General features: G+C 37.6%; 3 protein-coding genes and 3 pseudogenes across 3 annotated transcripts; 1 reads left to right on the top strand and 5 right to left on the bottom strand.

The window, feature by feature from the left end:
* Window positions 1-13,705: 13,705 nt before the first annotated feature.
* On the bottom strand, window positions 13,706-19,672 carry LOC143644987 (uncharacterized). Its single transcript, XM_077114665.1, has 3 exons — window positions 19,588-19,672; window positions 17,266-17,490; window positions 13,706-14,439 (listed from the first exon to the last, which is right to left on the bottom strand). Exons 1-3 carry the CDS (start codon window positions 19,670-19,672, stop codon window positions 14,213-14,215), a joined length of 537 nt encoding a protein of 178 aa, XP_076970780.1. The 3' UTR covers window positions 13,706-14,212.
* A 13,284-nt stretch (window positions 19,673-32,956) lies between these two features.
* On the bottom strand, window positions 32,957-33,938 carry LOC143643215 (olfactory receptor 8B3-like). The gene has a single exon (XM_077111973.1). It carries the CDS (start codon window positions 33,893-33,895, stop codon window positions 32,957-32,959), a length of 939 nt encoding a protein of 312 aa, XP_076968088.1. The 5' UTR covers window positions 33,896-33,938.
* Window positions 33,939-77,389: 43,451 nt separating this feature from the next.
* On the bottom strand, window positions 77,390-78,305 carry LOC143644985 (olfactory receptor 8B3-like; annotated as a pseudogene).
* A 17,798-nt stretch (window positions 78,306-96,103) lies between these two features.
* On the bottom strand, window positions 96,104-97,036 carry LOC143643214 (olfactory receptor 8B8-like). Its single transcript, XM_077111972.1, has one exon. The coding sequence runs from the start codon at window positions 97,034-97,036 to the stop codon at window positions 96,104-96,106; it is 933 nt and encodes a 310-aa protein (XP_076968087.1).
* An 11,397-nt stretch (window positions 97,037-108,433) lies between these two features.
* Window positions 108,434-109,417, bottom strand: LOC143644984 (basic immunoglobulin-like variable motif-containing protein pseudogene; annotated as a pseudogene).
* Window positions 109,418-122,732: 13,315 nt separating this feature from the next.
* Window positions 122,733-123,664, top strand: LOC143644983 (olfactory receptor 8B3-like; annotated as a pseudogene).
* Window positions 123,665-144,179: the final 20,515 nt, after the last annotated feature.

Here is a 144,179-nt window from a genome sequence, read left to right as displayed (position 1 = left end):
TCATAAGAGACAAAGAAGGACACTATATATTAGTAAAAGGGTCAATTAACCAAGGAGAAATAACAACCATAAATGTCTATGCTCCCAATCAAGGAGCTCCAAAGTACGAGACAGACCATGGCAAAACTGAAGGGAGTGACAGTAATTCAAATAATAATTGTAGGAGACTTCAATACACCACTCTTCCCTATAGCTAAAACAACCAGAGAATCAACAAGGAAATAGAAAACTTAAAAAAACGTGATAAATGAATTAGACCTAACAAACTTACATAGGTCATTATACACCCAAAATATCAGGATATACATTCTTTAGTGCTCATGGAACATTCTCTAGGATAGATCATACGTTGGGGCACAAAATGGATCTTTATAAATTTAAAAATACTGAAATTATTCAAAGCATTTTCTCTGATCACAAGGAAATGAAGTTGCATATCAATAACCACCAAAGAATGACAACTTTTACAAATATATGGAGATTAAATAACATGCTCTTAAACAACCAGTGGGTCAAAAATGAAATTGCTAGAGAAATCAGTAGCTATCTGGAGATGAATGAAACTGAGAATACAACTTATCATAACTTATGGGATGTGACAAAGCTGTGCTGAGAGGAAATTTATTGCCATAAATGACAACATTAAAAAAGAAGAAAGAGCAAAAATTGAGGACTTAACCACTCACGAGGAGGAACTTGAGAAAGAACAACAAACTAACCCAAAAGCAAATAGAAGAAGGGAAATAACAAAGATTAAAGCAGAGTGAAATGAATGGGAAACTAGAAGAACAACAGAAAGATCAATAAAACCAAAAGTTGGCTCTTGGAGAAAATCAATAAAATCAATGGGCCACTATCAAAGTTGACAAAGGAAAATAGAAAGAGGATGCATATAAGCAGAATCGGAAATGAGAGGAGGGGTCATTATCATGGACCATGAAGAAATTTTAAAAAATCATAAGAGGATACTATGAACAACTATATGCCAACAAACTAGACAACTTAGATGAAATGGACAAATTCCTGGAAACACACAAACAAGCTACACTGACTGAAGAAGACAGAAGATTTTGGGAAGCCAATCACAAGTAAAGAGATTCAATCAGTCATGTTTTAATCCTAATCCCATTTTGTAAAGGTAGCCATTTCTTCTAATCCATGTTCAGTACTGTAAGTTTGAAACTGTAATTAGATCATCTCACTGGAGATGTGACTCAGTCAAGAGTGGCTGTTAAACTGCATTAGAGAGAGATCTGTCTCCATGCATTTGGGTGGGTCTTGATTAGTTTGCTGGAATCCTATAGAAGAGGAAACATTTTGGAGAAAGAGGGAGATTCAGAGAGAGTAGAGAAGAATGATATAAGCGGACTTCCTGGAAGATGGCAGCTTAGTAAGACGCGCGGATCTTAGTTTCTTCTCCAGGACAGCTACTAGGGGAGTAGAAACGATACAGAAAGCACCCAAAGCCACAACAGAGATAAAAAAGACAGTGTACCCCATCCTGGAACGACTGGCTGGCTGAGAGAAGCAGCTCGGGTGAGATCGCCGAGGCGCGCGGGTGGCGCTCCCTTTCCACTTCCCGGGCCAGAGTAACTCCCTACCCCCTTCCTGGGCCGGCTGGGAGAATTGGAGAGGTGGTCCCCTGAAACCAAGGCGGCTGGTGCCCACACCACGTGCAGCCCCCCGGACCAACTGAGAGAATTGGATCGGAAACCCCCAGGCCGTGGAGAACGGTGACGGGTGGGGGAGGCCCCTTCCAAACCCGTGACTCCCGGGGAACGTGCACTCTCCCAGGTGGGCCACTGCCGCTGGCGCCCTCCCGCCACGCTTGTCGCCCAGGGCCGACAAGGAAATTCGGACGGGCTCTTTCCCGGGCTGCGGCGACCAGCAACCCTCCCTGCGTTTGGACCCAGGGCCGGCTCAAGCCGCTTCGACTAGCGAACCCCCCGGACGGCGAGAGTTTTCCAAAGTTAAAGGTCCCACAGCACCTTTTACTGGTGGGACCCGCAGACAAACGTGTGCCACGAGCGCCACCTACTGGGCAGGATAAGAAAAACAGAACCCAGAGATATCACAGGAAAATCTTCCAAACTTTTGGATCCAATACCCAGGGAAATCTGTCTAAATGCACAGACGCCAACAAAAGATAACGGATCATGCTCAAATAATTGAAAATATGGCCCAGTCAAAGGAACAAACCAATAATTCAAATGAGATACAGGAGCTGAGACAACTAATGCTAAACATACGAACAGAAATGGAAAACCTCTTCAAAAATGAAATCGATAAATGAGGGAGGACATGAAGAGGACATGGGCTGAACATAAAGAAGAAATAGAAAAACTGAAAAAACAAATCACAGAACTTAAGGAAGTGAAGGACAAAGTAGAAAAGATAGAAAAAACAATGGATACCTACAATGATAGATTCAAAGAGACAGAAGATAGAATTAGTGATTTGGAGGATGGAACATCTGAATTCCAAAAACAAACAGAAACTATCGGGAAAAGAATGGAAAAATTTGAACAGGGTATCAGGGAACTCAAGGACAATATGAACCGCACAAATATACGTGTTGTGGGTGTCCCAGAAGGAGAAGAGAAGGGAAAAGGAGGAGAAAAACTAATGGAAGAAATTTTCACTGAAAATTTCCCAACTCTTATGAAAGACCTAAAATTACAGATCCAAGAAGTGCAGCGCACCCCAAAGAGATTAGACCCAAATAGGCGTTCTCCAAGACACTAGTTAGAATGTCAGAGGTCAAAGAGAAAGAGAGGATCTTGAAAGCAGCAAGAGAAAAACAATCCATCACATACAAGGGAAACCCAATAAGACTTTGTGTAGATTTCTCAGCAGAAACCATGGAGGCTAGAAGACAGTGGGATGATATATTTAAATTACTAAAAGAGAAAAACTGCCAACCAAGACTCCTATATCCAGCAAAATTGTCCTTCAAAAATGAGGGAGAAATTAAAACATTCTCAGACAAAAAGTCACTGAGAGAATTTGTGACCAAGAGACCAGCTCTGCAAGAAATACTAAAGGGATTACTAGAGTCAGAACCGAAAAGACAGAAGAGAGAGGTATGGAGAAGAGTGTAGAAAGAAGGAAAGTCAGATATGATATATATAATACAAAAGGCAAAATGTCAGAGGAAAATATTATGCAAACAGTAATAACACTAAATGTTAATGGACTGAATTCCCCAATCAAAAGATATAGATTGGCAGAATGGATTAACAAACAGGATCCTTCTATATGCTGTCTACAGGAAACACATCTTAGACCCAAAGATAAACATAGGTTGAAAGTGAAAGGTTGGGAAAAGATATTTCATGCAAATAACAACCAGAAAATAGCAGGAGTGGCTATACTAATATCCAACAAGTTAGACTTCAAATGTAAAACAGTTAAAAGAGACAAAGAAGGACACTATATACTAATAAAAGGAACAATTAAACAAGAAGACATAACAATCATAAATATTTATGCACCGAACCAGAATGCCCCAAAATACATGAGGAATACACTGCAAACACTGAAAAGGGAAATAGACACAAATACCATAATAGTTGGAGACTTCAATTCCCCACTCTCATCAATGGACAGAACATCTAGACAGAGGATCAATAAAGAAATAGAGAATCTGAATATTACTATAAAGGAGGTAGACTTAACAGACATTTATAGGACATTACATCCCACAACAGCAGGATACACATTTTTCTCAAGTGCTCATGGATCATTCTCAAAGATAGACCATATTCTGGGTCACAAAGCAAGTCTTAACAAATTTAAAAAGATTGAAATCATACACAACACTTTCTCGGATCATAAAGGAATGAAGTTGGAAATCAATAATAGGCGGAATGCCAGAAAATTCACAAATACCTGGAGGCTCAACAACACACTCTTAAACAACGAGTGGGTCAAAGAAGAAATTGCAAGAGAAATTAGTAAATACCTCGAGGCAAATGAAAATGAAAACACAACATATCAAAACTTATGGGATGCAGCAAAGGCAGTGCTAAGAGGGAAATTTATTGCCCTAAATGCCTATATCAGAAAAGAAGAAAAGGCAAAAATGCAGGAATTAACTGTTCACTTGGAAGAACTGGATAAAGAACAGCAAACTAATCCCAAAGCAAGCAAAAGGAAAGAAATAACAAAGATCAGAGCAGAAATAAATGAAATTGAAAATATGAAAACAGTAGAGAAAATCAATAAGACCAGAAGTTGGTTCTATGAGAAAATCAATAAGATTGATGGGCCCCTATCAAGACTGACAAAAAGAAGAAGAGAGAGGATGCAAATAAATAAGATCAGAAATGGAAGAGGAGACATAACTACTGACCTCACAGAAATAAAGGAGGTAATAACAGGATACTATGAACAACTTTACGCTAATAAATACAACAATTTAGATGAAATGGATGGGTTCCTGGAAAGACATGAACAACCAACTTTGACTCAAGAAGACATAGATGACCTCAACAAACCAATCACAAGTAAAGAAATTGAATTAGTCATTCAAAACCTTCCTAAAAAGAAAAGTCCAGGACCAGATGGCTTCACATGTGAATTCTACCAAACGTTCCAGAAAGAATTAGTACCAATTCTCCTCAAACTCTTCAAAAAAATCGAAGTGGAGGGAAAACTGCCTAATTCATTCTATGAAGCCAACATCACCCTCATACCAAAACCAGGTAAAGATATTACAAAAAAAGAAAACTACAGACCAATCTCTCTAATGAACACAGATGCAAAAATCCTCAATAAAATTCTAGCAAATCGTATCCAACAACACATTAAAAGAATTATACATCATGACCAAGTAGGATTCATCCCAGGTATGCAAGGATGGTTCAACATAAGAAAATCAATTAATGTAATACACCATATCAACAAATCAAAGCAGAAAAATCACATGATCATCTCAATTGATGCAGAGAAGGCATTCAACAAGATTCAACATCCTTTCCTGTTGAAAACACTTCAAAAGATAGGAATACAAGGGAACTTCCTTAAAATGATAGAGGAAATATATGAAAAACCCACAGCTAATATCATCCTCAATGGGGAAAAATTGAAAACTTTCCCCCTAAGATCAGGAACAAGACAAGGATGTCCACTATCACCACTATTATTCAACATTGTGTTGGAGGTTCTAGCCAGAGCAATTAGACAAGAAAAAGAAATACAAGGCATCAAAATTGGAAAGGAAGAAGTAAAACTATCACTGTTTGCAGACGATATGATACTATACGTTGAAAACCCGGAAAAATCCACAACAAAACTACTAGAGCTAATAAATGAGTACAGCAAAGTAGCAGGTTACAAGATCAACATTCAAAAATCTGTAGCATTTCTATACACTAGTAATGAACAAGCTGAGGGGGAAATCAAGAAACGAATCCCATTTACAATTGCAACTAAAAGAATAAAATACCTAGGAATAAATTTAACTAAAGAGACAAAAAACCTATATAAAGAAAACTACAAAAAACTGCTAAAAGAAATCACAGAAGACCTAAATAGATGGAAGGGCATACCGTGTTCATGGATTGGAAGACTAAATATAGTTAAGATGTCAATCCTACCTAAATTGATTTACAGATTCAATGCAATACCAATCAAAATCCCAACAACTTATTTTTCAGAAATAGAAAAACCAATAAGCAAATTTATCTGGAAGGGTAGGGTGCCCCGAATTGCTAAATGCATCTTGAGGAAAAAAAACGAAGCTGGAGGTCTCGCGCTGCCTGACTTTAAGGCATATTATGAAGCCACAGTGGTCAAAACAGCATGGTATTGGCATAAAGATAGATATATCGACCAATGGAATCGAATAGAGTGCTCAGATATAGACCCTCTCATCTATGGACATTTGATCTTTGATAAGGCAGTCAAGCCAACTCACCTGGGACAGAGCAGTCTCTTCAATAAATGGTGCCTAGAGAACTGGATATCCATATGCAGAAGAATGAAAGAAGACCCATCTCTCACACCCTATACAAAAGTTAACTCAAAATGGATCAAAGATCTAAACATTAGGTCTAAGACCATAAAACAGTTAGAGGAAAATGTTGGGAGATATCTTATGGATCTTACAACTGGAGGCGGTTTTATGGACCTTAAACCTAAAGCAAGAGCACTGAAGAAGGAAATAAATAAATGGGAACTCCTCAAAATTAAACACTTTTGTGCATCAAAGAACTTCATCAAGAAAGTAGAAAGACAGCCTTCACAATGGGAGACAATATTTGGAAATGATATATCAGATAAAGGTCTAGTATCCAGAATTTATAAAGAGATTGTTCATCTCAACAACAAAAAGACAGCCAACCCAATTACAAAATGGGAAAAAGACTTGAACAGACACCTCTCAGAAGAGGAAATACAAATGGCCAAAAGGCACATGAAGAGATGCTCAATGTCCCTGGCCATTAGAGAAATGCAAATCAAAACCGCAATGAGATATCATCTCACACCCACCAGAATGGCCATTATCAACAAAACAGAAAATGACAAGTGCTGGAGAGGATGCGGAGAAAGAGGCACACTTATCCACTGTTGGTGGAAATGTCAAATGGTGCAACCACTGTGGAAGGCAGTTTGGCGGTTCCTCAAAAAGCTGAATATAGAATTGCCATACGACCCAGCAATACCATTGCTGGGAATATACTCAAAGGACTTAAGGGCAAAGACACAAACGGACATTTGCACACCAATGTTTATAGCAGCGTTATTTACAATTGCAAAGAGATGGAAACAGCCGAAATCTCCATCAACAGAAGAGTGGCTAAACAAACTGTGGTATATACATACGATGGAATACTATGCAGCTTTAAGACAGGATAAACTTATGAAGCATGTAATAACATGGATGGACATAGAGAACATTATGCTGAGTGAGTCTAGCCAAAAACTAAAGGACAAATACTGTATGGTCCCACTGATGTGAACAGACATTCGAGAATAAATTTGGAATATGTCCTTGATAACAGAGTCCAGCAGGAGGTAGAAACAGGGTAAGTTGAAGGGATACAGACGGTGTAACAGGACTAGATACAAAAACTCAAAAATGGACAGCACAATAATACCTAATTGTAAACTAATCATGTTAAAACACTGAATGAAGCTGCATCTGAGCTATAGGTTTTTGTTTTGTTTTGTTTTGTTTTGTTTTGATTTTACTATTATTACTTTTATTTTTTTCTCTATATTAACATTCTATATCTTTTTCGGTTATGTTGCTAGTTCTTCTAAACCAATGCATATGTACTAAGAAATGATGATCATGCATCTATGTGATGATGTTAAGAATTAATGAATGCATATGTAGAATGGTATGATCTTTAAATGTTGGGTTAATTCCTTTATTTCCGTTAATTAAAAAAAAAAAGAGAAGGGATCATTGGAGCTGAAGGGATACAGACTGTACAACGGGACTGGATATAAAAACTCAGAAATGGACAGCACAATACTACCCAATTGTAATGCAATTATGTTAAAACACTGAATGAAGCTGCATGTGAGCTATAGGTTTTTTTTTTTCTCTTTCTATTATTGTTTTAATTCTTATTCTGTTGTCTTTTTATTTCTTTTTCTAAATCGATGCAAATGTACTAAGAAATGATGAATATGCAACTATGTGATGTTATTAAGAATTACTGATTGTACATGTAGATTGGAATGATTTCTAATTGTTTTGTTAATTCTTTTTTTAATTAATAAAAAAAAGCAATAAAAAAAAAGGAACTGTCTTAGGAAAAAAAAAAAATGATATAAGCATGAGAAGCAGAGAGTCCACCAGCCAGTGACCTTTGGAGATGAAGAAGGAAAACACCTCCCAAGGAGCTTCATGAAACAGGAAGCCAGGAGAGGAAACTAGCAGATGATGCTGTGTTCACCATGTGCCTTCCAACTTGAGAGAGAAACCTGGAACTTCATTGGCCTTCTTGAATCAAGGTATCTTTCCTTGGATGCTTTAGAATGGACGGTTCTATAAACTTGCTTTAATTGGGACATTTTCTTGGCCTTAGAACTGTAAACTTGCAACTTATTAAATTCTCCTTTTTAAAAAGTCATTCTATTTCTGGTATATTGTATTCCAGAAGCTAGCAAACTAGAACAGGCTGTTTTAGGGAAAAAAACACTATACTTGAAAATGAGCAAAGGCTCACCTGATTGTGGAGAAGAAAAGAATTTATTCATGATCTTGTAAGAATGGGAGCCCAGCCAAACACAAAATGATGGCTGGCACACAAAACAATAGAACACCAAAATGGCTATACTTGTGCCTAGCTCACAGACCCTCCCTGTTACTCCACTGATTGGATACTCCAGAGGTTACAACCTATCCAGATAGTCTAACTAATTCAAATTTCCGGTGGAAGGTTCCACTTTTAATTATGCCTTATATTTCAATGACCCTGGCCTTTACTTATTTAAACTTTTTACCTATTCAGTACCAATTCTAAGCTCTCCTTCCCTGCCTGCAAAACTGGTTTGAGTTATCCTGCAGCACTTCCCTGGCCCATATTGTGTGAAAGCTAAACTTAATTTTCTTACAAACTCTTTCTTTTTGAACTTCTCTAGTTTTCACATTTTAGTCTCTCTTCAAACTTGAAAAGAGCCTTTTCACATTCTTTATAATAGGGATCTTCATCTTTAAGGGTGTCCTTGAAGGGTCTCTGAACTAACCCTCAGGCACGTGGGATAATATAGCACCTAAGTGTTGTGAGTACCCCAGCTACGATTGTTAAAGAAGTTAGCATGGACAGTGTCACCCCTTTCCATTCCCCAAACCAGTTTTCTAACCATATCGTGAGGGGGTCATCAATGCCTGAATTTTTCACCATTTCTTCAGATAAGGCCCACAGACATTGTAAAGCTTTGATGATAGTTCCATTTGGGGCTGTATTATTGGGGATAAATGTATAAAAACTATCCCCAACCATAAAGCTAATGCCTCACTTTTCAGCTCACATCATGTCTCAGGCATCCTATTCTCCCATGTTATTCAACTAGTAGCATCTAATTCTTCTGCTCTTTTCTCAACTGCATCCTTGTTGTAATTGATCTGATCAATAAAGTCCACATTTTTGTTGATGGTGATCCAACAGAATACAGATGACTTAAATCCTGAAGCTACTTAATTTCTAGCATTAAACTCATCTGGGATTTTCCTTGGCATCCCACACTGTATAAATCAACTCAATTCTCCTCCTTTTCAAATGCCAGGGTGAATGGGATGACCAATTGGACCAGAGCCCTTGTCCCTTTCAACTTCTTGGGTAAAACTGGCTGAAGGATGCCCTTTTCACAATACCCCAAAACCCTGCTTGTGGTGTGGTTAAAGTAGGGGAAATTGCCAGTATCCTCAGTCACATCCCATGCTTGTGTACACGAGACCATGGTCCCAAGATTCTGGAGCCCTTCTTCCCATTTAGAGAGATAAGCAGAGTGGTTTTCTGACCCAAGGCAAGAAGCCAGTATGGCCTGACTTTTCCACCCCTGACTGGAAGAAAAAGAGACCACAACATGCTACAATTTTCACCAGGAGAGGTATTCTGAAAAAAGAGTACCATGCACTTGAACTTCTTATCGTGTTCCTCCATCCTCATCAAAAGGGGCAAGACAAGAACAGTGGGACAGCTGTTTGCACAAACATAACAGTTGCTTTTGTTTAGACTCTGGACTATATATATGATCCATTCCACCCAGGCACCCTGTTCCTACCCTTACAGTTTGCTCCAAATTTTCTGGTCTGCCCACCCTGACAACTTTGGGGTTATTTTGTATTGGGGAACTAACCTTTAGCTGAAAGTCCTTAGAGTTAACTGGAGAGGGCGATACTGGTGTTAGGGACAGGATTTGTATCCTGAACTTTCCTAGAAGTTCTTTTCCAGAGAGGTCTGCCCCCATCCAATATATTCTATCAACCATTACCACATCTGCATCTCTGCTGTTGCCTCCTGCTGGATATTTGTCTGGTTAACACCACCAGGTTACACTAGCTTCAGGTCTGTGAAATTAATTCCATGTCCACTGTTCATCCTTGAAATTGGGTAGTCCATCATGCATCATCCCAGCAGGGGCAACTGGTTCTGGACACAAGTATTTGTTTTTCCCATCCAATTGCCATTGATTTGTTAAGTCTCTGCAGTCTATTATTTTCCAAGCATCAAATGATAGTCCTGGAGGACAGGACCCCTTCTACCCAGAATGTAACCTACCCTTGACAAATATTTCAGAAGGCCTCTCTTATTCCAAATTGCCTCAGTTCAGTGTCTCCTTCACCCTCTGTTCTAGCTTGCCAGCTGCCAGAATGCAATGTACCAGAAACAGAATGGCTTTTAAAAAGGGGAATTTAATAAGTTTCTAGTTTACAGTACTAAGGCTGAGAAAATGTCCCAATTAAAACAAATCTATAGAAGTGTATAATCTAAGGCATCCAGGGAAAGATACCTTGGTTCAAGAAGGCTGATGAAGTTCAGGGTTTCTCTCTCAAGTGAGAAGGCACATGGTGAACAGAGTCAGAATTTCTCTTTCATCTGGAAAAGCACATGGTGAACATGGTCAGGGTTCCTCTCTTGTCTGGAAGGGCACATGGCGAACATGGCATCATCTGCTAGCTTCTTTTTCTGGCTTCTTGTTTCATGAAGCTTCCTGGGAGGCATTTTCCTTCTTCATCTCCAAAGGTTGCTGGCTGGTGAACTCTGCTTCTCATGGTTATGTCGTTCTTCTCTGCTCTCTCTGACTCTCCCATCCTCCAAAACATTTCCTCTTTTATAGGACTCCAATAAACCAATCAAGACCCACCTAAATGGGTGGAGACACATCATCACTTAATCCAGCTTAACAACCAGTCTTGACTAAATCGCATCATCCAGGAAGATGATCTGATTACAGTTTCAGACATTCAGTACTGAATAGGGATTATTCTACCTTTATGAAATGGGATTTTGATTAAAACATGGCTTTTCTAGGGGGCATACATCCTTTCAAACCAGCACACCCTTCATCAGCTGTCTTCTTGCAACAACCTCCCATTACTCAGCCTCCAGTCTCTGGCAAATGCATTCTCGTGTAACCTTCCCTTATTTATTACTCACCTTCCAGCATTTGTAACCTTGCATGCCTAAGGCAGTGTGAAATTTCAAACTTTACCAATGGAAAGCTGCCAACTCCAAACTTAGTCCACTATTTCTGAAAACTAGCCAATAGGGACTTGCCTAACGCTTGCACCCCAACTTTTTAACCCAAGTTTAAAAAATTCTATTTCCCTCCACCCCTGCCATATTAGGGCAACCTTTTTCTCATCTCTCTCAAAATGTTGCCCAGGTGGCTCTGTTTTGCCCTGAAATAAAGCCTTTGCTTAAACTCTTTTGTTTCACTTCCATCACCAAGGGCATGGCAGGGGTAGCCACTGAGCTAAGTAACTTAATTTCTGCACTTGGTGGGCAGCCCGGGGAACACCCAGTCAGTGTCTGCACAGGCCCCTTAGCCAAGCCCATCCCTAGAATATCCCTGCTGGCCCATCCCTGTCACCGGTCTCCACTCCCAGAGGGGCCAGCAGCTGTGCTGTCCTGGATAGGACATTTCCAGTAGAAGTTTCTGCTTTTAATTGTGCTTTATATTTCAGGACCCTGGACACTAATTATTTAAACTTGTTTCTACCTGTTTGGCACCAATTCTAGGGCTTATGTCAGAGGTGCTGTCCTTCCCTGTCTGTAAAACCAGTTCAAGTTATTCTTCAGCCCTTTCCTGAACCATCTTGTGTGAAGGGACTTCACAAACAAATAATAAAACTTAATTTTCTAACAGGCTGATATCAATAAATTCATCCTGATCCAACTTTATATTCCTTCCACAATTATCCCACAGCCTTAATATTCATTCCCACACATATTTCCCTGATATTTGACTATATAAATTGGAAAACTCATGCAGTTCTTTTGGAGTGTAGTACATCTAGTCATGGGTTGTACTTTGTACCTCACCTTTTAGGGCCCCTTAAGACTTTAATTTACTTAAAGTTCTGAAAGATAAGGGTAGTGGAGGTGGGTCTCAAAAAAATTACAAGTGTGTGTCAAACCAATTACTTCAATTCCATTACAGCTTCATCTGATGAAACAGGATTAATCTTTCCAGACAGAGGACTGAGGGCTGTTTCCTCAGGTGAGGTGTTTACAGGTTTATCAGACAATGTAGGGTTCATCTGTTCAGATGGAGGTTGAATGGCAGGTCCTCAGAGCAGGCTGGAGGTCAGGGTACTGTTTCCTGAGTGCGGACCATTACAGATCTATCTAGAAATACTCAGCAGAATCTAGAGTTACAATGTCCCCACTGCCATGGTTGTCAACCCATTTCATGGCTCCAGTTTTCAGGATCCCATTCCTTTCCAATAAATGCCCTCCCTTCAACAGGTTGAAAATGTAGTTTGCATTGTAATTCTGCCACTAACACAATGAGATTCTGGGGCTGGTTATCAGAGATATCAAGTCTGTGATAAGAGGAAATAAGATTTTCTTTCAGAGCACAAATAGAAATTTTACACCTTTCATATGTTCCTTAAGATGCAAATTTGAAGCCTTCAGCTCATCCCTTTCTTTATAACTATATCTAGCATATCTAGGAACAACCAGCCAACATCATTATAACTTTTAGCTCCACAAAACTCTGTTAAGTTATTAAAAACACTCTTACCAGAACCTTGCCTCTTCTAAGCTCATGAGTAGGCGTTTCCAATAGTGATATTTTGCCTATTTCCATTGCCAAGGCCTGGCTTGCCATTCTGGCTATGGGAATTAGAGTGATTAGTGCCTTTGAATCTAATCAGAGTAGAAAGCAAATCACTGAAACCCATTTTTAAGACTCTGTTTGTGGTGGTCAGGTTCATGAATCAACTTGGCCAGGTGATGCTGCCCAGTTGTCTGATCAAGTAAGTACTGGCCTGTCTCCTAGTGTGAGGTCATTTCATGGACTGAAGTCATGAGTATGTTCTTGACATCCACAGCTGATTACATCTGCAGTTTGCAAAGAGGAGTATCTTCTGCAATGACTAATACTTAATCTAATCACCTGAAGGCTCCTAAACAGAATTCAGAAGAGAGACACTCTTTCCACTTCAGCCAGACAACCTCCCCAGGAGACTTCACTGAGGAGTCTGCCAGCTCATGGCCTGATGACAGAGTTTGGATGCGGGAGCTTTTGCCGGGTCTCCCGCCTGGGGTCTGCCTCTCAGCGATGGGGGAAACCAGGCTGGTTGTGATCCGGCTGAGAATCCGGGGGCTTGAAGGTCTGGAGGGCGCGCAACGGTAAAGAAACAGTCATGGGAACGAGTGGACGTGCACACATCGAACGTTTATTAGGGGAAGTGCTGGGGTTTATATAGCGGGGTGGCGGAAATAGGGAGGGGGGTACGGGGGATGCTGTGATTAGTGAGTGGAATGGGTGTTGCAGTGAAGGTCGGGCCAATCAGGGGGCGAGAATGAAGTGGTGTGATGTGAGGTAATGAGCTACTGGGTAGAGGGCTAGCAAGAAGAAGACGAGTTCTTACATCTGGCAGTGATGTCAGGAGTTGCTAGGCAGAGGGTTTTTGAGATGAGGCTGATATTACATCCGGCAATTCCTCCCTTTTTTCATTTAAAAGGAGGGATAAGGTTAGAGGAGAAGCGTAGGAGAGAGGGCATTCCACCAGGTACAGGGCAACCGGACGGCCAGGCCGGAAGCAGGCTCCCTTGAGGTCTTGCAAAGGGCAGTACTGACCCATACTTGTGGACCTCCCCTGAGGACCCTCGCTGGCCAGCCAATTAGGTCCTAGTGTGGGCAACACTGGCTAACCAGACCTGAGCCTGGCGGCACTCCTCCGGGCAGGCGGTGCCCCTCATTAGTTGTAGGGTAGCAAAAGCGAGTAGTTGGGTTTTTTGCCGGTCGGCAGAAACACGCCAGGCTAAACACACAATAATTAGGATGAGTAAAATTAGAAGAAGGAGTAGGATACTATAGAAAATTAGGTTTGAAGGTTGAAAGAGTGAGGAGAATTTTGCTGCTAACTCGGAGAGAAGGGTGGTTGAGAGTTTAGGGACGGTAGTTTCTTGCAGGGTAAGAATTTTGGTTTGGAGCTGGTGGGTACGGTTCCAGAAGGACTCGTTATAGGCAGTAAAGATCCAATCGCGAAGGGTAAGGTGGGGTTGAGACCTATTTATGGGTATTGGGGTGATACAGAGGTGGGAGAAGGGGTAGCGTCCATCACATGTGGAAGAAGCGAGTTCGTAGAGCGCTTCACTGGTTTTGCTGAGGTGTGTCTCCCAGGGACATCTGGGCAGTCTGGTGAGCTAGGTTTCTCATTCTGTGGCGAAGGCGCCTGCTCGGTCGCCGTGGCGGGTCTGATGTTCCTTCCGGGGATCCAGATTGGCTGCGGTGCATTCTCTGGAAAGATACAAGCAAACCCACGCTCTTGGGCGAGGAGGGTGGCTGGGCCTCCCCAGGTGTTAGTGGCCGGGTTGTGCCAGCGAACCAGCGGGGCTTGCGTGGGCCTATGAGAAGGTCTCCAGTGTTTGTGTATGGGAGAGAGGCCCTCTCGATCGAATGTGAGGAGATTTAGATGTATGAGGGAGGCTGTGATGAGGTCACTCTGTGAGGACCGGGGGTGGTTTGTCTTCTCCTTTTGTATTTGAATTTTTAGCCCGCAGTGCACGGCCTCCACGATGGCCTGCCCTTGTGGGTTATAAGGGATGCCAAAGTGGTGAGTGATGTTGTAGAGGTGCAGGAAAGCTGCAAAGGAGGCGCTGCAGTAGGCAGGGCCATTGTCTGTTTTGAGATCCCAGGGGACTCCCATGAAAAGGATTCCCTGGCGCAGTGCTTTGATGCAATGTTTGGCTGTTTCCCCTGCGAAGGGGACAGCGTAGCACATGCTTGAGAAGGTGTCGATAATTACATGCACATATTTGAGACGCCCGAAGTGTGAAATGTGTGTGACATCCATTTGCCATCTAGCATTGGGCTTAAGGCCGCGGGTGTTGACCCCTTGCGGCTGCAGAGGCCCAAGTGGCACAAACGGTGCGCAGGTGGCGCAGCTACGGACTATGTGTTTGCAGGTCGCTTTTGGGAGACCACAGAGGTGGTGTAAAGTGTTGGGTGAAGAATGAAAGTTGGAGTGTTTGTTGATTTTTTATGAATGACGAACACAGGTGAGTAGTAAGGGCTGGTGGAAGGCTCGATATGATCGGCTTCCAACTGCTCTAGGATGAGGGTTTTAAGCGCAGCCAGCTTATGGGGAGGCAAGGGCCACTGCTCCACCCAGATGGGCTCCTCCGTGTCCCATTGCAGAGGAGTGGGTGCAGGAGGTGTTATGCAAGCAGTGGCGCAAATTATTGGGGGGGCTGAGTGGTGATAAATGCCCCCGCGGCTGCTAGGATGTCTCAGCCCCATAGGATCTGGTCAATAGTAGGAAGAGAGGCCGGAAGGTGCCTGAGCAGCCCTCCTCATCTTCCCATGTTAAGGGAAGAGTGGCGCGTAGAGAGGGGGCGGAGCCTGTGGCTCCAATGACGGAGGGGCCCTCCTCCACCTTCCACTGAGTCATTAGGCACACCGGTAGGCACAATATTTCAACGCCAGAGTCAATAGTGCCTGTATACCACTGCTGATTTATTTTAAGCACGCGGGTGGGTTTGTGAGATGTAATGGGAACTGCCCACATAATGGTTGGGGCCCTGCTTGGTTCGGGCCTGCGCCTCTTGGGGGCGGGGCTGAGGCATGCCCCCCATGGAGTTTAAAGGCGGCTGCCTAGGGCCAGAGCGGCAGTCTCGGGCCCAGTGATAGCCCTTGTTGCAGCGAGGGCATGGTGTGGAAGGTTTGCGCTGGAGCCCGTGTGAACCATGAGAAGGAGGGTTATTATTTGGGCACTCTTTGGCAAAATGACCGGTTTCACCACATTTGAGACAGCCTGAGGTGAGAGACATAGCAGTGGCGATAGCCTGGGCTAGGGAGGAGGCAGTAGGGTCGAGGTTACTGCATGCTAGAACCCAGTCACTCACTCCCTTTTCTTTTATTGGGATGATGGCTTATTTATAGGTGGGATTTGCTCCTTCAAAGATAAGTTCTTTGGCGAGCGCCATCTGAGCTTGCTCGCCAGCGACTTTTCGCTCGCAGGTTTCAGTGACCCGTGAGACAAAGGAGGCAAAATCCTCATCTTGGCCCCGGCTAAGTTAAGCAAATTTTTCTGGCTTAGCAGCAGAGCATGTGCGGAAGGCTCATAAAGCCACTTCCCTTAACTGAAGCCAGAAGCCTGCCGGGGCCTGCACGTATTGAGCAGGGAGGGCGTAAGGGCCTGTCCCCGCGTAGGCATCTGCTGGGATGGTAATTCTGGCAGCGTGGTTGGCTATGATTTGTTTTTCTATTTACGAGTGGAAATGGGCCCGCCAGTCAACGTATTGACTGGGGGTGAGAATGGCTCACGCTAGCGAGATCCAGTCAAAGGGAGTGCATAATTGCTGAGACAGTTCTTCTAAATGATGGGTGGCATATGGGCTGTTAAGGCCATCCTCCTTCCCTGCCTTGCGAAGTCACTTGACTTCTTCGGGAGCAAAGGGGTACCAGGGGAGAGGGCATTGGGGGGTGGCCTGGATGTTTATTGGGAAGGAGGAGACCGGCTGCTGGGGAGCAGGCAGTGCATATGCGAAGGGGTTGGTATGGGCAAGGGGTGTGGAAGAACTTTTCCACCCCGAACTGCAAGAGGGATTCCAGGGGTCGGCCGGGCTCGGGGCCAGCGTAGCTGGTGGCCAAGGGGCCGGGCCAGCGGGTGAACCGGTGTTACAAAATGGCTGCTGGGCGTTTCCCTTAGCGGAGTTGGGAGGGGGGCATTTCCCATCTACCGGTGGTGCAGAAAGAGGAAGTGGCGCCTCAGAAGGCGGGAGGGTGGGGTAAAGCCGAACAAAAGACTTCCTGTTTTGGGTTGGGGAAGAAGGCGGAAGTTTGCCATCTTTGCCAGTCTCGAGGTTGCACAGTTTAGGGGGATCAAGTTCAAGGGCATTGTTCAGCTTAATGGCAGAAACTAGGGCTATAGAAAAAACTAAAAGAAGTGAGTAGAGCATATGATATTAGAGACAGGGTGAAGACGGGGCAAGGCAGCTAGGTTGCTGCTGAGGCTGGTCGCCGGGTTTAATTGTGGCGAGCAGCGAGAAAGAAAAACCTGAGAGGAAGTAAGATTGTCCTCAGGAGAGAGGACTTTGGGGCCACTGAGGTTGGGGCCCTTACCTTGCGGGCCAGCGGCGAACGGGGCCGGAGAGGAGACGAGTAGAGGAGGTCCCTGTTCGGGTGCCAACTGTGGGAGCTTTTGCCGGGTCTCCCGCCTGGGGTCTGCCTCTCTGCGATGGGGGAAACCGGGCCGGTCGCGATCCGGCCGAGAATCCGGGGGCTCGAAGGTCTGGAGGGGCGTGACGGTAAAGAAACAGTCGCCGAAATGAGTGGACGTGCACACATCTAACGTTTATTAGGGGAAGTGCTGGGGTTTATATAGCGGGGTGGCGGAAATAGGGAGGGGGGTACGGGGGATGCTGTGATTGGTGAGTGGAATGGGTGGTGCAATGAAGGTCAGGCCAATCAGGGGGCGAGAATGAAGTGGTGTGATGTGAGGTAATGAGTTACTGGGTAGAGGGCTAGCAAGAAGAAGACGGGTTCTTACATCTGGCAGTGATGTCAGGAGTTGCTAGGCAGAGGGTTTTTGAGATGAGGCTGATATTACATCCGGCATTTGGACTCTTACATCCCCATGTTTGTGTGAGACACTTTTATAAAATCTCATATATAAAAATATTGCCTGTTCTTTATATCTCTAGAGAAACTTGACTAATACACTGTGTCTCAAGAACCACTCCTGGTTCAAAAGCTATATTAGTCAGGGTTCTCAAGAGAAACAGGATGAATAGGAGATATCTGTAAATATAATAAGATTTTACAAAAGTGGCTCACACAAGAGTAGGGATGTACCAATCCAAATACCATAGGCAGGCTGCAACCTGGCAACTCCAATGAAGGTTTTGGATGAATTCCCCAGGAAAGACTAGCTGGCTTAGGTGGAGACAGTCTCTTCTGACTTCTTTAGTCATCACTTTTCCTTCTAAAGCCCTCAACTGTTGGTTTAAATGTCTCTCATTGTGGAAGACAGCCCCCTTAGTTGATTGTAGATATAATCAGTCATAGATGCAATCAACTTACTGATGATCTAAGTTCATAAATTGTCTACAGTGCTTGCTTGACCAGACAACTTGATACCATTAAAGGGCCAAACTGTCACACAAACTTAACCATCACACATGGGAATTCAGAAAAGAAACTGCAGCTATTCATGTCTTTCAACCGATAAGAGCCAGCAGTTATTACCTGAGCTTAGATTTCATCAATAGTAATAGCCAAGCATCAAATTGTATGCTTTATTTAATAGCTGTTTTATTTTAAGGACTCTTTATGGTTATAAAATTAATAGTAACTAAGGGGACATAAAGTGTCTTCCAGGGCTGACACCGTGTGGCCCCTAACAGTATGTCGTATACTTACCTTGGAGATTGCATTTGTTAGGCCTATGTTAACATAGATGCAATTTCAAAAATTTTAAAATGGCTTATTTTTGTAATAATGGCTAATGATTTCTTTAATAAGCAACTGGTTGCCAATTGATGCCAACTAAACATAGGTATGAGAAGGATGTGAGACTCCCCAAACTTTGAGAGTCATCCCTGGACACAGACTCCCCCAGTTGGCTACAGGATCCCCTGACTGTAAGTGCCCCCAACCCTAATGTGTTTCTGCTGTTATTCTTTCAGGAGCACTGGTTACACAATCTTGTTTAAGTATTAGAAGGTATCTAAAACTTATCTTTATTGTACATTGAGCCAAAGGGGAAATACGGTCCCAGTTGTCTACAAGGACAGTATCCAGGTATAAGGGACAATCTGGGAACAGTAACTGAGGTTGACACTCTTCAGTCCATAATGAGGAAAAGTCTTGTGGCCCACTTTGGGCCCTTTAAGTTTGGTTTTGCTTTCTGGCATGTTGCTACCTTTAATGTGTTTTATATATGCCTCTCCCGTAAAAGTTGTCACCATGGAATGACTGCGAACATTATTCACAAAACTACTCAGATCTAATATTAATGATGAACAAGATCCTGGGAAAAATCAGTTTGGAGCACTGGGAGGGACCCCTGGCAAAGCCTCTGGATTGTGGAACCAACAGCCAGCTGGTGGGTCTCCAGTCTCTGCTGGAACAAAGGAGATCCTTGCCCCAAGGATCTGAAAATCAAGAGATCATTAACCAGAAAAACAAGGTAAAATCGATCATGAGAAAGCTTATGTGGTATTGTCTGCCAATGAAGAAATACATAGAACTCTCCTACCTCAACAGGCCCTTGGACTAAGGCTGCAGCAAAGTCCACAGAATCACCAAAGGTGCTTTGCCTCTGACTTTGACCCTCTGCACACCCCCATAAACCTGCAGGGCTCCTGAGGGGGCACATCCCATGGTGCTTACTGGGTGCTTCTAGCTGGGCCACAACAACAAACCCAAGTCTCACAAGCTCACCTTCAGGTGGTGCTGCTGAGTTCTCGTGGTGGTGGAAGTATAACCGAAGGGTCCATTTCACCACCGGCCACACCACAGGTGCCATGGGTCACATCTGGTGTGTGGGGAAGAAGCAGTCATCACCACCATGGCCAGCTCAGAGCAGGAGGGGCATGCTCCAGATACCATGGAAATACAAAATAAAGTCAGCCCTTTACTGGGACAACCATCCTAGGCCTGCTCAGATACTTGGTGCAGGGACCAAATTAAAAGACCCCACCCTCTGTACCATGTGACCCTGAGGAAGAGCCTCTGCTATCCCCAGGCCGAAGACTCAACAGCCGGTAGCCATCTCCAGAAAGAATAGGATCATTTCATTACTTAAAGACACCATAAAGATTATCCAAAAACACAACCAGGTGAGGCCCTACAGGGAAGGAGAGCAGATATCCTGTATCTTGTTACAATGGCTATTTATGGCCTGGGGCACAGCCTGTCTCTATAGGAGTTTACTTACCTCAGAACTGCCTGAGGCTGGTGCTCCACTGAGAAAGGGCAGGAGCTCCAAAGACACCATCCTACAGGGATGGCACCACTGAACCAGTCCCAGTGATGCCACTCTGGCCCTGATGGATTACAGTTTTGTTTTGTTTTCCATTTTAATTCATGTTGTGGGGCGCAACAAAAGAGATACCACACAATTTAAATTGCAAGCCAATTTGGAGTCTTTATTAGCTGGCTGACTGCCTCAGAAACCTCTGAGAAGAGATTCAGAGAGCAGCCCCAATAGATTCTCAGAGTTAGCTTATAAAGTCTAAAACCACATCCTAGTTCATAGCTGAGAGCAAGCAAGCTTGACCACAGAAGCAAAAAATGCTGTTAGCTCATGACAAACTACATCCTGTTCCTTCCGTTTCCTACCTTTTGTGTTATTGATTTTGGTAAGTTGAGTCAGTTGTAACTTTTGGGAACTTTCTGCCCTAGTTGTTTTGGGGACTTGTCCTTGTGTTGGGACCTGATTTATGGCCCCTGTTTCTGTTGTGGTTGGGCCTGATTTATAGTTCCTGTTTCTGACCCTCCACATTCACACAACACACAAATTATCAAAAGTTTACAATCACTAGCTTCACAGTATCACCACATAGTTGTGCATAACCCCCCTTGATCAATTTTAGAATACTTTCATTAGTCCAGAACAGAAGTAAGAACAAAAAAGTAAAACCCAAATTCTCCTATATCTCCCCTATCTCCCCCCTATTGTTGACCCATAGTACTGGCATAGTACATTTGTTACTATTGATAAAGGAATATTAAACTATTACTCTTAACTATAGTGCATAGTTTGCTATAACTATATTCTTGCTATATACCCTTTATTACTGTTTTTACATTTGTAGTGGTTCATGAAAGAACTTACTTACAGACATGACTTTAAATAACCACTTTCAATCAAATTCACTTACAGTATGTTACTATTTCTTATAATCCCTAGTATGAGCTACTATTACTGCTATCCATTCCCAAACATTTACATTCAACCTTGTTAACAATTCTGTAAATATTAGGTAACCACCCCCTTTCTCTACCTACTGTCTATCACAAGGTACACTGTATTCTACACTTATTTCCCACATATTTAATCATTCATCTCCCCGTAGATTGGGTATACAGCGTATAAGTCACAAGGTTTTTACAATCACACAGTCACAAGATAAAAGCTATGCAGTTATCAAAGATCAAGGTTATTGGGTTGCAGTTCAATATTATCAGATATTTCCTTCTAGTAGTACTAATACACTAGACACTAAAAAGAAACATCTATATAATGGTTCAGTAGTGATAATTATTTGTTAAATCTTAATTTCTGTTACAGCTCCTCCCTCTCATTTGATGGATCTCTCAATTTTAAAAGGAATTTGGGCAATGACCAGTCTAATTTCTTTATGCTGTAAAGGGGTGGCAACATTATTGGCTAGAGGAATGCAACTGGATAATGTTCATGGAAAGACAGGAAACTGTGCTTCAGGGCTTTTCTGGGATAAGAGCAATCTAGAGATTTTAAGTAATCTGCCACAAGTACAGTCAACTCGATTAGCTCTGTTAGCTAGAACCCCCTAAGTAAGTCATTCTTTATAGGCACCCACAACCCTAAAAATTACAAAACACAACCATCATCTAGATGTTCATGACAATAGCCTACCCTCCCAGCCAGCAAGCTTGGTCAAAAGTTTCACACTGAACTTCATTTCCTGGGTTCCCAGCTGGGCTACCCACCACTGGCTCAGGACAGACTCAACTGGCAGCTGTACCAAGGACAGCTTCCTAATTGGCTCATTTCTGAGATTCTTACTGATGCTGACATGGCAAGTCAGCAGACCCGTAGGTCCCTATTTGTCCTGGGGGTATTGCAGGCACCTCATAAACACAATTACCTAGTTACAGAACTCATATTATTTTGAGGACCCCAAAACCCATAAACTGCATGGGCTTCATAGACACTAGATTATAGGTCACTCTGATCCCCATTTCACAAGCACAGTGTCCTGACCCCACAATGTCCACTGATGGAGTAGCAGGGGACAACTCTGAGATAACTGCCATAGTCAACATGAAGTTTAGAACTAGGCTCATCCCAAGGCCAGACATTCCTGCTGCCCACCTCTCAGCTACCTTGTCCTACCTCTGACATAGATATTCTGACACTCCCGTTCTCCACATAAACCAAGCCCAGGTCCTTTAAGGTGACAATAAAATCTGCTCCCTGTGGGCCAATAATGCACCAAAATCCTTCCATATGATTAAAATTTCACTGTATCACCTCAGCCATGACACTGAAAAAATAAGCCAGGTTATCTGTGACATGGTGGAGGTAAGTGTTCTAAAACCCACCATCTCACCTTTTTTTTTTTTATCACATAGTTGTATATTCATCATCATGATCATTTCTTAGTACATTTGCATCCATTCAGAATAAGAAATAATAAGAAAACAGAAAAAAAATTCATACATACTATACCCCTTACCCCTCCCTTTCATTGATCACTAGCATTTCAAGATATTAAATTTATTTTAATATTTGTTCACCCTATTATTTATTTATTTTTAATCCTTATTTTTTACTCATCTGTCCATACCCTAGATAAAAGAAGCATCAGACACAAGGTTTTCACAATCACGCAGTTACATTGCTAAAGCTCTATCATTATACAATCATCTTCAAGAAACATGGCTACTGGAACACAACTCTATATTTTCAGGCAGTTCCCTCCAGCCTCTCTGTTATGCCTTAACTAAAAAGGTGATATCTACTTAATGCGTAAGAGTAACCTCCAGGATAACCTTTCAACTCTGTTTGGAATCTCTCAGCCATTGACACTTTATTTTGTCTCATTTCTCTCTTGCCCCTTTTGGTGGAGAAGATTTTCTCAATCCTTTGGTGCTGAGTCCCAGCTCATTTTAGGATACCATCTCAACTTTTAATTTACCCACTTGGCCTGTACATGAGATGAACCTTAATGATCTGAACCTCAACAAAGCCAAGTTCCTACCAGACATTGTCACCATTATTTTAAAAAGAACAAATGCCTCTTTCAATTGCTTTCTTGTTATTGACCTGGCCAGCATGTTATATTCAGTGCCAATAAACGGAAACAATTTTTTTTCATTTTCAAAATCCAACAATATACATTTACCAACCTCCTGTAGGGCTCCTGCAGGGCTCCTACAACAGTCTCCTACTGGCCTATGGTTGGTGCAGACAAAAATCTGACCATCACCATTTGTCATCTAAATATGTCTGTGACATTATATAAATGACATCCTCTTGCTCAGTAAATGAAAACACAAAGACAGGCCCTCACATTGACTATCAACCTCCTGACAGGTCACAGGTGGGTTACTGCCCTTCACATAATACAGAATTCTGTCACATCTATCAAATATTTGTGCTACATTTAAAATGAAAAACCAAGACACACACAAAAAAAACACCTACAGCCAGTCTGCCGCAAACTTGTCACTCTCAGGGCTCCAAACTTGGCCAAGAATGCTCAATGCAGTGTCACATTTGGGGCTCTGTTGAACAGAGCCCCAGGGTGAAGTTTTCCCTTTGGTTCAATATACATCAAAGATGAGTCTTACTAAATAAACTTTCAGTGGCTGACAGATTTCAAACATAGTCGAGGGGTTATCCTGAAGGTTGTTCTTACACATTATATAGATATCCCCTATTTAGTTTATGGTGTATTAGAATGCCTGGAGTGAAGTACCTGAAACTGTGGAGCTGTATTCCAGTAGCCATGTTTCTTGAAGATGATTGTATGATACAGCATTCACAATGTGAATGTGTGATTGTGAAAACCTTATGTCTGATGCTCCTTTTATCTGTGGTATGGATCTGTATTTTTTACAGATGAGTAAAAAATATGGATAACAAGTAAACAGACAATAGGGGGAACAAAGGTTAAAATAAATTGAGTAGATTGAAATACTAGTGGTCAATGAAAGCAAGTGGCAAGGGGTATAACATGTATGAGTTTTTTCTTTTTTTTTTGCTGGTGATATACAAATGTTAAAAAAAAATGATCGTGGTGATGAATACACAACTATGTGATGACATTGTGAGCCACTGATTGTAACCATGTTAAGAATGTTTGTATGTCAAGAATGTTTGCATGTTTGTTCATTGTTTATAATAAAAATATTTTTTTAAAAAAGATGAATCTTAGACACTTCAAAATATTTAAACAGGTTTATTTAAACAGTGCTCTTAGAAAAAACTACTAATACAGGTTGGTATCATGGACCCTTAAGTCTATGGGACAAGCAGCCTATAGCCTTAAGTTACAGGTAGACTAAAAAGAGGTATAAGAGAGGGAAGAGATTCCCCAAATTCTGAGAGGTCCCTCCAGATAGAGACTCACCAGGTCTATTGTTTGCATGACCCCTAAGTGTAAACTACACAGATACCAACATGTTTCCACTGCTACTGTCATAAGAGAGCCACTTAAATAAACCTACTTAAGCATCATATGGTGCCCAAGACTCAACTTTGATGTGGGTCAAGCAAAGGGGGAAATATTGCTCCTGAGAACTCTGCCATCCAAATACCAAAACATGATAAAAGTAAACTTAGGTCCAAGATGACAGGTTAGTGAGATATGGATTTAGTTTGTCCTCCAGAGCAGTTAGTAAATAGCCAGGGACAGTACAGAACAACTTCTGGGGCCACATTAGTGACTATGTAAGCAGCATACACCAGTCTGGACAAGCTGGACCAGCTATGATGCCACCCAGAACTGCAAGTCCCCAAAGCTGCACAGGCCAATGCCTCCCACACACAAGCTGGTTCCCAGAGGGGAAAGGAAAGACACTTTAATAACAGCACGGGGCTGAGCTCAACCAAGCTCCAACTATGGAATTAATTAACAAATTCTGACTACCAAAAATAGGCCCCCCAGCTCAGCTAAACCTCAAATAATAGCTAAAGTTCCTAGTTTTTGCCCTGGTGCAGAGTGGGTAGGACTGAAGAGAAAAAAAATGAGTTTTTTTTTTTTTTTGGATCAGACAGCACAAAGTACTAGAAAAGATCTGGACTCTTAAAAAAAAAAAGAAGAAGCACACAGGACCTGGAGATACATAGAGCAGGGTACCAACTTAAGCTCTTGATTAACAAATCTGAGGGATGGGGGTCCTGCTCTGAAAAGGATATCTTTTTTATAACTGCATGGCTTCACAGGCTTCAACTGCCCAAGGCAAGGGCAGAATTAAGCTTGTCTAAGAGACAAAGGGGCTCATTAGGTGAAAGGAGACAATCCCCTAGAGGCTGTGCCTTCCCCAGAAGAGGGCTGGGGCCCAGTTCAAGTGGAATCCCTCAGGGAATTCAGACCACAGGAACTGGAAAACAGAACCAATTAAAGCCAGCATACAGTATCTCCTCTGTCTCAACCCAGCAGGGAGAGTATGCTAAAGTTAAAGGCACTGCATCACTTTATGCTGGTGGGACCCACAGGTAGACAACTGCCATGTACTGGGCAGGATAGGAAAAACATAGAGTCCAGAGGCTTCATAGGAAAGTCTGTCAACCTGCTGGGTCTCACCCTCAGGGAAAAGTGATGTAGGTGACTCTTTTCTTCCTGAGAGGAGGCCAGTGTGGTGTGGAAAAATCTCACTAGAGTCTATAATACCTAAGTAGACAACATATAGGCAGGGCAAGAAACAAGAAAACAAGATTAGAAAAAATTCTGATTCATTAAACAATACCTACGCTAGAGGTCTAGAATAAACTGAACTGAATGTCAAAGAACAGATAGAGAACAAAGCCATCCAAAAAGAAAATCCTAGGTAAAAGAGTGAAAACAATCTCCAGAATAAACTAATTAAGGAAATTAAATGCCTAGACTCCAGCAAAAGAAAAGAAATCATACTAGGAAAATTGAAGATATGGCCCAGCTAAAGAAACAAATCAACAAATTCAAATGAGATATAGGAGTTAAAGCAATTCAGGATGTTTGAACAGATATGGAAAATCTCATCAAAAATCAAATAAACAAATTGAAGGAGTATATAAAAAAAGTAAGGGACGAACAAAAAGAAGAAATCAAAAGTCTGAAAAAACAAATCACAGAATTTATGGGAATGAAAGGCACAGTAGAAGAGATGAAAAAAACAATGGAAACCTACAATATTAGATTTCAAGAGGAAGAAGATAGGATTAGTAAACTGGATGATGGGATGTCTGAAATCCAACAAGCAAAAGAAAATGCAGGGAAAAGAATGGAAAAATATGAGAAAGGAGTTAGGGAATTGAAGGAAAACATGAAGCACATGAATATACATGTTGTGGGTGTCCCAGAAGGAGAAGAGAAAGGAAAAAGAAGAGAAAGACCAATGAAGGAAATTATCACTGAAAACTTTCCAATTCTTATGAAAGACTTAAAATTACAGGATCCAAGAAGTGCAGTGTACCCCAAACAGAATAGATCCAGATAGACATACTTTAAGACACTGACTAATCATAATGTCAGATGTTAAAGAGAAAGAGAGAATTTTGAAAACACCAAGAGAAAAGCAATCTGCCACATACAAGGGAAGCCCTGTAAGAACATGTGTAGATTTCTCAGCAGAAACCTTGGAGAGAGAAGACAGTGGTATGATATATTTAAAGTACTAAAAGAGAAAAATGGCCAACCAAGAATTCTATATCCAGCAAAACTGTCCTTCAAAAATGAAAGGGATGGGTGGAGCAATGGTGGCTCAGTGGCAAATTTCTAACCTGCCATGCTGGAGACCCAGGTTTAATTCCTGGTGCCTGCCTGCACACAAAAAAAAAAAAAAAAGAAAGAAAGAAAGAAAAAGAAAAAAAATGGGGGGAAATTAAAACATTTTCAGACAAAAAAATCACTGAGAGAATTTCTGACCAAGAGACCAGCTCTGCAAGAAATATTAAAGGGAGCCCTAGAGACAGGTAGGAAAAGACAGAAGAGAGAGGTGTGGAGAAGAGTGTAGAAACGAAGTCTAGCAATAAAGGAAAAAAGAGGAAAAATTAGATATGACATATAAAATCCAAAAAGCAAAATTTTGCAGAAGGTACTACCCTAACAGTAATAACACTAAAAGTTAATGGATTAACTCCCCAATCAAAACACATAGACTGGCAGAATGGACCAAAAAAGAAGACCCATCTATATGCTGTCTACAGGAAATACATTTTAGACCTAAGTACAAACAGGTTGAAAGTGAATGATTAGGAAATGATATTTCATGTAAATAACAATCAGAAAATAGCAGCCGTAGCTATACTACTATCCAACAAGAAGGACATTATGGATTAATACAGGGAAGAATTCAACGAGAAGACATAACAATCATAAATATTTATGCACTGAGCCAGAGGGCTCTAAAATACTTGAGGTAAACAATAAAAAGAGAAATAGATACATCTACCATAACAGTTGTAGACTTCAATTCCCTGCTCTCATCAATGGACAGAACATCTGGACAGAGGATCAGAAAAAAATAAAAAAGAGAATTTGAATAATACAATAAATGAATTAGACTTAACAGTTATTCATGGAACATTACACCCCACAACAGCAAGATATACCTTTTTTTCGAGTGCTCATGGATCACTCTCAAGGATAGACCATATGCTGGGTCACAAAGCAAGTCTCAATAAATTTAAAAGACTGAAATCATACAAAACACTTTCTTGGATCATAAAGGAATGAAGTTGGAAATCAATAACAAGCAGAGGGACAGAAAATTCACAAATACATGGAGGCTCAACAACACACTCTTAAACAACCAGTGGGTCAAGGAAGAAATTACAAGACAAATCAGTAAATACCTCGAGGCAAATAAAAATGAAAACACATCATACCAAAATTTATATGATTGCTTAGCACAGGAAAGGCAGTACTAGAGGGAAATTTATTGCCCTAAAAGCCTGTATCAAAACAGAAGAAAGAGGAAAAATTGAGGAATTAATGGTTCACTTTGAAGAACTAAAGAAAGAACAGCAAACTAATCCCAAAGTAAGAAAAATGAAAGAAATAACAAAGATAAGGGCAGAAATAAATGAAATTGAGAACATGAAAACAATCAAGAAAATCAACAAAACTAGAAGTTGGTTTTATGAATGGACCCTTAGCAAGGCTGACAAAAAATAGAAGAGAGAGGATGCAAATAAATAAAATCAGAAATGGAAGAGAAGATATAACTACTGACCCTGCAGAAATAAAGGAGGTAATGAGAGGATACTATGAAGAATTTTATGCTTATAAACTATACAAAGTAGATGAAATGGACAACTTCCTAGAAAGGCATAAACAAACAACATTGACTCGAGATGATCTCAACAACCAATCACAAGTAAAGAAATTGAATCAGTCATTAAGAAGCTCCCCAAAAAGAAAATTCTAGGACCAGATGGCTTCACATGTGAATTCTACCAAACATTCAAGGAAGAATTAGTACCAATCCTGCTCAAACTCTTCAAAAAACTTGAAGAGGAAGGAAGGCTACCTAATTCATTCTATGAAGCCAACATCACCCTCATACCAAAGGCAGACAAAGATACTACATAAAAAAAAAAAAAAAAAATACAGACCAATCTCTCTAATGAATATAGATGCAAAAATCCCCAACAAAATTCTTGCAAATCAAATTCAGCAGCACATCAAAAGAATTATATGTCATGACCAAGTAGGATTCATCCCAGGTATGCAAGGATGGTTCAACATAAGAAAATCAATTAATGTAATACACCATATCAAGAAATCAAAGCAGAAAAACCACATGATCATCTTGATTGATGCAGAAAAGGTGTTTGACAAAATTCAACATCCTTTCTTGTTGAAATGAGAGGGAAATAAAAAAAATTCCACTTACAATTACAATCAAAAGAATAAACTCCCTAGGAATAAATTTAAGTAAGGACACAAAAGATCTGTACAAAGAAAACTACAAGAAATTCCTAAAAGAAATCACAGAAGACCTAAATAAATGGAAGGGCATATTGTCTTCATGGATTTGAAGATTATATATAGTTAAGATGTCAATTCTACCTAAATTAATTTATAGATTTAATGGAATACTAATTAAAATTCCAAAAACTTATTCTGCAGAAATAGAAAAACCAATTATCAAATTTATCTGGAAGAGCAGGGTGCCCTGAATAACTAATAATATCCTGAGAAAGAAAAATGAAGTTGGAGGTCTCACACTACCTGACTTTAAGGTCCTTTTTTGGTTCTGTTACCTCAATGTGGGGTCCAGTCAAAATGGGTTTTTGCTATGGTCACAAAAAGATCACCTACAGTCCAATAGCTCCCAGTTTTCCTCAAACAAGTGTGCAGAAGTGAAAAGCATCATAATCAATGTCTCAGGTTTGGTTGGCCTGATTACAAAGCTGGTTAGGGCCACATCACTTAGGAAGATTTAAGAAAAGGCAGTGTGACTGTCATTCAAAATCAGTGGTTTACTATCAAAATCAATCAGCTCAAATATTATAAATGAGAATTCAGATGGTAGGGACAAATTAGTGAAAGGAAAATTTCAATTTAGTGAAGGAGAATAGTTGGAAATTGTCATCAAATACACAAGCTGAGAAAATAGACGGATTAATTAGAGGTAAATAAAATATAACTAGTTCAGCACTGAGAGACAGTAAATAATAGGACATGCTGAGAGTGCCTGACAAGAAAAGAATCTTTCTAAATGTTTACAAAGCTACATGAGCCCACCAAGAGAGAAAGCCACTGGGTTTAGGAAAATTAATTAAAGTATGTTTTGCAAATTTTTCTTTGCTCCAAAGTTTCCTTTTGAAATATCCAGTATGAAAAAGCTGCTGCATCATGAAATTAAAAATAAGTATAGGGTCTTGGATAGACTAAAAAGGTAAACAGTATATTTTGGGTGTCTTGGTGTAATGGTTCTGGAATCAGAATCATACAAAGGTAAATCCAACGAATATGAGAAAATTCAGAGGAAAGAATATACACTACACAGTTATTTCATCTATGTATTTTCTCCATAAATTATTTTGTATGCATTATTTGGACGATTTGACACATAAAAAGGAAAAAAAAATAGAAAATGATTCATCATAAAGTTAATATTCAATGAAAGTAAACCTGAAAAAAGCTCACAAAAATATAATATCCATCATCTCACAATTTTACAATAAAAGACTGCATGTACAAATATTTCTCCAGCTATGAAAAAATTCACCAGAATTGAATTATGGAGTGAGTGGCACCCAGCTCACTAATCCAAATTTGAGCAAATTTGACTACATAAGCTATTTAATAACTTACCTATCTTATAATCATTGGGCTAGGTTATTGCAACCTAAACAACTATTGAGTTAAACAGCTAAAATGACTGAATAAAATATTCTGGCAATATTTTATGGCATAAGTGAAGATTATATTAATTTTTGCATTATTAATCAAATTACACATATGTTTCATAAACTTTTCAAAATGTATGATTGGTTTAGATGGTAAAATAAGAAAACTTAGAGTTTTTATCATATGCCATGTTATAATGAATTATTCAAAACTCAAATTTCTCCATCTGGCATTTGAAAAATTCATTATGTTTTTTCTTTAAATATTTCCAAATGAAGTATTGTCATAATTCTTAAAGAAAATCTGTTCTTGCATTTGGAGCCAATTTTTTTTCATGTTTTCTAGATTGAGGAGTAAACAGTCAAGAGTTCTTATAGGCACATCATTTTAAACCTCACCAACAATAAGATATATTGAATGCAAAACTGATAATATAGTTCAAAATCATCTTCAAAAGCCTCTAAAAATTTAAACAATTAAATCATATCTAAATAATGTAAAAGCTCTTTCCCTCCTTGACAAGCTTACTGCTGGATCAATTTGGAACCAAATGTCACTTTTTAACTTCAAGTATTTCAAAATAACAAAGAATCCCTAGTTTGTTGAAAATGTATGCAATATTAGAGCGATCACACTGCAACTAGCTTAGATGCCACTAAAATGATAAAATAGCTGGGAATAGGGAGAAGTACCTGGTATGAGGAGATAGAGATTGGGGCTCCTGCTTGTAGTGACCATCAGGACCACATCCTCGCTCTCATCACTAAGACTGCAGCCCCTAAGACTGTCCTCTGTGCTCCTGAGTGCTGCCCCTTCTGTGTATGCCTGCTACTGCTTTTCTTCAGGTAGTAGACCAGCTATTTGGTTTAGCTATTAGATGGAGCACTGTGCCCCTTGTCACACTTCTCTTACTGATTCCGAAGTATGATGTGGGCTGTGATATCAGACCACCTCCACTCTGAACCTCCCAGAAGATGATTTCTGTGCTAAAAAATGTCAGAGGAATCACACTAGACTTCCAACTCTACCAGGCCAAACCTGGTACTTGAGGCAACATCCACAAGTACCAAAGTAAAAGATTTCTAAGATTTCTCACTTCATGTTTTCCCTGAAAGTTAAACCTAGAGACAATGCTTTTTAAGTTAACATTATTTAATATACTAGGAACAAAGTGAAAATTAATGGAATTAAGCTTTCATGCAAAAATACTCATATAGTCTTGACATATGTTTATGGGGAGTTGAATGTAAAAGAAAGAGTTTCAGATTTGAATTGTTTATGGAGTAGCTATAACAAGAGGATAAGAATGATATGCATGACAACATTCTTATCTTTTAGGAATTCATCAATTTACAGGTTCAAAACTTTCAAGTGTTCAGTAGTTAGAAATAAGCTTATATATTCAAATTATTTTACATCTAATTTTTTATATTAACTTCAAAAAGCAAGTATTTGATTTGAACAATTTTGGTTATAAATACTACAAAATATGACTTGATTAAGAAAATAAACTAATATATTTCCTAGCTCAATACACGAATATAAGCTAAGGTTACAAATAAGCGTGTTGACTTCACAAGACAAAGCCAGGGAGTTTGCTGACTCACAGCATCAGATAGTGCTACTAAAGATCATAAAGGACTCAAATCACAATGTTTGCTATGCCTGCATTTCACATGGTATTCTCAGTTAAATTACAAGAACTTAGAGACATTAATGATGTTTTCCTTATTTTACGACTTTAATAAAATGTGCCCCCTTGATAACTGCACTCAGTATTCTGTGCAACCTATGCACATCTCTAAAAGAAGGTCTATTTGCATTTCTAGTACTTTCCTTCAAGCTTCTTGAAATGCATGAATAAAATATTAGATTATTGTTTCAACACTATTTATGCTGTGGATTTCATTTCAATAAAATGATGTAATGGAGAAGCTCCTTAAGTCAGACTGTCTTTAATGAAGATTTCTCTACTTCCTACCAGTGAGATTTTAGACAAGTTGTGGAACTCCTCTGAATATTTTATCCTCATCTGTAAAATGAGGCTAAGAAAAGAGCTACTTCATAAGGTTGTAATGACAATTAAATGAGTTAATTCACATAAAGTATTTGGACAATGCCTGGCACATGACCAAAGCCTAATAACTCTGAGCATACCTGACCAGTCTACTCTTACACATTCACATGTATTCAGAGATTCTGAACTGTGACAAAATGTCATCCAATGTTCTCTATTTAATCATTTCAAGATAAGTAATATCACAGGAAAAAAAAAGTTCAAACAAACCATGAAAACACAGATAAAATAAATTCCTTCCTTCATGTTATTCTCAAACAGAAAAGATGTGAGAAGTAATTGTGAACATGGTGAGGAAATGAAGACCTACTTTAACCAAAATGGAAATAAATTGCTGAGAGAAGGCTCAAATATCCTTCACCTGATAATAAAGAAACAGGGTAAGAAAGCTGCAACCAAGTATATTATAATTAACACATGAAACTCCTTGTCCTGGAACCACTTGCAGAAGAGATGCCATTTATGATAAAAAATTTCTACTACGTCGAGTTTTTCTCAGGGCAAGTTTCACATCTTTGTTCCTCAAGCTATAGATTAAGGCATTCATCATGGGAACCACATTAGTGTAAAAGACAGAAGAGATTTTCCCCTCATTCATAAACCCTGCAGAAGATGGCTGGAGATACATGAATGAAAATGACCCAAAAAACAGTAAAACAGCAATTATGTGGGAACTGCAGGTGCTGAAGGCTTTGAACCTGCCCTCAGTGGAATTTATTTGCAGGATGCTGCAGAGAATGAAACCATAAGAGTTAAAGATGGTGAAACTGGGCACAATGATGTTGATGCCTGACACAATGAAGACCACCAGCTCATTGACATGGGTGCTCGTGCAGGAGAGCTGGAGCAGAGGGATGACATCACAGAAATAATGGTTGATGGTGTTGGCATCACAGAAGGTCAGTCTCAGCATGCATCCAGTATGGGCCATAGCACCAGAAAATGCCATCAAGTATGAACCAAAAACAAGATTAGAGCACACTTTAGGAGACATGGCAATGTTATACAAGAGTGGATTACAGATGGCCACATAGCGATCATAGGCCATTGATGTCAGCACATAGCACTCAGAAATGGCAAAAAAGCAGAAGAAATAGAGCTGGGCCATGCATCCCTGGTAGGAGATAATATTTTTCTTTGATATGAAGTTGATCAGCATTTTGGGTGTAAAAACAGAAGAATAACAGAGGTCTATGAAGGACAGATTAAAGAGGAAAAAATACATAGGTGTTTGCAAGTGAGAATTCAGGCCAATGAGAGTGAGCAAGCCTGAATTTCCCAGCACAGTGATAATATACATTGCTAGAAACAGGAAGAACAGAGGGAGTTGGAGATCTGAATTGTCTGTTAATCCCACCAGTATGAATTTAGTCACAAAAGAGCCATTTTCAGTAGCCATTCTTCTATGGAGGATCTGTGAGGACAAGAGAAAAGACTTGCATTAGAGGGCAACCAAAGTCTTCACACAGGTATATCTTCTCCCACATTAGTCAGCTCTACTTTGAAAATGTATTGAGTCTAGCCCAACTTGGACCCATAGAATCTGTCTTTAAACCTGATAGCAAGTAATACCAATTTATCCTTATTAGAATCCTTAAAACTAGTTATAGTGAACACACTTGGAACTTACCCTACAGTGTGAATGCAAGTGCTGCCATAGTAAAACAGGACAGCTGGAAAAACTGAGAGAAAAGAGAGAAGAAAGATAGAACAGGACAGAAGTATTCTCTCTCATCACATCATCTCTTTTTTCACATGAACTCTCCTCTCAACAGTAAAACTGGAGAAAGAGGCCCTGGCAGCCTGTAACTGGCTTCTAATGCAGATTACATACTGCTGGTATGGGAATCATGAATATTGTTTCTGGTCCAAAATTAAAGGACCTGTGTCTAGGAGAAGTCCAGCAACTGCCCCAAATCACAAACAAAAGCCATTTCTAGAAAAATGAGAGTTGTCTCCATGGAGAGGGAACTTACACACTAAGGTATGGAAACACTGAGGCCTCTGTGTCTATGAATATTCCTTGCTGTTCCCTTAAACAGATTCTTCCACCTGATTCACTTGCATGTCTGGACTATACAACATAGGAGACAAAACAGCAAAACTTAATCCCTGGATTTCCATCTCAACCTAAGAAGGACATATACAATGAAATTCAGGCACTCACCACCTTTAAGCCAGAAGACCTCTGAGCTGCCTGCTTGCTGTGTTTTACCCAAGTGGCTTTCTAAGAGCAACTTCAAATGAAGATTTCATTGCCTTTGATCTTAAGAGGATGCATACAAGCCTTAATTTCCAATATGCCCTGGAAATCATTCAGCACTAGAGATCATATCTTCTGATTTTATTTGGGAGACTGTAACCATCAGATTAAAAAAATGAGCATGTTTTGGAAAAGATGCAGAAGATTTGATGTTAGTTTAATAATACAGCACACTTGTTTATAAACAGGGTAGTAACTTGTACAGTCCTCTTCTCTAGAGAACAGATTCTATGTGTAATGGCAAAATTAGGGCATTGTGTTTACTATGAAATTTCTTTCATTCCTGAGGGACTCAATATTTTTCTCATATTTGCGCTTCACTCTAGGGATTGCACATCCCCAATGCAGAGCTAAATTTGAACTTGCATATCCCTACCACCTTCATTTATGAGGGGAAATCTGCTTAATGTATTATTTTCTTTCCTTCTTTCTTCCCACATCTTAATGATTATTTCAATATGGATTCTGCCTATAGCCCTCTTTATTAGAAAATTCCCAGGTATTATAATAACTGACTGCAGTTATTGTTTCTTCTGGGATATATATATAAATAATTTTTAATGCATTGACTTCCTTCCACTATCTTTACCTCCAAATACCTAAAGGAAATTTCTACCCATAGGATATTAGGTCTTTATACATAACTTTTCAGTAACCGAGATCACCAATTTCTTCTCATCATAATAGTTGAGAACTTAGGCTCTGGAGTTAGAAGATGTGTTTGTTGCCTATTTCTTTATGTAGTAACTAAGATCTTGGGCAAGTTACTTAAACTTTTTCTGACTCACAGAGTTTGCAAGATAAGGATGGGAATAATTACATCTCTTTCATTATGTTGGAATGTTTAGTTGAGCTGGTATAAGTCCAGTCCTTAAAACAATGCACTGCATATGGTAAATGTTTAATAAAATCACTGTCACAATTTAAGTTCTCATACCTTCCAGTAGATGATCCATCATAACATTCATCAGACATTATTCCTTTGCTTTTAATTTCTGTGCTCTTCCATAAACTGAAAAAAAGCTCTGTAGGGACAAACACCACTTCTTTACTTCTTTACTGGTAGTAAGGCCAGTACAGATGACATAGAAGAGGACTCAAAAATATTTGTGAAATTAAGCTTTTTGCTTTAGAACCTTCAGAATATTTTCACACGTGCCATATGCTAAGGAATAGAATCTAGCACTAACAATGTCCTCCACACATTTCCACAGCCACTACCTAAATTTAGGAACTTTTTAGGTTTCTAGCTGATCTTTATTACTGAGCTATAATGGCTTCTAACTATTATTGTAAAATTTCCCACACACTCTAATTCAGCCATCTACACTGCTGTTAAAATAATGTCTGAAAATCTAACTCTGTCTCTTCCTAGCCTAAGACTTTTCAGTGCTTTTCCATTGCCTACTGAATATTTGAAGCTTATAATAAAAGCATAAGTCTCAAAAGCTATCATTCTGCCTGAATTAAACTTTAAGAAGAATTTAAGTCAGAGTAGAAGCAGTGAAAGAAGTATTCTCATTCATTGAAATATTTTGAGCATATTAAACATTTTGCAAAATCTGAACTTTCTCAGGAAATATAAGAAAGAGAACTTTGGAAAATATTTACATTTTAGGGAAAATATCAGTTTAATGAATTATGAACACAGGTAGGTGAAATAGATGATGTCATGGTCAGGTTCATGTGTCAACTTGGCCAAGTGGTGGTTGGGTAAGTTCTGGCTTGTCTGTTGTGATGAGGACATTTTGTAGAATTAAATCATGATCATGTCAGCTGCATCCAAAGCTGATTCCATTTGTAATCAGCCAAAGGGGCATGTCTTCTGCAATGAGTGATGCTTAATTTAATTACTGAAAGCCTTATAAGGAGGATTCAGAAGAGACAGGCTCTTCCTGTTTCAGCTGGCAAGCCTCTCCTGTGGAGTTCATCCAGACCCTCCATCGGAATTGTCAGCTTCACAGCCTACTCTGCAGATTTTAGACTCTGCGTTCCCATGGTCATGTGAGACACTTTTATAAATCTTACATTTGTGAATGTTCCCTGTTGATTCTGTTTCTCTAGAGAACCCTAACTAATACAGATGATATTTCAAGTTTAATTTTCAATCTTCACAAACTACACTTCTGGTCATAATAAATTAGACTTTTCATCAATATTTATAAAAATGGAACAAGAAATTCCCCAAGACATTTATCTATTAAAATAATTTTTAAAATGTTTATCCCATCAATTACCCCTTACGCATGCTGTGATTTATGAAGCTTCTATCTTCAAGCTATTGAACACACAATTAAAAACTGAATTAAATAAAGGAATGCTTGTTTACACCTGACAATAAATATGGATTTAAATGGTCATGTATTGTTTCAACAACTCAGCACTGCCATCATGATACCAGGATTTTCTGTCCTATCATCCTCAATCTGTTGGACTTATACCTCAGGCTTGCCATCTTTTGGCCACAAAATGTCAGTCACAGCTCCAAGAATCATATCTTCACACACCTATATCCAAAAAAGAGAGCAAGAAAATAAGAAAAAGAAGTTCCCTCACTTGTCTTTCCCTGTATATAAAAAGTAAATTTGGTACAGAAGTCAATACATGACTTTCCCTTATGCTACTTTAGTGAGAATTATGTCAACAAGCCAAGATTTGCTGCAAGGTAAACTGGAAAAAAATGGTATCTCCAATGTTTAACCCTCTATCATGAAAAGAGGATTCTGATGTAAGGTAGTAAATGAAGGTATGAGCATGGTCAATTGCAATAAAGAAAGTTGTGAAATAAGTCTGTAATAAGAAATTGTGTTTATGCACTTTAGGTGTAGAGTACATCTAATTATTTAATAAAGTAAATTTGCTTTTATATATTTTAAATGAACTAGCCTAGCTCAGGATAACCAACACATCATGGAAATATTAATGCATGTGCATATGAACAATAAAAATGCACATATATATGTATATATTTACACACACCTTTTATATATAGTGAAGAGGGGAGCATCACGATATATCTATATAGGGAAGGTTTCCATGTAAGTCAAAAAGCATCGCTGTCATGGTCAGGTTCATGTGTCAACTTGGTCAACTGGTGGCACCTGTTTGTCTGGTTGGGCAAGTGCTGGCCTGTCTGTTGTGATGAGGACAATTCATAGAATTAAATCATGATCAAGTCAGCTGCATCCACAGCTGAGTCCATTTGTAACCAGTCAAGGGGAGTGTTTCTGCAATGAGTGGTGCTCAATCTAATCACTGGAAGCCTTTTAAGGAGGATTCAGAAGAGACAGGCTCTCTTTCTGCTTCAGCTGGTGAACCTCTCCTGTGGAGTTCATCCAGACCCTCCATTGGAATCATCAGCTTCATAGTCTGCCCTGTGGATTTTGGAGTCTGTATTCCCAAGGTCACGTGAGACAGTTTTATAAATTTTATTTTTGCGAGTGTTCCCTGTTAATTCTGTTTCTCTAGAGAACCCTAACTAATACAATCACACTCAGGGAGTGCAAGTGTAGTTCAGTGGTAGAATTCTCATTTGTCATGTGGGAGACCTGGGTTCGATTCCTGGTCCGTGCACTTTCCCCCAAAAACAAACAAATAGGCAAAACAAACAAGCAAAAAAACAAACAAAAATTTAACAAATGATGCTTCAATAATAGGATACTTACATGGAAAAATAATAAAATGTGATCCCACCACACAACATACAAAAAAAAAGCATCAGACTCTTAATCCTTTTAAACTGCTCAAAATAAGAAATGGCTACAAAAGCAAAGAAATGATTCATGCTATCACAATTATGGTGACTTTTTTATGGGGAGAAGGAGATTCCTGAACATAAAGAGATGGAAAAATTATTATGCAGTAATTTTTGATGCATAAAAGATAAAATATTCTGGAATTTCAATTTTAGGTGTTTTGTGGAAGCTTCTTCTTTGCTTCTATCTCTTACTTAGGATCTTATCAATATATCATATATAATGTTGAAACTGCTAGACTCAATATATTAGGTAAGAAAAGGAAAATCCATTAGGCACTCTATTGGGTAAATGTTCTAAAATTAAGGGAAATTAATGATATGAACTAAAATTTTAAATACTCCTAAATAACTTCACAATTGCTTGAGGAGTGATAAAAGAGACTCTAGACTCTCTATATGGGATTCTTTGCACCAAACCTGGATTTCCATCTGAATGAGATTCTGTCTGAAAACACTAAAACTTAAAATAAGAGCATGTATTACATGTCTAGCTTGACTGCATTTCTCTCATAGAACTAAAGCTATAGAAACAGAAAGAAGATCTGCCAATCCGTCATTAATGTGACAAGTTATTTCAAGTTTTCAGCTCCTGTCCATAACCAAGTTAGCCATGTGTGCTGGTTTGAAAGGATTTATGTATTCTAGAAAAGTCATGCTTTACTCTTAATCCAATCTTGTGGGAACAACAATTTCTCTTAAACCCTATTCAGCCTGTATGTTGGAAAGGTTGATTAGATTATCTCCATGAAGATGTGACTCACCCAATTGTAGGTGTTATCTTTTGACTAGAGGGAGATGTGACTCCACATTCCATGTGTGTCTTGACTAGTTTACTGGAATCCTTTAAAAGAGGAAACATTTTGGAGAGACTCCATTTTAGGGCCATGACAGAACCTGTGCAGCCAGAGACCTTTGGAGATGAAGAAGGAAAATGTCCCCTGGGTAGCTTCATGAAAAAAGAAGTCTGTAGAGAAAGCTAATAGATGTCACCATGTTCATCATGTGCATTTCCATTTGAGAGAGAAACCCTGGACTTCATTACCTTTTCTTGAGTGAAGGAGACCTCTTCTTGGTGCCTTAATGTGGATGTTTTTATATACTTGCTTTTATCTGGACATTCGCACAGCCTTAGAACTGAAACCTGCAACTTAATAAATTTCCCTTTATGAAAAGCCAATCCATTTCATTCCAGCAGCTAACAAACTAGAGCATTGCTGGTATATTGCATTCCCACAGCTAACAAACTAGAGCATTGTGTTTGAATGTATATCTTTCCTTTGCCCAAACTTGCTACAGATTGAAATTTATGAATAGATCAGAAGAAAATAATATGTGCATTGGTAAAGAACAATGCCATTTCTGAACAACTGGACTCAGAACCCATAATCTGGATGAACATGTGTTATTTCAAGAGAAGCACAGGAAGATGGGGTTAACACTGATGTGAATATTGGCTGTCTGATCAAAGAAGCAGTTACTGCAGAAATTTTTACCTCTGAGACATTGCTAGATATATTGCCTACATGGCATGGAAAATATATCATGCCATAGCAGAGAGGGGACTGGGTCCTCAGGGAAAGGCCTTCTTAAAAATGGCAACTGTACTAACAGAACTTCCTTCTTCATCCAAGTAACTACAGTATGAAATGTAAGTCTGTGTATAGTTTCCCTATGAATAAAGTAGTATAATTACATGGTCTATGGAGATTCTTATGCCACCAAAATATACATCTTATCATTTATAGATTAATGCTTCAGCTGATTCTGATGGAGATTTTAGATAATACTTGAACTAAATAAAAAAAAATGCTGCAGGGATGCTATATAAAAGGTTTGAAGAAAAATGTTTAAAAATCAAATAAAGATCCTGAAATATATATATATGCACCACATGCCATGATTGAACTGATTAAAAATATATTGTCTAATTTTAAAACTGAAGAATTATTATAAATCATAATATGGTAGGAGAAAAACTTAATCCTTTTGTGTTCTCTTTTTACTTTCCCCTTCTCCTCTCACTAGGAAAGGAAACTGAATTCTCTAGAAGAATGTTAATATCTAGTGAGATTTCAAGAGAGAAACAGCTAGAAGTTTATTCTCTTTCTTCCCAACCTTTACACTTATTGCTCCATGTGATTAAAAATGATAAAAATAACTTATAAGCAATCTACAGTCATTCCCATCATCATTTTTTTAACTATAAAGCAATGAGATGAAAAGCCCAAAGAAATGTGGCAAGCATTTGGGTCCAAGTCATACAAATATGTGAAAGAAAATAAAAATCAAAGAGTACAGCACAGAGAAAACAAATTTCCTGCATTTAAATATATTAGAAGAGTATCTTTGTGTTTATGTGAGTATATCTAGGTCTATTGGTATATGGATTTCCTCTCTCTCTATATATATATATGAGTATATTATACATATATCAATGGAATACAATTGAGAGCACAAAAATAAACACACATATTAATGGTCAATTGGTTTTGTTTTGTTTTCTTGCATGGGCAGTCACCAGGAATCAAATCCGGGTCTCCAGCATGGTAGGCAAGAACTCTGCCACTGAGCCACCATGCCCCACCCTGGTCAATTGTTTTTTAACAAAATGCCAGGCAATACAATGAGGAAAGAATAGTCTCTTCACCTATATTGTTGGAACAAAGGAATGAATATAGATATATATGTCATTCAACTAAAAAATTATTACCACAAAATAAATCATAGAACTAAATGCATGAGAACTAAAACTCCTGGGGTGAGAGGGTTTTTTTTTGTTTTTTTTGTGTTTTTTTTTTTGCCTGGGCAGGCACTGGAAAGGTTTGATTCCCGGTGTTTGCCCATGCAAAAAACCAACTCTAAAACTCCTGGAAGAAAATTAATTTTAAAAATTCTAGAAGATAACTTTAGGTTACATAATGCTTTTTTAGATATGACATGATAAGAACAGGCACCAAGGGAAAAAAATAGATAAATTTGATAAGATTGATAAGTTACTCTTCAAAAGTACCAACAGAAAGTGTAATAGCAAAACACATAATAGAAGAAAATATTTGCAAATCACATATCTGAAAATGGCCCAGCATAGGGAATTACAAAGAACTCTCAAATTCAATAATAAAACTAAAATGACCCAATCTAGAAATGGGTAAAATAATCCTGATTAGATATTTCCCCAGAGAAGATATACATATGACCAATAAGCATGTGAAAAGATACTCAATATCATTGATAATTAAGAAAATGCAAATCTAAAATATGATGAGGTGTGACCTCAAGTCTCTTAGAATGACCATAACAACAACAATAAAAAACAAAATAACAAATGCTGGTCAGGATCCAGGCTAATTGGAGCCTTCACACACTGCTGGTAGGGATGTCAAATGTTGCAGCCACTTTGGAAAATAATTCAAAATGACAGTCATAGAATTCCCATATGATGCAGCAATTCTACTCCTACACATATCCCCAAGAAAAATGAAACTAAACATCCACTGGAAAAAAAAAACTTGCACAAGAATATTCAGAGAACATTTATTCATTAAATCACCTCAGTCCATCAACTTACGGATGAATAGAAAGTGTCATATCTATATAACAGAATAGCATTTAGCAATAAAACAGAATGAAATGTAGACACATGCTACAACACATAGGACCTGGAAAATGTTACTTTGCTTGGGAAAAAAATACTATCACACAAGACCACATTATATTATCCCATTCATATGAAATTCCACAATAAACAAATATATAAAAAACTGAAAGCAGATTGGTAGTTGCCTATGGCTGAGTGAACAAAAGGACTGGGGAGTGATGACTAAAGTATATGAGGTTTCTATTTTAGGTGATAAAACTATTCTATATGTGGTTGTGGGAATGATGCACAATCCTGTGAATAAACTACTGGTGAATTATACACTTTAAATGAATGAATTGTAAGGTGTCTGAACAAGCTGTTACCGGCTATTTAAGAAATCAGTAATAATTATAATAGCACCAAAAACATGAAATATTCAGGTGTAAATGTAATAAAATATGTGCATGATCTGTACACCACAGATTGTAAAATGTTAATGAAAATAACCAAAGAAGACACATAAATGAAAAAAAAAGCTATGTTTATGAATTTCAAGATTCGCTACATGTTCATGCTCTTTAACTGATGCACATCCCATTCATTAAATTAAATTCTCAGCAGGATGTTTTACAGAAAGCTGATCTCAAATTAAATCATAAAGCCAAGAGAATGAGAATTGCCAAAATTATTTTACAAGAGGACAAAGATGGAGAATGCACATCACTTGATTTCAAGACTTACATTACATTAATGCTACAAAAATCAAGACAATATTGTAATGGGAAAAAGACAGACAGGTGGATAGGGCTGAATACTGAGTCCACAAATGAACCTACACATATAGAGATAATTGATTTTGAAAAAACTGTAAATGCAATTCCATGGAGAATAGACAAGCTTTTCAAACAATGAGACTGGAACAACTAAATATTCAGGCAAGAAGAAAAATGAGGAGAAGGAAAGATAAAGAAGGAGGAGGAAGAGGACAAGAAAGAGGAGTGGATACTCCATCCATACTTAACACCATTAATAAAAATGAATGATGAACCTAAATATAATGCATAAAACATTACAACATGTAGAAAGAATAAAAGGGAAAAGCTTTGTGATGTGCTGCTGTGATAAATACCTACAAATATGGACAAGATTTTAAATTTGGTGGTAGGTAAAGACTGGAAAAATTTTGAGTCATTTGATAGAAAATGTCTAGATTGTCCAAAGATATTAATAGACACATGGATCTCAAATTCTGATGAAAGCTCAGAAAGAAGGAAGCAAGGAAGTAGGGAAAGTTTCTATCATTGAAGAATATACATATTATAAATAGAATGTTAGAAATGTGAATGGTAAAGATGCTCCTGGTGAGGCGGTAGAAAAAAGAATGAATATGTGATTTGAAACTGAAGGACAGATGATCCTTGTAATGGAGTGGCAGAGAACATGGAGGAATTGGGCTCTTTGTTGATTGGAAAACAGAATTTGTAAGCAATGAACTTGGGTATTTAGTTAGTGCTCCACTCTATGCTTAAATCCATACGTCTTCATTTCTTACTTATGAGATTTTAAACAAGTAATTTGACATCTCTGAATCTTTTATCAGAACCTATATAATGTTTCTAACCAAAGAGCTATCTCAAATGACTGTTGTGGTGGCTAAATGAGTTAATTCATATAATGTACTAGAACTGGGGCTGGCACACAAAAAGCCTGAAAAGCATTAGAACCCTGTCTCATTCTCCTCTTCAATACTCATGCATATCAATTTCTAAACCTTGGCACTGTTGAAATCTGGCACTATTTAACAATTCTAGTTTAGGTAGGAAACTGCCTTGTATACTATAGCTGCACAGTATCACAGGCCTCTACCCATTAAATATCAGTACTACACCCCTGCCCCATTGCGACAATTAAAAAATCCCACCCTAAGTTATACTATGGGATATAGTTAATAGTACAATTATAAAAATGTACTACACCTATTGTTACACATGTTCTATACCAAATCAAGGTGTTAATGATAGGATGGTATAAGGGAATCCAGTATTTTATGCATGATTATTCAATAAACCAAAAACTTCTCTAGTAAAGAATAAAAAATAGACTTTCAAAAACAGACATTGTCAAATATCTCCAGGGAATCAAAATCACCCTCATTTGAAAAAATCACAGCATAGAACTGTAAGTAAAGCCCCTAAACTACAGAGGCTGACACCATTCCCCAGCTGAAATGGCAGGCTGTGTTGGAGATACTTCCCCAGATGAAAAAGAAGTAATCTCTACTAGGATCAAGGGAAGGTAGCTCAACCAAGCCCCAATTTCAGTTTTAACATATTTGTACTGATCCACATGAATACAAGCTCCAAGCACAGAGAAACTCAGAACAAGCAGGAAAAGAATCCAGAGGACTCTCACAGCAGAGAGGAGGCAAGGCTGTTGGAAAAAAAAAGAAAGGAAGATTTTGGAGTTGGCCAAGGTCAGAATACTGAAAAAGGGCTGTACCCCAAGAAAAGGGCACACAGAGTCATGTAAGAACTTTGGCATTTGCTGGTGAAACTTGTGGGCTGGGGACTGGCTCTGAAAAGGATTTCTTATTTTTTTTAAACTATTCTAACTAGCTCACTATAGGAAGCCTCAGGCAATTTCAATTGTCAGCACTGATCTATGCAAGAACAGAGTTAAGATAAGTCTGAGAGACAAATTAACGAGTCAAGTGAAGGAAATAATTTCCTAAAGGCTGTATCTTCCTCAAGAAAATGGAAGTTGGATCTAACTCAAGTGGGAGTCACATTCAGAGAATTCAGACCCCAGGGGCTAGAAAACAGAAATAGCTTAAGCTTGTCTTCTAACTCAGCTGCACCCATAGCAGAGACAGGATCTGCTGAGAATTAAAAGTACCATACCACTTTATGCTACCTAGGAACTGAGGGCTGACAAGCACCACCTGCTGGGCAGGACAGGAAAAGTACAGATTCTAGAGGCTTCACAGGAAAATCTGACAACCTGCTAATTCTCATGCTCAGGAAAACCTATACTGATTACACCCTCCCACTGAGACCTGGGCCTGTCTGGTTTGGGAAAATCTTATGGGAGTCAATCATATCTAGTTAGACCCTCCTCAAAAAAAAAAGATCCATAAAGTCAGAACAAGAAACAGAAAAACAAGAGCTAAAATGTTCTGATCAGTTAAAGAGAAGTTATGCTAGAGGTCTAGAATAAGTTGAATTGAATGCCTGCCAAAGGATAGATAGAGAATAAAGCCAAACAACAAGAAAACCTTAGGTAAAAGAGGGAAAACACCTTCCAGAATAAACTAACCAAGGGAATCAGATCCTAAGACACCAGCAAAAAATTATGTCATACTAGGTAAAACAAAGATGTGGCCCAGTTAAAGGAACAAACTTAACACTTCAAATGAGAGATGAAACAACTAATTAAAAATGTTCAAAAGACCTTCTAAATAAAAAAAAAATCAAATTAAAGAATTGAGAGAAGATATAGGAAAAGAGATGAAGGAAGTAAAGATGTCATTGGTTGACCATGAAGAAGAATTCTAAAGCTTGAAAAAACAAATGGCAGAATTCCTGTGAATGATAAGCACAAGAGAGGAGATGAAAAACACAATGGAGACATACAACAGCAAATTTGAAGAGGAAGAAGAAAGGATTAGTGAACTAGAGTACAGAATATCTGAAATCCTACACACTGAAGAACAGATAAGAAAAAGAATGGAAAAATATGAGCAGGGTCTCAGGGAACTGAATGACAACATGAAGTACAAGATTATAGATGTATGGGTGTCCCAGAAGGTGAAGAGATGGGAAGAGGCAGAAAGAATAATGGAGGAAATAATCACAGAAAATTTCCCATTCTTTTGAAACATGTAAAATTGCAGGTCCAAGAACAGTGTACCATAAACAGAACAGATTTGAATAGACCTACTCCAAGACACAATCAGATTGTCAGATGTCAAAAACAAAGATAAATCTGAAAGCAGCAAGAGAAAAAGCAATCAATCACATACAAAGGAAGCTTGATAAGGCTATTGTGGATGTCTCAGCACAAACTAGGAAGGTAAGAAGGCAGTGGTATTATATATTTTAGATACTGAAAGATAAAAACTGCCAATCAAGAAGTCTACATATGGCAACACTGTCTTTCAAAAATGAGAGATAGTTTAAAATATTTTCAGACAAACAGACATTGAGAGGGTTTATGAACAAGAGGCCTGTTCTAGAAGAAATACTGAAGGAAACACTATAGGCAAATAGGAAAACATAAGAGAGAGAGAGGTTTGGAGAAGAGTGTAGAAATGAAGACTATCAATAAGGATACAGAATAAAGTCATGATGTATGCAACAATGTGGATGAAATTTGAGGACATTATGTTGAGAGAAATTATCCAGAAACAAAAGGGCAAATATTGTGTGGTCTCACTAATATTAACTAAGATTAATGAGTGAATTTTGAGAGTTAAATTTGAGGACACAGGTTATCAGGAGATAAAAAGAAGGAAGCGATTGAGCATTTGATGCTGGAGGAGTATAGAATGTTTAACAAGATGGGACTGTAAAGATCCAGAAATGGATAGCACAGTACTGCCTGATGATAGTACAATATTGTGAGTACACTGAACAAAGCTGAGTGTGAATATGATTGAAACAGGAAAGCTAGGGGCCTGTATGATGCCAGAAGGAAAGACAGAAGATAAAGACTGGGGTTGTGTTACTTAGCAAAATCAAGAGTGGACAATGTGGTGATTGAATGTATAAATATAAGAGTGTTTTTACATGAGGGAGAAAAATGAATGTCACTGTTGCAAGGTGCTGAAAATGGAAGGTGTGCTAATTTGAAACTGTTATGTACCCCAGAAAAGCCATGTTCTCCTAATCCTAATGTTCTTGTGGGGCAGACCTATTGTTTGGGTGGGAATTTTTTATTAGATATTTCCATAGAGGTGTGGTCTAGCCCATTAAAGGTAGGTCTAGTTAGGTTACTGGAGTCCTTAAAAGAGCCGACACAGAAAGCAGAGAGATGAAACCAAGACACAGATGTCTGGAGATGCTAAGTTAAGAGATGAAACCCAGAGTTTGGCTTAAGTGAGGATGCATAAATGCTTAGAGCTGTTTGAATCTAGAAGTGGGGAGAGAAGAACAGCATATGTCACTATGTGCTCTCCCATGTGACAGAGGAATCAGATGCCAGGTGCCATTCCTCAAAGAAGGTATTCTCTTATTGATGCATTAATTTGGACATTTTAACGACCTTAGAATTGTAACTTGTAACTTAACAAATCTCCTTTATAAAAGCCGATCCATTTCTGGTATACTGCATGCCAGCAGCATTAGAAAACTGAAGCGTATTTTGATTAGAGAAGTGGGGTACTCCTGAGTTCACAAATATCAAACATGTTGGGAAGGGTTTTTAAATGGATAAGGGGAAGATTGTGGAAGAATTGTGAGTTTAATAGGAAAGGCTGAAATTCCTTTGAACAGACTATTGGTAGAAATGTGGAGTCTGAAGATACTTCTGGTGACATTTTAAACAGAAATGATGAATGCGTTGTTGCAAACTGGAAGGAAGGCAACCTTTGTTTTAAAGTGGCAAAGAATCTAGCAAAATTGAGTATTGGTGTTGGATGGAAGGCAGAATTTGATAGCCTTGAACTGAATACTTAGCTGAGGAGATTTCCAAACTAAATTTGGAAAATGCAGCCTCATTCCTCCTTGTAGCTTTTAGTAAAATGCCACTTTAAAACAAGGGCAACAACATGTTCATTATTTCTGTTTAAGGAAAGGTATAAGCTGAAAACTGAACTTTTTGGTACAAAGTAACTAAAAATTGATGGTCCAGAAAATTCTGGGCCTCCAGAAAGTGAGACTCCAGAGGCTGGTACGCCAGGTGAGGATTTAACAAAAATGAAACCAGACAGTCATGTCAGGATAGGCCAGGATTGGAGATAGAGTTAGACAGAAAGTATTTGTGGAAATTCCTATAGTGTGATGGTTGGGATCCCTCTTTTCTGCATGGAAAATAGAGAATAGTGCTGTGGGATTTGTATAAAAGGAATCACTGCCAGCTGGAATAAAAGGGACATAAAAGGGATAAATAGAAGAAAAAAAAATGACTTCAAAGGCAGAACCATGGAAGCTAAGTTCTGGTGCCAGGAAATCTCAGGCCAGGAGAGTGGATCCATCCATGTACGTGGAAAGGGCGAGTTGGCCCCAGAAGCAGAGGTTGGGTCTTCTGCTTCCTTGCTTAAGAAGACTGTTCTCCTCAGGCTTCAGAGGGAGAAGAGTAGATTCCCCAAGGACTGGGTAGAGCCTGGCAACCACTCCACTGTTCTGAAGTGGTTAAGCATGTGTCCCAGAGATGGGAGAATATCTAGGTTCCACACAGATGCTTGAGTAGGGTGGGTCACAGAACAAGGTGGTCACCCCAGTGCTTGGATATGTTGCAGACCTCACCCCAGTGTTTGAAAAAAGAAGATAAGACATTTGGAGATGCAAAAGGAAACTGCCCCAGGAGACCCCAGAAGGTCTACAGGAGCTGAGAGAACTGTTTGAAACCAGAAGCTGGGAAGGAATGACAGCAGACATTGCCATGTGCCTTCCCATGTGACAGAGAAGGGCCAATTATGATCAGCCTTTCTTGAGTGACGCTATCCTCTTCTTGATGCCTTAATTTGGAAAGTTTCATGACCTTAGAAGAGTAAATTGAAACCTAATAAATCTTTGTAAAAGTCAATACATTTCTCTAATACTGTATCCCAGCAGCTTTAGCAAGCTGAAACAGATAGTATATGGAAAAAATATAACCAATACAAACTAGGGTATATAGATAACAGTCACATTGAACTAGGGTATATAGATAGCAGTCACATTGAACTAGGGTATATAGATAACAGTCACATTGAACTAGGGTATATAGATAGCAGTCACATTGAACTAGGGTATATAGATAACAGTCACATTGTAATATACTTCCATTAAATGTAACAAAGGCAATATACCAATTCTAAATGCCAATGAGAGGGATATAAGGAATGGGTATGGGATTTTTGGTGGTGTTTTTTTTTTCTTTTTTACTTTTTATTCTTCATTCCTGTTCTTCTTCTTCTTTCTTTGTGGAAGGAACAGAAATGCCCTCATTTATATTGCAGTGGTGAATGCATAACTATGTGATTAAAGGGGAACCAGTGATTGTTTACTTAGGATGGATTGTATGGTGTGTGAATAAAACTGTTTAAAAAAAACAGAAAGATACAAGTGCTAGAGAAAATGTGGAGAGACAGATATGACTCTTCCCTGTTGGGAGGGACATAGAATTGTGGTAATCCTTTTGGAGGGCAGTGTGGTGGTTCCAAAAGAGGCTAAGTATAGGACTGACAAATGATTCTGCAAACAATTATTAGGTATAGACTTGGAAGAACTGAAAGCAGGGACCAGAATGGACATTTGCACACTGGTGTTTAAGGCAGCAGTATCACAATTTTCAATGGATGAAGATGGCCTAAGGGTACACTGACTGAGGAATAGAAGGGTGAACTGTGGAGTATACAGTTAATGGAAAATTGAGTGGCTGGAAAAGGAATGAAGTTGTGAGGCATGCAACTAGGTGAATGAAATTTGAGGACAGTATGTTGAGTAAAATAAGCCAGAAATAAAAAGACAAATATTGTAATGCCTCAGTAATATAGACTAATTACAATGTGCAAACTGCAAATTGATTTCAAGAGCAGAGGTTAATCAGGGAAGGCCTATTGCAAAGGTTTCTAGATTGTAAGCTCTTATAGAAATCACATCTATTCCCAAGTTGTAGCAATTATTTCTAAATTGTGAGACACTGAGCTTTTTGTGTAAAACCTGGTCATTTCTTGGAACTTTGGATATCTGTGTGACCACTATGAAGGTCAGTATTACCCCATAAAACAACTGTTTAAAAAGCTCAAATGTGATCAGACTTAAATTAGAGATACAAAGTTGATCCATATAGGACTAAAGTAAACCATACTGAAGGATAAAAGAGAATATTCACTGTACTTTAAAACCCCAACTTCACTGTGAGGTCAAAGGAAGAAATGTTTATTTGGTGCAAAATTTATGTTTTCTATAGTTTATAATCTAATTTAACTTGTGTGGTCAGCTTATTTGAACACCAATAACTACATGGAAACTTGAATAAGGAGTGAGAACTTGTTGGTTTGTACAGGTTGGTCAGATGCCCTGCTACATCTCAGAGTAATCTGGGCAGAAAATAAGAAAGTATTTCCAAAGTACACTTCTGGCTCTAAGGAAAAAGTACAAATATTAAACTTCCTCACTTGGGGAATTCCTGATGTTCTTGCAAGCACTGGGGACTATCCACTTAATATGCTAAACTCTCAATCATGGGGCTTGACCTTATGAAAACTATTTCTGCAAAGGAGAAGCTAAGCCTACTTATAATTATGTCTGTCATCCCCAAAGAACTTGTTTTGTTGCTCATATGTGTCATCTCTCTTAAGTCAACTCTGTAGGTAAACTCACTGTGCTCCCCTGTAATTTAGACATGATTTCCAGGGGAGTGAATCTCCCTGGCAACGTGGGACATAGCATTGTGGAATTGAGAAATCCTTCTTGAACAAAAGGGGAAGAGAAATGAAATAAAAAAAAAGTTTCAGTGGCTGAGAGTTTTCAAATAGAATTGAGAGGTCATACTGGAGGTTATGCGTTATGCAGATATCCCTTTTTAATTTTTACTGTATTAGAATAGCTAGAAGGAAATACTTAAAACTGTTGAACTATAATCTAGTAGTTTGATTCTTGAAAATGATGGTCTAACTATACAGCGTTCATGGTGTGACCATGAGATTGCAAAAACCTTGTGACTGACACTCCCTTTATTCAGTGTATGAGTAAGAAGAATAAGAAAATAAATACAAAAATAAATAAATAATGGGTGGATTAGGAGTATGGGATGTTCTGGGTGTTCTTTTATATTTTCATTTTTATTCTTTTATCTTGTTCAAAAATCGATTGTGGTGGTGAATGCATAACTATATGATGATGCTTTGAAGCAATGACTGTACGCTTCAGATGTTTATATGGTATGTGAATATGTCTCAATAAAATTGCATAAAAAAGAGGTGATTTGGAAAAAAAAGATAGCCTCAATGGAATAAATCAACATAAAATTTTGTGAGATATGCTTATGTTTTGGATCTGTTTAGCCATCTCATAACAAAAAGCAGTACATTAATAAAGACTGAAATTAAATTGCAAATGATTACTTATCCACTCCAGTCATTGAATGCAAATGATTGTTGATCTAAATAGAATACAATGTATTCACTAAATCAATGACTGTATGACATTTACCAAGGATTATTTATCTATCCTAGCAACTATGTCTGTTTGTACAGGATTGTGCCAGGTTGAGTTTTCAATATTCTACTGTAATTCTCCAGAATGCATTCAATGTTTTTACAGGACAGATCAGCAAATGAAAAGGAGTTATGATGGAACCAATATTTTTGTTTTGTTAATGTCTTGGATGGGGTCATAATACCACTGTCCCCATTCAAGAGATGTGATATTGGGTTTTATTCAGTAATGTGCTAATAGATAGACAGTTGGGAGGCCTTTATTTGGCCTTTCCTACTGTCATAGCACTTACCCTTTCTGCCAAGGTTCAATGTGGGGATTATCCATTTTACAATATGCCAATCCCAATTATATAATTAGGGACAAAGGAAATGTTTCCTGGATTGGTACACTCCAACTTGGTTACACAGAAGAGTCAATTCAGTTATTTGCTGTACATAAACACATAAACCAAGATGATTGAGCAGAGCCAAAAATAAAATTAAAAATGAGAAAATGTGGTAGGAAACTTGACATATACTAAAAAAGGGCACTTCAAGCCAAAAAAGGACTAAATTTAATAGGAAAGCGTATGTTTGAATACCAAAAGCTACCATTAATAATGGCATTTAACACTTGTGAATATTTATTATCCAAATAATCAGCAACCAGAAACTATCTTTAGGAAGCCAAAATTTCAGGAGATACAAGGATTCATTGATGGAAACAAATTTAAAATGGCAGACTCCAATGCCCCCAGTATAAATTAAAGAAATCTCAAATACAAGAATAATGAAGAGTTCAAAATCATAATTACACACTAGATTTTTATATATATATGTATTTTTCTACATGTATATCAACCTTTGCACAATTAAAATAAAGACTATATCTTCCTCCAAAATTAAAATTAATTATAAAAATTTACAAAGACAAATTAGTCATTCCATTAAGTGAAAATATTATGAACAGCAATCACTAAGTACAATGAAATTAAACAAAGTTATTTTAAAAGTTAAAAAAACAAAAGACTCATCATTAATTCTGAATATAAACAATTCTTGAGTAAGATTGGAAATACATACTGAAATTACAGATGTAAAATACACTACAAACTACATATTATATATCAAAATACACGGGATACACTAAAAAGTTATCAAAAGAAAAATTTCAACAATAAGCACTTATGAGATATAATGAATTTTTCAAAAATGTGAATTAAAGATGCAGATTTAAAATGCTGAAAGAAACACAAAAAACAAAGATAGAAATAATAAAGAAAAAAGCAAACTTATTTTATCCTGTGAATAGGAAAACTGCAGAAACTTTTGAAATATTTTAAAAAATAATTAATGAAATAACTCATCAGTTAACCCGAACAAGGAAAAAACAGAATTAGCATAGATGTATGTTAATAAATAAGAAGTAAATATTAAACAATCAAAAAAACAAACATAGAGAAACATGAAAACAAACTTGTAAAATGGTGCAGCTACTTTGAAAAACAGTATGGCTGCTCCTCAAAAAGTTAAGAGTTACCATGTGATCCAGTGACTTCATTCCTCAGTATATAAACAAAAGGGTTGAAAATATTTTCACGCAAAAACTTGTACACAGATGTTCATGGCAGCATTATTTGTAAAAGCCAAAAGGTGGAAACACACTAAAGGTGCATAAAATGATGAATGGCTAAATGATTTGTGGTATATTTATATCAATGAATAATATTCATACATTAAAAGGAATGAAATATTGACACATGAATTCAAAATAGATGAACCTAGAAAACAACTCAGATGAAACGAGCCAGATACAAAAGGCCACATATTGTATGATTCTATTTATATGATATACCTGGAGTAGCCATTAGGGGCCGCCAGGAGCTGTGGGCGTGAGTGGGACTAGGGACAGACTGCTAATGGGTCCTGGATTTTTTGGGGGGTGATGAGAATATTGTTAATGGTTGCACAACCAGTAAGTAACTGAGAAGCATTGGATTTTGTACATGTTGAAAGAGCATTTTATTATGTGAATGTATCTTCATAAAAAGGTATATGTAGTATAGTATCTATATCCTTCATGTGTGGAAAAAGGAAAGTTAAATATCTGTATGTACAATAAGCAAAATATATGTATTTAATTTACACAAAAAGAATCACAAAAAAAGGTAAAATAGAAACTGATATTATTTAATAGACAAAAGACGAAGTTGGAAAATTGGAATTGAGAACGGGTATATTTCCGAATATTCCTCTCTGTATAGTTCTATCACCTGGAATCATTCTAAGTTTTGCAGAATCAATAAGTGTATGAGTAATTTAAATTAACCAGGATGTTGGATAACCCCAGAATAAATATCAACAGTGGCAAACTTAATTACAATACAAATAAATAGCATAACTTCACTGAAATTAATGGGAATAAAATAACTAAGTTAAGCAACTTAGGAAAACATTATATTGACATATATCCTGAGACTAAGGGCAAAAAGACTATTTTTTTTTTTAAGGAGTAAATATTGTACTCCTTATTTGTCACAGAAGTATGAGTTAGCAATTTTGAATCCACTTTACAAGAATTAAGAATATAAACATTAAAAGAGTAGCTATATTAAGCAAATAAATAGATAAATTGTAAAAACTTTAATAATTCAAAGTGAAATTTCTTACAAATAAGAAATGAAGTGATGGTTACAATAACAGAAGGGTCTTGGCTTAGAATAAAAGTTGTCAACATAAATTCAATATTTTTACTATATAGCCACATAAATCAATATAGAAATACATATATATTTATGCAATTCCCTGCTATGCTTGCTGAGACCTTAGGAGAATGATTATTCAACAGCAATAAGCATGCCCAATTTTAAGGCCATGGCTTCTTAACAGCATATTCCAATAAAAAGAACCAGGAGTGCTTTAAGAAATGGCTGAATTAAGGACAAGAATGAGACTGGAATAGCTTGTGGTGAAGTAAAGTAAAACATATAAAAAAAATCAGAAGACATACCAACAGGACAAATGAGGAAGATTAAAGGACTCGAAAATACCAAATGTGTATTGGAGCAATAAAAGAAATGATTAAGTGGAGTAGAACTCATAATTTAAAATAATGAGCCACGAATACATGCATATATTTTAAAAATAAATGACAAATAGATAGAAGACAGATGATAAATAGATAGAAACAGAGAAACAGAGACAGAGAGAAAGAAAGATGGTCAGGCAAGCAGACAGAGAGACGACAGAGAGAAAGGAAAGATTTTATTACAGTAGTAGCAGAATTTCAATGAATGTATGTAAAATGAATGGTGGAAATAAAACATCACAATTTAAAAAAATATCTATCAAAAAATTGTTTCAGATATGAATGAATCATCAGAGGATGCTAAAATAATGGGCAAAAATGATGAGAAGCAGGATATTATCTAGTCTCAAAATATATATTCATAAGATCATTTAATTACAAATGTAAAAAAATAACTTTAGAATGAAGAAATGTGATCATCTGGCCTTAATAGAGTGATAAAACTTAACATTATCAGTAATGAAATGTGTTGTGAAATAGGAAAGGCCCATTTCTTCTCTGATATTCTTGCCAAAAAATGAGTAAATTGAAATTATGCAGAAACTTTATGCAAATCTAAACTGAGGAACAAACATATTGCTTAGTATTCCTTTAAAGATTGTATGTCATGCAAGACAAAACAAGACTGAAAACCTGACCCATACTAAAGACTAAAAATAAACATAACTGAATGCAATATGTGACCATGTACTGTCTTCTACCCATCTGAAAAGAGAGACACACAACTGGAAGTGTTGGTAATAGTTAAATATGGCCTGAATATTAAGCAATATTAATATTCTGGATTTGATAATGGTACTGTAGCTAAATAATGAAGTTGAGGGAAGAACACAGATGAATTCTGCAAATTACCTTTGCAAAATTTGTTGTAAATAAAAACATATCTAAAAAATTATTTTAATATTTTGGTGGCATATTAGATAGCAAAAAGCATTAAACTACCGAGTTTCTGCATCTTCATTATTGTTGTAGTTATTTTTATTATTTTATTTTATTATGTATTATTTGTAACAATAAACACTTTATTATTGTTATTGAAACAATATAATCTATTTTGACAACTATTTCTAATCCACCGAGAATGTATGACATTCTAAACATGTAAAGCAGGAGAAGCACTGGATAATAAAGGAACTATATCCTCTACCTTAAAGATACTTATTCTCTAATAAAAGCACAGATAAGTAAGTTTATAAATGTCTCTAGGAACATAGTTTTTACCACTAATATATACCTATTTTATTCATACTAAACCTCATTAATAAGTAAATCAATAGCTAAATTTTCACCTAACTTAATGTGTGATATTTTTCTTTTTAAGTGACAACAAAATTCACAGTGAGAACTGAATGCTCTTTTCCAAAAATTTGCTGCCATATATATAGTATTGTATTCAGGATTCTCTAGGAAAACAGAACCAACAAGAGTTATCTGTAAATATGAGATTTTATAAAAGTGTCTCAGGCAACTGTGGGAATACACGAGTTCAAATTCTACAGGGCAGGCCACAAACTGGACACTCCGATGACGGTCTTCACTGAACTACCCAGGAGAGGCTGGTTGGATAAAGTAGAGATGAAATTCTCTCTTCTGACTGCTGAAGTCTTCACCTTTCTCTTAATAATCTTCAATTGATTGGATCAAATGTCTCTCATTTGGAAGATACTCCCCTTAATTGATCACAGATGTAATCATCCATACCTTCATTCAACTGACTGGTGATTTAAGTCCATAAAATGTCCTCACAGTAACAGATAGGCCAGTGACCATAAAACTGGGCACCGAGACCTGGCCAAGTTGACACATGAACCTAACCATCATGGTCCACCCACGGTCAACTGGGTAAATACATATCACCTTTAACCATACTTAATCTCTAAATAGAAAACAATACCAAACATTTTTTTTACCTAACCTTCATCTGATAACCTATGTTTTCAAATTCAACTCTGAGTTTGCACATTATAGTTACTACATTTTAGTGAGATCTAATGATATTTGACTTTTCATCTCTGGCTTATTTCATTCAACATATTGTCCTCAAGATTCATTCACCTATTTGCATGACTCACAACTTAATTCCTTCTTGAAGCCAATCTATAGTCCATTGTATGTATACACCACAGTTCTCCCTAACATTTTTTAGTGGATGTACTTTTAGGACACTTCCATCCATTCCAAATCCAAACACTGCCAGTATAAACACCAGTGTGTAAATGTCCATTCCTGTCCCTTCTCGAACACAATACATAGTTAGTATGTACCTAACTATGAGATCACAGGATCATATGGCAACCCCTCCCTAAACCCCCATGGAGTCATCATACTTCTGTCCAAAGGGGCCGCAGGTCTTTACCTTCCTACCAACAGGGAAGAGGTACATTTTTCTCTCCATATTTTCTCCAGCACTTGTATTTCTCCATTTATTTTTCAAAAGTTTCTTGCACAAATAATACAACCCAACCCAAGTAAAAAGTCAATGGAGGGTGGGCTTTGATAGCTCAGCAGGGAGAGTTCTTACTTGTCATGCTGGAGACTTGGGTTCACTTCCTGGCTCCTGCCCATGCAAACACACACACACACACATGAAAAAGCAAACAAAAAAAAGTCAATGGATCTTGGTATAATCACACGGCCATGCTTTCACCAGGACAGTGTATATGAGGTCATTCCCATTTCTTATGCAAAGAACCTCATATCTACCCTCCCATTCCCTCATTTATTGACATTTAGCTTTGGCATATTGCCTTAAGCATACTGTAATGTTACTCTTAATTATAGAACCTAGTATGCATTGAATATATTTTTTCCCATATACTATCCCATTTTCAATGCCTTGCAATGCTGACATTCATTTCTTCTCCCTTATGCAAAAACAATCTTATATTTGTCCATTTAATCTCTATCTTTGTCAAATCTAGGCATCGCTAAGTTATATCATCACAGTCCTTATCCTTTATCATTACTTCTGGGGTCATATATGCCCCCAGCCCCCCTCTCTCAACAAACACACGTTCAGCTTTGTTCAGTGTATTTACAATATTGTGCAACGTACAATATTGTGCTACCATCAGATAGTATTATGCTATCCATTTCTGAATCTTTACAATTAGTCCTGTTGAACATCCAGTACTCCTTAAGCATCAATTACCCAATCTCTGCCTTCTCTCTAACTCCTGATAACCTGTGTTCTTAACTTGCACTCTCAAATTCACTCATTAACGTTAGTTCACATTAGGGAGACCGTACAGTAGTTGTTTTTTGCTTTCAAACTTCATTCAGTATAATGTCCTCAAGGATCATCCACATTTTACATTTTCCATGACTTTATTTTGTCTTTTTTCTAGATGCTCTATGTTCTGTTAGCCAATGCCATAAGTCCCTGAGAATCAGATTATTTTGACTGCTACTTTGAGTCTGCTGTCCATTTTGGTAGCCACACTCACCCTTCCTTTGGTGATTAAGTGCTGTTACATGCTTCTGCCAATTCAGATCTGATCATGCCCATTATGTTTAAGGGTTCCAGCTCAGTGACAGCAATTCCCAAAGTAATATCTGACCTACAAAGAAGGGTGACTATAGGGTTTTTCAGGGATGATGGAGCTAGTCTCACAAATTTATTTTTCAAGGCTGTCTTGAAAGATGTGTCCTCTGAATATTCATTGGGTGTGTGAGCAGGTCTTCCATGAAAAATCCCCTCTAACATTCCAATCTCTCTAAGCCTCTAAGCCCCATCATCTACATTATACCAGAGCAGTTCTGATATTTCAATCTCAGGTAATGTTGGCCATCTTTTGATGCATGTTTCAGCCAACCATCCAATCAAACTGTTAATATCATTTCTAACCCCAGGAGCTACAACATTGAATGCAGAATCTCTGCTGAGTGGGCCCATATCAATAAATTCAGCCACATCCAACTTCATATTCCTGCCACCATCATCCACACTCTTAATAAACATTCCCTCACACATTTCCCTGATTTCTGACTATATAAATTGGAAATTTCATGTAGTTTGTTGGAGTATAGCTTACCTCCTCATGAGTCACAATTTGTACACCTTTTGGGGCAGGCTGTATCTTTAGTTACAGATCTGGAAGAAAACAAGGGTGGCATGTGTGAGTCATGAAAAGAAGTAGAAATGTCTTTCAAGCCAATGACCTCAGGGCAGTCCACTGCAATTTCATGTCGTGAAAAAGGATTAAATTATTTAGACAGAGGAGTAGGGTTGCTTCTTCAGGGGCAGTGATTTCAGGTCTAGTAAGCACTAATGGTAGAGGCTGGATGACAGACTCCTCATGTAGTGGGAGGGTCAGAAGCTGTTCTCTTAAGGCAGGCTGGACGTTGGTAGCAATCTCCTCAGGGAAGGCTGGAGATTAAGTGGCTGTTTCCTCATGGAAAGCTGGAGATGGGGCAGCTCTTTCCTCATGGCAGGCCTTACAAGTCTATGTAGCAAACACACTCAGTGGAATCCAGGGTTAAAATGTCCCCACTGCCATCAACCCATATGTCCCCATTCTATTTTCAGGATCTCAATCTTTTTCAATCAATGCCCTCATTTTAACACCAGACATCTTGCAAGGTTGAGAATTTAGTTTACATTGTAAATTAGCTACTCGAACAATGAGACTCTGGTTCTGGTTTTCAGAGATCTCAAGTGTGTGACCCCAGGAAATAAGATATTTTTCCAGTGCACACACAGAAAGTTTTACATATTTCATATGGCATTAATGTTACAAATTTGAATAATATCATATCCTTTTTTGTTTTGTTTTGGCATGGGCAGACTCTGGCATGACAGGTGAGAATTCTGCCACTGAGCCGCCATTGCACTGCCCTCATCCCTTTCTTTTATAACTGTATACCAGCATATCTAGGAAAAACCAGCCAACATCATTATACCTTCTGACTCCACAAAACTCTGTCAAGATGTCAAAACACAGTCACCCAGAGCCTTGCCTCATGTAAGCATGTGAGTAAGAGAATCAAATGGTGATATTTTACATATCACCACTGCCAACTCATGGCATGGACTGTCAGTGCCCTCTGATTACAAGAGTCATTAGTGCCTTTGCTCTAATCAGTATAGAAAACCAATTGTTGAAACCCATTTTAAGACTCTGTTTCTCAAGAATCAATCCTAGTACGAAAGCTGTATAAGCAGGTCTGATGGTCAAGTTCCTGCTTCAACTTGGCCAGGTGGTGGAGCCTGGTTGTCTGGTCAGGCAAGAGCTGGCCTATTTACTGCTGTGAGGACATTTCATGGACTTAAATCATGACCCCATTGGCTAAGGGGAGTGTCTTCTGCAATAAGTGCCATTTAAGCTAATTACAAGAAGGATTTTAAGGAGGACTCAGAAGAGACAACTAGTCTTCCTGCTTCAGCCAGCCAGACACTCATGAGAGTTTGTTGAGGACCTTCATTGGAGCTACTAGCATGCAGTTACAGATCTTAGACACTTATAGTCCCACAATTGCTCTGCCAGCCTCTCCTGAGAGTTCACTGTGGACCTTCATTGGAGTTGCCAGCTCATGGCCTGCCCTATAGATCTTGGACTCTTACATTCCCACAGTTGTGTGAGACTCTTTTATAAATATTATATTTACAGATATCTCCTGCTGATTCTGTTTCTCTAGAGGACCCTATCTAATACAGTAGGGTTCCCCAGGGATATAGAACCAAAAGGAGTTATCTGTAAATATGAGATTTTATAAAAGTACCTCACACAACCGTGGGGATGCACAAGTCCAAATTCTATATGGCAGCCTACAAACTGGAAACTCCAATGAAGATCTTTCATGAATTCTTCAGGAAAGGCTAACTGGCTGAAGTGGAGATGAATGTTGTTTCTTCTGACTGTTGAAATTTTCACCTCTCCTTTAAAAGCCTTTGACAGATTGGATTAAACATCTCTTATTTCAAAAAAGCACTCCACTTGGTTTATTGTAGATGTAATCAGCCTTAGAGTCAATCAACTGACTGATGATTTAAGTACTCATAGTAATGGTTAAGCCAGTACTTGCTTGACCATACAACTGGGCACCATTACCTGACTAAATTGACATAGGAAGCTAACCATCACAAATATTGAATGCAATTTTATTATATATATAATAATAATATGAGATACATGTCAGTTCTCTTGAGATACAACTTACTACTCTTCTAATCATCCTCTGCTAATTCTGTTTTGGCAATAAAATGTGGAGTAATAAGTCTCCTCATCAAATTAAATGTTCACTGATATTAGAGGCTCTCAGCAGCAGGTGTCATGTGGTCATTTTATGCAAAGGAAATCTGTTTGTATTTGAAACAATCATCTCCAAACCATATATAATCCTACAAGCCTCTTTGATCCCACAAAAGGAACTGACAAACTGTTTTCATAAAAAATAAAAATGGAAAAACCTTTGAGAGCAATTCATGTGTTCTCCTGGAACAAAGCATGGGAAATTTCAAAATAGAAATATTTTGGCATATTTCATGCCTAATGAAATAAAATTAATGAAATATTCGAAGGAAACCATACTGAAAAGAACAAGGGGAATGAATTCAGGACCCCAGTGTTTAAAGTAGGATTTTCACTGAGAAGCTGTGTAACACTGTCTTTAACCTCTCTGGCTTGCAGTTCTCATCTAAGCAATAAACATTTATTGGCTTTTGATTTGTTTAGGTGTAAATTAATGACAACAAAAATTCTTTGAAGAAAATATAATGGATATAATTATATACGCAAATGGTGCTATTTGATATAGTTTATGAACTTCGAACAGTGAATTACTGCATTTGAAGCAGACATACTTAGCACAGATACCAAGTGAAAATATATCCTCTTTTTGAGTCCCTGAAGCTAAATATAGTAATGAGCACCCACAACTTACCCACAGAGTGAAAGCAAGTGCTGCCACAGAAAATCATGACTGGCAGAAAAACCAAGAGAAAAGAGAAGAAAAATGAACTGGGATGGATTCATTCTTTCTCATCTCCTCATCCTTTAATTCACCCCAACCTGTAATATTGGAGGCAGAGTCATTAGCAACCTGTAGCTGTCCTCTTGTGCAGATTAGACTCGTATGAGTAGGAATCATAAAAAATATACATCAGGATCCAAACTAAGGAACCAGCCTCTGAGAAAGGTTCAGTAGCTGCTGCAAGTCACTGAATAAAAGCCATAAAATCTATCAGAGTGAGACTGGCTCCATGGAAAGGGAACCTACATACACACTGAGATATGGGAACTCAGAGGCCCCTAATATCTCTGAAAATTCTCTGCTGCTTTTCAAACAGATTCTTCTACCATATTTGTTTGGGGTAGGGACTACTTAAAATGGGGGAGAAAGATGGTCTTAATTCCTGGATTTCCTGATCTCTTTTACTCTCTGCTGTATCCCAGAAACACCAATTTGAAGCTCTGAGACTGGTTCCTTTGAATCTAATTAGATACATAATAATTTGTGATATGTTCGACAAATTGTTCTGAGCTACAGATCACGATTTCTGATTTACCTCTGAGTTCCCAGAGAAAACACAGGAATAAACAGCATTCTTTATTACTAATATATTTGCAATTTGAAAAACCCAGAAGATTTAATGAGAGTTTTATGATATAAAACATGGGTTTTAAGGAATTGAAAATCTTGTAAAGTCTCTCCCACAGGGAACAGAATCTCTGTGTAATAAGGGAGTCAGGGGATAGTATTTACACACTAGATCATATAGTTAAGAGTAAAACTGTAGTGTTCTTTCATTAATAATAACAAAGACAATATACCAATGCTAAGTGTCAACAGAGGAAGAGATAAAGAAAGGGCATGGGATTCCTGTTGTTGCTATTGTTTCTTTCCCTTTTTTTTTCTTCCTTTTCTCCTCTTCCTTCCTTGTGGAAAAAATGTAAACATTTTCATGTAGATTGTGGTGGCAAATGTATAACTATGTGATTATAACAGTAACAATTGCACACTTTGGATGGACTCTATGATGTGTGAATAAAACTATTCAAAAATTATTAACAAATTCTGACTGAATTAAATATAGCAATAACATTAAAAAATAATATATTACACAAATTAAAGTGTATATATATTAAAGAATATAAACAAGTGTTATTCACTGTATTAGTTTGTTAAGCTGCTGGAATGCTGTATAACAGATATGGAGTGGTTTTACAAAGGGAATTTATTATGTTACAAGTTTACAGTTCTAAGGCCAGAAAAATGCCTAAACTAAGGCATCCAGGAAAAGATAGCATGGCTCAAAAAAGGCTGATCTGGGAAGGCATGCAACTGGCGCCTGCTGGTCCTTGTTCCTGGTTCACTGCTTCCAGCCATTGATGCCACTGGCTACTTCTCTAAGCATCTCTGGGCCTTTACTTACCTCCCCCAGGATACAACTCTGGGTTCTGGCTTGCTTGTCATCTCATTGGAAGGTCCATGGGGATACCTGCTGGGCTCTGCCCATGTCTAAGCATCTGCTCTCTCTGTTGACACTCTAAGCATTCCAAACATCTGTGTTTGTCAGCTCTGAAGCAACCGTTCTCTAAGCATCTGCATCTGCTCTGAGGTTTCTCAAAAATGTTTACCCTTTTAAAGTACTCTAATGAACTTATTAAGACCCATCTTGAATGGGTGGAGTCACATCTCCATCTATTCAAAAGGCTACACCCACAATTGAGCGTGCCGTATCTTCCTGGAGAAAATCCCATTGAAAGGTCACACTCAGAACTGGAAGTGCTACATCTCCATGAAGATAATCAAATCATTCTACAATACTGAATCAGGATTAAAGACATGACTTTTCTGGGGTACACAATAGTTTCAAACTAGCACATTCACATAATAAGGCAGATACACAAAATACCTACAACAATTTAATACATAAAGGTGAAAGAATAATCTGTACCAAATATAAAAATAAAGTAAAGACATTTACTTCTACTACTCATATCTGCCTTTTTCCACAGACTTTAGACAGTGTACTAAGGAAAGAAAAGGAAGTAAATGGCACAGAGATTACAAAAGAAATAAAATTATGACTATTAGCAAATGAACTGATTGCTTCTGAAGAAAATTCCAGGCAGTTTTCTTAAAAAGCAAAGGTACAGAATATTATATCAATCCTATTTTATATATTAGAAATGAAAAGTTTGAAACTTAAAATGTTTAAGAAGCAGTACCATTAGAAAAGTACTAGAAATGTGAAGAACTTAGGCAAAATATAATAAAATATGTACATAATATGTATACTGTAGGCTGTAAAATGCTTATATAAGAAATCAGAGATTTATTTAAATGGGAAGGAAACTATTAAAACATCTGGAAAAATGAGATGGAAAGATTCATTATTGTTAAGATGACCATTTTTCCTAAACTAATGCACACATTCCATGAAATTATATTAAATTCACAGGAGGATGTTCCATAAAAAGTGATTCTCAAATTTGCATGAAAAACAAAAGGAAAAATAATAACTAAAACAATCCTGCGAAAGTAAAATTTGGAGGGCTCATCCAACTTATTTTCAAGACTTAATATAATGCTACAAAAGTCAAGACACTGTAGCATTAGTAAAAGGATGGATAGATTGAAAGAATGGAATGTAGAGCCCACACATGAATCAACATAGTCTATTCTTTTTGACTAAAGTACATAGGTAATTCAAAGGGGAAATGATGTGCCTTTAAAATAGTGAGGCTGAAACAACTAGATATCCACAAGAACAAAAAGAAGGTGTAGGAGTGCTCTAGTTTGCTAGCTGTGAGAATGCAATATACCAGAAATGGAAAGACTTTTTAAAGGGGGAAGTTAATAAGTTGATAGTTCACAGTTCTAAGGCTGAGAAAATGTCCCAATTAAAACAAGTCTACAGAAATGTCCAATTAAAGGTATCCAAGGAAAGATACCTTGGTTCAAGAAGGCTGATGTAGTTCAGGGTTTCTCTCTCAAGTGGAAGGGCACATGGTAAACACAGTCAGAGTTTCTCTCTCATCTGAAAAGGCACATGATGAACACAGTCAGGGTTCCTCTCTCATCTGGAAGGGCACCTGACAAACACAGCGTCATCTACTTGCTTCTCCTGGCTTCCTGTTTCATGAAGCTTCCCGGGAGACATTTTTCTTCTTCATCTCCAAAGGTCGCCAGCTGGTGGACTCTGTTTCCAGTGGCTATGTCATTCTGCTCTGCTCTCTCTGAGTCTATTTCATTCCCCAAAATGTTTCCTCTTTTATAGGACTCGAGAAACTTATCAAGACCCACCCAAATGGGTGGAGACATGTCGTCACCTAATCCAGTTTAATAACCATTCATGATTCAATGACATCTCCAGGGAGATGATCTGATTACAGTTTTAAACATACAGTATTGAATAGGGATTATTCTGTCTTTGTGAAATGAGATTTAGATTAAAACATGGCTTTTCTAGGGAACATACATCATTTCAAACCAGCACAAAGAGAAAGAGAACAGGAAAATAGACAGTATGGAGAATAACAACAATGTAACAACCACTTCCATACTTACCTCATACCATGAACAGAAATGAAATATAGGCAAAAGGAATTGAATTGAGATTTCAGAAAAAAACCTTCACATCAATTAAAAATTGAGTTTTGAGAAGAGTGTCAAGTCCAATCAATGGGGAAAGAATAGTTTCTTCAACAATTGGTGCTGGAAAAACTGCAATTATAATAATATTGTTTCATGCCACACTAATACAATATGAAATGTTGGAGGAAAAACTGCATGTGTGGGTTGAGCAGGGAACTCTATAATTACTATCTGATTTCTCTGTAAGTCTCCAATTTTTCTAATAAATACATATGGACCATAGATATTAATCTTAAAACCCTTAAGACCTCTTAAATCTTTAAGACATTTGGAAGAGAAGAAAAGGGAAAATCTTTGTGGTGTAGGTAGACATAGCAGAGGTTCAAAAGATGAGAAACCAAAAGCACAATCCATAAAACAAACCAAAAAAAAGTGTTCAATTGGATGTTATCAAAATTAAAGCCTATTTTTCTGAGAAAGATTATAAAAGAAAAAATATACAAGTCACAAACTGCAGAAAGATATTTAATATCATATATCTAATGAGGAACTTTGCATCCAGAGCACATAAAAATTTAAAATTTAATAAAAAAAAACAAATGACCCTTTTAAATAAATGAGCAATATAGATGAAACAACCATTTAACTAACAAAAACATAGGATCACAAATAAACACATGAAAAAGATGCTCAACATCATTTTTCACTGGATAAATATAATTTAAAACCACAATTGAATGCCATCACAAAAGTATTAGAAAGGCTAAAATTTTAAAATAAAAAACAAATAAAACTGACTGTACCTTGTGTTGGTAAGGATGTGGAGCAAATTAAATCCTCATGTATTTCCAGTGTGTTCTAGTTTGCTAGCTGCCGGAATGCAACACACCAGAGACGGATTGGCTTTTAATAAAAGGGGATTTATTTTCTTGGTTCTTCAGAGGAAAGGCAGCTAACTTTCCACTGAGGCTCTTTTCTTACTTGGAAGGCACAGGATGGTCTCTGCTGGTCTTCTCTCCAGGCCCCTGGGTTCCAACAACTTTCCCCGGGGTGATTTCTTTCTCCACCTCCAAGGGCCTGGGCTGAGCTGCAAGTGCTGAGATGAGGAATGCCAAGCTGCTAGACTATGCTACAGTTGCGTTCTCTCATTTAAGCACAAGCCAATTAAGTTAAACGTCACTCATTGCAGCAGACACACCTCCTAGCCGACTGCAGATGTAATTAGCAACAGATGAGATTCACCTATCATTGGCTCATGTCCACAGCAACAGAACTAGGTGCTTTCACCTGGCCAAGTTGACAACTGAATCTAACTAGCACACAGTGGGAACTCAAAATTGCACATCCGGTTTGGAAACAATTTGGTGCTTTCTTGTAAAGTTGTTCCACTACAAGGTATTTACAAGAATAAAAGTTTATTTTTACAGAAAAATTGTAAAATTATGTCTATCTTTGATTTATTATTCTTCAACTGATTAATGAATAAATGAATTCTAATACATCCTGACCATGAAACCTACTCAGGAATATGCGGGATTCATCACTGTACAGGTAACAACATACATGAATCTCAAATTCATTAAGAGAAAGAAGTCAATTTTTTTTTGTAAATTACATACTTTATGACTCAATTTATATGATATTTTGGAAAGGGAAAATATAGCAACAGAAATCACATTAGTAGCTTCTAATGTCTGTGGGCAGAATGGTTTAACAATAAAGTGCCATGGGGGAATGCCTTGATTATGGAGATGGTTTCTCTAATGCACCTGTTTGACAAAGTTACAGAACTTTAAACTAAAAACTGAGTTTTACACTATTTAAGTGATACCTTAATAAAAGAAAATATAGACGTGCACGTACATTGAATTTCTACTTCACATCTATGAGAATTAGCTAAAATTAGAAAAGTTGATTATACAAACTATATTGATGGTGGGAATGTAAAATAGAAAATCACCTGAGAAATAGTTTGGAAGTGTATTATAAAGTTAAACCCTTACAATATGATGTAATAATTTGACACCGAGTTGTTTCCCAAGAAAAATGAAAACAGAATTAAAAAATGACTTGGACATTAATTTTGTCTAAAGTCTGAGCTCAACCTAGTATCAATCAACTAGAGAATGGATATGCAAATTGTGGTATAGTCATCAAAATACTACTACACAGCAAGAATAAAAATGAACTACTGAGACACACAACCAAATGGAATCTAAAAATGTCATCAGTGAAAGAAGTCAAATGTAAATGAGCACTATTATATGGTTCCATTTTTATGAAGATCTAGAACAGGCAAAAATGAATCTATCAGGATAGAAATTATAGCAATATGGTCTGAAAGTAGGTTGAGAGCAGTGACTCCAAAATCAGAACAGAAAACTTTGTGTTATGAGAGGAGTCTACATCATGTTCTCTGTGTAAATTGACTTAAAAAGTCATCAACCTTCATACATAAGACATGAAAAGTTTACTATACTTATACCTTAAAAATAAAAATTTAAATTAAAAAATTTATAGCTCAATATTTTGAAGTATCTATAATTCAAAACATCCTTTGGGAATTATTTTGGAAAATTGTTGTATTTCTTTATGGTAACCCATCTCTGAACTCTAAAATTGAAAGCAGTGGGGAAATCCATACCCTTTCAGGCCACCCATAAAGTTATAATACTGGGCTAGCTGGGTACAGTAGTTTTATGTAGGAAAGGACTCCAATGTATCTATAAAAGAAATTCTGACTTATATTCAATTCACTTCTCCAATTTAGAGGAAGCCAGTGAATCTGAGGAAAGCACATAGTAGGAATGCAGAAGAGAAACAGATGAACCACAGTCAATACTTCTATTAATATAAACTTGTTGCCCTTAAGAGCTCCCAATTATTACCTCCAGCTTATATTTCTTTCATCAACAATAATGGCCAAGCATCAATCTATGCTATATTTAATCACTGGGATTTATTTAAGAACACATAATGATTATTAGAAGTAAAAGCCCTAAAAGAGCGTCTTCCAGGGCTGACAAAATGTGTCACCTAAGAGTGTGCTATAACTTTAGCCAGGTGATTTTATTAATTAGGTCTACTTTAAAATTACATATGCATAATCGATTTTAATGTTTTATTTTTATAAGCATAAATTACCTATTTTTTAATGAAAGAAACACCTGATAATTGACCAAGACAAAACATAGGTATGAGAGAGGGGAAAGACTTCTCAAATATTGAACACAGATACTTTCCAACAGTTCCCCTTGTATGAACCATTGACTGTAAAGTGCCCACAACACCAAACTGTTCCTGCTGTTCAAATAGACTGTTAAAGCTTTAGATGATGTTGAAGATTTATCTTTGATGCAGTTCCAGACAAGGGGGGATACATGGTCCCTAGGGACTGTCACCCAAAGCATGGAACCTGGCAACTGTCCAAAGGGATGGGATCCCATAACCAAGTGAGAAATATCCCCCATGTCTAGGAGATGAAATGGGGAAAATGAAGGTGGGAAAATGAAGCTCCTCAACTTGCAGCTGGAGAAAGCCAGCTGGGGTCCTCTTTTACTTTTTAGTATATTTTTTCCTCTATGTGTGGTATGTATGTGACTGGGCTGTGAAATATGCCACCAAGAAAGACCTCCCAAAACTCTTAAGACCTCTCAGGCACCCCAGGAAGAATGGACAGACTCCTGAGAAAAGGAAAGTATTAACTCCCAGTCACCCCTGGCTTTGGTAGGAGACCCAAAAGTCAAGTTAAAAATGATCATTAAGAAGCTTATCGGGGTGGGCCACAGTGGCTCAGTGGCAGAGTTCTGACCTGCCATGACAGAGACCCAGGTTCAATTTCCAGTGCCTGCCAATGCAAGAGGAAAAAAAAAAAAAAAGACAGTGTAAAGAAGCTTATCTGCTGCTGCCCGCCAAGAAAGTAGTTAGAAGAATCTAACTTCCTGAAAATACCCCTGGACTAACACAGCAGCAAAGTCCACAGAATCACCAATGGATGCACTGCTGCCAACTCCGACCCTCGGTGCACCCCCAAAACCTGCAGGCCTCCTGAAGGAGCACTTTACAACCCATGGTACTTACCAGGTGCTCCTAACTGGGCCCCAACAACACCCAAGTCCCATGGTCTCAAATTCAGGTGGTGATACTGAGTCCTGTAAGTGGTGGAAAGGAGACCTGAGGGCCCAGGGTCACCACCAGCCACAAAAGAGGTGCTGCTGGTCAAACCCGGTGTGCAGGGAAGAAGCAGCCACCACCACCATGGTCAGCTGAGGGCAGGAATGTGCCTTGGATACCATGGAAATAAAGTTCATCCCTACTGGGACAACCATTCTAGGCCTGCTCAGAGACCTGATGTAGGGACCAAACAAAAAGGGACCACCTGCTGTGCCATGTGACCTTGAGGAAGAGCCTCTGCTCCTCATGGGCCAAAGATGCCATTGCTGTCATCAATCTCCAGAGAGGGTAAGATGTTTCATTGCTGAAAGATGCCGTTAAGATTATCGAAAACACAGCCAGATCGTGCCCAGAGGAATGGAAAGCAGATGTAAATCACTCCTGCACCTTGTTACAGTGGCTGATAATGGCCTGGGGCTTAGGGCATCCCTACAGGAGCTTACCTACCTTAGAGGGATCCGTGGCTACTGCATGACTGAGGAAGGGCAGGAGCAGCTTTGGCCCTAAGGTCAGTTCAAAGGCTTTACAGAGAAGCCGCCCATCCAGGGACTGACAACACTGGATGATTCCTAAACAAGTTTTACAGACTATGATGCCTTACATTCATTTTTCAGGAGAGCCATCAGCACAAGAAAAGCCAACTCTATTGGCCCTATTGACAATAGCCCCCAAAGTAAACCATGCCTTAAAGACCCTCACCTACCCTAAAAAACACAAATATGCACTAGGTGTTCAAGTCAAAAGCCTGCCCTCCCTATCCAGAACAGCTTGGAGATATATTTTACAGAGAACTCCATTCACTTGAGTACCCAGCTGAACCTCCCAGAGCTGAATCACAGCACCTCTATTGGCAGCTGTGCCAAGAATGACTTCTTAATTGGCTCATCTCTGACAAGTCTCTTGAGTTCTGGAGACTCTCCTCGATGCTGACATGGCACTATATCACCATCACCAGGACAAACAAGCCCCAGACTTTCTACTGTGGCCTGTCCCCTGCTCAATGTAGGGGCCAAGCATCATCCTCATGAGCCCCAGCAGAGGACAATTCACTGTTCACCAAGCTCATATTATTTTGGGGATACCAAAATCCACAAACTTTCATGGTCTTATTAGACACTAGATTACAGGTCACTCTGATTCCCATTTCACCAGTTGTTCTAGTTTGCTAGCTGCCAGAATGTAATAATACCAGACATGGAATGGCTTTTAAAAAGGGGAATTTAATAAGTTACAAGTCTACATTAATAAGGTCGAGTAAACATCCCAATTAAAACAAATCTTAATAGAAATGTCCAAACTAAGGCATCCAGGGAAAGATACTTTGGTCCAAGAAGGCTGATGATGCTCAGCATTTCTCTCTCAGCTGGAAGAGCACATGGTGAACATGGCAGCATCTGCTGACTTTCTCTCAAGGCCTCTTGTTTCATGAAGCTCCCTGAGAGACGTTTTCCTTCTTTATCTCCAAAAATCACTGGTGGGTGGACTCTGCTTCATAGTTCTGCAGCGTTCTGCTGTGGCTTTCTTGTGGCTCTAAAAAACAAACTCTCTCCAAAATGTTTTCTCTTTTAAAGGATGAATGGTTAGAATCACAACTCCATGGAAGCCATCTGATCAAAGTTACCACCCACAACTGGGTGGGTCACATCTCCATGGGAACAACTAAAATGCTCCCAGCCAGCAATATTGAATGAGGGTTAAAGGACAGAGCTTTTCTGGGGTCTCCCACAGATTCAAACTGGCATATTGGTGCAATGCCTCAACTCTACAGAGCCAACTGATGGACTGTGAGGGGGGACTTTGAGACATCTGCTGTGTTTACCATGAAGATAATACCCTATTGTACATAGCCGGATGTAAATGTTGTCCACCTCTCTGGTGCTACTTCCTAACTTCTATGTGAACATTCTTATACTTCAGTTCTCTGCATATTCCAAGCCTGAGTCCTCTGAGATGAAAGTTGAGTGTGATTTCTGAAGACCAATAATGTACCCAAATCTTCCAGGTGGTTAACACTGCACCATACTGATTCACAGAAGGAACTAAAAATTATATACCCAGTTGTATGCAATATGTTAGAAGTGTATATTCTAAAACATGCCATCTTATCTTTTAACTCACCAGCCTGGCCTGTACTTAAGAGTGGGTAAAAAAATAGAAGCTGATGGTTAATTACCACAAACTTCAACAAGGACATGCCTTATCAAAGCCATTCTACCAGAAAAATTAAAAAAAAACCTTCCAATTAATTTGTTATTAATTGAAAGTTTAAATGCATCTCAATGAATTTGCATAGCTTACCCAGCCAGCATGTTTTATTCCATGCAAAGCTATAAAACAATCAAGCTCATTTTGCATTCATTTTCAAAGGCCAACAATATATCATTGTGGCACTTCCAGAGGGCTACCTCAGTCTCTGTAGTCCCCACTGACCCATGGGCTCTGCTGACAAAATCTGACTATTCTATATTTGTTGACTGATTTCTGCCTGTGGCATTGTGTAACTGATATCCTTGGCTGCTAGCCAAGAAGAGGAAGAAAGTTCCCCACAGTGACTCCTGGCCTTGCCTCCTGACCCAGCAGAGATGCATAATCACACCTACAGAAAATTTCTGAGCTGCAATTAAACCAAAAGAAGTCAAAAGACCCCAGGGCCATTCTACCTGAAACAACTCACTCTCAGGACTTCTACCTAGGCCAAGGACCCCCAACACATTGTCTTGTTTCAGGCATTGGTTGAGAAGAATCCATAGAGGCAATGTTTTCCCCTTGACTTGATCCCCTTGGTTAATAAAAATGGGTCTTAGACAATGCCTAGTATTTAACCAGGTTAATTTAAATAGCACTCTTACAAATATAACTAGAAAACATGTTGACATCATGGATGCTTTTCAGTCTATTGGACATAGAACCTACTGACTGAGAATGTCTTTTCCTTTAAAAATACAGGTAAAATAAATGCAGGTTTAAAAGAGGGGAGTTACCCCCAAAATTCTAAAAGTCATCTCCAGGTATAGAACATTGGACTGTAAAGTGCCCAAGACACAAACTTGTCCCATTGTTATGCTCATAAAGTGCTGCTTAAATAAACCTGCTTAAGCATTAGACAATTCCTAAGGCTCAACTCTGATGCAGATCAAGCCAAGTGGGAAACTTTGCCCCTGGGGACTCATCACCCAAATCTGCAAACACAACAAAAGCAAATTTCAATACAAGTAATTTCAGTTTAACTCTATGGCTAATTTGATGTGTCAGATAACATAAAATACAATTTTAACTTGAAATTAAGTTAAAACCAGGTTCAATGAAGTAGGAAAATCCAATCCACATTAAGGAAAATATCAGTTTGTAGAAAAATACCCAGAAATTACATATGAGCTAAAGTTAATAGACCAAGGCAGTAAAGCAGCTATTAACAACACATCCTAATTGTTTAAGGAGGAAAAGGAAAAAGCATACAGAGTAGAGACATGAAAGAAATGAAAACTTCAATTTGCAATTTCACGAGATGGAAAATTCCACTTATGAAACACAAAGGAAGGTGAATGGGATTAAGATCAGATTAAATAGATGTTACAGGACAAAGGCCGTGAATTCTTCCCCCATGCGCTCAACAAGCAATTCCTGAGACACTGAGGTTTCAAAGAGAGAAACATTTTATTACTACACATGTAGTAGGAGAGCAGACAGCCTAACCACCCAAAATCTTCTCCCCAAGTTTAGGGGGTTCAAGGTTGATTTTAGCAGGAGATGAGGTCATTTGTGATAGTAAATTCAAAGCAGAAAGGAAACAGTGTTAATAGAAGGGAGGCAGAGCTATCTTTCAATAGGAGAGCCTAGCAGGGTAGAAAAGTAAACATCGTTAACATAAAATGAAAGGAAGGCAGAGCTATCTTTCAAGAGCAGATCCTAGCATATGGTTTACAAACTTAAGGGGCTGAGGCTAGTTAATGACTGATTTCATTAGCATTAGGGCCTAGAAGAGAATGACCAGATACAGGGTGTAACAGCTCTTATAGTCGCAAAGGCACAAGATAACAGATAAGGGCTTTTACAATCCTTTCAGATATCCAGACAGCTTAATTATAGTTTAGTGCTTCCAGGGATTCCCCTCCATATACTCCAATATCCCAGAAGGCACAAAGGAATATCTATATAATGATTCAATAATTAAAATCATCCCTCAAATCCTGATTTCTCAGTGACACATAGGATAAAAAAGTATTACTGAACTTGAATTAGTAGAAATAGAAACAGAAATTTAGTGATGCTCTGTTCAGACCAAAAAAATGAACAGAGTGTTACCGAAGACTGCAGAATGTATTCCTCTGGCACTTTAAACACACACCTCTCAGCAGCCCTGTGGGTCCTTATCTACAGTGGTGTTGACACCCCTTGGTGTGACTACTGTAGCTGATGTTCAGGTGATAGAGCATTTCTCTTTTTGGCTGTTGAATGGGGTAATAAGCGCCTTGATGCTTGTTATTATTGCTGCCTTCCAAAGCATGTTATGTAATGTCACATCAGACCCCCTCCATTTTTTACTTCACAGAAGAGTTTTACTGGGCTACAGCATGCCAGAGCAATCAGATTAGAATCCATTGTATCTGGCCAAACTGATTGGCCCAACCTCAACCTCAAACCTATTTGCCAACCAGCTCCTACTCAAGGGTTGGAAAGCTCTGCCCCTCTCTTTATTCATGTAGGGGGAGGAAGGAGAACTTAGGGGATAAAAATAATTACATTAATAAAGCAACATTGATCTTATGTGAAATCAAAGGCCCAATAATATTTCATTTTCTTGGTTTGAGAATTAACTTGGTTAATTTTTAACTGGCACCATTCCGTAAGCTGCAATGAAATAGGTTTCTGGTATTTTTCACCTCATATTTTCCCTGAAAGTTAAACCTGGAGATATTGCCCTTTGATGTTAATGTGACTTAATCTCCTTAAAACAAAACTATAATGCAAATAAGGGTATATGTAAAAAATAATTTTGTAATCCTTGACATATGTTAATATGGGGTTCAATATAAGTAAAACAAAGTTTGTCCAATTCAGATTGTTTATTAAGTGTACATGATATAACAAGAGGAAAGAAATATGACGAAATCCATGTCTTTAAGGAATAAATCAATTTACATATAGAATACTTCCAAACATTCAATATTTATAGTTAGGCTTATATATTCTAAATTATTTTACATCTACTTTCTTATTACATTAACTTTAAATACACTAATTTTGAACTTAAACATTTTCCAGGCTATTTCCATGTATCAATGTTTCTAAATTTTACAAAACTCATGATAACTCTGATAAACACAGAAATCACATGCATGCTTAAGTACATTCCCTGACAATTATATCCCATAAGGGCCATCTTTCCCAATCTCATTGAAAGTACAGATGAGTAGTTTACTTTCTGTATATCATACAAAATAAGACTGTACATTTTAAAAGAATATACCCGAATGGGACAAGGTTATTTTCATTATATTTTTGTTTGTTTTTTAAAGGAATAAACAAACATTTTTCCTTTGCAAAAGGAACTCTTATTACACGGCTGGGAAAACAAAGCACCTTGGTATTTCATGTTGTACTCTAGTCTGGAGCCAAGAACATCATTGTACAATATTTCATCACAATCCTTATGAATTCCAGAATATTTATGGAGAAAAAGGAAAATATTGCATGTAAAATAATAAGACCTCTCCCACAGCTATATGGAACAGTTGACATTTCAATTCTGTATATAGCAATGTATCAATTGAACACTGCAATGAAATACAGGCATTTACAAGAACCATTTAAATACTCATCATTGACGAGGTTTAAGGAAGGTAGGTAGAAGAGTGACCTTCACCTGTCATTACACAGCCTGAAAAATAAAGGAAAGAATGCTAGTCCAAAAATAAGGGCTATTCCTTCACAGATTTCAAACTGAAAATCCAGAACAAGAATCATTACTAAAAGAATCTCCACAAATTCAAGAAATTTATTATATATATTCCACGTCCACAATTTTTTCTCAACTACTTCTGTATTTTAATGAAGCTATAAGTAATAAAATATTTAAAAGAAAAAATCTTTTATTAATTTTTCGGAGAAAGCAAGGAAGAGATGAACTGGTCAGACAGCATCCCAATCTCTAGCTTAACTTGAATGGGAAAGACACAAGTGAAAAAAAAAAAAAGGAAGGTAAGATTATCTTTAGACAGGAATGAAAATCAGGGTACCCATCTGATACAAGGTATAAAGATCATGTTGGGGCCCCCATGCGACTGCAGATGACTTTGGAGTTCAGGAAATGGCCTGCATGGTTACAGTGAAAGGTGAGAAAAGACATTGCAGTGAAAATTCTTCCAAGAAAATATTAGAAAGAAAGATGAAGAGCTGAAAAAGGAGAATAGATGAAGACAATGAGCAGTGGAAGGAAAAGCAAAAAAGACAAAGCAATGGAGGCAGTCACTAAGGCAACACCACTGGGTCGTCTTTTAACTGACTGAATTCAAATTTCATTTGCTTATATGGACACCAGTCATGTAGATGAAAGCCCACTTTAGTTCACCTTGGATTCATCCAAATAGGATCTTCAGAGATCCTTGCCGTTAATGAATCAACACCATGATGTAAAATTATGTCTTTAAAAGCCTATTTAAAAATTAGTTCACACCCACAGCAAAAGTGTGGAATATATCTTTAAAGGGGACAAGAATTGATCCCCCTCCCCCCCAAAAAAACAGATAAAGAATCATTAGAAAACAGTCATCTTTTGCTTGTATTCTTGAAATAAAAATAATCCACTATCTATTTGGAAAAGATATTGTCAAAATTTTGTTCAAAAAAAGAGTTTCTTTCACATTATATTGCTATACCAGTTGCATTTGTGCTTTTATCACATAAAACCCACTGCGGGGTTATAGTTGGAAGTTGGCAAAATCAGTGTTGTTTAGTTGTTTTTGGGTCCTCCAGACTTATGGGTTAAACATTTACTAAACATCAATGAACCAAAACTATCATCCTACCCAGAGAAACCCTGTAATCTCCCTAATCTTTCTAGGTGCTCCTGTAAGGAAGAGGGCAGGAGTGGGTAGGGGGTTTCAACTTACCATCATTTTATGTTTTTAATTCTAAGTTGTTTTGCTTACTATTCATTATTTCATCAATTTTTTTATATCCCTTTCTACTTGATTCCAAAACATGTGACCAGAGCTTTTCCTCTTCCATTCTATAAAATAGTACACTCATTATGAACTATAAGTCTTATCAAAGCTTTATGAGCTGTGGAGGACAATAACAGCACACTGCAGCACAGGAAGCAAGTGTGGTTTCTGACACCTCATTGCTCATTTCCACCCAAGGATTTCTAATTATTGACCATGTATCTCTTGAGTCCTGGCCTGATTTCCTGTTGCTGGTCACCATTTTCTTCCATCTCCATATTCTCTGAAATATAAGCACCAGGACACATTTTAAATTTTCTTTATATTACTTTGAAGAAAAAGTCAGTTTCTATTCGAACAGATAGTCTGTATGGGTTTCACTTTCCTATCCAAGCAATAAACATATATTAATCATCTAATATGGACTTTTTAAAGTATAATAAATAATAATTTTTCAAAAGTTATTGCATGGCTTTCTATCTGCAAGGGGGTTATAGTAAATAGTCTCTAAGTACTATTCCATCTCTGTAATGCCAGCATTTAAAGGAGACAAACTCCTGTTTAGTGATGATATAAGAACAGGAGCACAGGAATATTGTTTGAGTCATATTTCCACTGGCACAATCAAACTTTCAGATAAGGGTTAGCCCTTCCAATGACAAAATGTAACAGTAGTGTTAATTATTAAATCATTGTATAACCATTCATCATATTCTAGGAGAAAAAATGATTTTCATTAACAATGAAAAAAATACACAGGACAAGAGGTAGAAGCTGAAGAAATAGGGCAAATCATGAGAATACGAAGAAGATATAACAATACTAAAAGTAAATTTTGGGAGAAGGATCAAATAGTCTTCTTTGTGATACTAAAGAAATAGGATAAAAAGGCTGCCCCCATTATATTGTGAACAAACACACTGACCCTCCCCTTGTCTTGAAACAACCTGCAGAGGAGATCCTGTTTATGGTAAAAATTTTCTCCTACATAGGGTTTTTTTCAGGGCAAATTTAACATCTATATTCCTCAAGCTATAGATTAAGGCATTCATCATGGGAACCACAATGGTGTAAAAGACAGAAGCAACTTTTCCCTCATTCATAGACCTAGTGGAAGATGGCTGGAGATACATAAATACGCATGATCCAAAGAACAGAGAAACGGCAATTATGTGGGAACTGCAGGTGCTGAAGGCTTTGGACCTGCCCTCAGTAGAACTGATCTGAAGGATGCTATGGAGAATGAAACCATATGAGATAAAGATGGTGAGACTGGGCACAAAGATATTGATGCTCGCTATGATGAACACAACCAGCTCATTGACATAGGTGCTTGTGCACGAGAGCTGCAGCAGAGGGAGGATGTCACAGAAATAATGGTTGATGGTGTTGGCATCACAGAAGGTCTCAACGTGCACCCGGTGTATGCCATAGCACCAGATAATGCCATCAAGTATGAACTAGAAATAAGGTTGGCACATACTTTAGGAGACATGGCAATGTTATACAACAGTGGATTACAGATGGCTACATAATGATCATAGGCCATGGATGTCAGCATGTAGCACTCAGAGATGGCAAAAAAGCAAAAGAAGTAGAGCTGGGCCATGCACCCCTGATAGGAGATAATGTTCTTCTTTGATATGAAGTTGATCAGCATTTTGGATGTAAAATCAGAAGAATAAAAGAAGTCAATGAAAGACAAGTTAAAGAGGAAAAAGTACATAGGGGTGTGAAGGTGGGAATTCAGCCCAATTAAAGTTATCAAACCCAAGTTTCCCAGCAAGGTGAACACATACATTACAAGAAAAAGTAAGAACAGAGGGCGTTGGAGATCTGGGTGTTCTGTTAGTCCCACCAGAATAAATTCAGTCACAAAAGAGCCATTTCCAGAAGACATTCTGTTCTGGGGAATCTGTGGGATAAGAAGAAAGGGTTACATCAGAGGGCAACCCAAATATTCCCCTCCACAGGGTGGTATATAAATTGGAACTGCATGAGGTTAGCACAGTTTGGACAACAGACTCTGCCTTTCCACTACCGTGACACTCAGTCACAATGACTTCTTCTGATTAGATTCTTAAGTCAAAGGTAGCCAAGAGCAACACCAAATTAGTCTACAGATGAAGGCCCATTCTGCTAGACAACAACATGACTGATGGAAAAACCCAAGGGTATGGGAGAGGAAGGTCCAGACAGACTCCTTCAATCTCACCTGAGCATCTCTTCATTTATCTGAGCCCTCCCTTCACCTGCAGATCTGAAGGTAGAGGCCCTCACCACCTGGATCTGGCCTCTCAAGCAGTTTAGACCCTGCCGGGGTGTCAATCATGAGTAATGTCACAGGATTCAAATGAAAAGACATAAGTCGAGGGGAGGTCTGGTAACTGCCCCACATCACAGATTTAAAGCCGTAAATCTACAAGAGTGGGTTTCCATGTAGAGCGAGCATTGAGAAAGGGAACTCAGAGACCTTTAATTCCTAACATCCTCTGCTGGACCTCAAACAGCATTTTCTACCATTTTCACTTGAGTGGCCGGATTGTGTAAAATGAGGAAGCAATTGACATATTTTAATCCCTGGATGTCCTTCTCAAAATCGATAGTATGTAATATATATAGAATTGGAACTCACCCTCTTCAGGTCAGAACAACTCTGAGCTCCCTCTTTGCTTTGGTTTACCCCTAAGGACAAATTTCAACTCTGAGATTTTGCTTCCTTTATTCTAAGCAGATGCAGATCAAGCTTAATTTTCAACACACCTGGAAACTTTTCTGAGAGACAGATTATAATTTCCGATTTTAACTTTGAGCCCTCTGAAGCAGCAGAGAAAAAAGTTCATTCCTTAATAAAGGTGCAGAAGATTAAATGTTGGCTTAATAATATCATGCAATTGTTCATAAATGGTTTAGAAACTTGCTCACTCTCTTCACCAGGGAACAGATTCTGTATGTAATTAGGAAATTATGGGATTTTTAATTACACCCTAGACTATAACATATCTTTAGGGATGTAATACTTTATTCCAGTTTTTACCTCACTCTAGAGATTGTGCATCCCTCATACAGAGCTGAAATGGAACTCCCATAGTCCTACCAACTTCATCTCTCAAAGGGGATTTGTCTGTTGCATTGTTTTCTTCTTTCTTTCCATTTCCCAAGAAGTATTTCAACATGATTTCCTCAAGAGATTTCTGCATCTCTTTATTAGAAATTTCTCAAGGATTGCATTAAATGATTTTAAGATTGTTTCTTCAGATGCATGTCCAAATAATGTGTACCTTGTCTTACTTCTAATGTATTTCTAAACACCTACATGAAAAATTTCTCTAAATATCCTTATGAATCCTTAATGGCAGCATTTCAGTAACTGAGGTCATCAAATTCAAATTCTTTACATCATGGAGTTAGAGGACATGTGTTTGATTCCTCCATCCATTATTCTTGATCTAACACTTCAGGAAAGTTACTAAAACTCTCTCTGCCTAACAGAGTATGTCTGATGGGAATAACAGCATCTCTTTCATTGGCTTGCTATGACTGTTAATTGAGCTAAAATAAATCAAGTGCTTAAAATAGTACCAGACAAATGGGAAATAGTACACAAATAGCCCCAAAATATCAGCTATCATCAGTATGTTTTCAAAGCTTCCAGTCGATACTCCATCTTAATACTCATCAGACATCATCCTTTAGATTGTGTGCTCTCCCAAACTATAAGCTTTACAAAGACAGAGACCACTTCTTTCCTGTGTGCTACTTTCCTCCTGGTACAAGGTCAGAACAGAGCACATAGTAGGTACTTAATAAGTATTTGTGGAAATTAAGTTATTCTCTGGCTGAAAACCTTTCGAATATTTTTCACAATACTCATATGGTAATCAGTAGAGTCTACGACCACAATGACCTCCACCCATTCCCACAGCCACCACCCCAAATCAGTAACTTTTTAAGTTTTAGTTGGCCCTTGTCACTGAAATGTACTGGCTTCTGTATTAGTTAGGTTTCTCTAAAGAAACAGAATCAACAGGGAACACTTGCAAATATAAAATTTATGAAAGTGTCTCACGTGACCGTAGGAACGCAGTGTCCAAAATCCACAGGGCAGGCTGTGAAGCCGATGACTCTGATGGATGGCCTGGATGAACTCCACAGGAGAGGCTCACCAGCCAAAGCAGGAATGGAACCTGTCTCCTCTGAGTCCTCCTTAAAAGGCTTCGCATGATTGCATTTAGCATCACTAATTGCAGAAGACACTCCCCTTTGGCTGATTACAAATGGAATCAGCTGTGGATTTAGCTGACATGATCATGACCTAATCCTATGAAATGTCCTCATTGCAACAGACAGGCCAGAGCTGGCCCAATCAGATGAACAGGTACCACAACTTGGCCAAGTTGACACGTGTCCCTAACCATGATAGCTTCTAACCTATATTCTAGAATTATTTCATGCACATTCTAATTCAGCCATTTTCATTGATGCTAGAATAATCCCTCAAAACCCAGGTCCTATACTTTAATTATAATCTTCAAATGACATTTGAAGATTATAATTAAAGTATAATTCCACTCAAAACTCTCATTCAGCCTTGATTAAACTTAAAAGGATAAGTTCAGTGAGGGTTTTATTTGATGAGAAGCTATGAAGGAAATATTTTGATTGATTTAAATATTTTGAGTATATAAATATTGTGCAAAATCTGAATTTTTTCCGACAAATATAAGGAAGACAATATTGGAGAATTTTTATGTTTCAGAGAAAGCATGAATATAATTAACAACAAACATGAACAAGGTGAAGTAGATATTTAAAGTTTAAGTTAAAATATGTGGGAGAAAAATATGGAACTCATTAGTTTTACCACTAGAGAAACCCCTGCTACTGTCTCAGATATGAGGAACTCCCAAGTCAATAGGCCAAGGCCTTGATTTTGAGGCTTGCTTTTGTGATGCTCATTTATGTAGTGGAGAAGCTAAACCCCTATAGTTATGCCATTATGCCTAAGAGTTACTTCTATGGGATCTCTTTTGTTGCTTGGATATGGCAGGGGCAAGTAAAATCATTATGCTCTCCCCTGTGTTGGACATGCATTCAGGGATGAAAGTCTCCCTTGCAACATGGGATATGAATCCCAGGGATGAACCTGGCTCTGGCACTGTGGTATCAACTATGCCTTCCTGACCAAAAAGGGGGAAAGAATTGTAACAAAATAAGGTGTCAGTGTCTGAGAGAGTTTAAATAGAGTCAAGAAACTATTCATAAATGACAGCCATGTCTTCAAGAATCATATCTTCACAAACTATACACAACAAAGGAAACAGGAGAATAAGAAAATAATTCCCCTCACATGCCTTTCCCTGAATATGATGATGTAAATTTTCTCCCGAAATCAATAAATGACTTCCTTTACTGTTTTTCACTCAGAACTATGTCAGATAACCAATATCATCCATAAGCAAATGTGGCAAAATGAGTATTTCTCATTTTTTAACCTCTACCATGATAAGAGGATTCTGACAAAGGGCAATAGTGGGAGTATCAGTACTCTCTGTCACCACAAAGAAGGTAATGAAATATATTTGCAATAAGAAATATACACTTTAGGTGTATACTATGTTTTGAGGGTTAAAGCCCTCAAAATAGCAAAGGGTGGGTGAAGAGGTATTTTCCATCTGTGGTGGTTCCTGGGGATGACTGCCTGACTCTAATAGAAGCAGGGTCCCACAATAGTTGAAGGTCTGGAGTTTGTTTATCCCGCGGGTAGAGTGGTGTGTCAGTTAGAGGGTATGAGTGTCTGTAGGAGTCCAGAGACCTGCTGACGGATGTCGCCCTGGTTCAGCTGTGGGCAGCACAGGTGGGGAGGTGGAGGAGGTGGAGGAAGAGAGGAGCAAGGGAGGAGCCTTTTCTCCGAACTGTTCCAGGTAGATAGGGCAAGCTGTTACCTTGAACACCTAATAAGGAAACATCTGTGTTTTTTCATTCTGGGCCTCCAGAAAGGGAGACTGCAGAGAATGACACCCTGTGTGAGGATTTAACCAAATGTGGAAATAGTCAGCCATTTCAGAGAAAGCCAGGATTGAATGTGGAGTTATTCAGGAAGGACTTGTGGAAACTCCTTATGTCTGATGGGCATGATCCAAGGTTGCTGCATAGAAAGCCAACGAGAGTGCTTTGGGACATGTATAAACAGAGCCACTGCCAGTCTGGACTGGGGTGTTCAGAGAAGGACACATTGGAGGAAAAATAACTTCAGAGGCAAAACCGTGAAGGCTGAGGTCTGAAGTCAAGAAGCCTCGGCCAGAAGAGCGGACCCACTCAAGCCCGTGGAGAGGGTGAGTTTGCCTCAAAGGCAGAGGATGGGCCTTCCACCTCGTTGCAGTGGAAAAGTCATGCCACTTTAGGCCTTGGAGGGGGTGAAGCACATTCCTTGGGGTTTGGGGAGAGCCTGGCTGCCACCATATGGTGGGGTTGAGCATGTGCCCTGGAGATGGCAGAGAGCCCAAAGCTTGGAAAGGGTGAAACTGAGATAAAGGTGGTCTCCCCAGTGACCCCAAGGTTGCATTTGAAGTGAAGCAAGCCTCTGCATAGGCATTTGTAAGGGATGGGACCGTTGCTTTCTAAAGCCCTGAAGATTAATGATTCTCAAACTTTGAACTCTAGTAGACTTTGGCCTGTGGGTTTTCGAAACTGTATGGGTCCAGTGACCCTTGTGTTTGTTCCTCCTTATGTAAATGGGTATATGCATCCTATGAATATTCCTCCTTTGTATGTTGGCAGCAAATAACTCATTCTGAGTTTTACAGTCCAGAGCAAATGGAGAAAATTTTGCCTTAGGACTGTCCATACATTTAACTGACTCTGATGAGACTTTGTACTGATTTTAATCTTGTATTAATCTTGTATTTGAAATGTCACTGGAATGGTGTAAGGTTCTTTGATATTGTTATGGAATGAATGTATTTTGTATACAGGGAAAACATGTCTTTTTTAGGGTCTAGAGGATGGAATGTGTTAGTTTGAAATGATGTATGTACCCTAAAAAATCCATATTTTAACCCTAATCCCATTTTCTAAAGGAAGCATTTCTTCTAATCCTTATTCAATATTGTATGTTTGAAACTGTAATTAGATCATCTTCCTGGAGAAGTGAGTTAATCAAGAGTGGATGTCAAACTGGATTAGCTGGAGGCATGTCTACACCCATTTGTGTGGTTCTTGATTAGTTTCTGAAGTCCTATAAAAGAGGAAACACTTTGGAGAAAAAGTGATTCAGAGAGAGCAGAGTGGAACGAAATTACTGTGAGAAGCAGAGTCCATCAGCCAGCAAGCTTTGTAGATGAAGAAGAAAAATGCCTTCTGGGGAACTTCATGAAAGGAAGCCAGGAGAAAAAGCTAGCAGATGACGCCGTGTTCACCATGTGCCCTTCCAGCTGAGAGAGAAACCCTGACTGTGTTTGTCATGTGCCTTCTCACTTGAGAGAGAAACACTGAACTTCATCGGCCTCCTTGAACCAAGGTGTCTTTCTCTAGATACCTTAGATTGGACATTTCTATAGACTCGTTTTAACTGGGACATTTTCTCAGCCTTAGAACTGTAAATTAGCAACTCATTAAATTCCCCTTTTAAAAGCCATTCCGTTTCTGGTATATTGCATTCTGGCAGCTAGCAAACTAGAATAATCATTCTTTCTTTTAACAATTTAAATTCACTTTTTTTACTTTTTAAGTGGATTTAAATAAAAATCCTTGCTCATCATCTTTTTCCTGGGATAAGATCATTTTTTAAATGTAAGCCAATACTTTTGCTAATTATAGCAATATGATGCAAATACATACATATACAGCAGTGCACATTTCATAAAGAGTATGTTGTAAATAAAATCAACCCTTTGAAAAAATTGCTTAACATAAAATAAAGTTTCTGTTTTATTTAGACAGAAATTGCAATTGTTTCCTTGAATTTAGGTGAAGGCTGACCCAGCATTTCAGGTGATGTGACCAAGGTCTCAATTGTCTTACTCCTTCCTGGCCCTGCTGACTCATTGCAGATTCCACTTACTCAGTTGTCCACTGTGATCACTAGATGGCCGTCCACTGGCTGCCACCTTCTTTCAGGCAATGGGGAAGAACTGAAGAGCATAATCACTAAAAGCTTCAGATTCGGGTTCTCCTTACCAAGGTCAGGCAGAGAAACTCCACTCACTAAAACTCAAGAAGTGTAAGCATAACTCTCTCTTTTTTCCTTTTTTTTGCATGAGCAGGCATCAGAAATCGAACTCAGGTCTTTGACATGGCAGGTGAGAATTCTGCTACTGAGCCGCCGTTGCACCACCTGTAACTCTTCTTTTTCAGAGAATTCCATAAAGCAGAATATTAGATAGGAGAAAACAGTATGTGTTCACTTTAGAAATTGGAAAAGTTTAGTTTATAAGGAGGGATAATTGGATTATGTGACAAAATAGACAACTGAGATAATTAATTCTAAGAAAATATGATAGAACCAGGCTTGCATGCCATGAGATAGCAAAACAGCAGGCATGTTGAGAGAAAGTGGGAAGGAAAGAACCTTTCTAGAGTTGGTTAATTATTTCTCCAGGTTTCTTTTGCAAAGTCCAGCATGAAAAAAATTGTTATACCATGATAAAATAATAATAAAAGTAGGGTCTAAGACAAAAATTGTCAACAATGTATTCTGTGTGAGAAGGTTAATGGTTCAGATATATTACTCAAAGGGAGGTAAATTCGAGTACATGAGGAAATTCACCAGAAAATGATATAGCATATCTATGCCACTATCTCATCGCATACAGGTATTTTTTTCCCCAAAACATTTTATATACACTATTTTAATGATTCTGTGTAAAGAAAGTAAGACTATGAAAAAAGTAATGGTAAAAAACCTGTGAAAGTACATAGATATGAACTATCCTTATTATTATCTTCAAATAATTTTGCTCATGGAAATATGTCTTCAACCATGAAGAGTTTCACCAAAAGTTGAACTATATATAGTGATTGTACCCAGACCGCTTAATATAGTTCGGACAAACAGGCTAATTAACAACTTACTTAAATGGTATTTTTGTGCTAGATGATTGGGGCCTAAATATCCATCAAAAGAGAAAAAGGTAAAGATATTAAATAAAATATTCTGTCAACATTTTATTTATGATCTGGGGACCTGGGTTGAAAGTACATTGAAATGCAAACATATGTTTTGTGAAATTTTCAATGTTTCTGTTATGTGTGATGGTCAAATGTAAAATTCCCTATTTTCATTATATAACTTATTAATGTAAATCAGTGAAAACTTAGAAATACGTCTCTTGTACTTAATTTTATTTTCATTTATGTAATTAACTTTTATTGAATAATTTTTTGAAATAAAACACCTTCATAACATTAAGAAAAGTTTGTACTTGCTTCTGGACTTAATTTTTACATCAGATTTTGTGAATTAAAAAGTTATTGCTGGGGGCAGGCAATGGTGGCTCAGTGACAGAGTTCTCACCTGCTGTGCCGGAGACCTGGGTTCAATTTCTAGTACCTGCCCATGCCAAAAAACAAAAAGATGTTATTGCCATTCTTGATCAAGAATTCATAATGATTACAACTACAAATTTTTTAAAAATAGAAAAATATTCAAGAAATATTGGATACAGAGATAATATAGTGAGGGTGGTGCAATGGTGGCTCAGTGGCAGAAGTCTCTCCTGCAATGCCGTTTGATTCCCAGTGCCTGTCCATGCCAAAAAATAAAATAAATTAATAATAATAATAATAATAATAATAATACAGTATTTAGGGAGGGCAATGGTGACTCAGCAGGTAGAGTTCTCGCCTGCCATACCTAGGGACCTGAGTTCAATTCCCGGTGCCTGCCCATGCGAAAAAATAAAAATAAAAATAATGATAATACGGCGTTTAAAATCAAGTTGAAAACCATCCATAACTTTACAATTGAAATTAAATTTAATTAATTAAAAACATTTTTTCATTCACAAATTTAATGTTGAACCCATTTAGAACCTAAATCACCTTTTTTTCCCCAAATGTTTCAAAATAACAAAGGAGTCATAATTTTCAGACAGCTTATGCATTGTTGGAGTTGTCATGTAGTAGCTAGTTTAGATGCCTCTACAAGGACACATCAGCATGAAAAGGACTGAAGGGCCTGATATGGGGAGACAGAGGTGGGAGCTTCTCTCTACATCAGTGACCATCAGGATCCCTGTCCTGGCTCCACCACCACAGCCGGCAGGACTAAGGCTATGTGCTCTACTCCTTGGGCACCTGAAACACACACTCATCCCACAGCCCCATATCATGTGAATATGAATTGTGGATCAGATCTCATTTATAAAAACAATCTCCAATATTATATTAAGATGAGGGCAAACTGAATCTGTGTGGGCCTTAATCTAATATGACTTGAGTCTTTATAAGGAGGGAAAATTTGAACGGTAATAGGATTGAGAAGCTGACAGACATACAAAGGTGGCCAGGGGTTGTCAGGAGAAAGTCATAGATTGCTGGCATTCAGCACCAGGACCTTACAAGGTTTAGAGAAAGCATGTCACCAGGACATCCTGATTTTGGATTTCTGGCCTCTAAACCTTGAGATATTAAATTTCTTTTGTTTCATCCACCTAGTTTGTAGTATTTGTTAAAACAACCCTGGCAAACTAAGGCAGTTTGGGGTACCAAATAGTAGGGTGCTGCCATTTAAATGTCTAAAAATATTTGGAATTCAGAAATAGGGAGAGGTTAAAAGAATTTTGAATCACTTGATAGAAAAAGCTTTGATTGTCTTGAGGAGACTGTCACAGAGGCATGGGCTGTAAAGCAATTCTGATGAGGGCTCAGTGAGAAGTGAGGAGAGATGTACAGAAAGTTTCTATCATTTTAAAGAATACATATATCATCATAGAAAGAATGTTAGAAATATGAGTGGTAAAGGTACTCCTAGCAAGAAGGAAACAATGAATGTGTGATTGGAAACTGGAGGAATTATTATCCTTATAAAGTGGAAGAGAACATGGCAGAATTGTGTTCTGATGGTGGATGCAGGGCAGAACTTGTAAACAATGAGCTTAGCTACTTAGTGAGCTCTGCACTCAGACTGAGTTTAAATCCAGTCTTCTTCACTTCCTAACTTTCAGAAATTAGGCAAGAAATTTAACTTCTATGAATCTTATATTATCATCTAAAAAATGGGTCTAATAAAGGAGTTATTTCATAGGATTGTTGTGGTGATTAAATGAGTTAATTCACATAATGTTATAGGAGTGGACCTGAAATACAAAAAACATCTGGTAAGTCTCAGTACCTCTTTCCTTTCTCCTTCTCCATATTCATATACATCAGTTCTCAACCTTCACATGATGGAATTGTTGGGCTGAATACTTTGTGGGGGGCTACCATGTGCATTAAAGTATGCACAGCACCTCTGGCCTCTACCCATTAGATATCAGTACTACATACCTTCCCATTTTGACTCTAATATATTTACAGACTTTAAGGAAAAAAACATCTTCTAATGTTTCTGGGGATCAAAATCATTCACATTTAAAACCCTTGGTCTATATGGACAGCCTGCACCTCTCTGCCTTAACTGTCTGCTGGACAGTTCCATTTTTGTTTTACAGGTGTCTCAAGCGCAAAGTGACCCAAACTAAATAGATTGTTTTCTTATGTTTCCCAGCTCTGCATCTACTGAGGTCACATTTCATAATGTTCTTCTTACCACTATCCAGACATCCTGTCCCTAAACTATGCTGCCATCCTTTGCTCTTTCTCCTCAGTAAGACCCTTCTTCCAGTCTGCATGATTTAGAGAATCACTGTTTTTGAAATCCTTGTCTGTCCTTTCCTCTCGCTTATGCAGCCTTGGTAATCTCTCTGCAGCACAGATTAAGATTGCTCTAATGGTATTCTGAATGGATTTTTATGGAAAATGAAAATTTGACCCTTTCTTACCTCCTCCATGCTCCCATTGCCTACACACACACACACACACACACACACACACACACACACACCTATTTCAGGCTACCACTGAACTTTCCTATCAATGTGGTTACAATCATAAATTTCTTTAAATACTTGTGTTACAAAATTACAAATACTCAAAACAACCATTCACAGATAATCCACGTTATGCTATGATTGTCTTTGGTTTCATAACTCATTTTCTTGTTTTTTGTACAATTGAATTTCTATACTTTCATTTGCTTATTATTTGATGTGTTTTCCCTGATCTTTCCACCACTTTTCACCATTGTTTGTAAATTTCCATTCAGTTCATTCAGTCACTGCCATTCAATTTCATTTCCTACATAAGAGTTTTTCTGACCCACTTGTCTTCATAGATTGTCCACTGGATGTGATGCAAATCTGGCATTCTGAGATTTTCATTCACATTCATTCTAGGAATTCTATATCTCATGCTTGTGCTGGGTCCTCTATTACCTGAATTATATTTCCTCTGTTTTTGTTGTTGTTGTTGTTTTCTTACTCATTATGATGCAATATATATCACCTTGAGTTATTGAGAAATGTGTATATAATGCACTTGACAATATATGTCTGATACTGCCTTAATTGTATCCTCATATTTATTGGACATTTGCATGGTGTTTGGTTTGGTAAACTGACAAAATGCAACATATCAGAAATGGACAGGCTTTTAAAATGGGCATTTATTAGTTTACAAACTACAGTTCTAAGGCCAGGAAAATATTCCAGTTAAGGCATCAACAGGATGATACCTGGGCTCTGAAGCAGGCTGCTGGCACCCAGGACACCTCTGTCACATGGGAAGGCGCGTGGCCATCATATGCTGATCCTTCTCTCCTGGGTCCCCTTGCTATAGCTTATGGCTTCACCATCTGTGGCTTTTTTCTCTAAACTTCTCTGGGGGTTTCTCTCTTTTAGCATTTGTCTTTCTGTCTTTTATCTTCTTGTAAAGAACTCCAGTCAGAGTATTAAGACCCCTCTTGAATGAGGGTTCACGTCTCAGTTGGAATAACCTAATCAGAAGATTCCACCTACAGTAAATCTGCACCCACAGGAATAGATTAAAAGGGCACAGTCTTTTCTGGGGTGAAAACAGCTTCAAACTACCACACATAGTAAGAGACTATAAAATTGTCTAAAAATAAAGTAGTTTATGCCTCATTATTTTGAAAGCATTAATCCAATTTGCAAAGCTCAATGCCTCCCTGATTCTTGATACTTTTTAGGACAACTATTTGGTTACTTCACATGTATTTTGAAAGCTTTTTAACCTTTTATCTTCTCCATTGTTCTGAGTATTAAAAATGCTGAAAATTTTTATACATTTGGAGGAGAATTAATCAGGTCCATTCTGGAAATGTAAATCTTTCAGTTCTAGAAAAATGTTTTAAAAATTATATAAATTATGTTTTCCTCCTGATTTTACTCTCCATTCTCAATCTGCACTTTCCATCTTTAAGATGTCAGATTCTGAAATTTCTACTTTCTGCACTTTATTTTCTGTTCTATTTTCTCTTATTTAATCTCCTCTGCAGCATATGGTTTCAAATTTGTCTTCCAGGGTGTTTATTGATTTAATGTTTGCCATCGTTTTTAATGCTCAAGAGTACATTTTACTCTTATGAAACATTTTCTTGAGTTTTATTCTCCTTCTATTTTCAGTTTTCTTCAAATAGTTTTTGTCTGTTCAACATGATTATTGTATGTTACACATTCTCTATGAATGTTTTAGTTTAATCAGCTCATACCTTAACATTTAGGAAAGGATTCTACATAATAAAGACCATCTCAAGCTGGGGGCATATGCTTGACAACTGGGAAACTCGCTGTATATTGAGACATTTAATTGGGCAACCCTACTGGGAATGCCATTAGGTCTGTTATCATCGACTTGCTTGAAATACTGCAAAGGGCCTTCCAGTCTCTCAGTAATTTAGGAATTCTCAGAATCCTGTTAGCTGTGCTGAAGAAGAAAGCTGGGGGCTTTCACCATTTATTAGGTAAAACTTCCACTGAATTGCCTTATTTTTAGTATGGGAAGCCCTCTTTCACATATGGCTATAGACTGGCAATTCAGAAATTTTTTTAGATTATTTTTGTTAAGAATAAGCATGTTTTCTTTCCCCAGGGTTAAAATGGAGGTACTCAGCTGTCAGCATATAGTGGTAAAGGAGACCTGAAAGTTTAATTAATCCTGTTTGGTTCCCACTTTCAGCACTTCATCAAAAGGCAGGTTGTACTTCCAAATTCTGAATATTTGAGAGACTGCATGGTATAAATTAGGTATCTTCTCAGTTTTATCCAGTCCTTTCTTAATGTCAGCTTTTATAAGCATTATTTTAATACTGATCATTAATATACTTTACAACATCCAATAAATAATTAGTATAACCACACTGAATATAAAAGAGAAAAACATAACCAAGCCTAGCAACTTGGGAAAATATACTGATACAGATTCTGAAGCTAAAGACAAAAGAAAAAATAGGCAACTATACAGTCTAGGTATTAAATTCATTTCTCATGGAATTATGAGTCAGCAATTTTGAAGCTATTTATAAGAAAGAAGCAGGTAAGCATTATAAATGTAAACATATTAAGCAAGTAAATAGATCTATTGTACACACTTTGCAATTATTAAATGTCAGCTTTCTTACAAATAAGGAAGGAAGGAGTATTTACAATAAACTTAATGGTCTTGTTTTTGAATAAAAGCTATCAACATAAACAAATTTTAACATATATTTACATAAATATACATTCCTTGATCTATTTGCTGAGATCCTAGGAGAGATATCACTTAAAAGCAATAAATCTACATGCTTTTCAGATCATGGCTTCCAAGTAACATTTTCAAGTAGAAAGACCCAGCTGTGCTTAAAGAAATGACTGAATTCATGGCAAAGATGAGACTGGAATAACTTGTGGTGACAGAAAGAAAGAAAGTACTCAACATTTAGAACACATGCTTAGAAAGGACCAAGACTGAAGGGTCTCCCAATGGCCAATTGTGAAAGCATTTGAGGAATAAAAGAAATAATGATGACAATGGGTTATAACCCATAATATGAAATAATTATCCATGAGACCATACATATATTTTGAAAATTAATGAAAGAATAAGTAATAAGAGATGATAAATAGATAGATATAGAAGAAAGGAAAGGCATCTTTATAGTGGAACTTCGAATAATATTTGTAGAATGAATGGTGACAACTAAAAATAAATTATTTGAAAAAGCACCTAAGTAATAATTCTTTCATGTATGAATTAAAAGTGGATGCTAAAATTAGCATGTGAAAATAATGAGAAACAAGATATGTGTCTGGTCTTAAAAATATGTCCTAAAAGGTAATTTTAATTACAAGGTAAAAATAATTTTACTGTGGAGAATCCTGACCATGTCAACATAAGCAAATGATAAAAGTTAACATTATTTGGGAATAATAATACTTATTATTAGAAGTATTATAGTATGACTAAGAAGGCCATAATGTCACTTCTTTGAAATTCTTGCCAAAAATGCATACACTGAAGTTAATTATGAGGAAATGTGGTGGCCTAGGGCCTGGATTCCTCCCTAAAGAGCCAGTAATAGACCTGGCTTAGCCAAGTACAGAAGTCAAGAAAGTAAGCAATCTCCCTGGAGGGAGAAGAATGTAACCAGGAGGGAAAAATGGCATTGAATTTATCTTAGTCTTAAACGCTAACGTTAGCAAGACTAAGTTTTAGGCTCTTTTAATGATTATAATAGAAACCCAGGGTCCTCATATTGTATGGAATGTCTTTGTTCTGAAATCACCTTTAGCATCCCCCACCCTGCACTCCTATTTCTTGCAGAGTGCTAACCCTCAGACCGGCCAACACCACAGAATCTCTCCTGTACATAAGTCCCAATAAATCTATGTCTAGTTCTCTTCCTGGTGTGGCTTTCAGATGCCTGGCAACACCAACCTGTGCTCTGCATGAACTTGGTCTGAAGCCAAAAAGGAAACTTAAGACAAATACAAACTGAGGAACATTTTACAAAATTATTGGTTAGCATTTTTTAAGAGACTGCATGCCATGCAAGACAAAGAAGACAGATAAACTGTTCCAAATTGGAAAAAACAAAATTCATAACAAATAAATTCATATGTGAGCCTGGATTGGATTATGGGTTAAAAAATAAAAAATATAATTAAAAACATTAAAACAGCATCATTGGGATAATCAGTTATATTTGAATAAGATCTTATAAGCAATATTGATTTTTTAGTTTTGAAAACTACACTGAGGTTAGGTAGGACATTAATTTTAAAGAAGTTGGTTGAAGAATGAAGAGGACTTCTGTAGACAACTTTTGCAATAATGTTGTAAAGTAAAATATTAAAAATAAAAATTAAATTAAAATAATAAAAAGTGGTTATGTTTTGGTGACCTATTGGATAGTAAAAATACTAACTTCCAAAATGACTTGTTTTATTCATTATTGGTATAGTTATTGTTATTATAATTTTATTAATCATTACCTATAATTGCAAATCTTTTTATTTTTGTTGAAACAAGATAATCCAATTCAACAAGTGTGTCTTATCCATACAATATCACTGACATTCTATATAAACCACAAAAACCATCGGAGAAATAAAAGAAATATAGTCTTTACCATATAGGTACTTATTGACTTATTGTTGATAGAGAGTTTAAGTTCACAAAATGTTCTTAGAAACATAACTTATTATCATTAATATATGCCTTCAGTTCATGATAAATTTCATTTAAAAGAAAAACAATAGCTAATATGTTTCATCTAACTTAATGTGCATTGTTTTTGTTTCAGTGACAACAAAATTCACCATAAACACTCTAAGCTCTATTTCAAAATTTTAACATCATTTTTTATGTTGCAATTTTATTGTACTTATTGGGATCATGAGATACATATAATTTCTCCTCAGAGAAATATTATTTGTTAAATGATATTTTACTATTGCTATTGAAATAAGATTACCCAATTAAAACAAGCATATCTTGATCACCCAGTATTCTAAATTTGTACAAAGAGCAGCAAAGTATTGTAGAATTAAAAATATAGCTTCCATTCTAAAGATGTCTATCATATTATTGGTGAGACAGACACTAGGTATGCTCACAAAATGTTTCTAGGAGCATAGTTAATTAATCTTAATATACATGTTTGCTTCACAAGTATTGATGTAAACGAGTAAAACACTGGCTAAACTAAAACAAGGGTTATAATTATTCATCTACCTTAATGTGCAATATGTTTCTTGCTTAGAGATACTTTTTTTTCAATAAAATTTTATCAAAAGGGATAGAAAGGAAAAGAATAAATTTTAAAAAAATTCCAGACTAGGTGAATTCTTTTCTATAAATGCAGGTAAGTGAAAATCAGGCAGGTTGACATTGCAGTTAGGGAACAGAACATGAGTGGCCATTGAAGCTTTTAGTGATGGATTTAACAATGCTAACTATCTAAAAACAAACAAACAAGCCAGCTATGCTAAATTTCAAAATACCTACCTGTTGAATGGAAATGAGAAAAATGGTGAAGTAAACATTACGAAATGTTTAAATTGTTACTTGAACTCCAGATTAAGAATTTTCCCAGTAGTTTTTTTTTAATTTTTTTTTTTGCATGGGCAGGCATCAGGAACTGAACCTGGGTCTCTGGCATGGAAGAAGAGAACTCTGCCTGCTGAGCCACCATGGCCCACCCTCAGTTATTTTTTTTAGTGTCAATTTCTTCAAAAGAAAAATAATCCAACACCCTATTCCAGAAAAGACATTGTCACAAATGTACTTATTCACCAGATGTTTCTGTCGAATTATAATTGCTCTCATAGCTGCAATTTGAGGTTTTAAAACTTAAAATCTCAGGGGTACAAGGCTAGTTCAGTGGTAGAATTCTTGCCTGCCATGCAGGAAACCTGAGTTCAATTCCCGGCTCATGGACTTCCCACACAAACAAGCAAACAAATGAAAAACCAAAGAAACAAAAAAAAATTCAACAAATGGCACTACAATAAGAGGATATTCACATGGAAAATGAATGAAATGTGACCCCGGCCATATAGCCTACAAAAAAAATAATAAATAAAGACCTTAAAATCCCTAGGGGGGACATAAACAGGTATGATGAAGTTGTCGCCTAGGTCATCCAGCCCTCTGGTTCAATCTTTCTTTAAGCAAATAACTTAAGTCTCAATCCCACAAAAGAAATTCTGGGATCAAAATAGTATTTCCAGGGACTTCCAGAAGAGAGAGGAAAGGGGTGAGTAGAGGATTTCATTTTCCTAATTCCTGAGTTTCACTTATGACTCACTATTTTATCTCCTAAAGGTACTGTCCTCTCTCTACCTGATTCTACAAACATGTGGACAAATCATATCCTCCTTTATTCCACAGAAGACTATTAATACATGAGTATTGTACACTACAGTTTTCACAAGCTCTAAGGACAATAAAGATAATTACAGAATTCTATAGTATATGACACAGACTCAGATGGAAATGACATTTGTAAACCCTCATTTGCTTTTCCCCACCGAGCAACTTGTTATTATTGATCATATATCTCTGCTAGCCTTGGCTTAATGACATATCATTATTCTCCTCTCTCTCCACTGCAAGTGTTTTCGAATCACAAGCACATACAAATGTTCCAAATTTACTTTACATATTTTATTTCATAGAAAGGCAGCTTTACATTGATCCAAACATCTTGCAATGATAACAATGAAAATAACCCATCATAGAATTTCCCCAAACAAACAAATAAACAAAGCCCACCTTGAGAAAAATTCATCTGTCCTCCTGGATGAAAGAACAACTTTCAAAACATTGAAATGTTTCTCCATTTGCATTTTATAGAAATAAAAGTAATACAATATAGTGAAAGCAAAGTATACTAAAAAAAGCAATAACCTTAAAATGTGGAAGGGTAGGTCCATGATTTCATTTGAGAAGCTTTAACACATTAACACCCTGGGTTCCAGTTTCCTCTCCCAGCAATACTCATGATAATTACTCCTTTATTCAACAGAAGACTACTACATAATTACAAAATTGCATGATAATCAACTACTATATACTTGCTTGGGTGTTCAAAGATACGTAAGAAATCTCTAGGTAGTAGAAGATTAGTTCATGGCATATACATCTTCTAAATGGGATATAGTTGACAACATTATGGAATCTTCTATATAGATGGAATCCTGGCATTCAGATGAGACCTACTTCTGCCCATAAAGGAAGGAAAGAAAGGAATAGAATTAAATTGACTCTTTCTTCCATTGGCACATTACAATGTGTCCTAGCTCTACCCTCCAATGACAAAGGGTTACTCCAGAGATACTTTATTTGATAATTTGCAGAATCATTCCTCTTTTTCAAGGAGAAAGTAGAAAATTCAAACTGACAAGGAGAAAAAACAGAGGTAATAAATCTCTGCCTTGATGTTATGCTTAAATAAGAAAAAAAGGTGAGAAGGAGAAGAAAGGTGCATAAATATTGAGGAAAGGAGGAAGAACTATGCATAAAATAGGAAATGTTTCCTTCAACATGGTAAGAAAGAAATAGGATAGGAAGGCTACAACCAAAAAAGATGTTGTAGTTATAGAAACAGCATCTCCATGTCCTTAAACTATCTAGACCAAAAGAAACAGATTCTGATCAAACCATTGTTCTTTTCAGGGTTTTTCTCATGGCAAGTTTAACATCTTTATTCCTCAAACTGTAGATTAAAGGGTTCATCATGGGAACCACAATGGTGTAAAACACAGAAGAGATTTTTCCCTCATTCATAGACCTGGCAGAAGATGGTTGGAGATACATAAATGCACAGGATCCAAAGAACAGAGATACAGCCATTATGTGGGAACTGCAGGTGCTGAAGGCTTTGGACTTGCCCTCAGTAGAATTGATGTGGAGGATGCTGCAGATAATGAAACTATACGAGATAAAGATAGTGAGGCTGGGCACGATGATGCTGATACCAGACACAATGAACACCACCAGCTCATTGACAGTGGTCCTTGTGCAGGAGAGCTGGAGCACAGGGAGGACATCACAGAAATAATGGTTGATGGTGCTGGCATCACAGAATGTCAGTCTCAGCACATTTGCAGTGTGGGCCATAGCACTAGAAAATGCCATCAAGTATGAACCCAAAATAAGGTTGACCCACACTTTAGGGGACATGGCAATGTTATACAAGAGTGGATTACAGATGGCCACATAGCGATCATAGGCCATTGATGTCAGCATATAGCACTCAGAAATACCAAAAAAACAGAAAAAGAAGAGCTGTATCATGCATGAAATATAGGAGATAAGATTCTTCCTTGATATGAAGTTGATCAGCATTTTAGGAGTAATAACAGAAGAATAACAGAGGTCTATGAAAGACAAGTTTATGAGGAAAAAGTACATGGGGGTGTGAAGGTGGGAATTAAACCCAATTAGAGTTATCAAGCCCAAGTTTCCCAACATGGTGACCATATACAAGACTAGAAATAGGAAAAACAGAGGGAGTTGGAGATCTGGGTTGTCTGTAAGTCCCACCAGAATGAATTCCAACATGAAAGAGCTATTTCCAGTATCCATTCTAGCCTGGGGATCTGTGAACACAAGAAAAGGGTTACTATAGAGACTATCGAGTGTTTCTCAAAATATCTTCCCACAGGAGTGGGCTCTGCAGCGGGAATGTCTGAGACTAACCCACTATGAACCCAGACAATCAGCCTTTAACACTATCGTGATAATGAATGACATTGACTTCTTAATAGAGTCCTAAACTAAATGTAACTAAAAGCACTGCCAATATAGTCTACAGCATGATAGACACTGCTGCCATAGAAAATATGAAAGTTTGAAAACCAAGGGAGAAGGGAGAACTGGACCAGGACAGAGTTTTCTCTCTCATCTCATCATTTCATCATTCACCTGAGCCCTCCCCTCATTAGTAAAACTGGAGACAGAGGACTGAGCTACCTGGAGCTGACCTCTAATGCACTTAGCCCTAGTGGGATGGAAACTATGAACGTAGTTTTAAGATTAAAATTAACAGACCAGAGCCAAGGAGAAGTTCAGCAGCTGCCCCAAGTCAGAGAATAAAAGTCATAAGCCTTTTATGACAAAGGTGAGTTCCTCCATGGACAGGGAACTTACACCCTGAGATAGAGGAAGGTAAGCTTGAGGGTCCTAATGACTCAGAACATTCCCAGCTGCCCATCAAACAGATTCTTCCACCTAATTCATCGGAGTGACAAGACTACACAAAATGTCAGAGAAAGCCACATGGGTTAATCCCTAGACTTCGGTCTTTGAATATGGAGGACATATATGAGTGGAATTCAGGAACTCACCCTCTTTAGACCAGAAATCCTCTGAGTTTCCTGATTGCTCTTATTTATCCCCAAGGTCCTTGAAAGGCAATTTTGACCTCAGTAATTTTGTTTCCTTTGTATCTAAGAGGAAACAGACCAGATTTTAGTTTCAATATGCCCTGGAAATCATTCTGAGCTACAGAGCATAATTTCTGATTTTAACTATGAATCTTCATCAGCAGTAGAAAAGGAAACCCTCTTTATTATTACCGCATTTGTTGCTTGATAAGCTCGGAAGACTTAACATGAGTTTAATGATGCAATGGACTTGGTTATAAAGAGGTTAGAAGTTTGCTCAGTCTTTTCCCCAGGGGACTGACTCTGTATTAATCGGGAAGTAAGGGGAATAGATTTACACTCGGGACTACATATGTCATTAGCTTTTTCAGACCAATATTTTCCTCAAGTTTTCACTTATCTCTTGGGATTTTACATCCACCATTGCAGAAATAAAAAGAAAAGTACCATCTCCCTGATGACTTCTACTCTGAAGAAAAATCTACTTATTGTATTGTTTTTATATCTTTCTTCCCTTATTCTACTGTAGATTTTGCTGCAAGTATTTTGACTCTAGACTTCTAAATTTCTATATTTGAAAATTGTCGAGGATTACTACAACTGACATCAAATGTCTCTACTAAGACATTTCTAAAATAAAATTTAATGCCTTGTCTTTCTCTAAAGTCTTTGCTTCTAAACAGCTACAGCAAATTTCTATGTTAATATCTTTAATGTATTCTTAAATGAAACATTTCAGTAACTGAGTTCACCAATTTCTTCTCATCACCATAGGTAAGAATTTAGCCTTTGGAATTGGATGGCATTTGGTTAACTCTTCCCAGCATAATTCCTGACTCTAACACTTTGGGCAACTTACTGCAAGTCTGTCTGCCTTACAGAGTTTGTCAGATAGGGTTGGGAACAGTAGCATCCTTCTCATTGATTTGCTGTGACTGTTACTTGAGCTAATATAACTCAAGTACTTAGAATAGTTCCCTACAAAAGGTAGCTAGTCCAAAAATGTCAGCTTTCATGATTTATGTTCTCACAGCTTCCAGTAAGATGCTCTGTCATAACACTCATTAGACATTATTCATTTTCTTTGAGTTTGTTGCTCTCCCATAAGCCACAAGCTTTGTAAGGTCAGAGGCAGCATCTATCTTGTTTTACGATTTTGCTTGTGGTGTTAAGTTCAGACAGGGTCAACAAATATCAGATACTCAATAAATATTTCTGGAAATTAACTGTTCTATGGTTGAAAACTCACAGGATCTTTTCCACATTCCTCACATGTTAAGCAACAGAGTCTACCACCACACATCCTCCATCCTTCCTACAGCCACCACCAAATTTAGGAACTTTTTAGTTTGTTTTTTTTTCCTATGGAAGAACATTTTTATGTTTGTACTTTTAATCACAGTCATCATCCACCACAAGAATACTGTGTTACACATTCCCACATTTTAACCTTTAACTTTCTTTCTGGTGACATACAAGACTCTAAACTTCCCCTTTCCACCACATGCACACACCATTCAACACTGTTCATTATTCTCACAACAATTTGCTGCATTATTTAGGAGGTTTTTTCTTTTTTTTTGTTTTTAATTGATCTGTATTATTGTAAGTGGCTTCCAACCATCATTGTAGAATAGTCTACATGTTCAGCTTAATTTAGCCATCTACAGCTTCCAGAATAATTTGTGAAAGCACAGTTCTATCACTTTCTAGCTCAAGAACTTTCAGTGCTTTTTCTTTACCCAAGACATTTTTGAAACTATGCTTTAAGTATAAATACCCTTGGTTAAGTTTTATATAAACACCACAAGTAAGGTTTTTCTTGGGAATGTAAGATTGGTTTTATTTCTGAATATCTATCAGTGTTATTTACTTTATTAACAAAGTAAAGAAATATTACTATGTGATCATCAGATAAATACATGAAACATATTTAATAAAATTAGGTTTTCATTCATGATGATAAATAGATATGGATAGGTTGGTATTTATGTATACGTATATAAAAATAGAATGGAACTTTTTCAGCCTGATGAATCATATCTACAAAAAATTTACCAGAAACTTCACAGATGTGAAAATATAAATTCTTTACCCCTAAATGCAGATGCAAAGCGAGGATTTCTACTCCTAATATATCTCTTTCACACTGTACTCTAGATCCCAGGCAGTATATTAAGGCAAGAAAAAAGAAATAAATGGTATTCACATTGGAAAAGAAGAAGTAAGATTATCTCCATTAGGAAATGGCATTATTACCTACAAAACTCAATTGCAGTCTCTTTTTAACCTTCGTTAGCAGTTGTGGTTTGGAGTAATGCCAACTTTCAGAGTTGCAGAACTCTAATTCAAAATCTCAGGTGTTCCACAGATATCCATTGTTCCAGGGAACTACCAGATTATACACAAAGACTACAGCACCTCAGAATTTAGAGATAACAGTTAAAATTCAGGAATAAATGTGACTGCAGTAAGGGCTTACAGTCTACAAAACTTTACAATGAGCCTTACTTGAACATCCTGTACACCTTAATCATTAATTGCTCAATCTCTGTTCACTTTCTATCCGCTGGTAAGATAGGCACTCAAATTAAGTTCTCAGAGTTTGCTCATTATAGTTAGTTTTTATTCATGAGACTATACATTATTTGGGCTTTTTTTCTGGCTTATTTCATTCAATGTAATGCCCTCAAGGTTCATTCCCTTAGCTGTATGTTACATGACTTTATTTCTTCCTGTTGCTTCATTATTCTGTTATAATTATGCACCAAGTTTCACCCTTAAATTAATCTGTCAATGTATTCTAGGCCATTTCCATCCTTTGCAAATCATGAAAATTGCTGCCGTAAACACCAGTATGCAAATGCCTATTTGTGTCCCTGCTTTCAGTTTTTCCAAATCTTTGTCTACTAATGGTGTTGCAGTATCATGTGTGAACCCTATATTTAGTCTTCTATGAGACCACCACACTGCTTTCCATACGGGTTGCACCATTCTACTTCCTATGTTATAATTATATAGTTATCCCTAATTCTCTTTCAGAATTTTAAATATATCATACCACTGCCTTCTTACATCCATGGTGCCAGTTCAATAGTCTGAACTCAGACTTACGTGGTTTCCCTTGTATGTAGTAGATTATTTTTCTCTTGAAGCTTTCAGAATTTTCTGCTTCTCTTTAACATTTGACATACTGATTAGTATGTGTCTTGGGGAAGGCCTATTTTCATTTATTCCATTTGGAGTTCATTGGGCTTCTTTGACTTGTATGCTTATGTCCTTTATAAGGGCTGGGAAGTTTTCCCCCATTATACCCTCAACTGCTCTTCCTATTCCCTACTCCTCTCTTCTCTTTCTGGGACACCAATGATTCATATATTTATGTGCTTTGCTTTGTCCATCATTTCTCTGGTACCCAATTCAATTTTTTCCATCTTTTGTGCCATTTGTTGTTTTGAGTGTTCAAAATCAGTTATCCTGTCCTCTAGTTTGCTTATTCCTTTTTCTACCCCTTCACATCTGCTTTTATGTGTCTCTAATATGTTTTTTATTTGCTCAACAGAATCTTTAATCACTGTGATTAAAGATGTATAGGTGCAGGTTGGGGATGTTACACTAGTGTTTGTAACATGGGTGCCCAGCAGCCAGGGAGGATGTAGCTGTGCAGGTACATGGGTCTGGGGGATGTAATCCTGGTGTGTGCTGCTCTAGGGTGTGAGGCCCTTTGTGCACATGTGCAGAGCTATGGCAACAGGTCAGTGTTATGCCCTTATGGGCTGGGAGCAGATGTGATCCAGCTGTGTGGTCAGCACTTTCCCAGAACTAAGGGGAGTGTCTGAGGGCCATGTACATGCATGGGTCTAAGAGTGCCATAAACTGACGTCTAGAGCTGAGGCGTGTGACTGGGGGCCAAGCACTGCACAGGTCTGGGAGTGCCATAAACTGATGCACAGAGCTCAGGGTGTGGGGCGAGGCTGTGCAACACTAGGTTGAGGTGGTTATAGGCTGGGTATGGAGGTAAGTGCCCTCAGCCTTTTGCAATGGCAACAGACTGTAGGGAGCAGGGAAGGGGAGATAGTACTTGGGAGGGGTATACAAAATGTGTGTTGGGCTCACTTGGGGTAGGGTTTTGGTGCAGGTACATGCTATGAAGGTTGGTGGGTGTAAGGGAAAGATAAATTTGTAGAGTCTGTTCTGTTCCACTGATGTTGCCATTGTGTGACCATGGTAAGAAACAGTTGAAATGTGCTCTGTAGCTGGGAGGACTAGTTATTGTCCCAGAAGGAGGTGAACTTTGATAAAGATATCTAGGTCCCAGGAAGCCCCTCTCAGTCCCTAACCAGTTCCCAGAAGACCAAACTGGGGAGAGAGGGAGAGAGAGAGAGAGAGAGAGAGAGAGAGAGAGAAGAAACTTATGAGAAAGAAGAAGAAGAAGGGGAGAGGGAGGGGAATCTTATGAGAAAGAGAGAGCACCTCATCAGAATTTCATCCTGGAAAAGACTGTGGGTTTTTACTAAGGAGACTCAGAATGCTGTCTCCAAGCTTGCTTTGGATTTGTGCTAATGAGACTTGGAATGCTGCTTCTGAAACTCTCCAGCACGCCTCTTCAAGTGGTTGGTACCATCTTATCTGGTGATGTAACTATGCCTTATTTTTGAAAGCTCTTTTAATTAGTATTTTTAAATTATTTTCTTTAATTACTTTCCCAGTAAAATCTGTTTTTATATCACCGATGTCTGTGTTGTCTGTGAATCCAAACCTATAAATTAAGTGGCCACAAATATCATATTGTCTTTCATGTGACAAAATTGGTGCTGTGAGCAGAATTCACTTTTCAGCATAGCTTCAAGGTGGTGAATATCAATAAGACAAGTTTTAGAAAATTTGTGCAGAAACTATGGACTGTGTTCTTTTTTTTTTTTTTTTTTTTTTTAGACAGAGAAGGAAGGAAGGATAGAAGGAAGGAAGGGAGGAAGAAAGGGAAACATCTTTAAACATTTTCTTATTTTATTATATTTTGTTTGTTTGTTTGTTTTTTACATGGGCTGGGGCCGGGAATCGAACCGGGGTCCTCCGGCATGGCAGGCAAGCACTCTTGCCCGCTGAGCCACCGCGGCCCGCCCCTGGACTGTGTTCTTTTGAATATTGTAATGCTTTATTAGGACCATTCTTGATAGATTTTAAGTTGTCGGTTTCTTGTCCTTTTTGTATGCAGAATGTTTTGGATTTGAATGCTTTGTCTCCCTGGTTTGTACTTTCTAATGCTATAAGATATTTGGGAATTTGTAAGTCAGTAACCTCTCTTTAAGACTTCCTTGAGATAGATTAATAGTGTGTCACAAGCTTTGGACATTGATTAAGAGATAATGCCATTTTTTAAAAAGTCCCCTAAGCTCAAAGTAAAGAACAAAGAAATCCCAAGATGGGATGATTTACCTTACTCCTCACTTGGAACAGAATGAGCAAATGCATGAGACCCTGTGAAGATTGAGGAAATAGAATTAAGCAGAGTGAGCCTATTCAAGTTACTCTGTGTCTAGAAAACATTCCACCAGAAAAAGAGAAATGATTGGAGTGTGTAGAAGAGGATGGACTTTATTAATGGCATATAGAAAAATGTGTGAACAGAGAGATCAAGCAATCTCTGAAAAAGTGAATTATGAAAAAAAATTGGCAGAATTACAGGGAAAACTATCTATGCTGCAGAATCAAAATTTTATTTTGAAAATCAAGTTTGCAATTATCAGTCAGTAGCTAAAAAAGCTGCAGTCTGTGTGGTGTAATATAAATATAAGAAGAGATGAGGTAAAGTGAACAAAAACAAAGTACATATGGTATTAACCCCTGCCACTGCTGATTGGAACCCTGATAACTGGGACAGTGATGTGTGGAATGAGACGATAATGACAATGATGCTAAAAAAAAAAAAAGATTGGAATATTTTAGATGAGAAAAGTTGTCAGAAAGAAAAACTAAATATTTCCCAGAAATAGGAGCTCATCCAATACAAAGGCAAGAGGAAGAGAAACAGGGTGATCAAGTTATCTTCAAAACCGCTATAGAAAATTTTACTCAACAAGAAATAACTAGCATTCTTGGTCATTTCTCACAGAAGATTGATCAGAATTGCTGATGCAGCGGCTGGAGGAGTGGTGCTGGTCTATGCTGATAGCATGAAATTTAGCTCCAATCCCTTTAAATAGACTGCTTTTCAGGAGTTTAGTGGGAAGACCAGAGAAAGTTCTAACTTTCTGCATTGGCTGCACAAGGGTGTAATAAACAATACCAACTGACACTATGTGGCCACGGAGTGATAGATTCTGGTACCCTTTGCAAGGTGTTGTGCAGAGATTGAAAGAGGAAGTTATGAAGTCTGCAATTGTGTTAGGAGAAGCGGACACATTCCATCTCCTCCCTGTCAATGCTTCACAAAGAAATGTTATCATTAACACAGCACCTTCAGCACATAAACACTTGATAATAACTTTATTGTTAGGAGAAACAGGCAATCCACTTAGCAAAATCTTAAATAAGATGGCAGAGCTGGGAGACATGGGAAATTGAAATACAGGAGAATGAGAGAACAAAAGATGCAATGGGAGTCAGTTCCCCAATACCAGTAACAGGATTTTCCACAGAAGCATGTTCCAAGCACTGCTGGGAACTGTGATTGACCAAGAAAGTATTAATGGTTTGCTGAATAATGAGATAAAGAGAATGTATTAAAAAATGTAAACCAAGTCATAATTGTAAAGTGAAAACTGAGAATGCTTCTTCTACTGGCAAGGCAGAAGACCTGTGTCCAGTTCCCTCAGCACTTCTGTACCCTAATTTAGCCCCTTTCTTTCAGAAAAAGGGATTAGGCCAAACCCCATTATCTATAACCCCAAATTTCTGGCTCCCTTTGGTTTTATATTTCATATTTTTGAATTGGAGAACCTGTTTAACATTGAGAAACTCTTTGCTTGCAAGTTTTATCCACTCCTTGGGAAGTGGAGGCAGATGATGGGATTCAGGTGCATTGGACATCGGGTAAATCATGGGTCATGGGGCTGTGCTGGTGAGGGTAGCATGTTCAGGGAGCATGGCTTGGCTTACATACTAGTCCCCATCTCCTCATCTGTGCACTCCTGTGGGCTCTGAGCTTCTGCATTAGGTTCCAGCTTTCTGCTTTTCAGTTTCTCAGCTTTTGCAACCAGAGCCACCCTATGTGGTGCAGAAGTCTCTCCCAGTTCTGTTGCACTCTTGAATTGCCAACTCAGTCACCCTCCCATCCTTTCTCTAACTTTTCCTTGAAGCAGGGCTGAACTCAATCTATCCTATTCTGCCATCTTCCCAGAACTCAGAATATGTCTACATTTATTCCCGTGTCAACATGTCTTATCAGCTCCAGTCTGTGCCTTTGATTTGAGTGACCATTGTCTGTTGTTGAATTACTACAAAGCCCTCCTAATTAGCCTCCTGCTTCATTCATTGTCCTTGACCATCTATTTTCAACACAGCAAACAGAATCATTTCTTTAAAACTTAAGTCAGATTGTGTCTTCAATGCCTGTGCTTCATTTCATACTAAGGAAAAAGAACAAGTTTCACAATGGCCTACAATGCTATTACATTGAATCTGGAGATCAATTTGGGTAGAACTGATGTCTATTAATGACATTTAACCTTCCAATCCATGGACACAGAATGTCTTTCCATTTCTTTAGGTATTTGATTTCTTTTAGCAATGTTTTATAGTTTTCTGTGTACAAGTCCTTCATATCCTTGGTAAAGTTTCTTCCTGGATATTTGATTATTTTAGTTGCTATTGTAAATGGATTTTTTTCTTGATTGCCTCATTGGAGAGCTCATTACTAGTGTATATAAATACCACTGATTTTTTAGTGTTGGTCTTGTACACTGCCACTTTGTTGAACTTGTTATTAGTTCAAGTAGCTTTGTTGTTATTTTTTCAGGATTTCCTGAACATGGGATCCTGTCATCTGCAAATAGTGACAGTTTTACTTCTATCTTTCCCTTCTGGATAATTTTTCTTTCTTTCTTTCTTTTCTTTTTTTCTTTTCTTTTTTTTTTTTTTTTTTTTTTGCTTAGTTCCTCTAACTAGAACTTCTAGCACAGTGTTGAACAGCAGTGGTGACAATGGGCATCCTTGTCTTATTCCCATTCTTAGCCGGCAAGCTTTCAGTCTCTCATAGTTGAGTATTATGTTAACAGTGGGTTTTTCATATATGCTCTTTATCATGTTGAGGTAGTTTCCTTTGATTACTACTTTTTGAAATGTTTTTATCATGAAAGGATGCAGAATTTTGTCAAATGCCTGGTTTGCATCAATCTATATGTGGTTTTCTCTTTTGATTTGTTAATGTAGTGTATTACATTAATTGCTCTTCTTATGTTTAACCATTTTTGCATGCCTGGAGTAAAATCCACTTGGCCATGTTGTACAGTTCTTTTAATATGCTATTGGATTTGATTTGCAAGTATCTTCTTGCAGATTTTGCACCTATATTCATTAGAGAGATTGGTTGGAAGTTTCTTTTAGTATCTTTATGAGGTTTTTGCATTAGGATGATGTTGGTTCCATAAAATAAGTTATGTAGTGTTCCTTCTTCTTTAGTTTGGAACAGTGTGAGCAGGAAGCTATAATCCTTCCTGGAATGCTTGGTAAAATTCACTTGGGAAGCCATCCAATCCTGGGCCTTTCTTCATTGACAATTTTTTTGATGACTGATTCAATCTATTTAAATGAGATTGGTTTGTTGAGGTCTTCTACTTCTTCTCAAGTCAGTGTAGGTTGTTTGTGTCTTTCTAGGAAGTTGTCCATTTTACTAACTTACCTACTTTGTTGGCATAAAGTCATTCATAGTAACCTCTTACGGTCATTTTTATTTCTTCAGGGTCCATGGGAATGCCCCCTCTCATTTCTGACTTTATTTATTTGCAGCTTCCCTCTGTTTGTTCTTGTCAGTCTAGCTAAAGCTTTGTCAGTTTTATTGATCTTCTCAAAGAGCCAATTTTTGCCTTTATTAATTCTGTTGTTTTTCTTAATTCTCCATTTCATAAATTTCTGCTCCATTTTGCTATATCTTTCTTTCCACTTGCTCTGGGATAAGTTTGCTGTTCTGGTTCCAGTTGTTCAGTTCGGTTATTGGTTTTAGCTCATTCCTTCTTTTTTTTTAAAGTAGAAAACAAAACTTTATTTGATGAAAAGTTTTAAAAGCACTAATTTGAAGTAACCTACAAATCTTTCTTCAATTTTTCATATTTTAAGCAAAATATTCTCTTCAAAAATGACCATTTCAAAATATATATCCTCTTCTGTAGGCTAAATATGTTTGAATGGGTAATGGATATAAAAATTCAAAAGAGAAAAAACTGAAAATATTTTTAAAATAATAATCAGAACTCTGTCTCTGAGGTGTATTGCAATATGGTTACCAAGATATTGAACACCTTGTAAAAACTAAGTTACTGATTTGAGTTCTGAAACAACCCCTGAAATGAGAGAACAAGAGATCCTAGTCTTTTGTGAGTCACAGATTAGCAGCAATAGAACAATTTTCAGCAGCTAGAGGGGAATTCAAATATATTAAATCCTCACTTTCTGAAATATTTAACACTTTAAACAGCTAATTGTCTATAAGTTTTTGAGAAAGGAAACAGCTCAGAGTTGGAAATTGAATATGTATAGTTGCTCTCTGAGTGACTTGGCATTTCTAATGCATCTTTAAAGCTGTTATCAATATATGACTCCATATTAAGGGGCCTCATTGAGACCTCAGAAGATCTCATTTTACAGATCACCTTGGATATAGAAACTTTAGAGGTCACTTGCTGTTTTACTCAAGCCCTAAAAAAAGATTTATACTAGATTTACAGAAGTCTTTCAAGACTTAAGGTTCTTGTTGGTATTTGATGGTGACATATCAAGAATGTCAAGAATATCCTGAATCAATGCACTAAGTCAATGATTTTCACCTATAGAAAAAAAAAATAGTTTCTTGATTCTTTTCTCTTTTGCCTCTTTATTTAGAATTCTGAGAAAGTTAACCAGGAAATCAACTGAGGCAGGCAAATAAAAGAATGACAGAATTCATTGAATAATTTTAAATGAGCTTTTTTATCTTGAGACAGAAAATTGGAAATGGACAGCCCTATTGTTTTAAAGGCTGATGGTGCCTTACATCTTGAGTAAAAGTATCAACAATGAATGTTTTGGGATGAATCATAGAAATCATGTCATGCTTAAGTATTTCATGTCTTGATACTTTTAAGTGAGTTTATGTTTGACCTGTTTAGATAGCAGTTGTTATTTACTTAGAGTTTGTGAAACTTTCTGTTCAGATTGCTTACATACTGTTTTTTTGGGGAGTGGTGGTGCATGGACTTGGAATTGAACCTGGGTCTCCTGCAGGAAAGGTGAGCATTTTATCACTGAACCACTTGTATACTCTAGCTTATATACTTGTAACTTCTTATTTGCTTATATATCTGAGGTCATACATCCTAATCATATACAAGCTTATTTACTGGAGAAGTAGAAGATTATGTTTTATACCACAAAATCTATTCATCCTTAATGAAGAAAGTAAAATCTACTGTCTTATTGCAATCCTTAATGCAATCAGTGCACAGCATAGCCAATCATTCCCACCACAATGACTGTAACGCTGGTAGCCACTAATCCTTCTCTCATGGCTACAAGACATCTTTTTCTATGCCAAGTCCTGACAGAAACTAGCACTGAAAGATTGGCCCAGATGCCCATGTTGCTTCTTGGAGATATTGCCTACATGCTCAGATTTCGCAATTCCCCTGGACATGTGTTGAACATTGAGACTCTTGCCTCATGGTTCCAAATGGAAAGTTCCAAAGGCTGAATCTTTGCCAATTGAGTCTCTGGAATGTTATGATGCAATGCAAATGTCCTTCAACCTTTATTCGTCTTTCAATACTGCAGCCCTCTCTCTAAGTGCCAGATATCTAGATATTCTGGATTTTGAATGTCTAGATCAGTAACATTATCTGCCCATTTTTTTTACAGTGAATGACAGGATGTTTTCTACTTGATTCTCCAATTAAATTCCAACATTCTACTTCTTAGAGTGGACCTCTGCTGAATCCTTTTAAAGCTTTAATAGGGATTACTTCAAAGTCAATTGGACAAAAATAAAGATTTTGACAATGATAGTTGTAAGTCAGAGATTCATCTTTCAATCCATAAATTAACTTTGAGAAGGCTCTTGGAGCAGTTTCTTCAGCTGTTTTATTCTTCCCTCAAGGCTTATATAGAATGGAAGAACATCCTTTTACATGGAAGTGGTCATTATTTTGTCTAAATCATCTCATAAGTGCTGTATTTCCAGTAAAGGGGCCAAATCTAATAATTTCAAATGCAGTTGAAAGCCCAAAAGATGCAAAACTTCTCCTTGGCCAATAGGTAGAAGATTCCCAACTACCATTGTGTTATATAAGAAATTCCAGCAAGAAATTAATGAGGAGATACTGCAAGAAGTCTTATATTGTGGTCAGCTTATGCAGTACCATCATCTGAGATCTAATTCTTTGTGTTGCTTAATATCTTCAAAATCCTTTTGACTCAAGGATGCTCCTGAGGCACTTGTGCAGAAAGATTTTTCAGCACCTTGAATATTCTCTTCAGAATTTCTCTCAAGTTTGTGCTGTCCATCTCTACAACCATTTGTCCTTTCTGTTTCTGCAATGTTAGGCATTGAATGAAAGTATAAAAGTTTGTTGGAAGGAAGAAGTTGCAACTGTTTGTTTCTTAGAAAAAACTTTGACAACTGTTTATAGCATTCTACAAAAACTTAAGAACTTCAAAAAACAGACTCCTTTGGGATGATTGGGGCTGGGCATGGCTTGGAGGCTGGGAGAGTATGCAGGCAAAAGTTGGTGCCTTACTAAGAAGGTAGTACCTTTTTATATATTTTTATTGACACATCTTCACACACATACAGTCCATACATGGTGTACAATCAATGGCTCACAATATCATCACATAGTTGTATATTCATCACCATGATAACTATTAGAACATTTATATCACTCCAGAAAAAGAAATTAAAAGGAAAATCTTGTATATCCCATACATTTCATCCCTCTCTTTCATTGATCAATAGTATTTCAATCTACCCAATTTATTTTATCCCTAATCCCCTATTGTTCATTTATATCAGTTTTTTTTTTTTTTTTTTACTTATCTGTCCATATCCTGTGTAATGGTCAGGTTCTTGTGTCAGCTTGGCCAGGTGGCAGTGCCTGTTTGTGCGGTCAGGCAAGTGCTGGTCTGGCTGTTGATCAATAGTATTTCAATCTACCCAATTTATTTTATCCCTTATCCCCTATTGTTCATTTATATCAGTTTTTTTTTTTTTTTTACTTATCTGTCCATATCCTGTGTAATGGTCAGGTTCTTGTGTCAGCTTGGCCAGGTGGCAGTGCCTGTTTGTGTGGTCAGGCAAGTGCTGGTCTGGCTGTTGTTATGAGGAGATTTCATGGACTTAAATCATGATTACAATGACTGTGTCCACAGTGATTGCATTTGCAATTAGCTAAGGGGAGTGTTTTATGCAATGAATGATGCTTAAGCTAATTATTGAAAGGCTTTTATGGAGGATGCAGAAGAGACAGTCCCTCTTCCTCTTTCAGCTGGCAAGCCTCTCTTGTGGAGTTCATCCAGACCCTTCATTGGAGTTGTCAGCTTCACAACCTGCCCTATGGATTTTGGACTCTTCCATCCCTATGGTTGTCCAGCAAGCTGCACTTGAGAGTTCACAGAGGAATTTCATTGGAGTTATCAGCTTGTTGTCTGCCCTACAGGCCTTGGACCCTTATATTCCCATGGTTGCTTAGCCAGCCTCTCCTGAGAGTGCATTGTGGAACTTCACCAGAGTTATCAGCTAGCAGCTTACCCTACAGACCTTGGACTCTATGTTCCTATGGTTATCTGAGATGTTTTTATAAATTTTATATTTATGGATATTTCCTGCTGATTCCATTTCTCTAGAGAACCCTAGCTAATACATCCTGGATAAAAGGAGTATCAGACACAAGGTTTTCATAATTACACAGTCACACCATAAAAGTGACTATAGGTCTGGAGAAGATGGCGGCTTAGTAAGACGTGCGGGTCTTAGTTCTTCCTCCAGAACAGCTACTAAAGAAATAGAAACAGTACAGAACAGCTCCCGGAGCCACGACAGAGAACAGAAACACAGCGTACCCCATTCTGGAATGGCTGAACCGGCTAAGAGAATCCGCTGCGGTGAGGTTCCCGAGAGGCACACGCTTCCCCGGGTCGTGGTGGCCGGCGGCCGGAGCCCCTCCCTCCCTCCTTCCTGGACAGGCTGGGAGATTTGGATTGGTGGTCCCTCAAGCTGCGGCAGCCAGCATGCCCCCCCCCCACACATGCGCAGCTTCCCGGGTCAGCTAGGAGATTTGGATTGGCACTCCCCCAAGCCGCGGCGGCCGGTGCCCCCTGCCACGCGAGGCTTCCCAGGCCAGCTGGGAGATTTGGATCGGCATTCCCCAAGCTGTGGCAGCTGGCGCCCACTGCCACGCGCGGCTTCCCGGGCCAGCTGGGAGATTTGGATCGGCACTCCCCCAACCTGTGTCAGCTGGTGACCCTCCTCCACAGCGAGAGTCTTCCAAAGATAAAGGAGCCACAGCATCTTTACTGGTGGGACCCGCAGACAGATGAGAACCACATTCTGGGCAGGATAAGAAAAACAGAGCCCAGAGACTTCACAGGAAAGCCTCTCAACCTGCTGGGTTCCACACCCAGGGAAATCTGATTAAATGCCCAGACACCAGCAAAAAATAATGGATCACACCAGGAAAATTGAAGATATGGCCCAGTCAAAGGAACAAACCAATAGCTCAAATGAGATACAGGAGCTGAGACAACTAATTCTGAATATACGAACAGAAATGGAAAACCTCTTCAAAAATCAAATCAATAAATTGAGGGAGGACATGAAGAAACCATGGGCTGAACAAAAAGAAGAAATGGAAAGTCTGAAAAAACAAATCACAGAACTTATGGGATTGAAGGACAAAGTAGAAAAGATGGAAAAAACAATGGAAACCTACAATGGTAGATTTAAAGAGACAGAGGCTAGAATTAGTGAACCGGAGGATGGAACATCTGAATTTCAAAAAGAAACAGAAACTATAGGGAAAAGAATGGAAAAATTTGAGCAGGGGATCAGGGAACTGAATAATAATATGAAGCGCACAAATATACGTGTTGTGGGTGTCCCAGAAGGAGAAGAGAAGGGAAAGGGAGGAGAAAAACTAATGGAAGAAATTATCACTGAAAATTTCCCAACTCTTATGAAAGACCTAAAATTACAGATCCAAGAAGTGTAGCACACCCCAAAGAGAATAGACTCAAATAGGCGTTCTCCAAGACACTTACTAGTTAGAATGTCAGAGGTCAAAGAGAAAGAGAGGATCTTGAAAGCAGCAAGAGAAAAACAATCCATCACATACAAGGGAAACCCAATAAGACTATGTGTAGATTTCTCAGCAGAAACCATGGAAGATAGAAGACAGTGGGATGATATATTTAAATTACTAAAAGAGAAAAACTGCCAACCAAGATTTCTATATCCAGCAAAATTATCCTTCAAAAATGAGGGAGAAATCAAAACATTTTCAGACAATAAGTCACTGAGAGAATTTGTGACCAAGAGACCAGCTCTGCAAGAAATACTGAAGGGAGCACTAGAGTCAGATATGAAAAGACAGAAGAGAGAGGTATGGAGAAGAGTGTAGAAAGAAGGAAAATCAGATATGATATATATAATACAAAAGGCAAAACGGTAGAAGAAAATATTATTCAAACAGTAATAACACTAAATGTTAATGGACTGAATTCCCCAATCAAAAGACATTGACTGGCAGAATGGATTAAAGAACAGGATCCTTCTATATGCTATCTACAGGAAACACATCTAAGACCCAAAGATAAACATAGGTTGAAAGTGAAAAGTTGGGAAAAGATATTTCATGCAAAGAGCAATCAGAAAAGAGCAGGAGTAGCTATAGTAATATCCAACAAATTACACTTCAAATGTAAAACAGTTAAAAGAGACAAAGAAGGACACTATATACTAATAAAAGGAACAATTAAACAAGAAGACATAACAATCATAAATATTTATGCACCGAACCAGAATGCCCCAAAATACGTGAGGAATACACTGCAATCGCTGAAAAAGGAAATAGACACATCTACCATAATAGTTGGAGACTTCAATTCACCACTCTTATCAATGGACAGAACTTCAAGACAGAGGATCAGTAAAGAAATAGAGAATTTGAATATTACAATAAATGAGTTAGACTTAACAGACATTTATAGGACATTACACTTCACAACAGCAGGATACACCTTTTTCTCATGTGCTCATGGATCATTCTCGAAGATAGACCATATGCTGGGTCACAAAGCAAGTCTTAACAAATTTAAAAAGATTGAAATCATACACAACACTTTCTCGGATCATAAAGGAATGAAGTTGGAAATCAATAATAGGCGGAGTGCCAAAAAATTCACAAATACGTGGAGGCTCAACAACACACTCTTAAACAACGGGTGGGTCAAGGAAGAAATTGCAAGAGAAATTAGTAAATATCTCAAGGCGAATGAAAATGAAAACACAACATATCAAAACCTATGGTACGCAGTAAAGGCAGTGCTAAGAGGGAAATTTATTGCCCTAAATGCCTATATCAGAAAAGAAGAAAAGGCAAAAATGCAGGAATTCACTGTCCACTTGAAAGAACTGGAGAAAGAACAGCAAATTAACCCCAAAGCAAGCAAAAGGAAAGAAATAACAAAGATTAGAGCAGAAATAAATGAGATTGAGAACATGAAAACAGTAGAGAAAATCAATAAGACCAGAAGTTGGTTCTATGAGAAAATCAATAAGATTGATGGGCCTTTAACAAGATTGACAAAAAGAAGAAGAGAGAGGACGTGAATAAATAAGATCAGAAATGAAAGAGGAGACATAACCACTGACCTCACAGAAATAAAGGAGGTAATAACAGGATACTATGAACAACTTTACGCTAATAAATACAACAATTTAGATGAAATGGACGGATTCCTGGAAAGGCATGAACAACCAACTTTGACTCAAGAAGAAATAGATGACCTCAACAAACCAATCACAAGTAAAGAAATTGAATCAGTCATTCAAAAGCTTCCTAAAAAGAAAAGTCCAGGACCAGACGGCTTCACATGTGAATTTTATCAAAAATTCCAGAAAGAATTAGTACCAACTCTGCTCAAACTCTTCAAAAAAATCGAAGTGGAGGGAAAGCTACCTAATTCATTCTATGAAGCCAACATCACCTTCATACCAAAACCAGGCAAAGATATTACAAAAAAAGAAAACTACAGACCAATCTCTCTAATGAATATAGATGCAAAAATCCTCAACAAAATTCTAGAAAATCGAATCCAGCAACACATTAAAAGAATTATACATCATGACCAAGTAGGATTCATCCCAGGTATGCAAGGATAGTTCAACATAAGAAAATCAATTAATGTAATACACCATATCAACAAATCAAAGCAGAAAAATCACATGATCATCTCAATTGATGCAGAGAAGGCATTTGGTAAGATTCAACATCCTTTCCTGTTGAAAACACTTCAAAAGATAGGAATACAAGGGAACTTCCTTAAAATAATAGAGGGAATATATGAAAAACCCACAGCTAATATCATCCTCAATGGGGAAAAATTGAAAACTTTCCCCCTAAGATCAGGAACAAGACAAGGATGTCCACTATCACCACTATTATTCAACATCATGTTGGAGGTTCTAGCCAGAGCAATTAGACAAGAAAAAGAAATACAAGGCATCAAAATTGGAAAGGAAGAAGTAAAACTATCACTGTTTGCAGACGATATGATACTATACGTCGAAAACCCCGAAAAATCCACAACAAAACTACTAGAGCTAATAAATGAGTACAGCAAAGTAGCAGGTTACAAGATCAATATTCAAAAATCTGTAGCATTTCTATACACTAGCAATGAATAAGCTGAGGGTGAAATCAAGAAACGGACTCTATTTACAATTGCAACTAAAAGAATAAAATACCTAGGAATAAATTTAACTAAAGAGACAAAAAACCTATACAAAGAAAACTACAAAAAACTGTTAAACTAAATCACAGAAGACCTAAATAGATGGAAGGACATACCGTGTTCATGGATTGGAAGACTAAATATAGTTAAGATGTCAATCCTACCTAAATTGATTTACAGATTCAATGCAATACCAATCAAAATCCCAACAACTTATTTTTCGGAAATAGAAAAACCAATCAACAAATTTATCTGGAAGGGCAGGGTGCCCCGAATTGCTAAAAGTGTCTTGAGGGAAAAAAACGAAGCTGGAGGTCTTACACTGCGTGACTTTATGGCATATTATCAAGCTGCAGTGGTCAAAACAGCATGGTATTGGCATAAAGATAGATATATCGACCAATGGAATCAAATAGAGTGCTCAGATATAGACTCTCTCATCTATGGAGATTTGATCTCTGATAAGGCAGTCAAGCCAATTCACCTGGGACAGAACAGTCTCTTCAATAAATGGTGCCTAGAGAACTGGATATCCATATGCAAAAGAATGAAAGAAGACCCGTATCTCACACCCTACACAAAAGTTAACTCAAAATGGATCAAAGATCTAAACATTAGGTCTAAGACCATAAAACAGTTAGAGGAAAATGTAGGGAGATATCTTATGAAACTTACAATTGGAGGCGGTTTTATGGACCTTAAACCTAAAGCAAGAGCACTGAAGAAAGAAATAAATAAATGGGAGCTCCTCAAAATTAAACACTTTTGTGCATCAAAGAACTTCATCAAGAAAGTAGAAAGACATCCTACACAATGGGAGACAATATTTGGAAATGACATATCAGATAAAGGTCTAGTATCCAGAATTTATAAAGAGATTGTTCAACTCAACAACAAAAAGACAGCCAACCCAATTACAAAATGGGAAAAAGACTTGAACAGACACCTCTCAGAAGAGGAAATACAAATGACCAAAAGGCACATGAAGAGATGCTCAATGTCCCTGGCTGTTAGAGAAATGCAAATCAAAACCACAATGAGATATCATCTCACACCCACCAGAATGGCCATTATCAACAAAACAAAAAATGACAAGTGCTGGAGAGGATGCGGAGAAAGAGGCACATTTATCCACTGTTGGTGGGAATGTCAAATGGTGCAACCACTGTGGAAGGCAGTTTGACTGTTCCTCAAAAAACTGAATATAGAATTGCCATACGACCCAACAATACCATTGCTAGGTATCTACTCAAAGGACTTAAGGGCAAAGACACAAACAGACATTTGCACACCAATGTTTATAGCAGCATTATTTACAATTGCAAAGAGATGGAAACAGCCAAAATGTCCATCAGCAAAAGAGTGGCTAAACAAACTGTGGTATATACATACGATGGAATATTATGCAGCTTTAAGACAGAATAAACTTATGAAGCATGTAAGAACATGGATGGACCTAGAGAACATTATGCTGAATGAGACTAGCCAAAAACTAAAGGACAAACACTGTATGGTCCCACTGATATGAACCGACATTAGAGAATAAACTTGGAATATGTCATTGGTAACAGAGACTATCAGGAGTTAGAAACAGTGTAAGACAATGGGTTATTGGAGCTGAAGGGTTACAGACTGTGCAACAGAACTAGATACAAAAACTCAAAAATGGACAGTACAATACTACCTACTTGTAATGTAATTATGTTAAAACACTGAATGAAGCTGCAGTTGAGCTATCGTTTTTTTTTGTTTGTTTGTGTTTTTTTTGTTTTTTTCCTTTTTTATATATATATTTATTTTTTATTATTATTTTTATCTTTTTTCTCTATACTATCATGCTATATCTTTTTCTGCTGTTTTGCTAGTTCTTTTCCTAAATCAATGCAAATGTACTAAGAAATGATGATCACACATCTATGTGATGTTAAGAATTACTGATTGCATATGTAGAATGGAATGATTTCTAAATGTTGTGTTAATTTTTTTTTAATTAATAAAAAAAAGTGACTATATACAATCATCTGTATGTAATCATCTTCAAGAATAAAGACTACTGGAACACAGCTCAACAGTATTAGGTATTTCCCTCCAGCCACTCCAATCTCTCAGCCACTGAATTTTTATTTTATCTCATTTCTCTCTTCCCATTTTTGGTCAAGAAGGCTTTCTCAATCCCATGATACCAGGTCTGGATCCATCCTGAGAGTTCTATCTCACATTGCCAGGGAGATTTTCACCCCTGGGAGTCATGTCCCATGTAGGGGGGAGGGCAGTGGGTTCACCTGCCAAGTTGTGTTAGAGAAAGAGGCCACATCTGAGCAACAAAAGAGGTTCTCTGGGGGGTGACTCAGGCATAATTATAAGTAGGCTTAGCTTATTCTTTGCAGAAATAAGTTTCATAGGGGCAAATCTGAAAATCAAGGCTTCAGCCTATTGATTTGGTTGTCACCATTGCTTATGAGAATATCAGGAATTCTCTGAATGGGGAAATTGAATATTTCCTCCTTCCTCCCAGTCCCCCAAGAGGACTTCACACATTTTTCTTTATTTACTGCTCAAATTACTCTGGGATATATGGGGGCATTACACTAACCTGGAAAAACCAGTAAGATCTCACACACTATTTAAGATTACATGTAATTATGGTGTTCATCTAAACTAAACATACAAGTTAAATTATGTAATGTGCCACCCAAAATATACATTTTGCCCCAAATAGCATTTCTCCCTTTGTCTCACACAGAAGTTGATGTTTTAAAACTCTGGATTTTGATCTACCCCAGTCCTATCCAGATCAGCTTCATTCATATGTCTAGTTGAAGTCTGACCCCTTTTTTTAAAACTTTCTAAGCACTTACTATATAGGGTAGTGCTAACTTTCATAGCTTCAGAGCTCTAAATCTGAGGTTTAGGTATCATATAAATATCCAAAATCTCTGACAATGATCAGGTTATATGCAAACAGCTCAATATCTCAGAATTTAGAAATAACAGTTACAACTCATGAATATATGTGACTGCTGTAAGAGCTTACAATCTAGGACCCTTTACAATAGACCCCAACACGATAACCCATGCCCCCAATTGCAGTTCATTGAGTTTTACTAGTATTATTATTAGCCCATATGAGTGAGGCATGATAATATCTATCTTTATGCATCTACCACGTGAAAGCCACCTGTAGCAGTCACGTGCAGAGAAGGACGGCACTCACTGTGGAAGAGGACCCACAGGGCTGCTGAAGGGAGCCCAAACAGCACCATGGGTAGCCGTGGAGGCTGCAGTCCTAGTTACGGGAGCCAGTCTTGGAATCCTGACAGTTCCTGCTCCAGGAAGAAGCCGCAATTGAACATTCCCATATCAAGCACGTCTCTCCATTTCTAGCTGACAGATCCTTTTAGTGGCATCTAAGCTGGTTGCACTGAGACTTTCCTAATATTGCTCTAATGTTGCACATGGTTTCTGCAAATTAATGTTTCTTTGTTATTTTATAATATTTGAAATTAAAAAGTGAAATTGGTTCCAAAATGAACATTAAATGTGGCAATGAAATAAAGGATCTTTTACTTTTAATTGTATTTCAGTTGTAAATTTCTGTATGGTTTTCAAAATTGTTTTGAACGATATTACTTACTTTTGCCTTTTATGTTTCTTATTGTTAGAGAATGTAAACATGTGCTTACCATATTCGGTGGTAACGATTGAACAATAAACTTCTTAATCTTGCAGATTCCTCTAGATTATTTAAATCCTTCAGGAAAATAATGTCTTTTTCCTAACCATGACTGAAAAATCACAGGTTTTTAAAGTTTTAGGAACAGCTGAAATTGTTTCAGGTTTGCATTACTCGGAATACACGGTCCTACAACACATGTGTCTTCTTCAAATACGCGGTGCAGATGACTGTGCTTCCATCGCCCCGATCTTTTCAGGAACCACGGCGGCTCTGGCGTGAGCCACTAGCTGGCTGCTCTCTCATGTGCGGGTCTTTTTACATTTTACATTTCTTCGTGTGTATATGTAGATTTATATATCAATATAAACATATTATGCATTTGATATAATATATAAAACATTACCATGTATTTATATTAGATATATATTTCTGTTAAAGAAAAAGAGCTCTTGATCACTGTTTAACATTTTTAAAAACCTGGAAAAAATTATATTCCAGAAACTAGCACAGATTTTCATTATGAGTTATGATGATGGTTTATTTGCAAATATTATCTAAGAAACAACAAAATAATCATAATTCTGTTTCAAGTTAAAAGTGGGTAATTTTGAATACTAAGTAATTCCCAGTAACATGGTATATAATGGAAATTCTAAATTTTTACTGTACCATCTAGCAACATACATATTGAAAAGCTTACAAAACTTACTTGCATAGTTTATTGATACTGCAAAAAATCAATATAGTCTCCACATAGGTCATAAAATAAAATGTTGACAGAATATTTTATTCCACGTTTTTAGCTGTTTTATTCACTAGGTGTTTAGGTCCCAATAACCTCAATGAGATAGTTAATTAGGTTGTCTATATTCTTTTGTTCTGAATTTTCTCATGTCCCTTGGATTTACCTCCTTTGGGTTCCTATACCTGAATTGTTATACATGGTTACACAGAAAACCCGGTTAACGTTTTTAGTCTGTCCAGGACCCTACTTCTATTATTATTATTTTCGCTGTATAATAGCTTTTTCATGTCAAATCTTTCAAAAGGAAGCATCAAGAAAAAAACAGGAGAAGCAAAGAAAAATATACATTCTAACTGGTGAATTTCAAATCCATATACATAGTTTATCATTCCATTTATATCTGCTTTGATTTCTTTCATTAGCGTTTTGCAGATCTTGCAGAACTGAACATATTTTCCACCTGTTTTATTGGAGTTAAACCAAATGTTTTCATGTTTTGTGCTTTATAATGGACCCACTTCTTAAAAAATTTAATTTCTAATTACCAGTAAAACATATAGAAATGCCATTGACATTATATTCTGTACCTTTGCTCTATTTATTAATTCTAGTAAGATCATTTTTAATATTTAATATTTCCTTGGATTTTCATCATAAACAATCGTTCATTTGCTAATAGAAATCATTTTAGTTCTTCTTTTCCAATCTGTATACCATATATTTATTTTTCTTGCCTGATTGCACTTCTGATGAATTTTGGCAAAATGATAGAATTTAATAGTAACATTCTCTGGGCCTGAAGTTTTCTATGTAAGATCATTTTAACAGACAATTCAATTTCTGTAATAGATGTATAGCCATTCCAGTTACTGATTTTTTTATAAGTGAGCTTTGGCAGTTTGTGTCTTACAAAAATTTTCTCCATTTCATTGGTTGACAGGATTGTTGGCATAAATGTGTTCATAATATTTACTTACTTTCCTTTTGATATTGTATGATCTGTAACAGTGTCCTTACATTTCAGGTATTAATAATTTGGTCTTTTCTCTTTTTTTGTCTTATCAGTCTGGTGAGAGGATTGACACTTCTACTGACTTTAAAAATACAGTTTTTAGAAAAAAGTATTTATTTATTATTCTCCTGTTTCTTATATTATTGTTTCTGCTGTCATCTTTATTATTTCATTTTTCTGTCTAAGTTTATCCTGATTTTTTTTTGCAGTTTTATAAGATGAAATCTTAAGTATTTGATTTGAGGCATATCTTTCTTTCCCAATATAGACACTTAGCAGCCATTAATTTCCCAGTAAGCAATGACTTAGCCATATTACACATATTTAGATATGTTGTTGTGTTGATTTGGATGTAATATACCCCAGAAAAAATCATGTTCTCTTAATTTCATCCCATGGGGGCAGACCTATCGTGGGTGGGCCCTTTCGGTTAGATTATTTCAAATGAAATGTGACCCTACCCATTCCAAGGTGGGGCTTAATCCCTCTGCCAGGGTCTTTTATGAGAGAATAAAAGACAGAAACACTTGAAGAGAGGGTATTTAGAAATAAAATTCCCTGGAAGAAGTGAGAAGGACCCAGAGAAACTGAGAGAGCCAGTTTGAAATCAGGTTCAGTACAGAAGAGTGAGCAGACATCACCATGTGCCTTCTCATGTGGGAGAGGAACCCTGGAGGCCAGCACCTTTCCCTCCAGAAGGTTTCTTCCTCTTGATGCCTTAATTTGGACATTTATTGTGGCCTTAGAACTAAATTTGTGAACTAATAAATCCCCATGAAAAAGCCAGCCCATTTCTGGTAGATTGCATTCTGGCAGCTTTAGCAAACCAGGACAGTTGTATTTATAGTTTCAATGACCAAAAAAACTTTCTTATGTACCATTTTATTTCATCTTTCTTTAAAGAGTTGACTTTAATCCTTCCAGGTAACAGATTTATTAAGATATAATTCGCATTCTATAAAATCCACCTATTTAAAATATTCAACCCAATTATTTATAGTTTATTTACAGTGTCCAACTATTCTCACAATCAAAAATACGGAAAGAAACAATACACGATGGACATCCCCTCTAATAGAAGATGGTATGGGTACGGTGTTTCTCTTTAGCTCTGCGGTGTTGGAGCTACAATCCCTAGAGGGATGCCCAATCTTGAAGAAAATACTAAGTCCCTAAAGACATAATATGGTCCAAGGTGTAAATACAATCCCCTTATCTCTTTATTATACACAGAATCTGTTCACTGGGGAAAAGATCAAGAAAAATTCTCACCTCTTTAATACTAAGTGCATTGTATCATTAAACTCACATTCGATCTGCTGGTGATTTTCAGGTGGTAAATGTGATAATAAAGAAGGTTAATATTTTTCCTTTGCTGCTTGAAAGAACTCAGGGTTGAAATCAGAAAGTATGATCTGTAGCTCAAACACAAACATTTTTTCAAGGTGTACTGAAAATTGTTTGGTATATAACTTTTGAAATCAGATGAACCAGGATCAAAACTTCAAATATCCTTACCAGATCCACAGGGGAGAATAGCAGCCATCAGGAAGCAGAAGTTTTCTGGCCTAAGGACAGTGAGTTCTTGAATTTTATTCATATTATGTCCTCTGATTTTGAGATGGAATTCTAGGGATTGAGATGTGCCACTTTCTCTCCTTTTGCACATTACCACTCAAGTAAATCAGATGGAAAAATCTGTTTGGGAGTGCAGCAGAGAACCCTCAGAGACTTTATGGCCCTCATGTTTCCATATCTTAGTAAGTTCCCTCTCCTTGCAGGGAACTTTCACACTTGTAGTTTTATGTTTTTATCTCTGTGACTTGGGGCAACTATTGAAACTCCTTTAGAGTCTCATTCCTTAGCTTGAGTCTTGAAACATTGTTTTTGGTCCCCCTACCCCACAAGGGTCTATTCTGCACCATCTCCAGGTAGCTAGGACCTGAGGCTCCAATTTTCCTGATGAAGGGAGCTCTCTGGGGGCCAAGAAATGAGGAGATGGAAGAATTAATTCAATCTTCTCCATCTTCACCATTCTCTGTTTTTTGTTTTTTTCTGGCAGTTGTGATTCTCTGTGGCAGCACTGGCCTTTGCTCTGCAGGTCAAATTGGTGGTGTTCTCAGATATATTTAGTGTAGGACTCTAATAAGAAGTCGTTGTCACTCAGTGTCATGATAGTGGTAAAGGCATATTCTATAGTCTGTGTTTAGCTAGTCTTAGTCCCAGTTTATGCATCACCCTTGTGGGAAGAGATATTGGGGGAATATCTGTGTTATGCTCTATCTTAAGCCTTTTTTTTTTTAATCTGACAGTTCCCTCAGACTAGAATGTCTACTGGGAATGGCTCTTTTGTGACTGAATTTATTCTGGAAGGATTAACAGACAACCCAGATCTTCAACACCCTCTGTTTTATCTTTTTCAAGCAATGTATATGGTCACCATGCTGGGAAACCTGACCTTGTTAATTCTAATTAGACTGCATTCCCAGCTTCATACCCCAATGTACTTTTTCCTCTTTAACTTGTCCTTCATAGACCTCTGCTATTCTTCTGTTTTTACACCGAAAATGCTGACCAACTTTTTATCAAAGAAGAATATTATCTCTTACCAGGGGTGCATGACACAGCTCTATTTTTTCTGTTTCTTTGTAATTTCTGAGTGCTATGTGCTGACCTCAATGGCCTATGATCGCTATGTGGCCATCTGTAATCCACTCTTGTATAACATTGCCATGTCACCTAAACTGTGTTGCACTCTCATTTTTGTTCATACTTGATGGCATTTTCTGGTGCTATGGCCCACACTGGATGCATGCTGAGACTGACCTTCTGTGATGCCAATACCATCAACCATTATTTCTGTGATGTCCTCCCTCTGCTCCAGCTCTCCTGCACGAGCACCTATGTCAATGAGCTGGTGGTCTTCATTGTGGTGGGTATCAACATTATCGTGCCTACTCTCATCATCTTTATCTCATATGGTTTCATTCTGTCCAGCATCCTCCACATCAACCCGACTGAAGGCAGGTCCAAAGCCTTCAGCACCTGCAGTTCCCACATAGTTGTTGTTTCTCTGTTCTTTGGATCAGGCTTATTTATGTATCTGAAACCATCTTCTGCTGAATCTTTGGCTGAAGGAAAAATCTCTTCTATCTTTTATACCAATGTGGTTCCCTTGATGAACCCCTTAATCTACAGTTTGAGGAATAAAGATGTCAAACTTGCTCTGAGAAAAACCCTGAGTAGGAGAAAGTGTTGATCAGAAACCTGTGCAGCTATTATAGGACAGGGAGTTTCATTGTTTTTAATTACAATTTATTTCATGGCTGCATTCTTATCCTGTATCTTTCTAACCATAGTGAATGGAATTGGGGTGTTTCCTCCATAGTTATTTCCAGGTTTTTAAATTACTGTTCCTCCATTCTTCACTGCACAGTTTATTTTCCTTTTCATCTTTTTCTCTTATTTCAGAATAATATTAATGAAATATTGCATTATGACTGTCTTGATTTCTCCCCCTATGTCATTGTTTGCTTGTTTGCTCTCTTTTCTCATGAATGAAGCTGAACAGTTCTGTAAATGATTGAATAAAGTCACACTAGTGTTTTCAGTGTCTATATCAAACTAATGCATAATGGATTGCTGATAGATATTTATTGCCTGGATCAGAAAACTCTTTTTCTACTTTGTTTTATTATTTTTACTGCAATAAACATGAAATATGAGAAGACAAGTCAATTTTGAAAGTTCACTGTGCTTTGATCCAGGGGGATTATGGTGTTACTGCTTTTTTGTTATAAGACAATTTAATTACTCATTTTGTTGGAAAATCATAAGCTAGTTGCATTAGGATATTTGGGAGATGCAGCTTTCTGTTTGAGTCAAAAAGAAAGCTGACATATAGCAAAATAAAGTAAATTTGGAATGTTTTCATGTGCTTGTAATTCAAGAATAGGGAATGTGGGATAGAAGGGGGACCCACTTGAAGTCATTAAGCCAGGACCCACAGAGACACATGGTCAATAATAAAAGGTCCTTGGATAAGGAAATATTAAACAGAGTTTACAGATGGCATTTCCATCTGAGTTTGTAGTCTGTGTGGTAGAATACTGCCGTTAATTTTCACTGTTGTTAATGCTTCGGTAAACTTGTAATGCACAATGATAATACATTAGGAGTGTTTTCAAGAATGAAGAAGAAAAAGGTGTGGCCATTTCTGTGGGGAATTGAGTGGAAAGAGGAGAGCAACTTCGGTAGACAAAATGCTGAATGGCAAATGAACAAAGTTAGAAAGATGGAATTTCAAAAACAAGTTGTAGGAAATGAAACCCCTTATCCACCCCTACCTTCTCACTTATGACAATCCCTAGAAATAATGTGGAATCTTCTGGGCGTGATCAGAAAGGTTAAACCCAGAGCACTGGCAGCCCTGAGCACATATTAATCAAATTTGTATTTGTTGACTTTTACTTACTGCCCCCACAGAGATTTGAAGTTTTAAACACCTCAAATTATAACCAGGAGAACAGTTATAATTTGAAAGAAATATTCAGTGAATAAATCAATTTTCCAAAAGTATTTTCTGAAACAGAATAGAATACTATTTTGGATTATTAGCATACGTGATTTTCATTTAATTTCTGTTTATATAAACAAGTTGATCTTATTTTGTGTTTTCTTAATGTTTTTTTCCTTATGGTTCTTTGTGAGAATTGTTTAACTGGTTTAAAAAAAGCACCTTGAAGAGGTGAAGAGAATGATTTAAATATAATTATTAGTCTCTTATTTGGTAAACTTCAAAATACATGTGAAATCTGCTTTAATTTCAGAAAAAAAAATTTCTTTGAAGCTAGGTTCCAAAATTTCAGGTTATTTAGGAAAAAAAAATTAAAAGCAAAACACTCATAAAGACAATTTGTAAATGTTAAGCAGCAGCAACTTAGCTGATAGCTTTTTAGCCAGCTAATTAAAGTAAGCATCATATATATATTTGAACATCTTTCAGGGAGGGGGGATATGACAGAGGAACATTAAGGTGTTTTACATTAACAACATAGAGTTTTCTTTGTAGCTCTTGCTTCTTTGTGCTGTGTTAAAAAATGATGAAAGGACTGATGAGAGAAATATAATTCTCTTAAAGCTGTCATAGCTGAGAGTTAAACAGTTAAATCATGTGATTTCCCTATGGCGGTGAAGTAGGGACTTTGATGTTTCTAAGCCAACATAGAAATCTAGACTTTCTGTGTGATAATAAAAAATGATCCTTCCTAGTTAAGGAAGAAAGATTTCTAATCACTTTCTGAATTTGGTTAATGTTAAAATTTCTCTAAGCAAATGCTATCAATTCTTTTAAACATGAAGTCATACTAGAAAGAAGAATAGGCAGTTAAATAACAAGGAATCTTATTATAATTTTATTTTTCCAATGAAGTCTATTTTCTTAAAATAAAAAAGTGAAAACAGGAAGAGGAAAGTTCTGCAGATTTGGAATTCAGAACATCAATCATTGCTGGGTGAAGTCCATGCTTTGAGGTATCTAGGGGATCCTCATCCAATGGAAGTTGTGAAGGTTCCATGCATTTAGATTTATTTCTTTATAACATGCATGGTGCTGGGGTACTCTTTCTGTTGCTCCCATTTACTTCTCCAAGAAATTTCTTAAGTTCACTATTGTTTCTGCTTTGCAGATGACATCACTGAAGTATAGGAGTTTCAGGGAATAGTTCCTGCAGTTAGTGGGAGACAAAGACAGAATTGTATTCCTGGTCTGTCTGACCTCAGACAATGTTTTTACACAAGTGGAATTTATATCATGCTATTGTGAGATGGAGAATATCATCCCACACCATACTCTCAGCCATCTCTTGTCTCTCTCTTAATAGTTACTTGAGGAAGTGACTGTTGCTGCTATTTTGTTAAGGATTAGGGTTGGAACGAGCACTGTCAGTGCATACTGTCATTGAGGACTGCTGAAAATCAGGTGGAAAAGGGCTTCTCAGCTATATAGCCCATTACTTCCTCAACACCCAACCTTATTTAAACTCATTCTCCATTCAGCCCTCTTTATACTGCCCCCCTTTCACACATACATACACACATGGATGCAGTGACTTCAAGTATTATAATTTATGAGGCTACTGTCAAGATAATTGCTTTTGAACTTTGTAAGCACACTCAGGTAGAGTCCTGGTCAAATAGAGGGTGTTCCAGAGTCACAGGGCCAAGCAGGAAGTGTTTGCTGAATCCAAGAAGAGGAAACAGTTATTACTTCAATCATTCATTTACATAAAATGAAACAAACAAACAAGCAAACAAGAACACACGGATTATCCCCACTAAGCTCCAAGCAAAGTGCTGTATGTCACACACATAAATAAGGGATAGTGTCCTTAGGCACTCATAGTCCAAGGAGAGACAAAGATACCAAGGTAGATTTTTATAGTGTAACATAGTAGTTACTTTCTGCACATGGATCAGATTCTAAAACTGGTCCTGTATCCTTGAAATTACCCCCTGAAAATTGATTAAATAGGCATAATGATTATGATGGAGATGAACATGGCATTTCTCATTGAGTGGCACACTCACTTTTCCCCATAGTATTGAATCTTTTCACTGTTAATTCAGAAGAGTGTTAGATGAATTAGTTGTTTTATAGCCAGGTTCTACGTTGTATAAAAATATCACTCTTTAAACATTAAAATTGCATTGTTTCAGTTTCCTAGGCTGCTTAAAGCAAATACTACGAACTGGATTGGGCTAAACAATGGAAATTTATTCAGTCATGGCTTTGAGACTGGGAAAATGTCCAAATCAAAGCATAATTAAGGTGATGCATTTTTTCCCTGAAGATTGGCTGCCAGTGATTCTTGGCTTCTCTGCCAAATGGCAAGGCATGTAGTGGCACCTGCTGGTCTCTCCCTTCTCTTCTGGGTTTTGTTGCTTTCAGCTTCTTGCTTCTGTGACTTTTTCTCTCTTTGTCTGAATTTCATTCTTTTATAAAGGACTCTAGTAATAGGATTAAGACTAATCCTCATTAAGGTGAAACACAACTTAACTTAGATAACCTCATAAAAATGTCCTACTTAAAATAGGTTTATACCCACAAGAATGGATTTGATTTTAGAGCATGTTTTTTTCTGTGACACATACAGCTTTAAACCACTGCACACTCTGTGTGGTAAAGTTTTACATTCTGAGGGAAGACTCTGCCATCTTCCTCAGTGAGTGAGATGGCTGGTGGGATCAACCACAAAGTTTAATGTCTATGTCATAAGGTTGAATTGATCTGCTTCTAATATAAAAATAGAGAAATGTATAGACAATTACGTTTGCTCTGAGGAAGAGGATTACAATTTTCTTAGCACTGCTACATTTGTCCGTCCATCTGATCTTCAGGAAAATTTTCTGAGGTAAACAAGAGAGTGGAATTCTGGTTTCAATTTAATAGATGATGAAACTGATGTTCAGACATGTTAAGTGGCTTGTTAGAAATTAAAACTTCATAGATACCAATACTGTTAGTCCTGTGTTGTTGATTGCTAGCTGTTCCCCTCTTTCTCCTGGCTTACAGTTCCCTGTGGTCCTTGCAGTAAGGCATGCAATGTGACTAAGTTGTAGAAGTGATGGGCACTATTCCAGGGCTAGCGTGTGTATTTTCCACATTCTCTTTTCTTTCTTTGGGATGGAAAGTGTTGGTGATGAGTCTCCATGTAGGTGAAGAAACTATAATGAAAAGCCAGGAAATGATTGCAACTGAGTAAGGATGCTGCGTGGAAGAATGAATGGATCTACAATCAAAAACTAGCATGTGGAGAGCTCCTAGGTCAACATTCTATTTATAGATCTGCGTGGTAATTTTGAAATGTTCATTTTGTAATAATTTGTTGAAACGTATGTTCCTATATACTTTGTATATGTATATATGCTAAATTTCACAATAAAAATGTTATAAAACTTTTTGAGACAATAAATAAATATAAAACTTTGAGAGCTCTATTTAAACTGAACTTTAAGTTAATTCTTAAGCAAAGGTTTGGATAAAGACCCAAGTGCATGGCCGTAGGGCACCTGTTAAAGAATTTCCTCTATTTTTACGTGGGAGGAAGAAAGTAACAGTAGTGTACAATCCCACTGTCTATAACTGTAGTATATTATATATCATTGTGCCTTGGTTAATGGTATAGTACAGACTTCTTATTTTATTACAACTTTTCATTTCCAATCAACCCTTTCTATTTTTTTGACTCTCTCCTTAAAAAACTTCTTCAAGCATTTTGACAGTTCTATTATGAAGAGTATTGGGAAACAGAGAATTATCTATGGATTGAGAAAAGACTGTGCTTCAATAAGCAGAACTGGAATAGAATATAAAGATGGCACCACAAAATTGTATTTCAAGTTCAGAGGTATTTCATAAGTAAGTTCATACTGAGTCCTAGAATATTTGGTGAGAACATTTTGTATTTCACCTGCCAGGATAAGGATTGTTTCTATAGAACAGAATTGATCGGAGTCAAAGACAAATAGATTTACTTAAGGAAAATGGAGAGTGGATTGATAGTTGGCTCTTTGGCCTTACAGATATATATTCCTTCTGTAATCATGCATTTGAATTTCCTTTAGTTAGAGCACAGCACCAGAAATTTGCCATGAATTGGAAATAAATTATTTGATTTCCAAAAGTGGTAAAAGTGAATGTTTTGGTAGTTATTGTTAGACATGACTATGACAAAAGAAACATAAAAGATTAGAAAGAGACAGTCATGTGAAATAAGGGCCAAGGGCAAGAACTCATTCATCATTGACACCAGAATTACAAAATATGAAAAGATTACATTATATTAATTGCTTTAATTATGCAAAATGTTGTATAATGAAACTTTGACAGAATTCTAAGTCAATTCTTTTGATTGGTTTTCACAAAGAAATGAAATTTCAGAGACAGAGATTTGGAATTTTTAAATTGATCTTGAATTACCCTGGCCAAAGCTTTCTGATGTTCTTTCAAAAATAACCAAAAAAAGAGCTCTTAATTAGTCCCTAAGCTATTAAACCCATCTCTAGTCTCCAAGGAAAGTATAATTTATGGGAATTCATGTCCATGTGTTATTCATTCCTGTTTAGTGGAAACAACATTAGGAATTGGAACTTACTCCAGAAATTGTAAAGCGTGGCCGTATTCTAGATGTCAGATGAAAAACTGTGGATTAAGCAGTGCAAAGTGAAATATAGTTTGTCAAATGTCAGAACATTTGTTTTTCGGTTGGTGTAATTTTAACCTTCGATTCATACTCTTCCCCCTATCCTGACTCAATACTTCTTCCTTTTTTCCCATACTACTTTCTATATGTCCTATCCTTCTGAAAGTATTTTCTGATCCCCTAAGACTAAGTGATGGTCCACTTTATTGGTTTCCATCCCAATGGTGTTTAGTTCTTTAACATTTTTCATATTATATTGTAATTGCAGTTTACATGGCTTTGTCAATTTGAATAATGAAGTGAAACTAGAAGCAAATTCTTTCCCTACAAACAAGTGGACGAGTTATTAACTTTCAGGAAAAAAAAACTTAATAAAGAGCTCCAGGACTCAGTTCTCCTTCCAAAGCAGCGAACAGAAAGGAACTGTATAAAACAATTGTTCTGGGTCAGTGTAAGCCAAAAGAATATTACACAGCATTGAGTAAAAGGTGGAGGAAGAGGCTGATAAACTAAAGTGGCACCATCAACATGGTGACACAAGACAGCTACTGAAAACCTCTACTGAGTGTTCAGGGGTAAAAGGAACAAATCCCACTTGTTCAGAACTCTGGAGCAAGGTGAAGGCTGGGGAAGGATCTTACAAATGCTGAATCAAAAAAAGAGAAAAATATCAGGTGGGAAACATCTGACCCAGACAGGTCATCACTATCCCATCCCCATCATCCAGTCCCATGCAGCTCAGAAATTGGCCAAGGGGATAAACTGGGAACCCTCCTACCTCACACAGAGGACACAGGCTATAACACGCCTCACAACAGTGAAAGAGATATCTAACTATGTCTGGACACAGAGACCCAAGTCTGCAGAGGCCCATGATAGGGCTCAAGCTGCTGGGAATTTCAGAATACATAGCAACACAAGGAAGAGCTTCCAAATGGAGAATTAGGGAAGTAAGCAGAGAATCTTCCCTCAAAGAAGCAAGGGTAAGGCAGAAACTGCCCAGAACAATGGTCTGGGAATCTGGGGAGAAGGAAAGGACCTCTCAAGGTCCAGATCAGTAAGGGATGAAGAGTTGAGAAAATGTGGACAGAGACTGTGATTCCAGCCATGGGGCCTGGTGCCCATCACTCACTCTTGAGAGAAACAGCAGTGGGTGGCCTGATCATTGCCTGGGGAATGACTGCAGATTGCAGCAGCTCTGAGAGCACTCCACACCAAGTTAGAGGGGACACATCCCATAACCAAGCCATTTTTGGCCAGTGAAATGAGTACACAGGAACTATGCAATTTCAGCCCTGCTTGGTCAGATAGTACAGGGGTCTAGGAGGTAAAAGCTTCTGAGGACATTCAAGTAACTGATTAGCACAATCTGCTGGCAGAAAAGTGTGGTGGAAAACTGCAAGAAGACCCTATCCCAGGTCCATCAGAGCTGGTCTACAACTTGCATGGGTATACAATTCGGTTTTGGCTGGGAAATCCTGACAGCTGAACTGTCAAAAAAGTGCCCAAATGCAAACCCAGGCAACAAGTAAATCCTAGATAAGAGAGAGAACCTTAAGAATAGACCCATCAAGATGATTAGAAGACCAGATAATAGCAAAAAGTCATATAGCACATGAAACTCAAGAAGAAATGGTCCAATCAAATGGAAAGATCAAAAAGTCATGGGAGAAACACAACCTGGAATGATTTGTCAAAGATGTTCAAACAAATCACCTGAATCAATTCACAAAAAGAAGTAAAATATGCATAAAGAGATAAAGATATTATAAAGACACTAGAAAAGCATAAAGAGGAACTTGAAGAATACATAATAAAAGAACAGATAACATGGAATTAAAAGACATTGTAGATGAAATTAAAAACATATGGGACATAGGGGAAGATGGCTGATTAGAGCATCTTGAGATTAGCCCTGCTCCACAGAAAGTTAGAGAAGGGACAGGAGGGCAACTGAAGCAACAATTTGGGAGTGCAGCTGACCTGGGAGAACCTTCTACACCACATGTGGCAGCCCTGGTTGCAGAGGCCGAGGAATTGAGAGGCAGAAAGATGGAGCCTGGCATGGAGGCATGGAGCAGCAGAGCCCATGAGAGTACACAGATGCATACACGGGACTAGGAAGTAAGCCAGGCCACCACATTCTTTGGGCTTGCTACCTTTACCCATGCAGCCCTGTGACCAATGACTCACCCCACACCCCATGCACCTGAACCCCCTCACTTGTTCCTACTCCCTGCACTCCAGACACCCCCACCCACCAGACTCCAGTGCACGTACCTGCCCCTCACATCCACCCCATGTGCAGCCCAACCCACCTCTCCTGCATGGCTCCCAAGAACTACCTCCCCATCCTGTTCCCTGTAGGCTGTTATCAGTGCATAAAGGTTGTGGGCACTAACTTCCATACTTGGGCTACCCCCGGCAGCCCCACCCCCTCCCCTTGCCCCCTACCCCACACCCTCTCCCAGGCCATAGTGTTGCACAGACTCACCCTGCCCTCCCTGGGGGCACTCTTAGGCTCATGCTTGTGTGCAGGCACCCAATCAAGTCGTTCAGCTTTGGGAACTGCATGTTTCAGCAGTCTTAGAATTGCGCGTGTGCACACCCCTCAGCCACACTTCCTAATTCTGAGAAAGTGCTTACCTGCATAACTGAGTCACATTTGCCCCCAATCCATGAAGGTGTAATGCTGATACATCCCATCAGTTCTGATAAGTTGTACTGACACAGGTCTATGCATGCACACAAAGAGTCCTGTGCCATAGACCAGAACATACAGGGTTACATCCCCCAGACTGGTGTAACTACATAGCTACATCCTCCCTGGATGCTGGGTGCCCAGGTTCACAAGCACCAGTGTAACATTCCCAATCTGTGCACATACCTGCCTTGAAAGAAACTACCGTACTGAGTGCTCCACCCCATGAACTGCTTCCTGCTGTAAACCATCTTGCAAACACACAGCCTTAGACTACTGAATGAAAAATACTCCCAAAGTAAATCAATCAGGATATCTACATGTGATGAAGACAGCAGAAGATCACTAAGCATATCACAATGTAGACAGATATAGCCCTACTTAATGACCAAATTAAAACATTTGAGGAGACACAGACATTGGAACTAATCAAAGATGTTCCTACAACTCTACTTAACAAGTGGGATAGCAAATGACAAGAATGAGGTCAAGAAGATAGTAGAAGAGCACAAAGAAGAATTTGAAAAATAAATAGAAAAATGACAGAAATCACAGAGATTAAAGACTCTGTTGACCAAATAAAAAAAACATACTAGAGGCCCACAAAGCCAGATTTGAAGAGACAGAAGAAAGAATAAGTGATATAGATGACAGGATAATTGCCTTCGAAGACTCAAACCAGCAAATGGCAAAAAAGATGTAAAAAGTTAAATGGGAACTCAGGGAAATGATAGACAAAACAAAGCATGCAAATATAAGAATCATTGGTGTCCCAGAAGAAGAGAGGAGTAAAGTGCTAGGAAGAGTAGTTGAGGATATAATGGGGGAAAACTTCCCAACCCTCATAAAGGACATAAATACACAAGGTAAAGAAACCCAAAGAACTCCAAACAGAATAAATCCAAACTGGACTTCCCCAAGGTACATACTAATAAGTGTGCCAAATCTTGAAGAGAAACAGAAAATCCTGAAAGAGGCAAGAGAAAAACAATCTACTACATACAAGGGAAATCAAATAAGACTGAGTTCAGACAACTCAGCTAGCACCCCAAGGCAAGAAGGCAGTGGTATGATATATTCAAGATCCTGAAAAAGAAAAACTTTCAGCCAAGAATTTTGTACCCAGCCAAATTGTCCTTTAAAAGTGAGGGAGAGGTTAAAGCTTTCACAGACAAAGAAGTCCTGATAGAATTTGTCAACAAGAGCCCATCCCTACAAGAAATACTAAAAGGAGTTCTGGCAGATGAAAAAAAATACAAGAGAGAGTGGTCTGGAGGAGGGCACAGAATTGCAGAGTACCACTAAGGGTAATTTAACGAACACAAAGAGAAAGAGGGACTATATAGATCTGACAAACAAAATAAAAAAAGATAAGATGCTGGAATCAAGAAATGCCTTTTCAGTAATAACTTTGAATGTTAATGGACTAAACTTACCAATTAAAAGATACAGATTGGCAAAATGGATTAAGAAACATAAACCAGCTATATGCTGCTTATAAGGGACTCATCTTAGACACAGGGATACAAATAGATTGAAAGTGAAAGGATGAAAAAAGATCTTCCACACAAGTTGTAACCAAAAGAAAGCAAGAGTAGCTATACTAATATCAGACAAAATGGACTTTATATGTAAAGACATCATAAAAGACAAAGAAGGACACTATATACTAATTAAAGGGTCAATTCACCAAGAAGATATAAAAATCATAAATGTTTATGCTTCCAATCAAGGAACTCCAAAGTACATGAGGCAGACATTGGCAAAACTGAAGGGAGTGATCAATGTTTCAACAATAATAGTAGGAGACTTCAATACACCATTCTCCTCTATAGACAGAACATCAACAAAGAAATAGAGAAGTTAAATAACTTGATAAATGACTTAGAACTAACAGGCATATATAGCTCATTGTACCCCAAAGCACAAGGTTATACATTCTTCTCTAGTGTTCATGGAACATTCTTCAGGATAGAGCATGTGCAGGGGCACAAAACAGGTCTTTATAAATGCAAAAATATTGAAATTATTCAAAGCACTTTCTCTGATTACAATGGAATGAAACTGGGTCTCAATAACCACCAAAGAATAAGAATGTTTACAAATATGTGGAAATTAAATAACACACTCTTAAACAACCAGTGGGTCAAAGAAGAAATTGCTAGAGAAATCAGCAGCTATCTGGAGATGAATGAAAATAAGAATACTACTAATCAGAACTGATGGGATGTAGCAAAGGCTGTGTTGAGAGGGAAATTTATTGCCTTAAATGCCTATATTTAAAAAAAAAAAAAGAAAGATAAAAAATCGAGGACTTAACAGCAAACCTGGAGGAACATGAAAAAGAACAGCAAACTAACACCAAAGGAAATGGAAGAAGAGAAATAACAAAGATTAAGCAGAGATAAATGAACGAGAAAACAAAAGAACAATAGAAAGAATTGATAAAACCAAAAGCTGATTCTTTGAGAAAATCAATAAAATTACTGGGCCACTAACAAGACTGACAAAGGAAAAAAGAGAGAGGATGCAAATAAACAAAATCAGAAATGAGAAGGAGTGCATTACCACAGACCCTGAATAAATATAGGAAATCATAAGAGGATACTATGAACAACTATAAACCAACAAACTAGACAACTTAGATGAAATGGAAAAATTCCTGGAGACTCACAAACAAGCTACACTGAACCAGGAAGAAATAGAAGATCTCAAAAAAAAAACAATTACAAGTAAAGAGATTTGATCAGCCATCAAAAATCTTCCTACAAAGAAAAGCCCAGGGCCAGGTGGATTCATAGGGGAATTTTATCAAGCATTCCAGAAAGAACTACCACCAATTCTGTTCAAACTTTTCCAAAAACTTGAGGAGAAAGGAACTCTACTTAACTCATTTTATGAAGCTAATATCATTTTAATACCAAAACAAGGAAAAGATGCTATAAGAAAGGAAAACTATAGCCAATCTCCCTAATGAACATAGATGCAAAATTCTCAATAAAATATCAGCAAATTGAATCCAACAACACATTAAAAGAATTATACATCATGACCAAGTGGGGTTTATACCAGGAATGCAAGGATGGTTCAATGCAAGAAAATCAATTAATGTATTACAGCACATTAACAAATCAAAAGAGAAGAAAATCACATGATCTTCTTGATTGCTGCTAAAAAAGCATTTGACAAAATTCAGCAACCTTTTCTGATAGAAACACTCCAAAAGATAAAAATCAAAGGTGACTACTTCAATATGATAAAGGGAATATATGAAATAGCCAGAATCACACTCAATGGAGAGAGCCTGAAAGGCTAAGATCAGGTACAAAACAAGGATGACCACTGTCTCCACTATTATTCAACATCGTCCTAGAAGTTCTAGCTAGAGCAATTAGTCAGGACAAAGAAATAAAAGGCATAAAAATTGGAAAGGAAGAAGTAAAACTCTCATTATTTACAGATGATTTGATAGTATACTTGGAAGATCCTGAGAAATCTACAGCAAAGTTACTTGAGCTAATAAACAAATTCAGCAAGGTGGCAGGATATAAAATTAATATCCAAAAATCAGCAACATTTCTATACACAGGCAATGTGCTATCTGAGGAGTCAGTTTAGGGAAAAAATTCCATTCAAATAGCAACTAAAAGAATCAAATACTTAGGAATGAGCTTAACTAGGAAAATAAACAACTTGTACACAGAAAACTATCTAACATTGGTTAAAGAAATCAAAAGAGATTTAAATAGGTGGAAACACATTCCCTGCTCATGGAGTGGAAGGTTAAAAATAGTTAAGATGTCAATTCTCCCCAAATTGATCTACAGATTCAACATAATACCAATCAAAATACCAACAACCTACTTTGAAGATTTGGAAAAGCTAACTTCCAAATTCATATGAAAGGGAATGAGACCCCAAATAGCTAAAAGCATCCTAAAAAAGAACAAAGTGGGAGGATTAATGCTCCCTGACTTTAAAACATATTATAAAGCCACAGTGGTCAAAACAGCATGGTACTGGCACAAAGACAGAAGCATTGACCAATGGAATAAAATTAAGAGTGCAGAAATAAACCACCAAATCTATGGTCAACTGATTTCTGACAAAGCTCCAAATCCACCAAACTGGGATAAAATAGTATTTTCAATAATTGGTCATGGAAGAACTGGATATCAATAGCCAAGAGAATGAAAGAGGACCCCTGTCTTACACAAAAATTAACTCAAAGTTGATAAAAATCTAAATATAAGAACTACCACTGTAAAGCTTCTGGAAGAAAATGTAGGGAAACATCTTCAAGACTTAGTAATAGGAGCTAGCTTCCTAAACTTTACACCCAAAGCACAAGCAACAAAAGAAAAAATATATAAATGAGAACTCCTCAAAATCAAATGCTTCAGCACCTCAAAAGACTTTTTCAAAAAGGTGAAGAGGCAGCCAACTCAATGGGACAAAATATTTGGAAATCACAAATCAAACAATGGTTTGATTTCCTGTATATACAAAGAAATCATACAACTAAACAACAAAAGAATAAAAAATCCAATTATAAAATTGGCTAAAGATATGAATAGGCATTTTTATGAAAAACAAATAGAGATGGCTCAAAAGCACATGAAGCGATGCTCATTTTCACTGGCTATAAGGGAAATGCAGCTCAAGACTACAGTGAGAAAGTGCCTCACACCTACAAGAATAGCTACTATTAAACAATCAAGAAACTATAAGTGTTGGAGAGGATGTGGAGAAACTAGGACATTTATGCACAGCTAGTGAGAATGTACAATGTTGCAGCCACTATGGAAGACTGTTTGGCAATTCCTTAGGAAACTAAATATTGTGCTGCCTTATGACTCAGCAATAGCACTACTTGGTATGTACCCAGAAGAGCTGAAAGCAATGACAAAACAGACATCTGCACACTGATGTTCATAGCAGCATTATACACAATCACCAAAAGATGGAAACAAACCAAATGGACATCAACAGACAAGTGGATCAACAAAATGTGGTATATACATGCAATGGAATATTATGCAGCAGTAAGACAAAATGACATCCTGAAACACATGACAAGGTGGATGAGCCTTGAGGACATAATGCTGAGTGAAATTAGCCAGACACAAAAAGACAAATACCGCATGATTCCACTTTTAGGACCAGCCTAAAAGTATAATCAGAGACTTGTAATATAGAATACAGGGCACTTAGAGATACATAGAAGCTAGAGATGAGTGAATCATTAGCTAGTGAGGTTGAACTCCAATGTAAGGCAAAAGATAAGAGCAAAGATGATTCTCTAGTGGGTCTAGAAATAATATTGCCATATTGGAGATGAACAAGATTGAAAGGGGTTGTATAGACCTATGTGTCCCACTGACTCACACTAGAAATATGAATGAGTTCTTGTAAGAATTACTTCAAAGAGATGACTCTTGTATAAAGAATGTTTAAGTCCAGGGTACAGGAGGAAAACTGCTATTGCATGCTATGAGCTATGTTCAAAAGGAATCCAACTGTGCTACCACAGCAACAGCAGAGGTAAATAATGGGGTGAGCGACAAGATTTAAGAGGAGGTTTAGATCTCCTATTTGATGAGGATGTGTTTTCTGTCTCTTGGGAACAATGAAATTATCTAAAATTGAGAATATTGATGGAATGTGGACTTTGCGTCTTCTACATAATGCCCAATGAATACAGGTGTCTGAATGATGTACTGATGGAGAAGTAGAATGGCGAACGATGGTGTATACTTATGAATGAAGGCTATGCTGCTACAAAAAGGAACATTGTCATGAGGCATACAATGACATGAATGAACATGTGGGATATTTGGTGAGACAAAATAAGCCAGAAACAACAAAAAACAACAACGATGGTATGGTCACCTTTAGAAAATGCTTATGAGAAAACAGGGGCCTATATAAAAGCTCTATAAGCTTTTAGAGCAGATGCATTAAGTGGGGAATGGTGATTATTATTTATGGATTTTGAGATGCTGTTTTATATATAAAACCTGATATTTAGAGATAAGAACGAAGACAAAGAGGTTGAGATTAATTCAGAACATAGTCTGAATTAATATAATTAAAATTATATAATTATATAATTAATATAATATAAAATTTTATATTTTATAATATAAAAATATAGTGCATATATTTTCAAACCACATATACTCTTTGAGACCAATGAAAGAAAGGTTTATTTGATATGGACCTAAAATTTTCTGCAGTACATAATCCAATTCAACCTATTAGTATAGCTTATTTGAACAACTGAAACACAGAAAGCACAGAACGAGAAAGAGGTCTGTTAATCATGTATAGATTATTGTAATGCCCAGAAACATCCTACAGTACATTAACCAGATAATTGAAAAGTATCAGCAAAGTTCACTGAGGGAGGGGAGAAACACTATGGAATTATTAAACCTTACCATCAGGGAATCCCCTGATACTGTGTCAAACTTTAGAAACACCCAAATCAACAGGCCATGCCCTCAATCAGGAGGCTTACTCTTGTGAAGATTACGTAAGTAGCATAGAATCTTAGACTACCTATAGGCATGCCTAAGAGTTACTTCTGAAGGACCTCTGCTGTTGCTTAGATGCGTCCCCAGTCTCTCTAAGCCCACCTCTGCAAGTGAAATCATTGCCCTCCTTCCTATGTGGGACGTGGCATCCAAGAGTGAACGTCTCCCTGGCAACATGTGAGAGGACTCCCAGCGATGAATCCAGAGCTGGCACTATGGGATCAACAATCCCATCCTGACCAAATGAGGAAAAGAAGTGTAATTAAGAAAGTATCGCTGGAAGATGGCGGCTTAGTAAGACGCGCGGATCTTAGTTTCTTCTCCAGGACACCTACTAGGGGAGTAGAAACGATACAGAAAGCGCCCAAAGCCACAACAGAGATAAAAAAGACAGCGTACCCCATCCTGGAATGGCTGGCTGACTGAGAGAAGCAGCTCGGGTGAGATAGCCGAGGCGCGCGGGCCTTACCGGGCAGGGTGGCAAGCGGCCGGAGTTACTCCCTTCCCCCTTCCCGGGCCGGCTGGGAGAATTGGAGAGGTGGTCTCCTGAAACCAAGGCGGCTGGCGCCCACACCACGCGCAGCCCCTGGACCAACTGAGAGAATTGGATCGGAAACCCCCAGGCCACTGAGAACGGTGACGGGTGCGGGAGGCCCCTTCCAAACCCGTGACTCCCGGGGAACGTGCACTCTCTCAGGCGGGCCGCTGCCGCTGGCGCCCTCCCGCCACACTTGTTGCCCAGGGCAGACTAGGAAATTCGGGCCGGCTCTTTCCCTGGCTGCGGCGACCAGCAACCGTCCCTGCGTTCGGACCCCGGGACGGCTCAAGCCGCTTCGGCTAGCGAACCCCCAGGACGGCGAGAGTTTTCCAAAGTTTAAGGTCCCACAGCACCTTTTACTGGTGGGACCCGCAGACAAACGTGTGCCACGAGCGCCACCTACTGGGCAGGATAAGAAAAACAGAACCCAGAGATTTCACAGAAAAATCTTCCAAACTTTTGGATCCAATACCCAGGGAAATCTGTCTAAATGCGCAGACGCCAACAGAAGATAACGGATCACGCTCAAATAATTGAAAATATGGCCCAGTCAAAGGAACAAACCAATAGTTCAAATGAGATACAGGAGCTGAGACAACTAATGCTAAATATACGAACAGAAATGGAAAACCTCTTCAAAAACGAAATTGATAAATTGAGGGAGGACATGAAGAAGACATGGGCTGAACATAAAGAAGAAATAGAAAAACTGAAAAAGCAAATCACAGAACTTATGGAAGTGAAGGACAAAGTAGAAAAGATAGAAAAAACAATGGATACCTACAATGATAGATTCAAAGAGACAGAAGAGAGAATTAGTGATTTGGAGGATGGAAAATCTGAATTCCAAAAAGAAACAGAAACTATCGGGAAAAGAATGGAAAAATTTGAACAGGGTATCAGGGAACTCAAGGACAATATGAACCGCACAAATATACGTGTTGTGGGTGTCCCAGAAGGAGAAGAGAAGGGAAAAGGAGGAGAAAAACTAATGGAAGAAATTTTCACTGAAAATTTCCCAACTCTTATGAAAGACCTAAAATTACAGATCCAAGAAGTGCAGCGCACCCCAAAGAGATTAGACCCAAATAGGCGTTCTCCAAGACACTTACTAGTTAGAATGTCAGAGGTCAAAGAGAAAGAGAGGATCTTGAAAGCAGCAAGAGAAAAACAATCCATCACATACAAGGGAAACCCAATAAGACTTTGTGTAGATTTCTCAGCAGAAACCATGGAGGCTAGAAGACAGTGGGATGATATATTTAAATTACTAAAAGAGAAAAACTGCCAACCAAGACTCCTATATCCAGCAAAATTGTTCTTCAAAAATGAGGGAGAAATTAAAACATTCTCAGACAAAAAGTCACTGAGAGAATTTGTGACCAAGAGACCAGCTCTGCAAGAAACACTAAAGGGAGCACTAGAGTCAGAACCGAAAAGACAGAAGAGAGAGGTATGGAGAAGAGTGTAGAAAGAAGGAAAGTCAGATATGATATATATATAATACAAAAGGCAAAATGGCAGAGGAAAATATTATCCAAACAGTAATAACACTAAATGTTAATGGACTGAATTCCCCAATCAAAAGACATAGATTGGCAGAATGGATTAAAAAACAGGATCCTTCTATATGCTGTCTACAGGAAACACATCTTAGACCCAAAGATAAACATAGGTTGAAAGTGAAAGGTTGGGAAAAGATATTTCATGCAAATAACAACCAGAAAAGAGCAGGAGTGGCTATACTAATATCCAACAACTTAGACTTCAAATGTAAAACAGTTAAAAGAGACAAAGAAGGACACTATATACTAATAAAAGGAACAATTAAACAAGAAGACATAACAATCATAAATATTTATGCACCGAAGCAGAATGCCCCAAAATACGTGAGGAATACACTGCAAACACTGAAAAGGGAAATAGACACAAATACCATAATAGTTGGAGACTTCAATTGCCCACTCTCATCAATGGACAGAACATCTAGACAGAGGATCAATAAAGAAATAGAGAATCTGAATATTACCATAAATGAGCTAGACTTAACAGACATTTATAGGACATTACATCTCACAACAGCAGGATACACCTTTTTCTCAAGTGCTCATGGATCATTCTCAAAGGTAGACCATATGCTGGGTCACAAAGCAAGTCTTAACAAATTTAAAAAGATTGAAATCATACACAACACTTTCTCGGATCATAAAGGAATGAAGTTGGAAATCAATAATAGGCGGAATGCCAGAAAATTCACAAATACCTGGAGGCTCAACAACACACTCTTAAACAACGAGTGGGTCAAACAAGAAATTGCAAGAGAAATTAGTAAATACCTCAAGGCAAATGAAAATGAAAACACAACATATCAAAACTTATGGGATGCAGCAAAGGCAGTGCTAAGAGGGAAATTTATTGCCCTAAATGCCTATATCAGAAAAGAAGAAAAGGTAAAAATGCAGGAATTAACTGTTCAATTGGAAGAACTGGAGAAAGAACAGCAAACTAATCCCAAAGCAAGCAAAAGGAAAGAAATAACAAAGATCAGAGCAGAAAAAATGAAATTGAAAATATGAAAACAGTAGAAAAATCAATAAGACCAGAAGTTGGTTCTATGAGAAAATCAATAAGATTGATGGGCCCCTATCAAGATTGACAAAAAGAAGAAGAGAGAGGATGCAAATAAATAAGATCAGAAATGGAAGAGGAGACATAACTACTGACCTCACAGAAATAAAGGAGGTAATAACAGGATACTATGAACAACTTTACGCTAATAAATACAACAATTTAGAGGAAATGGACGGGTTCCTGGAAAGACATGAACAACCAACTTTGACTCAAGAAGACATAGATGACCTCAACAAACCAATCACAAGTAAAGAAATTGAATTAGTCATTCAAAAGCTTCCTAAAAAGAAAAGTCCAGGACCAGATGGCTTCACATGTAAATTCTACCAAACGTTCCAGAAAGAATTAGTACCAATTCTCTTCAAACTCTTCAAAAAAATCGAAGTGGAGGGAAAACTACCTAATTCATTCTATGAAGCCAACATCACCCTCATACCAAAACCAAGCAAAGATATTACAAAAAAAGAAAACTACAGACCAATCTCCCTAATGAATACAGATGCAAAAATCCTCAATAAAATTCTAGCAAATCGTATCCAACAACACATTAAAAGAATTATACATCATGACCAAGTAGGATTCATCCCAGGTATGCAAGGATGGTTCAACATAAGAAAATCAATTAATGTAATACACCATATCAACAAATCAAAGCAGAAAAATCACATGATCATCTCAATTGATGCAGAGAAGGCATTCGACAAGATTCAACATCCTTTCCTGTTGAAAACACTTCAAAAGATAGGAATACAAGGGAACTTCCTTAAAATGATAGAGGGAATATATGAAAAACCCACAGCTAATATCATCCTCAATGGGGAAAAATTGAAAACTTTCCCCCTAAGATCAGGAACAAGACAAGGATGTCCACTATCACCACTATTATTCAACATTGTGTTGGAGGTTCTAGCCAGAGCAATTAGACAAGAAAAAGAAATACAAGGCATCAAAATTGGAAAGGAAGAAGTAAAACTATCACTGTTTGCAGATGATATGATACTATACGTCGAAAACCCGGAAAAATCCACAACAAAACTACTAGAGCTAATAAATGAGTACAGCAAAGTAGCAGGTTACAAGATCAACATTCAAAAATCTGTAGCATTTCTATACACTAGTAATGAACAAGCTGAGGGGGAAATCAAGAAACGAATCCCATTTACAATTGCAACTAAAAGAATAAAATACCTAGGAATAAATTTAACTAAAGAGACAAAAAACCTATATAAAGAAAACTACAAAAAACTGCTAAAAGAAATCACAGAAGACCTAAATAGATGGAAGGGCATACCGTGTTCATGGATTGGAAGACTAAATATAGTTAAGATGTCAATCCTACCTAAATTGTTTTATAGTTTCAATGCAATACCAATCAAAACCCCAACAACTTATTTTTCAGAAATAGAAAAACCAATAAGCAAATTTATCTGGAAGGGCAGGGTGCCCCGAATTGCTAAAAACATCTTGAGGAAAAAAAACGAAGCTGGAGGTCTCACGCTGCCTGACTTTAAGGCATATTATGAAGCCACAGTGGTCAAAACAGCATGGTATTGGCATAAAGATAGATATATCGACCAATGGAATCGAATAGAGTGCTCAGATATAGACCCTCTCATCTATGGACATTTGATCTTTGATAAGGCAGTCAAGCCAACTCACCTGGGACAGAGCAGTCTCTTCAATAAATGGTGCCTAGAGAACTGGATATTCATATGCAAAAGAATGAAAGAAGACCCATCTCTCACACCCTATACAAAAGTTAACTCAAAATGGATCAAAGATCTAAACATTAGGTCTAAGACCATAAAACAGTTAGAGGAAAATGTTGGGAGATATCTTATGGATCTTACAACTGGAGGCGGTTTTATGGACCTTAAACCTAAAGCAAGAGCACTGAAGAAGAAAATAAATAAATGGGAACTCCTCAAAATTAAACACTTTTGTGCATCAAAGAACTTCATCAAGAAAGTAGAAAGACAGCCTTCACAATGGGAGACAATATTTGGAAATGATATATCAGATAAAGGTCTAGTATCCAGAATTTATAAAGAGATTGTTCATCTCAACAACAAAAAGACAGCCAACCCAATTACAAAATGGGAAAAAGACTTGAACAGACACCTCTCAGAAGAGGAAATACGGATGGCCAAGAGGCACATGAA

This window comes from Tamandua tetradactyla, chromosome 8, assembly GCF_023851605.1.
Source record: "Tamandua tetradactyla isolate mTamTet1 chromosome 8, mTamTet1.pri, whole genome shotgun sequence".
Lineage (NCBI taxonomy): Eukaryota > Metazoa > Chordata > Mammalia > Pilosa > Myrmecophagidae > Tamandua > Tamandua tetradactyla.
This window is presented reverse-complemented; position numbering and strand designations above follow the sequence as displayed.

Coding starts and splice junctions, on each gene's coding strand:
- LOC143644987 (XM_077114665.1), bottom strand. CDS start 19,672: ATGGCACCTGTGGTGTGGCCGGTGGTGAAATGGACCCTTCGGTTATAC. Junction 17,491..19,587: donor CTCAGCAGCACCACCTGAAG/GTGAGCTTGTGA, acceptor AATAAACGTTAG/ATGTGTGCACGTCCACTCAT. Junction 14,440..17,265: donor GTTCGCCGCTGGCCCGCAAG/GTAAGGGCCCCA, acceptor GTATCTTTCCAG/AGAATGCACCGCAGCCAATC.
- LOC143643215 (XM_077111973.1), bottom strand. CDS start 33,895: ATGGCTACTGAAAATGGCTCTTTTGTGACTAAATTCATACTGGTGGGA.
- LOC143643214 (XM_077111972.1), bottom strand. CDS start 97,036: ATGGATACTGGAAATAGCTCTTTCATGTTGGAATTCATTCTGGTGGGA.